General features: G+C 37.4%; 1 protein-coding gene across 2 annotated transcripts; it reads left to right on the top strand.

The window, feature by feature from the left end:
- The first annotated feature begins 67,364 nt into the window (after positions 1-67,364).
- On the top strand, positions 67,365-136,764 carry OLFM3 (olfactomedin 3). Of its 2 annotated transcripts, none has more exons than XM_075157064.1 (6): positions 67,365-67,676; positions 118,495-118,641; positions 120,532-120,687; positions 124,586-124,805; positions 133,606-133,712; positions 135,412-136,764. In XM_075157064.1, the coding sequence occupies exons 1-6, from the start codon at positions 67,608-67,610 to the stop codon at positions 136,087-136,089; spliced, it is 1,377 nt and encodes a 458-aa protein (XP_075013165.1). In that variant the 5' UTR covers positions 67,365-67,607; the 3' UTR covers positions 136,090-136,764. The 2 variants fall into 2 exon arrangements, with proteins under 2 accessions (XP_075013165.1, XP_075013164.1); XM_075157063.1 differs by lacking the exon at positions 67,365-67,676 and adding an exon at positions 113,634-113,794.
- Positions 136,765-144,179: the final 7,415 nt, after the last annotated feature.

Raw genomic sequence — 144,179 nt, 5'->3', positions numbered from 1 at the left:
ACTTTAGCATGCAAAAGTCAAGCATTCAATTCAAGCTAGCTTTTTCTAGGATGTTTCTATAATAAGCCGAGAGACTCCCAGTCACCTTCATGCTGCCATTGAGCTTATTCTGTGATTGGAAGACCTAAATGCATAACCTTTTCCATCGACTGCAGAGGAAGCCTTAAGTGAGCAGCTCAGGTCTAACACCTTACCTTTAGATAACAAACCCGAGACAAATCTCAACCAAAGAGACAGCCAAGGAATTGATCATCTCCTGCCAGCCACAGGCACAACTTGTGCCACCCACTGACGGGCAATGGCTGGGAACCTAACACATACATAAGTTGTTTATCATTTTATTATATGTTGCAGTTGTTCGGCATAAGGTTAGGACTGGTTAAACTTTGTTTACCTTCAGATAATTCCCCTATAACTAACCTGTTAATCTCCATTGCCAAGGTGTGGAGAACCTTCCAGAAGGACAGCTGGAGAGAGGCAACAGGTGATCGTTAGGCACCACAGGAACACCAGCCAATCAGAATCAAGTATTCCCTGTCCACTCCTACACCTGGGGCCAGCGGGGCAGCAGAGGCTGCTGGAGTGCCTGAGGGCTACGAGCAGTCAGGGGAGGGGCGGGGCTCGGCCCACGGCCCCGCACCCTGACTGTGCGCTGCCCCGCCGGAACCGTACCATCAGCCAGCTCTCCTTCTGGACCCCGCCACCTCCTCGGTTGCAGGACAGAGAGGTCGTGCTAAAAGTTGTTATGCTGACCTGCCTGGCTTTTCTCCTGGACTGTGCTGCCTCTTCTCAGGGCAGGACAGATGTGTCATTTTTTAGTGAATATATGTGTGACTAAAAGTGCTTTGGTACCCAAGCTCATTTAGTCTCCACCCTGTCCATTTGGTCCCAAACCACAACATATGTTTTCCCTTTAGTATTCTTACAATAAAATAAATAATACCTGATATGTGACGAATAGCTGGCCATTTGCGAGCGTTCTTAACAAAAATTAGGTAATCATTGTCTATTTGAGAAAAGAGAAATGGGAGTTTTGAACTAACATCAGGATTTGCTAAGGTGATCCCAGTTAACAGGTATATTTCTATTTAGTGCCAAACTCGGGCCTTCTCACAGCCTACTCATCCCCCCCTCGCAGATGACCGTCTGTTTCAGAACTCCTTGAAGACAGTTTGGATGACACTGACTGCAGTTGTTCATACCGCTGGCCCAGGAGAAGGGGAGATGTGCTTCAGACGACAGCTAAAGACCAACAGATACATTTCCTGCCAAAGAAGGGATCTTCACTCACAGACAATACTCCACTACTATGAACCCAAATTTCTAGTCACGAATGGCTAATACAGTAATATTCTGGACAGTCTCCACAGAGGTATTTGGAATCATTAGTCTGATTATATGTCTGTAGTATTAATAACTTTAGAATTACGTGTATGAGGCACACAGGATAGGAACAAGTACCAGGCAATACTTAGGATGCAAAACGGGCCATCACTCCAAATAAAGACAATCCCAGGACTATTGCTAATTCATTTGAATATTTATCAATGGGATAGATACCATATAACAGAAAGGAAGGAAGTTTCATATTCTGTAGTCAATAGATCCCATGTAAATGAAAACAAACTTCCTTTACCTGAAAATGCTCTTTGCATAAATTTGGCTGTGCTCCAGCACATACATCAATTTAAGCTGATGATTAGTCCTAGTAAAATCAATGCTTTTGCAAGAACTTGGCATTACAGCAGAAAATTAAAAGTGCCACATACTGAACTTTTTAAAACCATCCTTTGGAACAGAAGTTTTACTAAAAATCTAGTGATTGTCTAGAAAGATTTCGGTAAAAATATAGCAGCTATCTAGCCAAAGTCTAGGTACCACTAGAGTGAAAAATCCCAAGACAGATTGGCTGCTATTATTTACTCCTGAATCCCAAAGCCCCATGATGTACCTAGTAAGAGCTAGATTACTTTCACTGTGCGCTACCATCTCCACAGTTAAGCAGAAATATGGTACTCTGCAGTTCTGAGTACAAATAGTACATTCTGCTCTCTCTGTTGTCTGAATCAGCCTGCACAAGCAGGAGTTTACCTGAAAAATGTTTGGTTTTAAATTAAAATCTCTCACCTACACTCCAACTCCTTCCTCATTTTTGCCCCTTCCCTGTCTTAGTTGTCCAAATTTGGCCACTTTTTCTAGATCAAGAATTCTGCTTCCCCTTCCCAGCCATGTGTGTTTGCATTTGCTATATCAAATGCTTTGCATGGATTCACCATTCTAAATATTTCATCTACACCTGACTTTTTCCATGCCTATGAAAAACAAACACTGTAAAAGTCAACACACATATGGTGTACTTATAATCTCACCTAAACAAAGTTTACAAATGTAGTATAAAAAAATAAAATCATATTAGCAGAATACTTTGTATCTCTGAATAAAAGCAATCAATACGTATCTCTGACTTCATTTCTTTATGATTCAGTAACTTCTTGTTTATAGATGAATAACATTTTCACTGGTCATTGTGTTGGCTTTCATCAGCACATTTTCTAACTTATCACTACACCAGTTAACCATCTCAGAGCAACCTGGGTATATAAACAGTGCCCAACTGTCCAGTCAAAGCAAAACTTCTGGTAGCATAATCTGACATCACCATAGCTGGTATGTCCACCAACCTGGAAGCAAGGACAATATTCCACTTCAGCTCTACTGGTAGAAAAGCAAGATGAGCTATCGGTTGGCATAAGATTAAAACTAAATTTAAAAAAGTGGGGAGATTAACGCATAACGTCTCACAGACACAAAACCACAATTTACTGTTTCTGCAATCATTCTGTTCTGTTAATAAAGTTTTGTATTCTGCACAGTATTTTCAGTTGTACTGCTAGTGTTCTGAAACTGGTATTTTTCATCCAGCTTGCTTTCTAAATATTCTAGCATGAATCTGTTTGTCCCAGATGGATTCACTAAAATAAATAAGAATGTAAATTATTTATAGATCTACTATTTTTCTACTAACTTGCTCCATTTATCCCTTATAAAACTTTAATACTGGAATACAAAATCTTGACAAATGCCTGTGCAAGCAATTAACCTGAGCTGATACCATTCTATATATTTTGTGCTACATTCATCATATGTTACATATAAAGGCAATATGGTAAAGCTTGTCCAGTATTTTCAATGTTTCAATGATATTGGGCTACAATTCCATTTTCCTTTCAAAACATTTAATGGCTGTCAATATAAAATATAGACAAAACTACACTGATGAGGTCCATTAAATTTGTTGATGGAGAACTAAAGTGTTAGATGTTTGAATCAGAAAATATAGCAGATAGGTGAACGCAATATTTGTAATCATATAGATGCTAAATAATACAATGCGTTGTTAAACTTTACAGAAGTGGTGTCTAAATGTAAGCTAAGGTCTGCACACGAGCTACTTCCCATGTCTGGATCATTCTCTCTTGAAGAGTATACCAATCATGCCAAATAATGTGCTGATTCTTCAAATAAATCAAGACTTTCACAGCTCAAGTCTTCCAAGTTAAAATTGTTAATGGACTAAAAATACCAGCTATGTCCAGGCAATGCTTGGGAATTTTTTTCTTTTTTTTTTGCATTCGCACCTCCACTCTGCTTCCAATGTGGTTTTTTAATTATTATTATTCTATTTTGGTTAGCTAGAAAAGCATATTTTTATATCCCTAGGGAATATTCCCAGTAAAAAGGGCAATACAGAAAATTCCCATTTAATTTTCTTTTTTTTTTAAAGAAATGGAGAAGCTAAAACCAGAGTTACTTTGACAACACCCTTGTCATCCTAATCAGCCAAGTGATTTAGAAATCAAATTGCTTAGAAATCAGCTCACATCACCCAGAATTCAGGATATTTCACTCAGTGACTGCACAAATAAATAGCTTACAAAAGGTACAGGCTGGATCGATGGGCTGAGGCCAACTGTATGAGGTTCAACAAGGCCAAGTGCCGGGTCCTGCACTTTGGCCACAACAACCCCATGCAACGCTACAAGCTTGGGGAAGAGTGGCTAGAAAGCTGCACAGAGGAAAAGGACCTGGGGGTGCTGGTTGACAGCCGGCTGAACATGAGCCAGCAGTGTGCCCAGGTGGCCAAGAAGGCCAACGGCATCCTGGCCTGTATCAGAAACCGTGTGGCCAGCAGGAGCAGGGAGGTGATCGTACCCCTGTACTCAGCACTGGTGAGGCCGCACCTCGAATACTGTGTTCAGTTTTGGGACCCTCACTACAAGAAGGACACTGAGTTGCTGCAGCGTGTCCAGAGAAGGGCAACGAAGCTGGTGAAGGGTCTGGAGCACAAGTCTTATGAGGAGCGGCTGAGGGAACTGGGGTTGCTTAGCCTGGAGAAGAGGAGGCTGAGGGGAGACCTCATCGCGCTCTACAACTACCTGAAAGGAGGTTGTAGTGAGGTGGGTGTTGGTCTCTTCTCCCAAATAACTAGCGATAGGACGAGAGGAAATGGTCTCAAGTTGTGCCAAGGGAGGTTTAGGTTAGATATTAGGAAAACTTTCTTTACTGAGAGAGTGGTCAGGCCTTGGAACAGGCTGCCCAGGGAATTGGTGGAGTCTCCATCCCTGGAGGTATTTAAAAGATGTGTAGATGAGGCGCTTAGGGACATGGTGTAGTGGGTATGGTAGTGTTGGGTTGACAGTTGGACTCGATGATCTTAGAGGTCTTTTCCAACCTTAATAATTCTATGATTCTATACTTTATCTAAATGTAAGAAATAAAGATTCTCAGTTCTGTGTGGTACTTAAGAATCTGGATTACGATTGTATCTAGTCATCTAGGAGCTATATTCTGCACAAGGAGCACCTGGCTGGCTTGTCACTGGTGCTCCACTGTCACCCTAGAATAGCAGGTAACATACATGTAGAAATGTAATTTAACATGTCCTAGGTAACATATGTGGAGAAGAATTAAGAGGTGGCCTAATGAGTACCAGCTGATTCAAGAACAGAAACAGGTGAAGGGAATTGTGAGCAGACATGTGATCATTGCCAGAAGGAAGATATAAGAGAGGCAATGGAGAGAGACAAGGGAGAGAGGTGCAATGGAGAGAGAGATGGGAGGGCTGCCCTGTTATGATAAAGGCTGTGCATGTATGCCACAACAACATTACAGACCCAAATCTTTTTTCTCTTGCTAAAACATTTCCATACTCTTCTCCCCTTAGTTTCCACTGACTCAGCTTAACAGTGTGGCAACAATTACAGGGACCCTCAAACTTAGCACGTGGCAGCATGGGGACTAGACACTTATGCTCTAATCTCTGCCAAGAGGCTACTCAACAATTTCCTCCTGGCAAAAGCAACTGAATAGACCTTATACTCAGAGTCCAACTGAAGCAAGGCTGGCTTCTGTTCTGTTAGGTGTCACAACTGTTATTCCACATGCTTTCCTGTCCTTGGGCTGGATAAGAGACTGCAAGCAAATCATCCTATGCCAGAACTTTGTCCATATGCATTGCTAGAATGTTTGCTACTTCAAGTCTCAATATTTCAGTCTCTGTGGGGAGGGAGATGCCAACCTACATGGAATTTGTGCCCCTTAATTCCAAATTTGTCAAAATGTTAAACAGATAAATCTTAAACAAAAGGAAAACTAACAAGGATTTCTGCTAAATCCTTGAAACCTAACAGAGCACTTATGAATTATATACTGTTGCATGCCAATGGTAACTCCTATAGTGATTCAGAGAGCCATAACCAAAACCAATTTCCCCTTTCATTGCAATTATCCGGGGCTGATGGAGAATCAAATGTTCCTCATTTCTTCCAAGTATTTGAATATTTCTGTGTAGAAAACCATCATATACTCAAGAAGTGAGATACCTAATGTTCTTGCATAAGCAACTCCTGAGATTTAAAATTCTGCTTTCATGCACACAGGCTCTCAGAGAGAAAAGCACCTAAGCACATGCTTCAGTATAAACTATGAAGCAGATGACTGGTTTCAAGAGAAACAAAAGAAAGTTCAGACTCTTTTTTAAACTTAATTCAGAGAGCCTGCCATTTTCAAGTCCCTGGAAAGATTCCTGTGTATGAAGCTGCTAATGGCCAGTGGATGCTTTAGTGCCTTTTAAATGTCTGATACTAATACCAGGGGCATAGATACTTTATAGATATTCTCCTTAGTTGGCAGGTCTTTCCTTTCTCTATTTATATCTGCAGCACACCTATTCATCTCATATCATAGCCAAGTGCTAAAGCTGGGTATGACACTTGCTACATGCACCACAGCTACTGTCTCAAAGAAAAACACACAGAATAATTCAACAGTACAGGCTATTTTTGTCTGTCTGCTGTAGTGACTGACCCAGCTAAAAAAGCAGATATCAATGACGAGATGCTATTCATGGAACACTTAGCACAGACATAACATACTTACTCTGCTATACAAATATTAACTAAAAAGTCATTATAAAACTCCATCTGATGACTGAATCGTGTGAGCAATCAACCTATGCTACTATAGAGAGCAAAAGGAGAACTGTCTACTTACTAGTCATAACTGAAAGAACTGAAACGTCAGTAGTCATCAGTTGGCCTCTGCAAGCAATCATTAATCCCAATAGACCCTCAGATCAAAGATAATTTAGTACTGATGGCTAAGCAATTCCCTCAATCAAAGTAATTCAAGAGCAAGGTATCTAAAAGCACGTCTTCCTAGAACTTGGTACTACTTTATTCCGAGTGGAACTGTAGCCTATTAACTTCTAGTCAACTAAGCTCCCAGTTTCCAGTGACCCGAACAAAATCTTAAGCACTCAAAAGTTGGTCTGTTTTTTCAGCACTATTACTAGCGCCAAAAAGGCATTTTTCTTTTTGTATTTCACCGCATACAACTTTTACCTTAGACATAGACGGTCATGGCTACTGCTCCCATGACTGAAGAAAGTGGAAGTCTTAGTATACTAGTGGAAATCATATTATTAGTTCAGAATTACACTGGGGTAAACTGAGCAAGATAAAATTTCTTGGGGGAAATGCAGCTGACAGCTTCTGACTTCACTTCTTACCACACTGCACTGTGATCTGATATCAGAAAGGAAAGAATGCAATCACTCATAATTGACTCCATCACTTCAGGTTAGTATGTTAACTCCATTTCATGGTCAGCAATGGTAAATTTATATGCAATTAACAATCAAAGAATACCAGCAAATCCTTCATTAATTGCCCTGAGTAACATGGTGAACATCAGTTTTCATGTAACATTCCAGTGTTAAATCTGATAATTCCGAGATCTAGCAGAAAAACAGTTTATTCTCACACATTTAAAACAAAAATAAAAACACCCCACACAATTCTGTCTGATTTTTTAAAACTGATTTTTGAAATCTGAATGGCTTTGACCAATTTAGAGTCTGAGAATTTAACACCACATGTATATTTGATTTCAGTGCCAGTTTGGGCTAAATCACAACTTTTTAATTTATATATACAAACAACATAGAAAATTGTGTGGTCACCTTCCCTTCCTGCCTTTTCCATTTCCTCCTCCAACCTTCTTCCATTCTTAGGCAGAGACAAATGCGTACAGAGAGACATGAAAGGACTCACTAGTTTAGTTACAAAGGTACCTGTTTCACCAAGAACACACAGTTTAGATCTCATAGAATACAGCTGAACACACATAGTTAGGAAAACACTAATATTTAATACACAATATATCTTGGAGATATACTATCACGGCAACCATCTATTCTGGAGATCTGACAAGACGGAGCATTTCTGGGAAGAGAAACTGAAGAAATCTACTTAGCATTAGGATTTACTCTTCTATTCAACCCAGATCTATTTATCCTAGGAAAACTCTCAGTGGTAACTGTGGTGATGAAAGGTGGCTGCTGAGGGGTGTGATGATAGCCAAAAAGCTAATGCTATGAAGACATCATTCTTCTTGCATACATAAAGTGATTTCGCAGCTCTGGAAAGAATATTTATTCAACTGCCAAAGACACATAACACAAGACAATCTCATGATTAATATGCTCAAGTCTGTGTCCATTCACTATTGTTCATACAGAGAAATATTTTCTTTAATAATTCTAAATCATATGATAGCCTAACTTACATTTCCTCTTATTTCCTATATGTTAACAAAATCTGAGAAACTGAAGATGGAAAATTATTCTTCTCTAGAGGTTAAGTTGGGAAAAAGTACTGATTACTTTGCACCCTCTCTACAAAACGTAAGTTCTATTGGCTTAAGACAACAATGTGAAACATTGCTGTTAGGAGTTTGTGTAGTTTTTAAAAATATGTTCAAAGTAACCTCTCTGTACTCTTGTAGATTCCTGTAACTAGCATCTCTATTCAAAATTCTCCCTTACTGAACCTCTAGTATGTTCTAAGAAATGCAAAAATGTCACTCATAACAATATCTGTCTTGAGAAATGTTCTCTTACACCCCAAGTGTTCAGCAAAATCTTGGGTGAAGTACAAAACCCAGTACTCATAACAAGAAAGTATCACCAACAAACAAACAGAAACCCAGTTGACAGAATAAGCAAGCAGATGGATGGAGAAGTAACAGAGAAAAAAAGGCCGTGCTATAGTCAAGAAAAATTGCACGTAAATAACGTAGAGATGCATAAACTTATTCCTCATTTGGACACTATTTATCCTTTTCTCATGCACACCAACAAGTGAGTTTATTAGCTTTTTTTTTAAAATACTACACAGCCCTACTGCACAAGTTGCAGCCCACAGCTGGCCAAAGACATGTAAACTTGAAAACATTGTAGCCATGCTCTCAAGCAAATGAACTGTCCATGGACCTGTAATTGGGACCAGCTAGATAGTAGAGAACTTCTTTTGAAGCTTGATTTATGCAGGCAGCTTCTACTCCACTCTCCAATGTTTCAGTCACATAGCACTCCCAGCAAACTGTATTACAATGCTTTAACTCCTTCCCTTAGGTAAATGCTATGTAAGCTGGTAGAACTTGGTAGTTTTCCTATATTTTGTTGCATCTCTTTTTTTCATTCCCTGACAGTTCTGACCATGTTATTTGGCTTGATTCCTCACGAAGAACACAGCTATAGGATAGATAGGACGTCTTTCTCAGGCACAGCATGGAATGGTCAGTCCAAGAGCTTGCCAGGAGAAATGAGACTTTCGGTTCCAAGCAGCTTCCCCGTCCTGTTCAGAACATCAGTTACAACTAAGGAGTCTGGGTATCATTGACTAATGGTCATTATTCTCCCCTGACAACTATTTTGGGCCAATCTGCATTGAACAGCCACTTCCTGCAACAGAAGGCAACCACAGCCTTAACAGTTACAGTTAACTACTTTCCCTTTATGCCAAAGTTTGCATACCTCTTATACATACAAATGTTTCCTTTTATAACATCAGTGCTGCTGTTGACTTGTACCAACGCCTCCTGCTGCCAATACCATTCTCAACAATTTTTCTCTCTCCTAAAATGTTGGTTGGAATTTCTAGTATTGTCTCTCAGTAAGTCATATCTTGGTTAAGTACATAGCTCTTCAAGTATATATTAAGTGCAACTTAACATATTTCTGCTTCCCCATGAATTATTTCCAATTAATCTTCATATTCCTGCTTCACTGCTGCCCAAAACAGAAGGTTATTCCAGGTACAGTTTTGCTGTGCTATACAGAAAGAGATTGTGACCTCACTGGTCCATAAGTTTTATTATCATTCCTTATTTGTATACTTGAAAAACACAGTAAAACATTTCTTTTGAACACACAAAAAATAATGCCACTGGTATAACCTCTGCATATGTGGTTGATTGCTTAGACGGCAAACTATCAGTCATTGACCTCCTTGTACACTGGCACTGAAGAACACCTCAAAAGGCTTATACTTGGTTTCATTTATTAACTTCCTAAGCTTATAGGAAGGCTTTCTGTTTGATTGGTTGTTAAAAAGAGTACTGAATTGCTACCACCAAAACAAAAAACTATTACAAAAATCAGACTTCACTCCAACATATTAAATGGAAGAGTACAGTATTCATTGGACACAGAAATACAAGTAACAGTATGAAGATAAATACAAACCATGTCACTGCATGAGCTACACAGTTTCCCTCCTCATACTGATGAGAAGCCTGAGCTACATAATAAAGGCTAGAGTAGCCTAAAATAAGCACAACAGAGATCAGAAACTGCCTCAGTGAATTTAACCTGAAAATGAATTAATCAAATTATGAACAGAGAGTTTTTCTGATTTAATTTCTGCCTGGTTTAAAGCAGACTCCATTACACTTAGACCGGTTGTATCTATATGGCTGAATTTTTCAGTGGGATTTACATTGCACCAATGCTGCAAAATAAATCAAGACTGTATGAAGCAAGAGAGAAACATTTAAGATAGTATTGAAGCAGTTAAATGCATCATCTGCAAATCATGGAGCAGCTTACTCAACGTCCCACAGCATGGAATATGAGAGGAAATCATGAAGAGTACTGAGCTTTTACTCCAAGCAATATAAAAGGTGTTTATGTGTTCTAACAGGGGTTGCATAAGCGCTTCTGAAGGATAGCTTGCAAGTTTCTTCCTGAATATTAAAGAAAATTTCATCATTGAATTGAATCATGTTAATAACCTAAAGAACTTAATTGAACAAGTGGTCTATTAGATTGTGTATAGAGGTGACTTGACAGACTTGGGTTCTTGTCTCCATTCTGCTGATGAGTCACATAAAGAAAACCATATTTTTTCTCACATACAAAGTGAGAAAATGACAATACTTACCTCTTTCTCATCTACTAGTAAGAAGTGCAATATAAAAACTAAGCATGATGTTATTTATAAACTGACACATTAACAGAAAAGATCCAATAAGGTTATTTAAGAACCCAGTAATTTTGATATTTTGTGTCTAAAGCTCATTTACCATCATTAAAATTTACATTAATGATAACTCAGAATACTATGACAAGCTAAATCTCAGTTACCTAACACTTTCTTAAGCGCCTTATATCTTTGTTAAAACCATAGTAGCTACTTGAGCTAAAAGCAGCATCATTAGACCTCTGGGATTTGCATTATATTATACAGATCATTAACTTGATTTCAAATTCTTTTACTCTCTCAGCCACAGATGTGCCCCTTTCCTGCAGAGTGGTGCCACTAGCCAACATCACTGCCATAAATGCATACTTTTCTTTTTAACTTACCACATTTGTGTTAGGAACATTTTGACCGCCGTATTCCGATTTAAACAGCCTCTTGCTTAGTACCACATATACAGAAAATGTGAAACTGCCTTCTGAGGAAGATTAAATATTAGACCATTTTTCTGAAAATTAATAAATAAGTTGGAACCCATTATGATGCACTCCTATGATGATTACTAAACATGTATAAAGCATGATTCATTTAAGTAAAACAGTTACAATTCCAGTAAGTTCATGGGAACCAAACTCATTCTCAGCATAAATCCAATCGAAGTCCATGGAGTTACACCAGGAATTAGGCTTTTGACTTACATTTCCTACATGCATGAAAATACGATAAACACTTCCTTATGAATAAGGCATTTAGTCATTAGAAACCTGGGTGACCCTTCCAGGCGTGACTGTCAGTCTGACTCAGTAATTCCCGGTGTCAGTATTACTACCAGGCTACCTTGGAGGACAAAACTCCTTTCAGAACAAATTGTCAGCTCACTTTTAGGACACCGAGATTAATTATAGGCTCTGACGTTGATTTGTAGATCTTTAAACTGGCCAGTGATTTGCTGCAGCCAATGGCTCTGGCTGCAGAGTGTAAAAACAGAACACCTCTCACAACATGTATCTGACTCAGTATTTTCCCAATATAATTGTGTCGTGGTTTAACCTGGCAGGCAGCCAAATACCACGCAGCCGCTCACTCACTCCCCCCGCCCCCCCAGTGGGACGGGGAGAGAATCGGAAGGGTAAGAGTGAGAAAAACTCGTGGGTTGAGATAAAGACAGTTTAATAGAACAGAAAAGGGAGAATAATGATAATAAATAATGATAGAATATACAAAATGAGTGATGTACAATGCAATTGCTCACCACCCGCGCTGACCGATAACCAAGTAGCGATCGGCACTTCCTGGATCACGCCTACCCTTCATATACTGAGCATGACGTCACATGGTATGGAATACCCCATTGGCCAGCTGGGCTGGCTGTCCTGATTATGTTCCCTCCCATCTTGTGTACCTAGCTCAGTCAGTAGGCACGGGAGCTGTCCTTGGACTAGGAGGGCACTTAGCAACAACTGAAAACATCAGTGTGTTATCAACATTCTTCTCATACTAAATCCAAAACACAGCACTAGGAAGAAATTTAACCCTATCCCAGCCGAAACCAGGACAGTATCCACCCCTTATTCCATACCATTTACGTTATGCTTAGGTCTCACATTTTTCGATACCTTTCAATTAATCACCACTATCTTTTTTATATATATACATATATAATACATATACATACATATATACATATAATACATATACATACATATATATACATAAATATATATAAATGTCCATTGAGTTCTTTTAGTCCACAACTTTGGGCTCCATCTGCCGTAACAGTCTTTCAGGACCAGAAGGATGGTGTGTGGTGTTGAGCTGTTGCATCCTGAAGCCAGTTCTCATTTCAGTACTGCTGCGCTCGTTCAGTTCTATCATCGTTGCACTTTGCTCGGTTTCATCGGAGTTAGTTCATTCTTCATTAATCTGGGTGATTTTCACTGCTACACCATTGATAGCAACCATAGAAATAATGATATACAATATCATATAACAATTGACATCATAAAATTCAGTTCATTGGCTATTTTCACCCAAAATCAAATCCCCTTGAGGTACACACCGGACTTGCCCATCCTTTCGCATCACCCACCAAGTGTACCCAGGTCCTTGAGCAAAAGCAATCCCACGGATGGGTTTTCCCTTGCCAGAGGCAGGAGTAACCCAGACTGTCTTCCCCAGCATATTTCTTATGTGCACGACAGGGACTTTATCTCCATCTACAGTACGTAAAAGTCTTGATTGGACAGGGCCAGCTCGATTAACAGACCCCCTAGTGTTGACTAACCAGGTGGCTTTTGCTAAATGTGTATCCCAATGCTTGAATGTCCCACCACCCATTGCCTTCAGTGTTGTCTTTAACAGCCCGTTGTATCGTTCGATTTTCCCGGAGGCTGGTGCGTGGTAGGGGATGTGATAGACCCACTCAATGCCATGCTCTTTGGCCCAGGTGTCTATGAGGGTGTTTCGGAAATGAGTCCCGTTGTCTGACTCAATTCTTTCTGGGGTGCCATGTCGCCATAGGACTTGCTTTTCAAGACCCAGGATGGTGTTCCGGGCAGTGGCATGAGGCACAGGGTATGTTTCTAGCCAGCCGGTGGTTGCTTCCACCATGGTGAGCACATAGCGTTTGCCGTGGCGGGTTTGTGGGAGTGTGATATAATCAATCTGCCAGGCCTCCCCATATTTGTATTTCAACCATCGTCCCCCATACCAAAGAGGCCTTACTCGCTTGGCTTGTTTGATTGCAGCGCACGTTTCACATTCATGGATAACCTGTGCAATAGCGTCCATGGTTAAGTCCACCCCTCGATCACGAGCCCATCTATATGTTGCATCTCTTCCTTGATGGCCTGAGGCATCATGGGCCCACCGAGCTATAAATAATTCACCCTTATGTTGCCAGTCCAGATCCACCTGAGCCACTTCAATCTTAGCAGCCCGGTCCACCTGCTGGTTGTTTTGATGTTCTTCACTGGCCCGACTCTTGGGTACGTGAGCATCTACGTGACGTACTTTTACAACCAGGTTCTCTACTCGGGCAGCAATATCTTGCCACAATGCGGCAGCCCAGATGGGCTTACCTCTGCGCTGCCAGTTGTTCTGCTTCCACTGATGCAACCACCCCCACAGGGCATTTGCCACCATCCATGAGTCAGTATAGAGATAGAGTACTGGCCATTTTTCTCGTTCAGCAATGTCCAAGGCCAGCTGGATGGCTTTTACCTCTGCAAACTGGCTGGATTCACCTTCTCCTTCAGCAGTTTCTGCAACTTGGCGTATAGGACTCCATACAGCAGCTTTCCACCTCCGATGCTTTCCCACAAGGCGACAGGACCCATCAGTGAACAGGGCATATTGCTTCTCATTTTCTGGTAGTTTATTATACAGTGGGGCTTCTTCAGCACGTATCACCTCCTCCTCTGGGGATATTCCAAAATCTTTGCCTTCTGGCCAGTTCGTGATCACCTCCAAGATTCCTGGGCGACTGGGGTTTCCTATTCGGGCCCGTTGTGTGATCAGTGCGACCCACTTACTCCACGTAGCATCGGTTGCATGATGTGTAGAGGGGACCCTCCCTTTGAACATCCAGCCCAGCACTGGCAGTCGGGGTGCCAGGAGGAGCTGTGCTTCAGTACCAACCACTTCCGAAGCAGCTCGAATCCCTTCATATGCTGCCAATATCTCCTTCTCAGTTGGAGTGTAGCGGGCCTCGGATCCTCTGTATCCCCGACTCCAGAACCCTAAGGGTCGACCTCGAGTCTCCCCTGGTGCTTTCTGCCAGAGGCTCCAGGTAGGACCATTCTCCCCGGCTGCGGTGTAGAGCACATTCTTCACATCTTGTCCTGCCCGGACTGGCCCAAGGGCTACTGCATGAACTATCTCCTGTTTAATTTGTTCAAAGGCTTGTTGTTGCTCAGGGCCCCATTTGAAGTCGTTCTTCTTCCTGGTCACTTGATAGAGAGGGCTTACGATCTGACTGTAATTTGGAATATGCATTCTCCAAAAGCCCACAACGCCTAAGAAAGCTTGTGTTTCCCTTTTGCTAGTCGGTGGGGACATGGCTGTTATTTTGTTGATCACATCCATTGGGATCTGACGACGTCCATCTTGCCATTTTATTCCTAAAAACTGGATCTCCTGTGCAGGTCCCTTGACCTTACTTTGTTTTATGGCAAAACCAGCTTTCAGAAGGATTTGAATTATTCTCTCCCCTTTCTCAAAAACTTCTTCTGCTGTGTTGCCCCACACGATGATGTCATCAATGTATTGCAGGTGTTCTGGAGCCTCACCCTGTTCCAGTGCGGTGTGGATCAGTCCATGGCAAATGGTAGGGCTGTGTTTCCACCCCTGGGGCAGTCGGTTCCAGGTGTACTGGACGCCCCTCCAAGTGAAAGCAAACTGTGGCCTGCACTCTGCAGCCAAAGGGATGGAGAAGAAGGCATTAGCAATGTCAATGGTGGCGTACCACTTGGCTGCCTTTGACTCCAGTTCGTATTGAAGTTCTAGCATGTCCGGCACGGCAGCACTCAGTGGCGGCGTGACTTCGTTCAGGCCACGGGAGTCTACTGTTAGTCTCCACTCTCCATTAGACTTTCGCACTGGCCATATGGGACTGTTGAAGGGTGAGCGAGTCTTGCTGATCACTCCTTGGCTCTCCAGTCGACGAATCAGCTCATGGATAGGGATCAGGGAATCTCGGTTGGTGCGGTATTGTCGCCGATGCACTGTTGTGGTAGCGATTGGTACTTGTTGTTCTTCAACCCTCAACAACCCCACAACAGAAGGGTCCTCTGAGAGACCAGGCAAGGTGGACAGCTGTTTAATTTCCTCCGTCTCCAGGGCAGCTATACCAAAAGCCCACCGATACCCTTTTGGGTCCTTAAAATACCCTCTCCTGAGGTAGTCTATGCCAAGGATGCACGGAGCCTCTGGGCCAGTCACAATGGGGTGCTTCTGCCACTCGTTCCCGGTCAGGCTCACTTCGGCCTCCAACACAGTTAACTCTTGGGATCCCCCTGTCACTCCAGAAATACAGATGGGTTCTGCCCCTTTATAGCTTGATGGCATTAGGGTGCACTGTGCACCGGTGTCTACGAGAGCCTTATACTCCTGTGGCTCTGATGTGCCAGGCCATCGAATCCACACAGTCCAGTAAACCCGGTTGTCCCTTTCCTCCACCTGGCCGGAGGCAGGGCCCCTCTAGTTCTGGTCATAGTATCCGCTTCTCACTTCTTGCAAACGTGAGTCAAGAATTCCTTCATTACAGTCCAAAGTAAAATCAGCCCTTCTACTCTGTCTGGGGAACTGTTCACTGGAAACTGGACCGTCGTGAGACAGGGTTTTCCTGAAAACTGGAGCAGCATTTTTCCTGAGAGAACCCCCTTGTGTGATTGTTTTTCCTTGCAACTCACGTACACGTGCCTCTAGGGTCAAGGTAGGTTTTCCATCCCACTGCCTCATGTCCTCTCCGTGGTCACGCAGGTAAAACCACAGGGTGCCCCGTGGTGTGTACTTTCTATATCCTCTCTCTTGAGGAGAAAAACGCTGACTCCTAATGGCTGAGATACTGGTCTGTACAGGTGGAGAATAGGACCTATTGTCTTTGAGTTGCTGGACCTCTCGGGACAGCTTCTCTACAGCCGAGACAAGGGAGGAGGAGATAGTTTCTTCAAAATCCCGAAGTCTGCTAACCACCTCATCCACCGTTGGTGCTTCTTCCTCTTTCCAGCACAGTACTGCCAACGAACTGGCGTACGATGCTGGTGCGCTCCGTACCAACTTCCGCCACATGGGTCGCGTGCACTGGACGTCATCTGGATCTTTGGGCGTTTGGTTGTCGTTCAGGTCACTATAAACCACCTCCAGCACGCCTAGTTCTCTCAGGTACTGGATACCTCTCTCCATAGTGGTCCATTTGCTTGGGCGATATATAACATCTTCCTTGAAGGGATACCTTTCCTTCACGCCTGACAGCAGTCGCCTCCAGAGGCTGAGGACCTGTGTCCCTTTTCCAATTGCTTTGTCAATGCCTCCTTCCCTAGCAAGGGATCCCAGCTGTTTGGCTTCCTTCCCCTCCAATTCCAGGCTACTGGCCCCATTATCCCAGCATCGGAGCAGCCAGGTAACAATATGCTCGCCTGGACGACGGCTGAAATCTTTCCGCATATCTCTCAGCTCACTCAGGGATAGGGATCGGGTGGTTTCCGTCTCGTTTATGAGTTCTTCCTCTTCCTCCTCCTCTCCTCGTGATGTCCCTGCTCTTTCATCATCCCTTTCTAAACGACCTGATCTCCGCTTCCAAGATTTCCTCTTCTGTACAGGGGCAACGGATACCAGCAAGGGTTGGTCCTCTGGTTCAGCTGTAGTGCCTGTTGCTGGGGTTTGGGTAGCTGCAGTGCTTGTCATGGGGGTTGGAGTAATTGTAGTGCCTGTTGCCGGAGCTTGAGTGGCTGCAGTGCTTGTCGCAGGGGTTGGAGAAGCTACGGTGACTGTTGCCGGGGTTTGAGTAGCCACAGGGGTTGTCATGGGGGTTGGAGTAGCTGCAGTGCCTGTCGTGGGGTTTTGAGTAGCCACCGTGTCTGTAGCCGCCCCCGAGACTCGCCGCTCCGCCTGCCCCAATGAGGCACCGCTGCTTGCCCTCCCTCTTTTCTTGTTCCTGAGGGTTGATCTCTGGACAGTATTCCTGAATAGTTGTTTCACCCTAAACAAGGCCTGAACCACATTCAGGAGACATAATACCAATATGAACATGCTTGTTTGAGCATCCCAAGGATATTCAAAATTCTCAGGGAATATTGTGGACATCTTTGTGAAGAGGATAGAAGAAAAAGGAGTTTCTGACGATATGGAAGGGAAGATGAACAAGTGGGAGAGAGTGTCCCATCCCGTCTCCCCCTTAAATTCATTCTCCGAGGAGAAACAAGTGCAATTACCAATAATTTCTAAGAGGTGCTTCCCGAGGTACAGAAATGATGGCAGTGCCGAGTACAGATACCAGATTAGACTTACGACCAATGATTTTATCACCTCATAAAACAGCAACAAAATGATAATCTTGGCCCAGTTCCGACTGATGATAAACAGCACAAAAGGGAACACATACTGCAAGCAAGGTATTACATGACCCAACATTGAGAGCCAGCCCCACAACTTTGACAGCCAATACATCAACATTGTGACCAATCAATATAATGGATGCTTATAACAATTTTGCCTTAACACACTTTGGTCAGATCTATCGTTATCTCAACCCTTCGAGCCCCACGTTGGGCGCCAAAAAGGACTGTCGTGGTTTAACCTGGCAGGCAGCCAAATACCACGCAGCCGCTCACTCACTCCCCCCGCCCCCCCAGTGGGACGGGGAGAGAATCGGAAGGGTAAGAGTGAGAAAAACTCGTGGGTTGAGATAAAGACAGTTTAATAGAACAGAAAAGGGAGAATAATGATAATAAATAATGATAGAATATACAAAATGAGTGATGTACAATGCAATTGCTCACCACCCGCGCTGACCGATAACCAAGTAGCGATCGGCACTTCCTGGATCACGCCTACCCTTCATATACTGAGCATGACGTCACATGGTATGGAATACCCCATTGGCCAGCTGGGCTGGCTGTCCTGATTATGTTCCCTCCCATCTTGTGTACCTAGCTCAGTCAGTAGGCACGGGAGCTGTCCTTGGACTAGGAGGGCACTTAGCAACAACTGAAAACATCAGTGTGTTATCAACATTCTTCTCATACTAAATCCAAAACACAGCACTAGGAAGAAATTTAACCCTATCCCAGCCGAAACCAGGACAAATTGCAATTCTTTATGGTGAGGATGTGAAATATGATTCATATGATCTCCCACAATCCTTTCTTCATAACACATTGTTTGAATAAGCACAAATGATTTGTAGGTTGTCACTGCCAGTTCTCTAGGGAACAATCTATTTCTACTGCATGATGCTAAACATGTGCCATAGACTTTTGAATTTTGAGAACATTAAATTTGTAATAGTCTTTCTAACATACATTAGAAACATATGACCATAAGTAAAAGCTATTAAAATGCTTATATTTTCACCTTCCTTGTGAATACTTCTGCTGGGGGCACAACAGAGGTTCACAATATGTATACACATATTATGCATTTTTTGTAATTCAAGTTATTACATGATTTTTCATTTTCTGTGCACAGATAAGGATTTCGGGGATCTCATTCTGAGGAACTCTCAACTCTCTGACCAAATTAGGAGATGAAGGAAAGGAAAGCAGGACTTTGCAGGACAAGATCTGGCATTCCCACGAATTTTTCAGATGCTACTTCATCATTCTAAATATTATTCACTACCTAAATCATAATAACATTAATAGACTCTTTCATCATAAACTTCCACAAGTAGGATCTCTGTGGATTCTGCTGGGTTTGTAAAAGTATAACATGCCCTGTTGTCATGTAAGGAGAATTACTACTGATGTGATGAGGCAAAGCATGTGCAAGGATGCCTACAAGTTTATAGAAACTCTCTTCTATTATGATTTATTTTTTGCAAGGCCCATAGCATCTACTGAATCTGTGAGGTGTGAGAAGTTTGGTTTAAAAGACCAGAGGTTGTATTTTGAAGAGATTTGTAATTAAGCTTTGAGACCATACATTGGCAGGAAAGAGGCCTCTAATGACAATCCCAATCTGCGCACCATCATCCCTAAGATACTCAAAAAAAGATCAGTTAGAGAACAAGAAGCTTCTTTAGGCAACAAGGCATGAACTACCAAGGGCAGTTAGGCTGAGGATCTCAGGATGTCTGTATTCTTGCAACTCTTCCATTGTGAACTAGCTGTTAGCCTGATAAGGCTTCATTCTAGTTTTAAGTCCAGGAAGGACTATTTCTGGAACAGCAGCTTCATTATGAAAGACCTATAAAACTTTTGCATTCAAATTATATTGAAATGTAAAGGTAGCCGAATACCGTTAGTTTTCATTTTAGCCTAAATAGATAAAAGTTTAAAAAAAAAAAAAACAAGCAACCTTCAGTGAAATTTTCATGAGACAGAGTTGTATGGTTCCCACAAAATATAACTTCTTTTACTTTATTCCATGGGAATAAAACTTCATATGCATTTGATACAATAGATGTGAACCACTGTAGCCAATTTGCATCAACGGAGTCATTATGTCTCAAGAGTTCTAGTAGAATTCAGGTTGCAGAGGCAACAGACTCTTTTAAAATGCTAATAGTATAAATTATTTCCAAAAAACCACCACTCTAGCTTAATGACTGAATATCTAGCAAATTCCTATTTTAAATCTTAGTGTTTTAAAAGTGGAATGAAATAAGTATCAGTCTATTAGTTGAAATCCCTGCTGTGAAAATCATCAAAGCATTTTTTCATCAGGTTCTGTAAAGGAAATATGCTTAAATATTAATCATCCACTAAATAAATAAAATTTAAATATCATATTCTATTTCATAATTACATAAATATAATAGCCAGAAAAATAACACCCCTAAGCTTCAGACAGTAATGCACTGTAACAATCTCCTTTTATTCTGATACTCTGGAGTACGTGCACCATATGATTACACATTCTTGCCTCTTGCTGAAGTTAACATTTCTTCTTCTTGTACTACCACTATGCAATGAAAGACTAATTTCTAGCAGTGCTCCAGAGAGGGTAAAATGAAGGCTGATCTTCCACTGAACACAAATTTCTGCAGAAAGCCATTCATGCTGCCCTGACAGAAATAAAGACAGAATAGAAAGGACAACTGGATTGATAGAATAGAAGTATAGAAAAAAGATGAGACTGATTATGAGAGTGTGATTATACTCACCTGTAAATATCTAGACTATCAGCAATCAAAAGGAAATGGATAGAAGTAGACATTTGGGACTTAATGGGAGTTTCGGTAAAATATGATACTCCATAAAATGTATCTGATCTGCAGAGTGCTGCTTCAGTTCAGTTACATTGATGGAACACATGTTCTTACAGACTTCTTGGCTGACAGTTCATTGTCCCAGTAAATGCAAAAGCAACCCTACTGAAGATATAGACATAAACTATCAATGCGTGTCATTAGATTACCTGCATGACAAAACTGCCTGTGAAATTTCCAATGAACAGAATGTACAGCAGATACAAAATAATGCCCCTCTATTAAAGGTAGGATTTAAACCTACCCTTTCTCTTCAGAAATACACTCAGTGATTAATTCCTGCCATAATGCTATTGCTTCTCCTATTGGTTGGAAAAACCTGCTTGGTTTAACAAGATTTTTTTTTTTAATTGCAGTATCTTTCATTGTATTCTAAGTATTTTTTGCTTTGTGTACTTGGAAAAATCTTCTAATTTTTTCTTAAGTTCATCAAATTAAATGAGAAAGCTACCTCCCAAAATACTGTTCTCTACAAATTGAAAGCCTACTCTACATAGTATCTCTCCGAAAATGAGGACTTTACTAAGGTCTTAATAACTTCACAATTTTTTTCTCACTTGAAAGCCACATTGAGTATTTTATTACACAATATAAAAAGAATTGAAAAGAAAACATTCCATAGAGACTACAGCATATATGGTTTGAATACTGGTTACCTTGACATTCTTCCTGTCTCCTCAAACTTTTAAGTAATATGTTCTTATAAGATAGAGGGTCAAATTTCACTCTGCTCCCTTTATACTTTGATATTCTGAAAGTCTTGCATATTGAAGCTGTAAGTATGAGGTAAATCTGATTTGATCCGGGTGCCAGTATTACACCTGCGATGTTCTGAAGCTCTTCACCATCTAATATTGTAAAATGAATTAGTGCTAATTAACAATAGATTCATCTCATTTTACCATTAGTTTTAGCATGAAAATTCACAGTTTATAATGGATTTTCACATGGCATCCTCTCCTTTCAGAAGTGCTAAGCACTTGCATTTGAAGTCAATAGAAATTATGAATGCTCCATACATCTGAAAAGCAATTCCTTGATTCTATGAGCTATTCAGAACTATCCATTAGAAAATAAAGTAAATACATCATCGCATTAGTGGTGTTCTTGCTCTTTTGAGGCCTGATAATGCCCTATGTCAGGGGTTAGGATTTCTTCCTACCATTATGATTACAACTTTAATATTAGTCTAGCATTCAAGGTCCTGATCTTGCATAAACACAGAAGGACTCCTTATTTTGTGTAAAGAATTTATCAATGAACTCCTAGAACTGCTATAAAAATCTCAGCCAATACTTCATCTGCTGTCATCAGCAACATCCAGGGTCATTATCACTCAAGTAAAAAGGTTGTCACAGCAATAGCAGGTCCAGCCTAGAGTAGGGCACGACATATTAAGCTAGCAAATTAAACACAGTCCAAATGAAGGGGTTTTCTCATATTCAGGAATGCCAAATCAGGTTATCAGTGTGATAAAGTATATTAAAGCCCCACAAATTCAGTTTGCTATAAGACTTCATGCATTTTGTCATTTGGAGTATCTTCTGTCATTAATGTTCTATCCAGCACCTTGTCTGTCAGAGTAAATGGTGATGGCTATTCAGTGTGGATCTAGAGACACAAGGTACAGCATAATCATAGTAACAGGAGTTCTAAAGACGGCATGCACATACAGAAGTTTTGATGAACTGTCCATCCTGGAGGGGAAACATGGCCTTTATCTAACGTGCCTAATAAAGAAGCTCAGAAAACAACAGTTTCTCTTCCATCATAACCAGCACGATCTGCAGGCAGGTGCAATGATTTACACATTGAATTGAGAACCTAAATCAAGATGAGCTTTGCAGCTTTCCCTTCAAGCTTCCTGAGTAACAATTCAAAGAGGTCAAACCATATCTGCAGGGCATGTAGTAAGCAGCCCTCTTAAAACTGCCTCTGCAGTGGAACAAAACCAGAAACAAATACAGAAGAGAATCTGTGCAAAGACGACACTTTTTCCTCTATTGATTTGCTTTAGGTGAAAACCCTAACTTTCATGGGCTCGAAGAGGCCAAAAGTTTGCACTAAGTCTGATATCTCAGGAACAAAACTGAGTAAAAATTAAAATTAAGTTAAAAGGTCATTCACTTTTTTTTTCTTTTTTTTTTTTTTTTGTTTTGGCTATGAACACAAAGGATTTTTCCATCTCAACCTGTTATGTCCATAAACTACTATGTTATCTTTTTCTAAATTGTTCCAGCAGGGAAAAAGAAAAAAAAAAAATCAGTCAACAACTCTCTTCGAGTTGTTTCTAGTATGCTAACAAGCTTCACTTGTCTGTGAGAAGTATAATTAATAATAATACCCTACATTTATCTAAGTCCATTCAGCTTCTGACAATTCTGTCTGCTTTGGAAAGTTTACAAGAAGTACCAAATATATCAGAAATAGACATATGACAATTTCCCAGAGAGGTGGAACATTTATATATTTACATAACTATATATTAGTAATAAACATATCTATTAGTAATTATGCATATGATGCTTAAATATGTACAAGGCCTCCAAAGAAATTGTACAGTTCAGTTACATTGATGGAACACATGTTCTTACAGACTTCTTGGCTGACAGTTCATTGTCCCAGTAAATGCAAAAGCAACCCTTTGATGTAAGAACCCTTTGATAGATGGACAGAAACACACCCATTCGTACCAGGAATGAAAATAGGAACATGATTTTATAGAACTCTAGAAGTGAACTATGTATCATCACACAAATAGATTTATCTGTCTTTCCTTGCAGTTTCACTACATAAAATTTTACACATCTTGCTGTCAAAGTCATTGCTGGACTGTTTTCTGTCATTCATTCCTGCTATCAGATTAAGAAACAGTTTTGATTGTCTAAATTCTTCGGCTAAATACCATTAATTCTTAGATCAGCAGTTGCTGTTAAACTTTCCAAAAAAATGGCTTATCATTGCAAATAGAAAGACACTTACTGCAAGACATGAAAATCTTTTCTTCATACAAAAAGGATTTAATCAGTTGCGTAGCTGTATTCACAGGCCTAAACAAATTCTTAGTATTGAAATATAGCACAAATATACATTATGCTTTAGAAAGTGAAAAATTCTAAGTTTAAAGACAGTCACCATTTAATTTATTTCTGAATATTACTCCCAAAAATATCTTACAGCTCAGTGAAGCTTAACTTTGGAATGCAAACAGGAAATTGAATTTGAAACTAAGAACCCAGAAGATAATGTTGGTAGAATTTTGAAACATATGCATATGCATACACAGCCCTTGAAATCTGCTCTAGTAGATCTTGTTAATTCCACGTACAATTTAGGAATGGTGCTGAATTCCATACTGACATAATGTTTTGCACAGTTACAATTAATTACTAATAATTTATCCTTTCTAATATTCCTGTTGGTTTGGAGATAGTCCTATCCTAGTGACTAATGATCCTTGTTTACTCATACCCATGTCACTTTCCATCTGGATCACAGAAGTTCAACAAACCAAAACAAGGCACAAATAACCCTTAGGAAATTCTATCCAGGAAAACCGTCATCATCCTCCTCTGTTGGGCAGGCTGCACAATCATGCCAGACATATCCGGGATCTTTTTATATACTCTACGCAAGATTTGCATAGAACATAGATTCAACTTCAAAGCCTAGTCATGTCTTCATATTATTCAACAGCCTGGACCAAATGTATCAATGAATCAGCTGCCTGTGGCTGAAGGGTGTGATAGACCTATCTAACCTTCAGCTACCATAAACAAAGCAGGAGACCGCACTTTCTCAGGAATCACATTAAAGCTGTAGTACCAGCTGCTACAAAGCCATGTATGATATGGATGATTAGAAAGCTGCCCCCACCAATTCTCTTATCTAACACAAAACAGTATGCATACCTACAAAAAAAACCCTTGCTCTCAAAAGATGAGCCAAAAAGCAAAATCCTTTAAAAAAACCCCTTTGTATTACAGAAGCTTCTCTCCCCTGTAGAAAAGCAGTGAGAAAATAAACTACCTGTGGCAGAAGTGATCCCAAATGCTGTGGAAATGAAGCAGTCAGAATGTGAGAAAAAGAGAAAATATTGTGAGGAAAGACTGAGGAAAGACTCTCAATAAGATAGTGTTTTGTTTCAAGGCCTTGCCCAAACTAGGAAATTATTAACAGAAAACATTCATCTAACTCATCTTTCAGTACATACGATAATGAAATCTGGGTACAAGAAGAAAAATAAATTAATGAAGTCAAAAGTGGTTATGAAACTTAATGCCGTGTCTTCTGGTTTCAAACACTATCTTTCTCAATTTCATGACCTATCCAGAGACGTTCATCTCATTTTTTGTTCCATCTCCAAATTTTTGCCAGAGGGTATTACATATTTCTGGTTTGTTTCATTTTACTATGTGCTATTTAAAACAAAAGACTAAAATTACCTGTACTTTCTCAAGCACCCAGGACAGTTTTTCCTCATTTATATAAATTTGAATGTAGTCTTTGGGAATTGACAGAGAAGCCAACAAATACAGAATAACTCACCCCAACCACCAAGGGTCAAGAAGAGCTGATAATGAGCCACACTCCCTGTTCTCTTTACAGATGTATATGCGTTTTTAACATATATCTTATACAGGGTTAGAAAAGAGTTTAACTCTCAGTACTACTTGTCTGCAGGAAGAAGTTCATTTATCATGACTAAGTGATTTGATTAAGAAATTTGTTTACAGTTGTTTTAAGTATGATATCCATCAGTAGCTGTTATATTCATCTTCAGTAAAAAATTGTTTACTGTCTTGCCAGATGAAAACTCTGTCTAGCCATGCCTATGGGATATCAGAATTTCAAAAGCATCTGTGTACGTCAAGAGAAGGCAAAATTGTAGTAGCTAACAGTGTTCTAGAAGCATTAGAAACTAATATCATAATTATCAAGTTAGAAAATTACTGGAAAAATGGAAATAAAATACAATAGTTCAATTTCAAAATAATTTGACTTTCTAATGTATTTTGGCCTTGCTCTGATACAGGGACAGCTTTTAGGACAGTACTGAACACTGTGAGCATGAGAACACAGTTCGGAACAGCCCTCACTGTCTATATTCTTTCTGCACTGAGCAGGAGCTTTGTATTTCATACATTATTCACAACTTGCTGCATTCATTCAGCAAGGTCAGTACATGCGTATCCCTACCATACAGTAATGGAAAGAGATGACATATATTTAGGGAATAAGACAACACAAAAATGTGAGCTGTTCTCTTCTGCATCAATTTCAAAACCTCAAGTTGTTTTTGAAGCCTGGTTCTGTGTTTAGTTAGAACAGATACTCAGTAACAACCCGCAAGTGACAGGTGGATTTCGCAGGTTGATCTGACTGATGGGAGTTACTATTTATATCCCCTACCAGCTCCAGGCAGTTAATAAGAAGAATAACCAGATATACCCCAGTTATAAATCAAGATCCACTTACATACCAGGTTATAACTTCACAACATGCTATATGTTTATTTATACTTTAAACCACTTTTATCTGATTTCCCTCTCCAATGTCCTTTGTTATTGTAGGGTTCATTCGAATCCCAAGCACTCTTCTATCAGTTTAGATTTATGCATATTCTTCTCCGAGATCACCAAAGCAGTTTCTATTATCTTCCCAAGTTCAAGAGAATTCCGATCTGCCTCTCCCAGTTTCTTCAAAGTCTCAATTTCTGCCATGGCTAACAGAAATACAATTTTCTTTACCTGCCACCACATCTCAACTTTGACTTAGATAGAAAATCCTTAGGGGTGAAAAGATAACCTGATCTCACTGGCAGTTTCAGAGTGAGGATTCTGCCACCAAAGGAACCAATTACCATCATTTTCTAGTATAGTTTCACTGTGATGAGAAATAACAAGAGGCAGATAGCTGCTGCATGAACGACCAACTACATAACACAGAGGGAACAAGAAATGTTCCTATTACCTCACTTCTAACATTGATACATTTTGTTAAAGTATCTTTTCAGTACTTTAAGAAATTACAAAGCATAAAAGAGGACAGAGACTTTTACATGGCTTAACCAGCATGTTTAGCACAGACTGTGTATCACCATTTAACAATAAGCCATTTGAGCTTATTTGAGTTTCAATGGAAGGTTGAAGTGAGCCAGAAGTACTACAAAAGCATTCTGCAGACTATACCAGAAGGGATTTTTATTTAAAGGTTTCTAGGATTATCACATGAGCCATCTCTTACCTGATAAGCAAACTTTTAAAATAAATGAGAGAATAAGTTTACTAAAGAGTTAGCATGACAAGCAAGAAAAATAAACCACATCCTCCACTTAAGTTGCCTCATGTCCTTTTCTTCATGGTGAACTTCTGGTAAATGCCATTTTACAGAACATTGTACTACATGAATTCCTCCAGGACTGATTTAGAGATGGTATATTAATGCTTTGCCTTTTGTAGGAAGAGTACAAAAGAACTGAGACACTTTAGACTTTGGAGCATTAAGTTTTTTGTGTGACCTAACATTGGCTATTATTCTGAACTAACTTTTTCATAGGAAATATGTTAGTTGCATATTTTAAGTTTTAAAAAAAAATAAAACTTTGATTGCAAGCCTACTACCACCACTAAATTTTCCGTTAAGATTGTTTTCTCGTGTTTTTTACAGACCTGCTAATTAATTCTGCAGGGATTTTAATTCTTAAAAGACTTCAAAAGATAGTTTCCACTAAAACTTCTCTTGATGTAGCAATGATGTTCAGGGATTTCCCTCCCATTTGTTTCCACAATTTAATTCTTCATTTTTATATAAAAATTTATATTAGCCAGAGCTAACTCTTCAGGCATTATACCACCAAATAATCCGTAAGGACATATTCTAGTTTTAGATAAACTGACTTAAAACTGGAAGGAATTTACTGACAGTCTTTACTTATATTTTGTACCTTTTTTACCCTACTACAATGATTTTATCACAAGTGCGTGTCTTTGAAACAATAGAGTTTGTATTCAAGGCGCATGTGTGAGCAGAACTGATATTGTATGTATACTCAACAGGCCATTCTATTTTCTCTTTCTGTCCTCAGCGGGTAAGAACCACCTATGTTCAAAGATCCATGGTAAAACCTACACATTATTTATAACATATTCAAAATTAGATCCACTGCAATAAAAACAAGAAGGAGGGAAAAAAGCCCAAACAATGCAAGAAATGAGAAATAACATTTTTGCAGATCCAAACAATGTGCTGAAGTTAGATCAGGCATAAGATAAGATAAGCAAATAAGATAAGCATCGAGCAAAAGAAGAAAATAAACATAATTAAAAGTTTCTTTAGATTGCCCCCTTACTTTTATATTATTATTCCCTACTATTATCCTGCAAGTTTGATTAGGAAAGGCATGTTGGTATCAGTGCAAGGTTTTGAGAATATGACATAACCTGATGTCAAATCTTTAAAAATACAATCCTTATTTTTCAGGCCAGTTATTTTTCCACAATATTCCAAAATAATTGTTGTTGTTAAATAAAAGGATATTGGGTGAGATAGTTAAAATACTGCCATATTATAATGGAGTAGAACTGCTCTTATAGGGTGGATATTAGCTTAACAACTAACAGACTATTTTTGTAAGCCTTCTAAATAATATGTGTTGTCCTGAAAAGTGGTCAGTACATTAATATTTTATTTCCTGGGATACAGGCACTTAAATGTAGGTCGAGTCAGTGTTCTGGAAGGCAATAGTGCACTGTTAATTAATCTGACCAATACTAATCAACTTCTTAGACAAAAAAATAGCTTGTCACTATTTTCTTCACTTTTACTAATTTCTACATTTTTTTCCGTACTATGAATAAGCATTGCTCCCAGACAGGTATAGTATCAGAAAGTCCCTTCTTTCCCTTTATCCATGGGCTCCTGGGCCCAGTTCCAACCTAGTTCCTGCTGCGATAATTAGTGCAGCTTTCACATAGTTGTGGTCTTTAGTGTTGACAGAGAGAACCAGCTATAGAGAGAACTAGTTCCCAGCATCTTTGAGGAGGTTCATTATTGTTGCTTTCAAATTGTTATACATGTTGTATAAGAAATTGAGGCATTATAAAGATTTTAAGTCAGGTTTGCTATGCTGTTATATGTTATACAAGGAAGACCTGGAGCACATTTAAGTGCGCTGTATGAGTCACCGCTAACAGGAGTTGTGCACGTACTTTTCTGCAACACATAAAGGGTAGCTTGCTTTATGGGCGTTAGAGAAGAGATTCTTTGGCGCATTCTCTTTTGTCTTTTAAAAGAACACAGGAAAAACTACTTATAAAAGGAGGATAAAAAAAGAATTTCACAGCTCATCCTGCAGTTGCACTGCATTTTATGTTTACATTTTATTGGCAATTCCATTGCAATTTTGAAGTAATAGTAAAACAAAGAGGAAGCGTTTAAAATTTAAAATAAAAATCAAAGTTTGTTTCAAATGTCCCTTAATTTCTGCTTGCTTGTTTTACCTTTATTTTTGTTCTATATGTAGACACTGAAATGTACAACTGAAATATTACCTACAGGACAATAGTCAAAATATCACTATATGCATTCTAATGGACTAGTGTATCTTTTATCACCTATTTTAAAAGGGCTTCCTACAAAGACTCCTAAAGACTGGATAAGCACATATTTTTAAAAATTTAAAAACATCCCCAGTACTAGTATGCTGCTTTTACAATTGAGAATAGAATTTATTTCATGAAAATGAATAGTGACACTAAAAGACAAATGTTTTATTTTATATAATTTGGTAGATAACGTCAAAAGAATACTAAGCTATCACTGCATGATTGTCTCCAGCTGATATATAAAATAAGGAAACAGGTTTATTTTCAAAGCAGGGGATACTGATGTTGTGACTATATTCTTTCTTAATCATTTTATTTCTACTATATACAATAACTTATGTCGATCTTACCATTTCTTTAATGAATAAATGCGAGCAGTAAAGCGACAGTTGCTCAACTTCTGTCTCGTGTCCTGAATGACGTACAGAATACAAACACAATGGGTGTTTCAGTCTTTCGTATTCCACCTGTTTCAAAAAATGACTTTTTAAATTCCATGTGTACTGTTGCAATGTGCTTATTCTGCCTAGATGGAGTTGGGGGTGGGGGAGGGATTGGTTTTGTTTTAATTCTTTACCCCAGTGGGTAAGATAGATGTCTTTTGGTGAACTAAAGTGATCGTCTTCAAGCAGTAAGCCCATGATTTCTTTAGAAAAGAGAGAAGGAGAAGATGTAAATGTAAATGACTGTAGGTTAAAAATGCTGATGTCTGCAAAAGTAATTTCTATATTTAGTTCTTCCATCATGTGCTGGTTTTGGCTGGGGTAGAGTTAATTTTCTTCATAGGAGCTAGTATAGTTATGTTATATATGTTTTGCATTTGTGCTGGAAGCAGTGTTGACAACACAGAGATGTTTTAGTCACTGCTGAGCAGTGCTTACACAGGGTCAAGGCCTTTTCTGCTCCTCACCCCACCCCACCAGCGAGTAGGCTGGGGGTGCACGAGAAGCTGGGAGGGGACACAGCTGGGACAGCTGACCCCAACTGACCAAAGGGATATTCCATACCATATGACGTTATGCTCAGCATGTAAAGCTGGGGGAGCAAGAAGGAAAGGGGGGACGTTCAGAGTGATGGCGTTTGTCTTCCCAAGTAACCGTTACGCATGATGGAGCCCTGCTTTCCTGGAGATGGCTGAACCCCTGCCTGCCAATGGGAAGTAGTGGGTGAATTCCTTGTTCTGCTTTGCTTGTGCGCAGCTTTTGCTTTCCCTATTAAACTGTCTTTACCTCAACCCATGAGTTTTCTCACTTTTACCCTTGTGATTCTGTCCCCCATCCCACCGGGGCGGGGAGTGAGAGAGTGGCTGTGTGATAATTAGTTGCTGGCTGGGGTTAAACCACAACAGTCCTTTAGTCCTTTTTGGCACCCAACATGGGGCTCGAAGAGTTCGAGATAACGACAGATTTTTGATTGGAATGTGCTAGATCAAATTTATAGCTGTTATTGCTGTGTAGCTCTTAATTGACAGGCTTCTGTTCTTGCCATGGGGTTAAACCACAACACATCAGTGCTGCAGGTATTTTATTAACTTGGGGAAACATCTTTAGAAAATCTCCACAACTAAGCAAATAAATGGTATATACATGAACCTCACCTATGGTAGCATGCTACTTTTCCAGACAGGAGACTCCTGAATGATGGACAATGTGAGAAAGATTGATCAATAAGAATTATGTGAGTCACTGAAGGAAAAAAAAAAAAAAACCACAAAACAAAAACAAAACAAAAAAATTAGAAAGGATAGGTAAAAGGTTATTAGGTTAGTATGGACTTAATCAAGAACTGAGGTGTGGCAGGGGATTTACTAAACAGAATTTTCTCTCACGATTTTTTGAGAGTTCTCCACAGTAGCCTTTCCTGTCAGTTACACAGGGAGTGAAGAGGTCCAAGATAAATTCCTAGCAAGTAGGCTCACTGGCTCTCTCATGCACCAGACTCACCCAGGAGGTGGTGAAGACATCACCTTTGCATTCTAACATCAATTTCTGAGGACAGCAATGATCATAATGTACCAGATACTGTTATTACGCCACACAACCATCTGACTCCAAAGAGTAATACCCCATTCCCTAGAATTTCCATTCAACTCTTAAGCAAATTTCTAGTTAGAATAACAAAATCAGCTTTGCTTTTCTGGGATTCCAACTTCAGTCCAACTGGAAGTCTAAATAACCACTTCACTTACATAAAATAAAATGCTTCACAAAACATAACAAAATCCAGCACAATTGACTGGCCCTCCCTGACTCATATAATTTGAATATTTGCAATTAAAGAGGCTCATTTACAAAAATGATTTTAAAATGCATCACTGACTCCAGTGGCAGTATCACAATATTCTAAAATAAACAAAAAACAACACATATATATATAAACACATGGCTAGATATAACACAACATAATACAGTGGGAAATATATTTGTCAGAAATATTGTATCATAAGCTGACACATTTGGCCTTGTCATTCTGTTGGTTATCATCCTAAATTACTTGCTATTTCAAGACATTTAACAATTCACATTTCTTACTGACACCATCATTCCTCTAAAAGTAATAAAGCTGTGATTGTAAAAAGTGCTTCAAGTGAGCAGACCACTGCTCACCAATAACATTAGTGAGCCCTCAGGAAGCAGGAAAAAAAAAGGTATGTATCTTTCATATTTTGACATATTTCACTTTTTGCTAAAATGCTCTTTCTCTTGGAGACCACACAAATTTGGGGAAATTCATAATCAGACTAAAATATGGAAATTCACAATTAGAACATAACAACAATGACTGTTTGTGTTTGCAACAAAATGAGGTAGTTCCATACCTTGACATATTAGCCGCAGGAAAGAAAGAATACCATTCAGCTTGATTGTCAGATTTGCTGCAATAAAGCTCACTGTCAGGTAAGCAACGAGCTCACAGGGACATGTGTTCCCTCACTGTCTTCCAGCAGGATTATCTGAAGTCATGCTAATTGGACAAGCAGAAAGTTCTGAACATCTACATGCACTCACTGTATATGACTGTAACCAGTGATGACTGAAAACTAACTGATTTTAACTGGCAAGTGGCTACCAAGTGTTCTGGTTTTTTTCTAAAAAAAAAAAACCACAACAACAACAAAAAAAACCTGAGAGCACATGAAGGAAAATTTTCCTTTGTGATTTCAAGGTATCTGTAGGATTGAAGAATTTGTGGACTAGGTAAAGCAATAGGGAATTTGTTGCCTTTTTATAGTTTGGTCTTTTTTAGCTTTTGGTTGGTAATACTCATGTATTCATTCCTCTTTTTTAGGCTAAAATAAGCATTATTTTAAAAAATAACAACACACAATGACAACTAAAAAGAACGAAAACATTTGGGAAAGCTGCTATTCAAAGGACAGTGATATAAACCACAGTGTGAGATAGCCCAGTTGAGAAATAGAAAAATGATCAATAATTATGGGGGCAGGTAAGAAAACTAAAAACTGGGAGGAAAAAATAATGCTACAAGAATTAGTCATAGGAAGTACTGAGGTGAAGAGCCAAAAATGTATTTGCTCTGCTTAGACACAAAATTTGTGTCTGAAGGTGATATCAAAGCTGTGTTTGCTCTAGATCTCATTTAGCAATCATCAAGCAAAAGGAATATAAAATGATCTCATTTTAAAATGTGACAGAGTTCAGGACACTCCATGGTTTAAAGAAGCTTTCAGTTGGATACAGATGAACAAGTCTAAGCAGACAAAAAATACTCTTACTTCCTTGCGGAACAGCCCCTTCCCCATGTCTTTACCATACCTTTCTAGGTAAGTAACTTTACAACGTGCTTTAGGAGAGGTTGTGATTAAAACAAACCAAGAGTCAAAACAGTTACAATCTTGCCAGAATACAGCACAATTAAGTAAAATAAATGATAAGCATAAGGCTAGTGATTTGTATTTATTAAATAAGAGCATTGCATGGGAGATACAATGAAAAAAGCAGTAAGAGAAACAGAATATTGTTTCAGAGTATTAAAATACTCAGTTAGAGGTACAGTGAGATATCTGTATTAGAAATATACAGAGGTCAAACAACCACCTGGTTCTGAATTTTCTCTCTGTATCCATAAATATGTACTTTTTTCATGGGAAGCCCTTTTTGTATGGATCCAGGCAGGGCTTTTGCTAGTTATAAAACATATACTAGAGCAGTTTCTATTACTATTCATCTAGGGTGTAAAGTAGCTGTTTGTTCTGTAAGGAAATAGGAGGCTGATTCAGATGCCAACAGACCAGCCCATGGTGAAATCATAGTGCCTTAGATGCTCAGAAAGCCATACACCAGCAAGTTAAAGCCCCCGTATAGTCCGAACCTTCAGTAGTGTAAGGCAGTACTTAGTACAAGTACAAGCCTATAGAAAGTAAAAATGAAACACTTCATACTTTAACGAGATCATGAAAGATAGGAAATATGCAGGAAGAGAAGATAAAATGGCCATTCTTGTGACCTAATGAACAAGAAGGTCCAGAATTCAAATTACAATGAGAAGTTAGCAGCACCTAGTGATTCGCAAGGCCTGAGTTTTCTCTTTTGCCCTCTCCAGTCAGCATAGCTGAACAGCCTTTGTTTGACAGGGGGTAGAAAGGAGGCAAAATATTTTTTCCTTCAGGAGTGAAGCTCTTTCTCTGCTTGAACCCAGGGAATCCATGTAGGCTCCCCATGAGGTGTCCCCCTAACTATTACAGGGAATCCTTTGGCAATCTCTGCTTTTCCCAGACACTGACATGAACTGAGCATGTAGCATTTTTTAAAGAACAAGTACCTAAAAATTTACATTAGAAAAGCTTAGATTGTGGGAAAATAAAAATTTTCTTATGGACTACATAGCTAGCTATGAAAATAAATGAAGAAAAAGATGCTACAATGCTGTAGCAAGAGCAGAGGCCAGTTGCACCCATAAAGTAGAAATATATTAAGTAGGATACAATTAATATTTGCTTTTCTTGAACTCAGGCATAGGTATTCTAAATTAACATAAACATACACCGTCAACATGTCCAAGCATTTTGTAATACAGTTAAGTGTAATACATAACAACAAAAGGGGCAAGGAATATACAAACACCAACAGTGTGAGAGGAAAAACAGGGAAGAATGGCTTTACCCACAACGGTTCTGTCTTCCGTCGTCGAAGAGCTCTGTAGCCTGATCATCTCAGCCTCAGTGACTAAGACCAAGGACCATATCCATCAGCACTAACTCTGTAGTACACAGCTCTGTGGTACTACCATTAATTTAGGATAAGCTTGTTAATAAGAATTGACTGCTTTGAAGTGGTGATAACGATTAATAATGTTTAAGAACTAACCACTAGCAATATGTATTATTACTAAATGTCAGTCTAGTATAGTTCTGATTTGAAGCTTCAAACTGGCCTGATTTATCAGATTCTAAATACTCTCATTGCTGCAATCTCTCACTGTCTTTTTCTCTAACTTGCATATACTTACATTCACTTGCAGCTGAGCGGATAAGAAAAACACTGCTGCAAAATAAACTAAAAATATTGAAGTTGCAGGCTTGGAAACAAATTTTTATCTCACCAAAGTTTACAAGTTTGCATTTCTAGAATTTAGAAGGAAAATACTGACATTTTTTACCAGCAGTTCTGTCAAGTCTCAAGCTGTCAGTAAGAGACCTTCACTGAGTTCAGACCTTCTACGTGCAATATTGGCATCAACTGAATCTATAATAGAGTGCAGCAGTCTCTCTTCTGCTTTTGGACTCCATGTAACAGCAACAGCCACAGCCCAGAGCTACTGTGCATGCCACTAGGGTCTGTGTGCCCAGAGGGGCTTTGCTGGAAAGCACACCCCTTTCCCATCAAACAACCTTATCTCCTTCCTCAGGCGTTTCTCTATCACACTCCAGGACACCTCTATCTCCCTTCATACCTCCCCCCAAAATGCAGAGTCTAAAGTACTGGATTCACAATATTCAAGCATCTGTGCTGTTATTCCTCACAGGTACTGCCTTATGGCTTGGCATAAAGTGGAAATTTTATACAATAGTCCATCTTGTTTCAGGAAAGTATCAATAACATTGTGGGAACAGATTCTTTTTACTAGGCAGGTCCAAGGAATTTAAAAAGAGGAAAAAGATTGTTGCTGATATAAGTGTGTTAATTTAATCTCTAAAGGTCAGGTTAAGCCTGCAGGATATAGGATATCTGCTGCCCTATACCAGCTTACTTTGCTGCTGAACTTCTAATAGAGCATTTACTATGAGGAAAGGGAGAATATATGTGCAACTGTGACAACATAGAGGAGTTTCCTTGGAGAATGAAGTTAGACCCCAGACTTGTTCTGTGCTACACCACCAGTACGCTCTTGCTGTAAAACTCTGGAAATAATTAGCAAGTATTGCCCCTCTCCACTGTGACCCTCACCCTTCCATTTCACGAGCATGCTCCTTCAACGTACAGCAGGCATAATCCTTTCTACAGCAATCACTCAATTTGCTACAGTGGTAGCAAAAAAGAGAAAGGGCAAGCTGACTTATTACTCCTGTCTTGGGCTACAGGGTATGGCTCTTTGTGGCTCAGACAGAGTGTTCTGACAAGCATGGCTTCTGGATACCTCCAGCATAGTGAAGGAAGAACACAAGAAGTAGTAAAGAGTTCAAGGACACATGGCTTTAAAAAGTTTGCACTACTGCTTATGCTGTTTCCTGTGAAGCCTGTATTTGATCATGATACCTTCTGTGCAAATGATATTTTAATGACAACGTTATGAATAGTAAGAGTCATTAGAAGCAGAGAGAATAAATTAATAAAATAAATTAATGAAAAAGCAAAGGCAAGAGAGAATTTCAGTGGAAAAAAAGCAGAGCTTTGCTTACTGATGCTTTTCTCTTCTAGGTGCAGGGAGAGTTGCTACATTACTTGATTCATTTTTAAATGGCCCCCAAAATACTGAAGAAAAAAATGCAGAAAAGCTTTACATTGGAAGTGTGGTGGACTAGTTGAAGAGACTATATTTATTTCTTGCACCTGCTCTTCTCTAAAATGTCTCTTACATGTAACGTACTCAATCAATGCTGTTTACAGAATGCTATTGTTTTATTTTTGATAAATCTGCAAAGAAATTCTGTTTAATCCTAATGCCAATACATAGTTCAGCAGTTTCTGCATTCCATATTCCTTTAGAATTAGATTTTCTGTTTGAAGCAGAGGAAAAACTGTTAAAAAGAATGCATGGTTCCTGCTTTTAGAGGTAGTCTTCCCCATGCAAAGCAGCAACAATAAAACAACAAAACTCAAACAGGCATAAGGAACTGTGGTTCCAATTAAAATTGTATCAGAGTGGCATTGAGAGAGAGTGAGCCAGCACTGAGAGCCCAAGGATATACGAGGTCAGCTTATACATAATTAATATGTTAATCTTCCATGGCATTTCATTGAAATGTGTTATTTTCTCAAATACATCCAAGAAGGATGACAAGCTGTCTTTTCAAGTGGTTTTATGTGCATGTGCTCTGCATTCCATATTTCAATAATAAATACAATAGGATTATGATGTTTTAACCACTTTTTAACATCTCTCCTAGCATTCTGGGATTTGTTTACTTTGCCATATGCTATTTAGTGGCACATTTCTGATCAATCAGAATGTTCAATCACAAGAATTTAAAAATACCAAATGGCATTTTTTTTTCTTCACAAAGAAATCATGGGAAACTGACTCTTCAGAAGTAATTCAGTGTGATCCTTTATGTTTGATGTTACAGATATTTTCAGTGTTTGGAGTTTAATTCAAAGTTCAGGGGTAAGAATGCAAGCCTTTGGATTCATTTAACAGATCTGCATTTTTTGTTTTACTAATTATAAACTAAAATTTGTTCAAGGTGTGCCTTAAAATGTAGAATTAGATAATTCCTCGGTACAGCGGAGTGTTAAAACTGTTTTGTGTATTGAATACTGTAAGGGAATCGTCACTTATAGTGAGACAGATTTTATGAAGAACACTTCAAAAAATGCATGTACTCCTGGACTGCTTTGCTATTTTGTGTGACTTTGCTGCCTTCTATTTCCCAAAACCTCTCTGAGAAAATAATAATTATCAAGATGCTTTTAAAAAAAAAAAAACTCTCTGAGGAGGAGCTATATTAAAAAGTGGTTTTATTGAGGTTGCAAATGGTAAAACATTTTTTTAACTTTTTGTATTTAACTTAAATGATACTCCAGCTCAGAAGGCTCTTGGTCTGCATGTGGTATCAAAAGAAAAATCTTGCTACAAATACAAGGAGCAAAGCCAGTGCCTCACTGAATACTGTGAATAATATTAATAGGAAGAACTTGATGCTGACCTTGAACACATAAAAATACCCAGTGCTGTATGTCAGTGCTGACTAGTGGGATGATGTTGACCTACATTAATATTTGATTACCTTTTGGCACTGTTTTTAAGCTGAGCCAAGGTAACATTCAGTCATTACTAATTTCTTTATTGTGTTTAAAATAGAGCCATGCAGGTGAAAATCAGGCAAAGGAAGAAATGAAATAAACAACAAAATGTACTTAAATTTAGATTGAAGAGATATGTTAAATATTCATCATGGAGTATTTATAATAATAGCACGTTTTTCTATTCTCAGCTGCTGTGACCTTTTGTTATGCAAAATGTGAAGTTACATAAGATTCTTATTAAAATCCTTACCAAGTAGCTATTTTCAATACTCCCTATAGCTAATACTAGAACGTGGAGGTAGTACAAATTATTTCAAAGACACAGAGAGAGAGAGAGAGAGAGATACTTTCAGGATCACTTAGTAAATTACCTCCTTCTAAGCCATAACGTTTTGGATTCTGAAGCATCTTTAACTGGTTTAGTAAATTACCAAATGACTTAGCATGAAAATTGCATTACTGCCAGACTGTCAAGAAAGTGAAGAGCTTCAGCAAGCCAGAAGTCAATGTCCTCAGAAGCATACAGGCATTTAAGGAAAAGGGGAATCTAGGGGGGCATAATCTGACCATAGTCATACTCTGAGTCTAATGGTTTTCTCAGCCTTCGCTCCAATGTCAACAGCAGAAAACTGTGGTCTGGAGACTTCCCCTCCTTCCTCAATGGCTTGCCATCAAATATTCTTATCATTCTAGACTCAGAAAACAAAGAGGAGACTCAAGGAGTAAACTAAATAATAGTGACCAGGGGCAGTATATGCACGAGACAGACTCCTAACCTGAAACCCCAAAATATTCAACACTCAGTTTCAACAGCCAATTCCTGTTCTTTTAGTATAGCTTTAGCCCCTTCGGTGTTGAAACCATTTTTGTCCTGCTACATTTAGGCCTGCTTATTTAGGAGATATATGGCTCCAATGCAAGAGAGTGAACTTCATCTATAAGTGATACTTTATAAGCTTTTTAAAGCCTGCGTACAGAAGAAAAAAGAACAAATGCTTACAGTGAGAAACTACGTTTTGCAAATGGAAGAGATAGTTTGAAATTAACATTATCACATCCATAAATACACGAGGAATTACAATACTAAAGCTTTATAAAGCTTCTTTAATTGATGAAGAAAACCACTGCTACACTTCTATAAACATACAAACATAATTGGAAGGGAATTTTTCTCTTTTTTCTTTTTTTATCTAAAATTAATTTCACAAGCAAATGGAATATATTTAGAATGGAAATAGAGGAAATGTAGAACTACCTTTGAGTACCAAAGATTTTCAGTCTTTGTTAACGAACGGGGAAAGAAGGCAGGAGACAAGAAGAGAGAGATGGGGAGAGAAGAGGAAAAGAATGGTTTTTAGGTTATAATAAATGAACTTTTAAGACACAATAATTTAAGCTGATAGCTGTTGAATTTAAATATAGGCAGACACATTGCTTGGAGCCCTGTGATCAGCTTCCAAATGATATGGTAGAATGCTAGGGTGAAATAGATATCAAAAACAATGCTCAAAGAGAGAAAAATCAATTCCCCTACAAGGACAGACCTATTACTTAGAAAAATTTCTTTAAAAGCCTAGGAAGAATAAAACAATAGTTCTTAAGTGGCTGGTTAATAAAAATCAACATTTCAGTACATACGACACAGCAGTGTACAAAATGTAACTATCTCGAAGCTCATCCTTTGTTTTAGTCTGGTCTTGAAATTTGTAACCAAGCTGTTCCTCTTCTCTTTTCATAGCTACAAAAATATTTAATTTGTGAGCCATAGTTTATGTTATTGTAAGGGTGCTAAGAGGCTTTTTCTGTTGGCCTTTCCTACTGATGATACCACATGAAAAGTAAATGTCAACAGTCCCCTAATTAGACTTGAACTAAGTTGTGGAAGATTAAAAAACTCTAATAAAGCAGTTTTACCTCTTATCAGACTGAAGACTATTTCTTCCAAATAGATTTTAGAGAAAATGACCTTGTCTTTACCAGGTAGTCCCTTCTCTCAAATTTACCACAGCTGCTGTGCTTGTTCAGCAACGTCAGCAGAGCTGAACCAGAGATAAAAGTTGGTAGGCAATGGAAAGGGAGAAAGATTGACTATCCTAGATAGCTCTCAACTGCTCACACAACTACAGGACATAAGTCGTACGAGACTTTTTTCTTCTATGAACAATTAGAAGTCTCTAACATAAATGAAATCTCTCTGATTCTTCTTGAGCATTCCAACTGATAACCATTCAAATAGTAGTAATATTAGCTTCTAGAAATAATTTCTTTGGAACCATATGAGAAAGTAAGAGTGACTAAATGTATCTATTTCAGCACAACTTTAAATACCGTACTATTCACCCCAACCTCATTCAACTCCTTCATTCCTCAAAAAAGTTGAAGGATAAGAGTAGAAGAAAGTACGTCTTCAAAATACCATGGGGCCTTCAAATACTGAGTGGTTAAAATGACATCCTTATAATACAGGCTGGGAAGCAGTGGCAATATAGAACTTCCAAATCTGGGCAAAGACTGTCAAGAAACCATATTCAGAGCTGTCAAAATGAAGGGATGTGCCGAGTATCCACTTACCCTGGGTCTGAACTGGCATATTGTGCCCTATTTGGAGCAGCACACTTTAAGATATATATCTTGGATCCAAAATAAAATACAAAAATTATTACTGGTGAAGTTGGATGATGACACAGTCGTTAGGAAAACTGTAAATAACAAAGACACAGGTTAATCAATATGAAATCATCTGCATCACAAACAAAAGGTTCTACATCTAGAAATCACAGAATAAATGCCAGGTGATCAGAGAAACTACTTATTCTGGAAAGCAGTGATTTTGAAAAGAATTTGGGCTTCATGATGAATCAGCTGTATAAATCATCATGCCCTGTGCCAAATGGACTAACACAGTTTTAGTATCTGCAAAAAAAGAGACTCTCATGTAGGACTAGGCAAGTCTTATTCCTCTACTACAAGCAGCAGGAGCATGTATGTACATCAAGAGAAGCGTATGTGAGACAAAAGAGGTGTGGAGATGAGAATTTATTACATGGCTTCTCTAAAAAGGGCCAGTCCAAAAGTGCACTTTCCCATAATCTAATTTTCTTTTCTTTTATGGATGCTGACAGGAGAGTATGTAGAAAGATCTGTATTCAGAATTGGTTCTAGTCCAATTTACAATAAATCCATATTGTAAAGCAAAAGTATAGTCTTGCTATATGTAAAACCCTACCGTACGTTCTTCAAAAAGGCACACAAGGGAAGGAATAAAATTGCTTCATCAAGCAGAAAGATTCAAAAGCTTAACAACTAGCTAATGGCAATCATTCCTGGATTTTCAAATACAAGGTCAAATGCAAATTTAGCCTTTCATCTTCTTCATAAGCTCTACTTTCTATGAATTCCAGCCCTCCTTTAGTAAAACACAAAACTTGAAAGCTATGATTAATATCAGTACTACAACACTCCAATTTGCTAGAAAAGCACAAAATTTATAAATTATAACAGAGAGCCACAGAATGCTGGCACTAGTTCTCTAGGGAGGCAAAAATGGTTCTTCTAGGGAGGCAAAACAGGGTGGCCTGTTCCTACTTTCATTAGCATCCTTCAGGAGCTCCATTTGCATACTAGTTGCCAACTTCAGAGTCAAAGGTATTTGGTTTTCCTCTCCACATCAGATTAGCAATTTTTCTTCATCATCCCACACACAGCGAAGCATGAGTACATCTAGCAGATTTTTAACTAATTTACTGTATTTTGAGATACCTACAAGGCTCATTTAGTATCCACATTCTCTTCTTGTAACACTCTACAGTTACAATCTTTGATCTTTACTACAGTACTGGAGTTGTTACAGGGAGTTGGTTCAGAGCATGCAGCATAAGTATCCTTCGAGTCTTTTTAAACTGGTCCTTAAACACTATAGTATATGTAGGAATTGCCTAGGGTGACCTCAAGTATTCCTGAACCCCACAACATTGTTCCTACAGGAAAATAAGCTGCATGGTGGTATGCGTCTTGTGGAGGTTACTGTAAGGCATATAGTGCACCAGTCTTCTATAAGCTGGGAATGGACCTTCTTTTCCCTAACAGCTGAGTTGCTCCAGAGCTAGTACCGAGAATGCTCCTCAAGCAAACAGCCCTGGCCTCAGGCCTGGCTTTGTATCTATACAAGCTGCCGTTGTAAATGACTCAACAAGGATCCAGGGAGATAGTCAGATGGGAAACCAGAGCAGACAGGGAACCTGGAGCTGAAGAAAAACTAGAACTTGGGCACTAGCAAGTGGAAGAAATGTGGTTAGCCAAGAAGACTGAGGCAACAGTCAAGGAAAGAGAATAAATCTAGGGGATGACTGTAATTCTGGAACAATGGATTACACCTGTGGATAGAGCTCATATGTGAGAATGTGCAAATCACTTAAAACAGACTATCACATGGCTAATAATTGCATACTTTGTATGTTCTGGGTATCTAAATGCCCTGTCTTGAGATCTGCAGAAGTGACGAATTCCCACAAATTCAGCTGCAATTGAAATTAATGAGAGTTATGCTTTAAGCATACTATGCGATCATATAATAAGAAGTCTGAAAAATAAGACTCTAAACATTCAAATTAGGCACCTACAGTAAGTACAAATCTTTTTACTTTCAAATTTTTGTATTCTCTCTTTGTATTTCTACCTATTGCTACCCCACTCTGCAAGCACATTGTGAGAATGTATGTATTTTTAAAGCACTAATATTTTAGTTATGAACATCAGTTAGAAGCTCATAAATAAATTACTAATAAAAAAATGCCATGTTGAAGTAGTATGCATGTACGTATTTGGGGGAAAAAGAGACGCCAGAAATAATAGAGAAAATATTACATAGATGCTCAGTGAGTACTGGCCATCTTGCACCTTGAACAAGGAATGTCCTCTGCAGCTGGGTAAAGGAGCATAATGGGCAGGTATACCATACAATCATATAGTTCAGGTTATGCCACTTTTGTTAAGTTGATCAGGTAGCAATACTGACGTTTCCCAACTTCTGAATACTAAATAGTTGCAGTCTTAATCTTCTTTTAATGTAATTTCTGGGGTGTGTCTGCACAAATCATTCATATTACACAGTGCTGCTTCCTCATGATAAACACTACCAGTCACTCCAAGAAAAGATCTCTTCACATCCATCTCTGATACACAGAGATATACCTCTCCAAAGCACTTATAACCTCCATCATTTCCCATGATACGTTACAATGTATTCAAGGAGACACTGCCCACAGAAATGATGATTCAGAACACTGAATAACAAGAAACACAAAACTTTCCTGGAAGAGAAAATCAGGCAACTACTATGCATGATACCATACTTCTGGAGGGACTGGGTATCTTTTTTTAATCTATTAAACTGTAGAAATAAAAAGCTAATGAATTATGCATTTCTGAATGGGTCATACAGGCAATAAATCAAATGCTTTTCATGTCTTTAATTGTTATGAATTAGTGGGGTTAGATATCCAGTTAGAAAGATAGAACCTGTTTTGCATCAATGAACTGTCTACAGAGAAAAAAAGTACACAAAGGACTACATATTGCATTTTACAAGCCGCCCTAAACAAAACAAACAGAAAAAAACAATCCACCACACATGTTTATCACATGAAGACATTAAGGCAATTTCCCACAGGAGAAATTTTCTACCATCATCTATCCCTGCATGGACACAAGTCCATGCAAACATCCCTTATGAAGAAAGTGGTATAAGTCTGCACAAAAGCAGAACAGAGAAGGAAAAAAATTGCAACAGACATATATATATTGATATGGCATTGGTTCTTCCATGTAAGACTGAATTAGCACAGCTTTAAAGAAGTCTTAAAGACTCTGCCACACAGTGCATCAGAAATGTCAAAGAATACCAATGAGAGAAGTAAATGGAAACAGAGTAATTTTTGTTAGCAGACAGAATTTTAGAAATGACTGCATGATCAGTAGTAAGTATCAGGAGTATTGGTATACAGTAGTATTAGTAGCAGTAGCACAGTATTAGTATATAGCAGCAGACAATCTCAGTCAGACCAGTAGTATTTCCATCGTGGGTGGATTTCAACTTGAACTACCATATGGCAAGCAAGCTAAAGAACTGTATTGCATTCAGATTCTGCAACATAGTATTTGTAGAGTGAATGGTTTTCAGCACTTGCTCACATATACTTAAATCAATGTCCAGGCTGCTATTTGCTTCTTCGGTTGACCTCTTAGGCATAATTGTGATCACTCTAATCAACAAACATAAAAAGCACTTTCAACACCTTAATACGCATTTGCGGACATTAGGCAGAGAGCTTAGCTAGCAAGCACACAGTATGGTCCTTTAGGAACAAAGCCTTAATGTTGAAATACAGAAATGATGATTCAGTTTTAAATTACAAAAATGAATACTAAATGATAAAAAAACTACCAGAAATAACACAGCTTACTTCATTATTTAAACACTGTCTCTAATGGCATTCAGTGTAGCAACCATACATTGGGAACTGAATTTCTTCTGCAAGATCAATTCAAAACAACTGAATATTTGACTGGAGAAGATCAAGACTTTAGTCAGGAATTACTTGCATTGTATACCAGATGCATTGTCATAAGAATTAAATAACAGTTCATGAATCAAAAGTAAAAGTGTACTTAACGATACTAGGAAAAATAGACATTTATTCATATGAGATCTCAGCATTTAATGGTGTATTTGGTCAATGGATACTTAGGGAAGGGGAGATAGTTGCACGCTTAATTTTACGTACTTAAATTAGGTACACAGTTTAGCAGACTAGCCTCCAAAGTTCATGTATATATTTATCCAATACAAAAAGGTTCCCACAGAGGACTATACAAAAAAAAAAAATCAAATTAGCGCAGATTATTATTCCTTATGCCGATTTCCACAAGTTTGCCTTTAATACAGGCCAACTTCTGATTACCCAATATAGAGGCTCGAAATCATCCATGTAGATGTCTGGATTCCTTAAAGTGATGTTACACCAAATTGTTCGCTAAGTCCTGTGCAGGTTCCTCTTTCCATCAGGTCTTTTCCTGATCTATCAGCTGCTGTATAGCTGGTCTGCTTGAAGTCTGACTAGAAACTGATACTGTCTTGACTGCCTTAAGCATAGTTCATGAACAGAAAGCAGAAAACAGTGCTATGAGGTCTACTGTGTGAGCTACTGTTAGGTAGAAAATGAACAGAATTAATAACGATTGGCCATCAGAGGCATGTATAGCTAAAAATCAACTATAGTGGCAGTTTGGGTATCTTTTATAGCTAGATTGCTTAATGTGCTGCAAGATACTGATGTCTAAGTTTTGACCAAGGGAACACACTTTGACAATGTATGTCAGATGTTGTGAATACCTTTTTCTCAACGCTGGCAAAAATAAGAATATTGTTATTGGGGGAGGATTCTTAAAAGCACTCATAAAAAATAAAGTTTTCATTACAGAGGGCAATCAAAGATTTCTTCTCTGTGGTTTCCTCCTTCTATCTGTCATGAATGTCAAGCATTCCAGAGTCGTTATGAGAACGAACAATATCCTGTAGAAAAGGCAGCTAGTGTGTTAATCACATCACCTTCCTCACTCAGTGCGTCTTGATCCTTTCAGAGATACCATTCAATTACTTTTTTTTTTTACTTTTTTTTTTTTTTTTTGGAGAGGCATTGTTGTGACTATTGCTGGAATAATTAAGTGTTGAGGGAAGAGCACCTGAACTCAAAAGCCATTCTTTCAGTTGAAAAGCTGGCAGCTGGTACATGGTAACTAGGTAACTAAGAATGCATGAACATTAATTTCAATGATGCCATAATTTTGGGTAACATAAAACATATTGCTTTAAAGCAAACTGTCACTGTAATCTTTTCCTTATTTCAACCTAAAAATGTTACTACCTGAATCACTTCTGTTTAGTCATTATTTTTACATTCTCATTGTACATGTACTTACAATATGCTTCAGATATAACATTTCCTTGCAGACAAGCAGAAAACTGTGTATTTTTTTTCATAAAAGTATATTGAAATCACTTTTAAGCTTCTCAAAAATTTATCTTAGAGCTGTCTTATATCTGCACCTCTGATTAAAATTGGTCTTGCACTTTGGGGAATAATTTTAGTGATAATAAGCTGCTTTAATTTTTCCAGTATGTTCCTTCTTTGCTTGGGAACTTTTTTTTTCCTGCAGAAGAAGGGAGATGGAGATGAAGGGAGCAACATGACTATATTTAAATAATTGTTTGTATGAAATACCGTTAATGTTTATGGAAGTATGACAAAAGGGATTTTCTGAATAATGAAGTTACTCAAGTAAAAATAAGTTAATGTTCTGGATTAGCAAGGTGTTGGGAAAAGACTGAAACAGTTACCTGGCAATTGATCAAGGAGCCTTGTCTTATAGAACAACACTAGCATAAAAGTAGCTCATAAATCTGAAAGGCTGATTACTAAAACTGTTGTGGGAGCTTTATTTTTTAGAAGAATATTAAATTAATGAGAAAAAATACAAAGGGGGAGTTTAATTATTCTGAATAGAATAATTTTCTACCCTAGCCTCTCAGGACGAGTATGATTATGTAGGTCACATATCTAAAATGACATTTCATGCATATTTCATTAAAAGCCACATCTTTTCATGAAGGATAGTAAGCAATAAGGCCTCTTCAAATAGTACTCTCTCTATAGTGCCTTAAATGAAAGCTATTTCCTTTGTGATTATGGAGCTGTTAAGATGAGCAGTCAATAAATACAAAGCCAGGCATATCTTATTTTTAGGTTATTGTTTCCACATAATAATAAGTAAGTTGTTTTCTTTCTCACTCACTCCAAACCCCCACCATCATTTTGAATGTATAGCAATTAGACATTGGCCAGGATTCCTAGTCTGCTTGTACTTCCGGAGGGTTACTATCCAACTGATGAGAATACTAGCTAAGCATTTTCATGTTCATCCAAACAATGAGATTTTGATTCTGAGTTGATTTGTAAGATTTTCAATAAAATTTTACAAATGCGAACGAAACGAGAGAACATCAATAATGAAATTATTGATCAAAGATATTGAATTTTCTTAGTTGGCACTCACTTTTGCTGTTTTCAGACAGGAAACATTTTTATATCCCATTTTAGTGTTTTTCTGCTTTAATTTTTAACTGGATTACAGATTTTTTTTTCATTGTAATAAAACATTCCTCACCAGATTTACACACATAAATACTTTCAGTGAAATATGTGCACGGTCTTTTTAATCATTATTGTTACCTTTTCTTAGCTGCAAGACTGAGATTTAGTGTATTCCACATACTTATAAGAAATGGTGAAAACGTTTGGTCCATTAAGCATCAGAAAGACTAATTACAATTTAAATGATCATTTTCTGCTTAATCTTAAAAAGCTAATGTGCATAGTGCAGGATCAGAGAGTTTATTAGGTACTGTCATACATAATACTAAAACTTGGATCTCTCAGCTCAGTAATTGAATGTATATAAAGTCCTAGTTTATCCAACATATTCTACTGGTGAACTGAACTGTAGTTCATCACATGTCTTCAGAACTGAAGGTCTATGTATTGACTTACTATACTACCATGTCCACTTAGAGTACTAAATAATTGCTTGTAATATTTAAGTTTAGGAGAAATAAATTCCTGGACACTCCTGCTTTCATACACACTCAAGCCTAGATATAAATAACAATAAAGATAAAACTGTGTTCTTGTTAAATTATGAAGACACGATTTCCATCACATTTTGGTATATGTCTTGGCTGTGGTACTTTTGTGTCTGAAATGTTTGATGGAGCTTCTGAAGTATTCTTCCAAACTTCAAACAATATCAAAATTAATTCCATGGCTATTTCCATAGCTCAGCTATTTTAATCTTCAATGAGCACTAGTTTAAAGAAAGGGTAGGTGGGGTTAAATTGTTAACCAGACATGAGGAAAGAAGAACATGCAAAGGATAGGATTTAGCTAAGCAGAAACATTATTAATTCATCAGGGAACTACTCAGCACTGCTTCACACAGCACAGATCATGGTTTATTACCTGATTGTTTCCCTCAGTTAGAGAATTGTCATCAGTCCCTTTACTCACTGCTGAGACTGCACAGCCCTCCCATTGCAACTTTTTACCCAATTCCTTCCTCAGTGTACTGACTTATCATCTTACTTAATGCCACTGTGCTCTGGCTTATTAAGGCTCCAGATCCCTTCTGACCAAACTGTGTCAGCCATCTGTTACCTGATGAACCGTGGCATTCTGAACTATCTTCTCACCAGACAAGATAGTGCTTTGGTTGGTGTGAACTTGCCAACCCGCACTAAACTGGACATGAGGGGAAAAGCTTCCCATTCCCCAGAGACGAACACACTTGCAGCTAACAAAAAACCCAGACACATACTAAATCAAAATGAGGAAGGGTGGAAGCTACACTCTTAGTGTGGGATAGATCTCAAGCTACAGGTTTTGTACACACTCCATCTTCTGTGCAGAAATTTACTGCTAATATCATCAATGTTATTCTGCTTTCCCACACTACCAAATCCTGCCAACTCAGAGAAAAAAGATGGGGAAGATGTTCCTTACCTACCCCTTACATCAATGACCTTTATATTCTTCTTCCTACAGGTGCATGCTAAAATCTTCATATGCCTGAAAGTGTAAACGCCCCTGGGACTGGTTCCCAAGCAAGAGGTGACACGTCTTGCAAAGGACCCTGGCATCCTCCCACAAGAATACACAGGGCAAGAATAGGCAGGGTCTACAGTTGGGTCTAATACAAGCAAGTGACATTGGATTCACCACTTCTCCTGACCCATTTTTTCCCATAGGAATTCATATTACTTAGCAGATCCCAAACTAGCATTGCCCTGCAGTGATTCATATACAACACAGTTGGAACAGGCAAGAAATATGAACTGCTTCAGAGCTGCAAGTGATTCATGAGCTAAAGCTTGGCTCCCCTAGGGCCATTAAACATCTACAAGAGACTGCAAAATTATATGGATTTCTACACATCTGCTAACGCAAAGATCCTAATGCTATATGCTTATGCTTATGGATACCTTTTGTCCTTAACTCTCCATTTTGCTTGTGATGATAAGCTTCTTTTTGCTTAGTTTTCATATGCTCTCTGTGTTTAGGATATTTAATCTGGCACAGAAATTACTCCTAGTCTGCACAAGGCCATATAACACACTTTGAGAGCGAGCAAATACAAATAAGGAGCTTTCATTTAATCTCTTATTTAATCTGCAATTATCTAGACCACTGTGATCTGAAGGAGTACCACACCAACACCAACATACAAAATCAGAAAAAGATGCAGAGAGCACAACTGCTACATCAACTAGATTGTGCCTGACCTCACCCATATATAAATTGTGACCGGACATGATATGGGCAGCTTATCACAGGGCTCATAGGAAATTAACATTTCTCCAGCAATTACTCCTCTGAAATGAATAGAAGAAACAAAATGATACCCAGGATCTGTGCACCCCGCTGTTTTTAACCAGCAAAAACTATCCCCAAGTTCTTACAAACAGTTATACTCAGTCTCAATGTTCCCAAAATATTAGTTTGATAATTGTTAGTCTGAGCCTAGGGAGAGAAACAGAAGACAAAACTGTGCTGGCTCTTATATACACAAGTGAAAACGGAGAGGTAAAATCATCAGCTTGGCACCACAGGTAAAAAGTAAGAATTGAGTAAACTTTGCATTGCCCAAGTAGACATGGGTAAATTCCAGCTAGTTGTACTTATTCTTTGCTATACCTAACTGAAGTTCCATCTTTGACAATTTAGGTCATACATATTTTCTGACGCTACTTTATGATAGCAATACAGTAGGTGTGCTTTCGTGCAGAGCAACTGCTTCTTCAAGGCATCTTCTCAAACAGCATTTGTGCCCTAAGAGACAGTCTTTGTTCAATTCTGGCTATGAATCAAATGCTGAGACGTAACAGGGATAACAAAAACATCAACACTGGAATATTTTCCAGTATAAGGGATACTTAATCATCATCTGAGCAATAAACTAACTTTTAAGATCATAGTAGATTATGCAAGCAAAAACAAAAAAAAAAGGCACAACAACCATATCCTAAGGGGTTGTTTTCTTCTGCCTGAAAGTTAAGTGACATTAAACGTTTCTAAGGCTCTGTGTTACTTGCACAATAGATAGAGCTCTCTTTGCCATTTATGCATGTTATATACGTCATTTAGACTGAATGACAGTGACTTAAATGTCAGCAATAGGTATATGCACACAAGCAAACCAAGACTCTTGGGAACAGCATACTACTATCAAAAGGTTCCTGAATTTCAAGTCAGCTCACCATCTGTAATTATTAAATGCCTTATCTGTAAAAAAGAACTATGTCTATGCAACAGGGTTATATCACAATACAGCAAGTCCTTGCTGATTAAGAGTTGATTAGAAATATTATAAATACAATGCTATGGGAGTATTTTTGCATTTCAGTTTTAGTTAGTTGAAACTCAAAATGTATAACATAATTCAAAATAATACAAATTTAGTAAAACGTGTTTTTAGGATGTGCTTAAGGTTGGGGCTTTTTAGTCTAAGTAGGTAATGAGAAGTTAGGAAAATTTTAAGCAATTGTTTTGGATTTGTTTCGTTTTCTGTATTGTTTTGTCACTCAACATTTTTGTTTTAGTCACTTTCCCTCTTTTTATACCTCTGTTCACAGCCCCTCCCCTTCTCTTACCTTCATTCCCCTTCCACTGTTACGTGTATAATTAATAAATATCTGCAGTGTAAACATTTTCTAAGCTACCACTCCAAACTTAAAAAAAAAAAAAGGTCAGAAAATATCAGGACCAATAGGAAAGACTTCCTTCTAAGTGATGTTCTCTTAATTACCAAACACCATTTTTCCTCATAAAGATTGAAAACTGTTTACCAAAAACATGAAAACTATTCCATTTAGTCTTCTCTGTGCATACATAAGTTCTATACATACAAAAAGAAATTAACGTAAACAGTTTCATATGCAACTTTTCAACCAACCTAACTGTATATTATTCTGAAGACTACAGTTTGAAGCTCTGAAATACAAATAGCAAAATTTTACGTAAGTACTTCTAATATCTTCCTTTACCAGCCTGGGTAGCTGTGCCATCTTTACAAATCTTTGTTGTCTTATGCAAAGCTTCTTGAGAAAGCACCTACTGCTTATATCTGATTTTTGTCTTATATGAGTGCCTTTGATCCTGCTTTGATCTTCTTGTTTCAGTCAGTCTCACAGAATGAGAGACTCAAGTCACATTAAAATCCCTACCATGTTTTTAAAAGCTACCATTTAATACTTTGGAAAAAGCAAGACTGTTAAAAAATTTTTAGCAAGTAGAGCAACTGTAGAGCTTTGACTGAAAGAGGTAGTTTTTAATTTTTAGAGTAATGTCAATATATTTCAAAGAATTAATTTTCTAAATCTATTTAGGCAAAATGTCTTCTCAGTTTAGAAGGCTGAATAATAAAATCAAGAGCTTCTAGTTCAGTGTTTTCAAACAATCAAAATATGCAGAATGCCTGTTAATTTCATTTAGGTGAAGACAATTGTGAAATTACACTTTAGAACATAGCTAACCACATTCCTATAGAATCTAACAGAGTAAGGGAACAATGTACATATGCTAGCCCAGTCAGGCTACTGTTTCAAAGGTAATGTTACTCTTCTATCTGTAGCATAACTCAAAAGTGTTTGAACACAAATGATAGCTAGAGGTCTATGAGGTAATAAAATTTAGTACTATATTCTAATATACTTTGTATATATACAGGCATCTATCTATTTGAAAACTAATACATTCCAGATATTCTTTTTCCAAGCATTTGTACATAGAAACATAATTATTTAACAAGGAACCATCAAACTGATGTCATCAACTCCAACTGAGGATTTCCCTATCTGGAGACAGCATAATAAAAGATTAAGAATCCTTCTCTTTCAAAGTATGCTCACCTTATCCAAAGACTTCTCAGTATCAGATGTGTAAGAGGTTCCTTTGGCCCATGACTGGTACAGAAGTAAAGATATCTGATCACCTAGCTAGCAAGTCAAACAGAACAGTAAAATATAAGACCTTTTCTCTGAGGGCAGTGCTAATGTAGGTCTATCCTCTGTACCACCACTAATACTTTTTTCCCCAAAGCCAGTATGAAATTGACACATCTACCCCTCTCTTAAATTTGGATGAAATTAGCCAACATCTAATTTAAAAAAAAAAATGGGAAAATGAAGGAGGGAACAAACAAACAATGTGATTGCTTTTTTTTCCCCCTGTAGGAAAGAGGATCAAAACCAACAACAAGTTAGTCAACCCAAAGACTCCAACATAGTTCATCTCTTGTCGGTCTGTTACTGTCGAAGCAGTTCTCCAAAAAGCATCACTTCTTTTTTTTTTCTGGACAATTATTTTCAAGTATTTAACATTCTGTTGAACTTAAGCCTCATACCTTAGCAACAAAAGTCCTATACATGTTCCTTGGCAGATGGAAACAGCATCTTCTCAACTAATGATTCAGGGTTTTATCTTAACCCCTGCCAGAAGTTCGTCTGGAGCCATTGTATGCCTTTTCTGTGATTTCTAGCATCCAGTTATTAAATTAAATCAATAGATGCCCACAGCAAATATTTTATTAACACAGTAAGGACTTCAATAACTTTCCAAATAACTAATTCACATACAGAATTTGTAAGCCATTATAGATTTATAAGCTTTTATCATTCTCTTCCTTGTTAATCTTGCAGTTCTGCCCAATCAGAAATTTTCCTTCTTTTTCATACTATGCCTAACCTCATTAAAGTATGAAATGTCTATGCACAAAAACTGACTATAATAATTTGGACAATTTTGAGCATTTCTATAAGGTAAGCAGAATTTCCACTGTAATGGATTTATATGCAAAATATTCAGTACTATTGCCCTAGACAGTGCCAATAACCTATAATTTGATTGTAAGCACCTTAACATAGCTGAGTGACAGCTATAATGGAATCAAATTGAAAGCTTACAGCAGTCCAAACTGTTGGTTTTCTTGGCTGAATGAATTAGCCAAAACTAATGTTTAAAGTCTGTATGTGAAAAGACTTTAAGACTTCCTACTCTACAGGTAATTGTTTTTCTTTCTTCAAATTATTCTTCTAATGTTATATTAATATTCTGAGCTATAGCTTTACATTGGCATTTATTTTGTAACAAGCTTAAACATGAGAAAGCAAATGTTTGCCTTTAAATACAAATAAAAGAAAAATAGAAGTTATACATGAATAAAGCTTTCCTTTCTACCCAGCCTTCTTTAATCAGTTAAGAAACTAATACATTTCTAAAAAGACAGGAACACTGATTTGTGCATTGCATTACCTAAATCCCGTCAAATATATCCTAATAATTTGTTCCTGATGTTTACAGAAGATCCACCTGAACTCACACTTCATATTACCTGCAGAAATCAATTAGTTGGGGGGGGGAAACATTATATCCTATATTACAGGAGTTAAGTTCTCAAAGGATAGGTGTAGAAGGGGAGCCTCCACTATATGAAACACAGAATGGAAACACAGTGCGATTCCTTTATGACTGTGCTGGTTTTAATGGAGGATGGCAAGAGAGCAGAGGCCCTGTTATAAGAGTCTGGCAGTAACATCAGCCTCTCTTTGGATTCAGGCTGAAGGCTTCAATTATAACTAGCACATCCAGCAAGGTATTAAAAAAGAGGATGCCAGAAGCCTTGCCACTGAGCTTTGAATGTGCCTATCACCTAGGCTTAAAAGGTGAATTATAGAATCCTCCCATTCCTGATGGATGGTTCATCACGTGTGGGTTTGTTTGTTTTCTCCTCCTCTTGGGACTAACACATTTGAAATTCTGTATTTCTATTTCCAAATCATTTAATAAACAATTAGCAATGTTCCTTAACAGCATGGGGAATATACAGAATACACAGAAATTACATTCTAGAGCTGCAAAACAAAGTAACAGCAGAAGCAGCGTTAGTCCTTGTAAAATTTTCAGACTACTAGCCTAAGTGCTCATTTATTACACCATTCTATCTGACCTACTTAGCCACTGTGACTTACAGTACTCTTTCTGCTGTGAGAAATGCTTTCCACCTCCACCATGACTTACAGTTCTTTTTCTGCTGTGAAAAATGCTTTCCACCTCCACATGCACCCTCCCGGTCATTTGCCTGGAATCTTTCAAATATCCGTTCCGGTCAGATCAAAGATTGCTTCACAGATCATCTATGAAGCTCTAGGACATTTACCTTTATAAATCCGCCAGCTAGTTTCAGGATGGAGCTTAACTGTCTTGCAAAAGGATCACATGCAATACTGGGGCCAGGATTCAATGACCTTTCCACTCCCACATTCCTCTTGTAAACAAATATGTCACTGAAAATTTGTCATTATCTATGTTATTAATTATTGATCTTTAAATACTGACTTTGAAAAATTTTGATCAGACTTCAGCTGCTTAACATAACTTCAGGAACACCATACACTCTGGCTTGGGTGTCTTCTCCAGGAAATTAGAATATAAGTAATTTCCAACAGGTTTGGAGCTGAACAAAGGATCACACTACAAGCAGTAGCCAAGAGCAATATCTAATTCTAGGCTTAGTTCTAGATATTAACCAGTAAAAAATAGTATTTAATGCATGTATATTCAATGTGTGCACAGAAGGACATCACCAGTTCTGTACAACATCCCAAGTGCCTTAACAGTAATAAGATACACTCACAAGGCATTGTTGATTTCAAAACCTAGCTGAAGGTTATACACATCCCTTTGAGAAGTCCTAGTCTTTTTTCCATTACAAAAGTGTAAAGTGTAAAACAATCCCATGTTATACTGATTCTACCAAACTGGCAAATATTTTAATAAGACAACAAATAAAGCTTCAGAACAAAAAAATAACAATAATAAAATAAAACTTCACAGTATTTGTATTGGTTGATAGCAGTGTTCACAAAAATATGGCTGAAGAAATTCTCCTGCTGTTTATTTAAATGGCCTGTACATCTGCTAGAGCCAACCTAAGCATTAGATTGTCTGCTAGATAAGGAGAGATGTGAATCAATGAGCAAGTTACTTGAGCCACTGCACTGCCAAATTAGAACCAAAAGTGACCAAGTGGGAAAGTACATTATAGTTGCAAATATCTTCCACATCCATACTTAACACAAAGAATCTGCAAGATGCAGGCGACTGCCAAGACAAAGATGCAGGCAGTTCATGACAAAAATGGTTGTCTCTACTTAAAAAAAAAAAGAAAAAAACCAAAAAAAACCCAAACCCTATTTCTTTTTTGTAATACTTTTTTGTAATACCCTATTTCTTTTTTGTAAACAAAGCAATATTATATCATTATTTGAACTGCAGTAGTGCTTAGGAGCCTGCCATGGTTCTAAGTGATATAAGGTACTATAGTGTTATCCCACTTTTTGAATCTGTGAACCCCAAACTCTGTGTTTATCTTTTAGAGTTGGTTGAAATATAGGGAAAAATCATATGCATTTTAAAATGCATATTCAAATTAATTATTCAGCTTTTTTTTTTTTTTAACAATAATAATTTCCATTTTATAAACATATTTTATTCAGAGTTTGGAGGGTACTCTTGATTTTGTTTTGTTAGGGTTAAAAATGTTACTTAATAGAATTTTTAAATAAGATTTTTAAAATATGTCACAACTTGACTGAAATGAACAATCAAAATTATCAATACAAGAATCAAAATGTACCACAATCTAGCAAGCCAGATTAACAACATAAAAACTTAAAAATATTCTGCTGACACACAAAGTAATTAATCCTCTTTCATTAAAATCTTTTAAGATGGAAAATATTATTTTAGATTTTTTTTTAAAATAATCCTAACTCAAGAAAATGAGTGATTTTGACAAATTTCAATCAATAGTAGCTGTTTCTCTCAAGTTCAACATACATATTTCTCAAAACATTTATAAAGAATTTTAAAATACAGTGTACATCGTTACTTGTACTCACACTGTCAAATTAGCCTCAAATTATTTTTTTTATATAATATTCCTTCCAAGGTCAGTATTTAAAAGCATAGCATGATATAATAGCTGGTCTTTTAATCATTACAGAGACGAACTATTTCAGCTATTCTTCATCTTTTCACACAGAACGTTATCTGAGAAGCATTATTAAAATGACAACCTTCACCGGAAAATTATGGAATTAAAAGGAAGTGCCTAGTAATAAAAATTCCATGAAAGCTATTCATTAAACATCTTCAACAATTCTCAGGAATATCAATAGTAGTATAAAATTGTACTTGTTTGCTGAAATGTAGTTTTGAATTAAATGTTTTGCATAAATTTTGACTGATTCAGAATGAAACAAATGTCAACAATATCAATTCTCCATGAAATAGAAATTCAAAAAGTTTCAATTTGTTCTCATGTAAGTGTCAATATTTATCACATAGTGATAGCAGCAATGCAGTAACACACTGAAACTTTCGTAGTGCTCTCAATTGCCTTTTCTTCAGTACGAGGTCACTGGCAGATCAAAAATTCATAGATTACAAAAATATCATTATATCTCCCATGTTAAAGTTGCATTTTCAGTACCAATTGCAAATACTGAAGTAGGATACAGTGTGATTTACAAAGAAGAGTATATTAAAGTAACACACACATACACAACCACAAACTTACAAAACCAATTTATACCCTGTTCATCAGGACTTCACCATCATTGTCCACATACTTCTTCATGAATATTGCAAGAAGCAACCATGCCTCAAAACAAGAAGAGAGTCATTTTGGGGTCGTATTTTCTCCTGTAACATTAATCTTCCATTTCCATACTACAGAAAAAAAGTTTAGAGATGAAGAGCAAGCAAACACAAAGTGGGTGTGAAATTCAAAATATAATGTAAGTAAAATTAAGCTCTTCAGTAAATCATTCACCTGCCACCTTTCTTGTCTAACATGTTAAATTGGATTTAAGGCAGATGTTACTCTCTACAGATATTTAATGTTTAGAATAGGGGATCTAATAGTCTATTACCTTACACAGTTCCTCCTACATTTTGAGAGAGACACTTAGTAGGCTTGTATTTATCATCAAGCTCCTTAATCTTGTGGAGAAAGCCAGTTGTCAATATAAAGACAAAGCAAGCTACACATAAGTAGGAACTTAGTATGAGACAGGCATGACTTCATAAAAGTGTAGAAGAGTCTAGGACCAAGATAAATCTGGATGTAAACAAATAGCTTTTTGTCTGAGACCAGAAAATCATTTGGGGGGGGAGGGGAAAGATAATTGAAACTTGCTTTTATGTTTAAAGAAAAGAAAGTATTGTGAAATTGAAGTTCATGTGGACTATTTTTTCCTAAGGTTCCACAAACAACATAGAACTAAGTGTGTCTAAGAGTTGGAAAAAATACAAATTAAATGAAGACCCTATTTTTCCAAAGATCTACAAACACATTTCATTTGAAACACAATAAATGCCACCACTTCACACTGATGGAAATACAGACAGACAACATTCCTACCAATTTCTATGGATTTTATCCATGTTTATAACTATGCATATAAATCTCTCCATGATCAGGAACTTAGGCTGCTGCAGAAAGTGCTTAAATTGCAATGAACATTCTTTTCAGCAAATTACTGAGCAAAATTTTCCTGTATTGTCAATTATCTGTAACTAGATTTTCACACAGTTTTCTGAACAAATTTTAGCTTTAAGATTTCTTGTGAGGTACACAGTACTTTGTATTACTTAGTAATATACACCAATAAATTAATAGTAGCCTGTGTGATTGTTTTTTAGATCACATGATAATGATCCTTTTTTGGTAGATGATGCAATATTTCTTTAACCTTTCTTAAATAAATGTAAGATAGTAAGATACCAATTTCTCTTCATATTTATACAAATATCATCAATAGGCCTTAAAATTCAGTTTCTATAAACTCACACAAACAGAAGAAATACTGCTTGAACAGCCAGAAAGGAATAAAAACAAATACAGATAAGATAAAATTGGACATAGAAAATAATGGCGAATTCCATTCTTACAATATGTTCAGCCCTAAAGTACAAATTTCCAATATCCAGCAACAATCAAAAGTCTACCACATTTTTCACCCATATTCACCTTAAAAGCCCTGGCCAAAATTCAGCATAGCTGAAAAATTCAGATAGCATTCTAGATTTTGTCTTCAGTACCCCATTACTCCTGCTTCTGCAAGTCTGATAACAACACTACAACAGAAAACACCATCCTTGCAATCTCCTATGTCAATCAGAAAATTGAGGGTTTTTTTTCTACCCGACATGGCAATTAGTCTTACACAGTTATCATATGCCTTCATTGCTCATATTCAGGGGTTTGATGATATGGCATCTACACCACACTTGATCTGATATTATACAAAAAACTGGCCAAATTCAACACACATGAGTATTGCTATTGAAAACTCACACATAAACATTTGCTTGGTCACAGCAATTTTTTTTTTTTTTGTATGACCTTTCATGACCTAATTCCCAGGCCCTGATCCTAGTACCACTCAGATATGCATGTGTGGAAATGTTAAATCTGTGCTTTAATGTTTGAAACGCTGGGGGGCTGAACTGCACTCTACTGGGTTTATATGTTTTCCTTCTTCCAACACAGTTGCATTTTAGGAAGAAAGCGATATAATTCCACAATTAATTCCTACCTGCTGTGACAGTGCCCCCTCAGGGTAAAGATGATTTTTTACATTAACACACTGAAAGCTTCCACTGTGATTGACCTTAAAGACACTGACAAATTAATTACTTTACTAGTCAATATGGCATGGCAGCTTAAAGATTTGAGCAGATACCCAGCCAGTTAACATGCATGCTGCCATCTGCTGAATATGACAGCAAGGGATTTGTACTACTCTCTCTGAAAGAAAAACTGTGTAGAGCCTTCCAAGAAATATGTTACCAAAGCCCTCATTCATAGCTTATTTCACAAGTCAAATAAAGACTGTTCAGGTTCTGTAAGAGAACTGGTAGTATCTCATGTTTCTTTGACCCACAGGTTTAAAATGAAAAAGGAGACTATCTCTGAAAATTCATTAAAGCTTTGGTTTTGAGCCCACTGCTTAATAGCTGGAGCTAGGGTATATTCAAAAAGATCATGAGATCTATATGAACACTCATGCAGTGCAAACGTGAGCAAAGGAGTTCATAGTTTATGTACCTCAGTGTTACCGTGATTTAAAGAGCTCTCCTCTGGTTTGAGATTAAAAAAGTGGCAATAATGTATAAACTGAAGTCACTGCAAAACAATGGTCAGGGGTCAGGACAGAGGAGTGACTTTTTTTAAAAATTAATTATGAGAAAGCTTGATACCATTCTTACAAACACTACAGCTATCTTCTGAAAAAAAGTGGAGGCATACCAAAACTACATGCTTTTTTTTTTTGATTTTCAATAAAAACACATCAAATTAGAAAACTGAGTAATTTGTACACTGCTATTCCTGTAAATAAAAATATACACCAAACTGGTCTAAAACTATATATATACATAGGAATATATGCATATATATACACACATAAAACTATATAATATACATCATACTGGTCCAAAAATATATCTGATGGGAAATACGGCACCTATTTTTTCTCAGATACGTTGAGGAATAAGATAGGTGGCTCCAAGTCGCGCACACAGCAGAAAAGGCAAGCCAGTTGTGCAGATCGCCACTGTTCACACTGACACAGGATCACAGGGTAATTCAGGCCGGAAGAGACCTCAGGAGGTCTCCAGTCCAAACTGCTACTCAAAGCAGGGTCAGCTGTGAAGTCAGACTTGGTTACTTAAGAGTTTTATTCAATCTAGTCTAGAAAACCTCCAAGGATACAGACTGTACTACCTTACTGGGCAACCTGTTCCACTACTGGACTGTCCTAATCATGAAAAAGGGTTTCCTTATGTCTTGAAACATGTGGTATTTATAGCTTTTACGCTTCCTGAATATCAGATATTGTAGGTATGATTCACTTTTCAGATACACTAGTTGTAAATGAGGGATAGCTGTCCAAAAGACCAACAAATTTACTGGAATGTAAACCACCACAGTATGAGAGAAAACAAGACCTTTTGCTTCAAAGCATAGTTTTACTATGATTAATCCAGTTATTCCCTCTAGAATTTACAAATGGGCTGATCCTACAGAAAATTGAAGAAAATCTTTATCAATTTTCTTCTCTAAAGAAGAGATACTGTGTTTACTTTGACCAAGTATCATAGCCAAAGCTATGACTGAGTGGAATTAGAATGAATGGAAACATTTAATCTGTCCCTCTGTCACTGCTGTGCAACAGAATAGGAGTAAAATCAAAACAAAACTAGAGCCAACTCTCAAGCATTTGGGGTAACACTGGGCAAATGCAATATGCTAAAAAAGGGATAATATGTCCCACATAGAAGTTATAGTCTCCTAAATTTTATACTGTAATGAGAAAATAGAAAACAAATGACACTGTACATTGTGGAATGCAGAATTTGCTGAGCTGTTAAGTCTACCCAGTGCAACTCTTAGTCAGCACACCTATATTCCCTCGAGACTTAGATGGAGCTAGTTTGAAGGTCTCTTCACTCATGACAATTAGTGTATAACCTCGATAATCTCCTCATAGATTAAGAAGAGCAGATATCATTTGATAATTGCCAAGAAACACACCAACTTACTTTTTAGAAAGACTTACTCTAGAACCTAGCAAATGTTGTATGAAGCAAATGAAATACCTTCTTTAAATATTTCTCTTCCTAACATTTACCCTTTAAAAAACTGTCTCCCTACTTAAACTGATCTCAGAGAGAACACTGACACATACCTTTCACAGCCATGATCCTATATCAAGTATTCAAAATCTAACCCTACAGAAGCACCAGAGGAATGCCAGTAAGCATCATCTTAGACATTAGCTTTTTCAGATTAGTTATATTCTAGCACCTAGCTAGAATTAGAACATCAAATATGTGTCAACTAACAAAAAATTACCATAACAGTGCCTGAGCTTATGTCACCAGCTATAACAAGCATCCTTCTTGGCTATATGGGACAGAACCATGAATATTGCAATAGTACCACAAATAGAGCCATACTACTAGGTTCTTTTAAAAACTGAAACTGATTAAAAAATCAAAGCAACTAACTACTGTATTACAGAAAACACCTGCTTCTTAAGCTCATTTGTCTTTGTGACAAGTTCTTATGCAAATTTTTCTTTCTCCATTCCAGCAGAAGTTTCTGCACAGAAGACAGACGTGAGATACTAGATACATTGATTCTTCATTTGGAGAAAAATATCAGGTATGAAGGTAACATTCACAACTTTAAAATATAACAGAACATAAAATCCATCAGAATGTTTGCATCATAATTTATAATCGTGACCTAATCTTTCTTCTAAGTACTTGTGTCCTTAAGTGATTAAGACAAAGACAGGTATTGCAATTGACCTTTTAGTAGTGATTCCTTGTTATTATTTTTATTATTTTATTATTTTCATTATCCCACAGCCAGTCCTGTGGTATGCTGAGCCCCAGGAACTCCACAATGATCAATAGTTGATGATACTCGGGTCCTTTCAATTGCCACAAACATCATGTTGTTACACAGGAATATTGCAAGCAGCCTCTTTACTATGACACTCTGGTCAACAAATATCCATATATATGCTATGAGACACAAACTAGTTCTGCTTGCATATAAAAGTTTAGAGAATTAAAATTACTATCAGAATAAATTCATAAATGTGTCATCATACAGCATACTGCTCTGTTACTTTTGCAGTATGTATTTGCAAAGTACATTATGTTCTAAATTAGAAGAAATATTTAATGTTAAAACATATTTCTACAGATTCCCAAGACTTAGCTGAGGAATTAAATTTTTTGATCATCAGCTACTTAGCTCAACTTTAACTGTGACTTGACAGGATGCAAATTATGTATTTTCAGAGGTAATATTCAATTTTAAATTACACCAACTGAATATTTTACTGTTTAAAAATTATATTATTCCTATTCGCAGTGAGTAATCGTACCTTCTTTATTTTCAAAATCTGTCAGCCAAACCAAATTTCTATTAAACAACTGGCTAGATTTTACTATCTGCACTAGAATTCTGAAATAAAACATATTCCAATCTTAGTTCTCCAAGTTTCACTTATTCTATGTGATGGTGAAATTTTAAGAACAACAGAGTCATCAAGAATACATTTACTGTCCTTGTGATCTTTTAAAAGAGAATCTTAATCCTTAAGTTTTATGATATTTAAAATTATAAAAGTCACACATAACCAATAATACACTTACAGGCCTCTCTGGTGGGATATGTTGTATTGTACTTGTCCATATTGGAAGGGGAAAATAACAGAAAGCTTGTGAGAGATTTCCATAATCTTCTAGGAAAAGCATTTCTGGTAGATAAGCATTCTTCATATATGCTGTCACTTTCATGAAGAATGCCATTCCTATATTTCAAACTGATGTAACCTTTACATGTTTTCATTTCTTTTTATACAGTAGTTTATATTTAAATATAACCAATTTGTAAATCTGAAAAGACTATAGCTGTACGGTGCTCTAAAGTAAAGATAATGTTAACTTCTACAAGGCCAGAAAGAGTAAGAAGATTTATTTTACTAATTTGTTTTTGATGCAAAAATGAAGTTCATGAATAAATAAAAGCATAAATGATATCTGAAAGAAAAACAAAGCGAACTGAATCAGTTTACAGAAATATTCACAGATATTGATATTCATATTAGTTTTATATACAACTTACATTTCCACGGAGTTAAGTCTTTGTTGTGTTTCATATGAACTCTAAATACCTGGGAATACTTTACTAGGGCAGTTTCTTGACCAATTAAAATTAAGGTCAAACTTAAACTTCAACAAAAGTAAATTCTAAATATGGATCAGTTTTAGAGAAAGAATTTAGAGATCTGAAAGAGGTGCCTAACTCACTGGTTCTCTATTAAACCTGTCCACTTCATCCAGTACCTAAATATTTCTGTACATCTGTCACGTGCAACTTTGCATACTTCATAGAAGCCAGTAACAATTACGCTGATTCACAGCTACTTACATCTACAGTACACTTCACACTGGCATTGACAGTAAGCTCATTAGGAAATAACATTAGTATTGCAGTTCTTCAGAAACTTGAATTTTAACTGTTTTCAGTGCACTCTTATAGAGATATATATGAAGGAAGGTAATTTTCACAGAAAAGTTCCTAAAAAAAACTCTGAGTAACAAAAATTCGTTTAAAAGATTCACTTTAAGAGAGCAGGGAGTAGGAAGAACATCAACTGCTAGATTTATTTTCAATAATTATTTAGTCACCTTTCAATTTTGATAACGTACAGAAAAACAAAACACATTTTTCAGGTATTAGTAGGATTTCAAAAAATACTCAGTGTTGACCTAACTGTGCAATTCTATTTAGTAATCATCACTAGGGACAGTTACACTGATAAAACATGCTTCTAAAACCTCATTTCAATATTGTAACTAACACACACAGCAATGTGGATTAGGAAGCGAGGTTGTAGTATTAACAGATTCCAAAAAAGATTATTCTCATTACATGACTGAAAATATACTATAAAGTATATTTCAACCGGATGGTAAAATCTATCCAAATATAAGCAAATTTAATAATTTACAATAGTCCTGAATTTTGTCCCATATCTGCAATATCTCTGTATTTTATTTAACAACTACATACTCTTCACCGGCTAAATTAAATGAATTAGTATTTTACCAATTCTTCTACTCTCCTGATTTAACAACACTTCAAGCATTCTGTTTCTCCCACGTAATCAAATATAACATCGTAAAAGTTTAGCTTCTATATATTGATAGCTTAATTTGGTTTTTATATTTTTCTCTCTTTAGTCTCATTGAAATATCAAGATCTCTTCTGTAATGAAAGACACATTTATGCTCTCCAAAGACGTTTCAGCTCCATTAAAGTCAGCAAGGGTCAGTATTCAACCCCTCTTCCCAATTCCCTAAACTTTTCATTCTTATAATAAACATGGAGAATGCTTAAAATTCCAAATCTAGACCACCTTCCTAACTTAGTAGAAAATTCAACATGAAAATATGCAGTGTAAGTATAAGACTGATTTAACGAAAAATTTTCTTGTCTAGAAAAAATATTTGATAGCACTACAATTAAAAATACAGTTTTCAGATGTGACCTGCTATAACTGAAGATTGTCTTTCTACAGATGCATACGTATGTTGTCTTTTATCATAACTCCCATCAGGACTTTTGAACTGTCAATCTCAGATTGCAGAACTTAGAACTTACTTATATATTTTATATATATATTATATTTATATATAATTCAGTATCTACGTTTGGTTTATCAACTTCAATTTCCAGTGTACCCAAGTGAACAAGTATCTGTCTTATTCCAACTGCTAGCAACATATCTTGCAATGTGGTGTGAAAAAAAAAGTTATAACTTTAGCAACACACTGAAAATATCCTTCACTATCTAGACAAGCTGTATTCAGCATGCCTCCATTTTGCTAATACTCTGTCATTGATGCCTGCAGGAAAGCTTCCGATACCTCTTTTCTTCTCTCTCATTTTACCCTGACTGCAGCCATCTCCATACAAAGAATTCAAGAAGAAATGTAATTCGTGTAGGATTTCATAGGTTTTTAGGATGATTAAAAGCTTTGTTAGAGAGAAATCTTCATAATCAGGTACTCCCTTACCACTTTGGGGCATATAGCAGAAATAAAAACTTCTCATATGGACTTGAATTCTGTTTAATTTTTCAGATACATTTTAAAAACTCAGTTATTTCAGTTAATAATTGCTAGTGATTCTCACCACTCTTCAGTCTTTTCTGACAAAAAATGACTTGTCAGGTTGCTAGAGGGGGAAGGAGTAAGCCTATTATATATTTTCTTTTTCTTCTTAACGGATTGTTAAAATCAAGTGGAATAGAATTGGGTCACTTTATGCCATCCTTTTGAAACACGTTTTGGTACCTTTTCATATATCAAACAAATTATTAGTTTGTAACACATAAAAGTATCTGAGGAGTTCAGCACATCTGAAGTCTCACATTTTTCAGGAGCCTGGGGACCCATTTGTTTTATTTTTAACTTGTACTCTTCAATATTTTACTAATTTCAGAGACAGATATTCCAAGCAGCATTAGGAAGTGGACAAACATACTACATCGCTGAAGCTCTTCAAAAAGTTTGCATTCTATGATTTTAATAGTTCATATATTTTGTCAATTTTATCTATGATAGACTGAAAAAAGGAAGGGGAGAAAAGTGTGGAGAAAATAAAGGTAATAAAGGTAGCGAAAATAAAGAAAATAAAGGTAGCGAAAATAAGAGAACTTATTTTCACTAAGGTACTCTAAAAAAGATCTACATACCGTCATGCCTATCTTTGTGGCTTTGGAATCTATGTTCTTTTTTTCATAAGAAATTGTTTCTTTTGAAAACACCATTCACTTTGTCCTTTAGAGAACCTCAGATTTTCAGTGCTTTGGTACCGTTACTTTACTTATTATTGAATCCATATTAATATATGCAGCTGTCCCCTTTTATATTTTTTATCGTTATTTCATAGAAAATAGACCTTTAACATCTTTTCTACAGAAAAAAATTAACTAAACTAGTCTACTTTCTGTATATTTTTATATTTTCTCTGTAGAAGGAAATTCAATAGAGTCTGTATCAGAGGGGATTCTCTTTCCATTGTAGACCCTGGAATGTCAATGGAAGCTCATTAATAAATTCTATAATTTCTTTTTTTTATCATAAGGAACCACACTTTGTAGATCTATCTTTCACAGAAATGAAAGACTATATCTTTGTAAAAGATACTGCTGACCAGAAGGGGGCTTCTCGAAGTCATCTTAGCATAAAACATAAATTTTGATTTACTCACAAAAGAAAATCTGGTTATTTTAATCCTAGAAGAAATTCAGAACTTAAAAATATAATAAACCACTGCAGGAAAAATTAGCCTTTTTGATCTGGGAACATTATGCCAAGGATATGCAGTCATTTCAGATAGCACGTGGGCAGAACAGTTTCTGCTCCATTTGTCTTTCAGCAGTGGTCTTAACTCTTGAAGACAAAAGACACCAATCTTGTAGACTTGGAGAGAGTAAGTTAGAAAACCATGCCCTATCCATATTCAACCTATTAGACACTCAACCAAAACACCCTCCCAAGGTTGGATTTTTATTTTTTTACACTGAAGTTTTGCTTCTTTAAGTATATTTTTATTCTATTTTTCTCTTCATTAAGATTACATAGCACCTAAAAATCCACAACAGCATTGGCTTTTCTGTGCTAGCTCCTGAAAAAGTACACAATGTAGACCCCAGAGAATCTAATCAAGACAAAAAAATTGCCAACTGTAAAGCCGATTCATTTTTACCACGCAAAGCTGAAAAACTCATTTATAATAATCTTAGTTATAATCCTATAAATATGGTTACCCTGACCACAGATGATGAGCTTAAGTCTTACAAGGGAAAATAATTGAAACTTTAACGCACTTTGCCCATGCAAACAGGATGGTGCTGTTGTAAGTGTGATTTACATTTGGGCCATACTCAGCTGTGCTGAACGTGCAACCCTAAGGAAGTCAAATCACAATTCTAACTGTAATTCCTCGTCTGTAGCTGTGGAAGAGTGACCATGAGCGGCTGAACAGGCAGACAGGAGCCCACCCAGAGCCTTGGCTGACAAACCAAGTACTAGTCAGCATTGTCTGACTACAAACACTCTTGCTGAAGTAGAGAAAAGGAAACTCCTGATCATATGCTGCAACACGTCCTTGGGAGGGCTCCCAAAGGACTCTTCAACCAACGACCTCCAACAACCTTCACCTATACAGGCCTTCTCACCACAGCTCCAGCCAAAGGACACACGGCAGTCCCTTGCTGGCCCATGGTCCAGCTGGAAAGCAGAGTGGCGGCTTTCCCCTCATCAGGGCTCAGCCAAGCCCCGACTTAACTTTCTAGGTGGGGGAGTGAGAGGGCAGTCCGCCCTCTCCCTGCTGCGGCACCCGCAGCTCCCCACAACAGCCCGCCCTTGCCCCTTCTCCAGTGCCATGGTGCCAGGTGCTCCTTTTAGAAGAACCGCACCTACCCGCCTGCAGCCAACGGGAGAGCGGTGCCTGGCCGCACGCTGCCCTCCGCGGAGGAAGGAGCCTCCGCCGAGGGGGGAATAACGCAAAGTTTGGGTGACAGAGCACGGAGAACCGCCCCGTGAGTCGGCACACGGCGCGCTTTAGCAGCCCGGGTCGCGCCTCTCCTCAGCCTGCGGCTGCTGGTGCCCCTCAGCAGCCCAGCCCAGCCCGCCACCGCGCTCCCGCTAACGGCCGGCGGCTCCTTCACGGCGGTGATGTCACATCCGCTCCCCGCGCCCGTCCACCGCGCTACCGCCGCCGTCTCCCGGGCCCAAACTTTTGCGGTGGGCTGGCCGGGGGCGGGACCGGGCAGCGGAGCCGCTCCGGCAGCACGGGCAGCGCCGTCCTCGCCCGCCCTCCCCGCGCCGAGGCTGCCCGCGGAATGAGCGTCCCCCGGGCGGCTGCTACTGCCGCCTCCACTCGGGCTCCGGCGGGCGGGCAGAAGGTGCGGCTGCTGGCGCGGTCGCTGCAGCGGGAGCGGAGTGAATGACCGAGAGAAGCGGCGCGGAGAGGCAGCCCCGGGATCAGGATGCGGGCGCCCGCCAACATCCTCAACCTCCTGCTGCTGTCCTTGCTGGCCGGCCTCGATCCGTCCAAGGTAAGAGCGGCCGGGCGCTGCGCCCCGGGGGCCCCGCGGACGGCAAGTTCCCCCGATTCCGCAGCGGCGGAGCAAGGCAGGCGGTGCCGGCCCGCACACGGCGTATGCGGTAGCGGGCAATGCGGCTCTGCCGGGCGGCTGGGTGGCTCCGGGGAGAGGCGAATGCGTGTCCTTGCTTGTCCGATCGGCCAGGCGGGAGAGTCCGTGGCGGAAACGGCTGTCCCCGGTCCCGGGAGTACCGGCTTCACGGTGCGCGGCGGGGAAGCGCGGGTGCAAGCGGTGAGAGGGGCTACGGGCGCGGGCACGCTGCAGGGGGGCACCGGCGCACAGAGCACGCGCACCCCCAGTCTCCCCACGACCCCCGGCACCACCCCACGCACAAGTTCTATCAGCTGCATAGAGAAGAGGTGGGCAGCGGGAGCGGCGGGACGGCTGGGCAGGGCAGCGCGGGCTCGTCAGCTGCTCAAGGCCGGTCGCTGCCAGGCTGAAACGAACAGCGATTTATCCGACTCAAGGCAAAGAGGTATTTATAGTGCTCGGTGACTGCAGCGGTTCTGGGCAAGCAGCTAGGCAGTGGAAGCAGGGATCGACAGCCTCTGACTGGAAATAAATTTGTTTAGAGCGGAACCGGAGGCATCACGTGAAGACACTGATTTTAGTACTATAGCCATGCTCCAGGCTGCGGCAGAGTTTCGTTGTTTTCAAATGTGTTCAGGTCGCCAAAAGATCACATCTGATATTGAAATAATGATAACAGTAAACAATGTTTTAGCCATGCAACCTGGCTTGTGAAGGTGAGTTTAGATTAAATCATTAAAAAAATCAGAATTGCACTATACCACTTAAGAAGAATGATGACTGAAACCCCCCTCGGCCTGCAGATGTCTGTAGTGCTGCATCTTGTAGATATAGAACTTGTCTCATTTGTCTTTTTGTGACATGCAATCTTGTAACTGTGAGCATTATAAAAAAGTAATGAGAGAGAAAACATTCTTATAGTATTGCAGCCATTACCGCAGTAGTTCAGACCGTGTTGCCACAATTATATTGTATGTCGGTGAATGTCATTTTAATGATACTGTTTAGGTACCAGACAACCATATGAGGCAATGGTTCAGCTCTTCTGACAGGTTTTTTCCTTTAAAATAAAGGAATTAATCACATAAATTAATCATATACAAATACGTACTGAATTTCCAACAGTATGAAAGGGATGTTCCTCTTTAAAAATATAAAGATAGAACTTAAAAAGCAATTCAGTGGAAATCTGATTTACGGCTGCAGTATTCTGACTGCTTTTTTATCAGTAAGATACAGTGACAACTTAAAAAAGCAGGTGGTGATATAGAATTAATAACATTAGCTAAATAATTAATTATATCAATGTTATTAAATAGGAGCTATTTGAAAGTATCAGCTAGTACTATGTCTGTAAAGAGACTCATCAGGCAATGCACAGGAGTTCCACATCTGTGTGATTAGCAGCACATGGTCACATTATAATTACAGGTTTCCACACACTCATTTTTCTTTATTTTTCTATCTTCTGTTAATCTTAACGAGATCTATTAAAGCTAAGAGACTTAAAGAGACTGCATGAAAGCAGGAAAAGCAAAATTTGTATCACTGTCTATCCACAGAAGAGTAAAACCACTAATGAAGCAAACAAGCTTCAGCTGGCAGAATTATTCTTTTAGTTCAAGTGTCAGAGATATGCCCCAAAACAACAGTGGGAAGAAGTGCTTTGTCTTATGCGTCTGTCACCATCCAGCACTAAAAAGCAGGGTGAGCCACTGGAATGAAATGGCATAAATTAACTTTTGCAACTTTGCTTCTAGCCCTTCTTGCTGTGGCATACTGTGCAGAAGGCATAAAAATGGCCTTTTATTCATCACTCTGTGACTTTTTCAGGGATATTAAAACATTCATTGCAGGGTCTTTTAACTTTGTGAAGAGGTCATGAGCCAAAAAGCTCAGAAGTCCTTAAGATTATGTAAAAATAAGAGCCCTTAATCAAAGTCTGGTGTTTATCAGAGCTAAACTGGGTTTTCAGAAATGAAAACATGAGATCAAATGGTTACTCAGATCCTTGGTTAAGATGCTACACCACATGAAGCACATAAAAGATGCCACACGGCGGATAATCATTTAGTTTTGCTAACCATGAACAACAGATTTCTGTGTTGAAATGTGATATACGTAAAACGTTTACAGGTTTTTTTAGCAAATAAGTACAAGTTGTGATTGAAATATCACATTAGAAATGCAAGTAGTGCTCAGTTATTTATCTTGCTTTATGCCAATTTGAAATGGAATAATAATTTTCTGCCCTGCAGGCTGGGAAGCAAATATCTCATATGAAATTAATTGTAGGAAACAAGGCGATGTTAAATTCTTTCTTTTCCAAAAAGAATTGTGCAATATGCTCATTACTAGACAGACAACTTCTTACATGCCCTTGACACTCACAAACTATTCAGCTTATGAAAATAAATCACATCAGACATTTCAAAGTATACACAATACATTCCTATTCATGTCCTACATAATTAATATTCAAGTAATAACTTATTTTATTGATCAACTACTTTAAAATAATGCCTGGGAAAAAAAAGCTTTGATTTAGTACCAGGCCACCACTGACTCAAAACTGCTGTCCACAGGCACTCTTATTGTGACAAGGCTTTTATCTAAACTTACTAGGCTATTTACTGATCATAATGTGTTTAAGTATCGCCATCTTATGGTAAAATATGTAACAAAATATATATATAGTTTATTCTTAAATCTCTGGAACGTTAAGATTTTATTTCGACCATAGTAATTTATTGCCCATGCTTTTGTATTTTTTTTTTTTTTTTGCTGCTAAACATGATAGAATATTGACCAGCTCTGGAAATTCTTCTTTAACAAACAGCTCACTACTGATTAATTTTAAACACTCTTAGTTCTAATTACAGAATATAAATTTTAGAAGACTTATTAAATGTTATATCTGTTAATTTGATTCTAATTTTTCTCTGTATTTACAGACAAGAAAATACAATTATTCATGATAATATATTTCAGTAAAGTTTTATTTCCAGGAGGGTGGCTAGATATTCAGCAGGCAGCCAGCTATAGGGAAAGGACTTGGAATATAAAATCTTTCCTTTTTCCTGTACTTAAGTGCAGTATCTTGAAAGAAGGAACTATTAAATATTAGGAAATTTCTAAGAGTTACTGCTAGATGGCATCTCTGTGCTGCTTTTCTACAAGCCTGGAGTTTTCTGTAATGACCTTCATAGTATGTAAAGTGGATTTCTTTTATAAGGGTTACTTTTGCTGGCCATCATGTGGTAATCACGGTAGTATAACCAAGTAAGCATTTTAGAGTGATGTAATGCTGCTCCACATAGAAATCAAGCTTAGCAGGTTTCAAAGTCTAGATGGCATTTTTTAAGTTTAATTTTGAAAATTTAAATAGAGTTGAAAAATATGTTCATTTTTCAATGCAGTTAATGAACTTTATGCCTTTAACTTTTATAATGGCTGTATGTCCTACATCTGTTGGGTTTCAATTATTTGAATTTCACAAAAAAATGTTTCAGAAGACGACTGGCAAGTACAATCCCAAACAGAAGCTAAGTATAGTATCATTAAGGACAGTTACAGAAAGCAACTGTTATCTGTATTCATTGCTTGGGATAATAGGATGTTTGGGAATATTAACATTAAAAAATAACAGCTCATTTGAAACCAGTCATCTATTTTTGAACACTTAATTTAAACTTTGCATTTTGATCTTTGGAACAGCTGTGTTTCTAGATTTCAAAAATCTACAATTTTCACACATAATCAAACTACACAACTAGGCACCAAAATCTTTTTTTCCCCGGTTTCAAGAACTTGTCAGTAGGAAGAGTGCGCTGCTTTAATGCTGCTTCGCAATGCAAATTAATTCATCCCTACTGTGAGATTTTATAACAAGAATACTATGTACAAACAAGAGTTACCAGAATACACTATTTTTGTTGGAAATTACTCATAGTACTACAATACACTGCAAAATTAAATGGAAATCTCACTGTTTCCTACAGTATTAGTAGTTAGTCAATATGAATATCATATATAATTATTTGGCCTGCATGATTTAAGAATGCTCTAAATCATTAATTGCTGAACACGGTCAACTCTCACTTGGTGTCTGCTCTCCCATTTCTGAGCAACATGATTCAATAGCCATTGAAGAACACCCTATTGCTATGCATATATCCTGGGCCCTCAGGTGTCATTCCAATTATGTTACTCTCACTCTAGTAACTTCAGTCAATGGGTAGAGACCAAAGACTGTTGTTAACACTACTGGTTCTTCCTGCAGTGGTCAATACAATGTCTTATAATCTTTCAGTCCCAGAAAAAAAGATGCTTCATATATTTCCTATTCATCCACACTCAATGACAGACATCCACCATGTGCTATATAAAATCACACACAAAGGTATTCATTACATCATTTTAAGTAACATATATGAAGATATTAGAAGAGACTATGCAAAAAAATGCATCTGAGTGACATCTGTGTGACTGCTAACTCTTCTGGTGCTATCACACATCCTATGGTCTTTAAGGGCTTTCTAAAACTGTTGATGCTATGTGAAGAGACCTTTTTTTTCCTCTAGCTAAAACCAGATTCCTCTGTTGTTCACTACTAATATGACTGCTACTTCTTTGAATGCACTCATACACTGATTATATAAATTATATATAATCTCAAAAAAAATTATGTACTTAGTATATGTATACACAGACATATGTGTATACATATACTAAGTAATTCTTTTCTCACAGGAAGCAATTATGTTCCCACTAGATGCATATTGCCTTCAGGTAACTGGGCTTCCACCTTTCTTCTATATTTGAACAATTCACAAAGTATGCAAAGAAAGTGACTGTCAGGAACAGAAAATGCAGTATAACAGCTATTAAAACATAGCTCTAAAAATGGTGTTTCTAGTTGGCTACAGATTTAACACAGTTATGAATTTCAAGTTTATAAGTTCATAAGGGGCCTATTAAGAAATGAACAGGGAGTCCTCAGAGAGGCTCCAGTCTATTTTGGGCACTGAAATTCCTCTTTTCAATACTGTAGTATGACAAAAATACCTCAGGGAATCACGTAGGCATTCTTACTTGATCCTCACTGAAAACCAGGTAAAATTCAAAAGCCTTGTGTAAATCTTTGCAGCAGTAGTCTGGGAGGAGTCCTCTCAAAGACCATCTTTCACAAGAACAGCAATCTATCCTACTGCTTCACTCCACAAGGCAGTGGATTTCTTGTCTAAGATGAAACCGAGAGAAAGTGAGGACTTTGTGTGCCTGGGTTTGAATACAGAATTCTTTTCATGAGGGAGCATTCAGGAACAAGTGGAAAACTTCTCTTACTTATAGAAATGAACTGAAAATTTCAGAAACTCTTGCATTTAAACCTAAGTGGCATAAAAACAGAAAGAACGAACATACCTCAGAATTCGAGACCAGAGCTATTATTCACATTTTTAAACCAAGATGTATGACACAAGCGCATGTTTCCATACACGTTGATCATTCCACCTAAGAACCTAGCCAGCAGAATTCTTAGTCCTCCAAGCCAGTAGAAAACAGAAATACAGTAGCAGTACATATTACTCTTAAAAATACTCGGAATGGTCTACGGAAAAACATTCAGGAGTTAACATTTTTATGTATTTCAAGAATTCTGAAAGAAGATCAAAGAGCTTAAATTGTACTTGTTTAATATGAGGATACTCAGTGTGCAGTACTTCCCACATGGTCAGCTAGTAAGTGTGCACTTGGTGCACCTGCAGAACAGAAGAATTTACTGTTCACCTGATCTGACATCATTTTTCAAAAAGGAGTTCTTTCACAAAAAAAAAACATAGCTCCAAATCTGCCCCCCTTTAGTGTTTTTACCCACTTTTTTCCTTCTGAAAGGAGATTATCTTACTGCATTCACAGGGAGATCTCTTAAGAACTCTCAAAGTACACAGCATCAATCTTCATGTACTTCGTCCTGCCATTAATGATATTTTTGTTGAGTTTGCTAAAAAGAACAAACAGATGATAAATATCTTAGCCATTCCTTTATTCAGTCTGCTGGGAAACTTTCCTAACACTAGAAAGAAATTCATTTTCTAGAGGACACAATTCCTCTCACTTCAGTACTAAGTTATCTTTACCACCAATTCAGAAAGTTGATTCTTTTGTTTATCATATTTGCACTGGAACACATTGAATATTAACCAGAAAGGACAGTGCATGTTATCCAAGAAGTAAGAATATAAGTGAAACAGAAGTGTAAAGGTGGCTGTTTTGTAGTGACAGCTGCATAGAACACCAATTTAGAAATGGACAAAAAGTTGCAACTTGTAACAATTGTGATTATGGCACATCATTATCTAGCTATTTGAAGGATACCACTGACGGCCACTTGATATCTTTCACTGTCTGAAATAAAGGAGTTACCCTCATTTCAAGATGCAGGAATCGAACATGAGTGGTTCAGTTAAGGGAGCATTTGTCTCTGTTCATGAATTCATATGACAATGTTTGGGTGACGGTGAAGCCGAAGCAAAGACAATTCTGAGATTATTTCTTAATGTTGTGCACAGCATAGTGTCAAGAAATGTATCTGAGAAAAAATGAGACTGAACTTGGACATAATCTCTTATGTCACAGCGTTACTTCCAAGAATCAGTGACACTTCACTGCAAGCATGGACTGCAGCTTCAGATTTTTTCATTAGTGACTCCAATCTTAAAGGCAACTGAACTTCTGTCAGCAGCATAATTTATCAGAACACTTGAAATTATTTCAAACACATTACTATTTTATTGTCATTTTTTAATTCCTGTCATTAAAGGTTTTTAAAGTCTAGTACTTGGTTTTGTTTGGAATTGGAGATTTCCTATTTCTGTCTGAAAGAGACACCGAGACACCAGAGTGCAAAATAACAAGTCCCCCTATATGGATTATCTTATCCCCATTTGTAAGACCATCTCATTGGGAATAGTACTAAAAGATTTATTTAATAAATAGGCAAATAACCTATGTATCAGACAAAGAAAGTTAGTACCATTTGTCTAGCTAGCTCTGTGTTGACTAAAACTAAATAATCTCTAGTCTTCATCTTTACTGGCCAGCTTCTAGAAATAGTTTCCTAATAACTACCTTTTCTGACAATATGACTGATTCATATTAATGAACTAAATACACCACAAAATGCTTAGGGAAGGAAACACAGAATGCAAAATGTTGGTGATACAAGCAGTTAACATTGAGGAGGTAACTGTATTAACGGATACAGGACTATACACAATAATTGGCTTACTTAAAGCTTCATGGTGGTATCACACATAGCATATAATTTTTTCATACTATCCTATGCCCTCTTCAACTTCATGACAAAGGTTTACTTATCAGAAAAGCAAAAAAAACAACCAGGCATATTTTTCATAAGTCAGTAAACAATAATAAATTGGAACTTGAGTTATAGCCAAAAGTATGTTGAATAGGAAATACCAGGCCTACAGATATGGGATTTTGTAAACTCTTACTCAGCTGCTCCTGTATCTATGTCTTTTCACAAGAAAGAAAAACATATTATGTAATTATTCACAAACTATGGACTCCTATTTATTTAAAACTTTTTTCCTCAAGAGAAATTAAAGTAATTTTAATATTCTGACCCCTTCTGAGTCTTTCTCAGACTTTTAAATCACTTAAATAACAAACCTAAAGCAGCCCCAGATAACACAAACGTAATTTTTTCATCCTGCATTCCCCTCAAGAACAGTCAACTGTCTGCTGCACTGCCTTCTAACCAAACAAATCCTTGTAACTGTGAATGCAGATTTAATATTTCTATTTACTTATTTCAATGAAAAGCATATATCAGTCAGCATAACAGCGGCTTAAGCAAATTCTGAAAGCAAGTAGCCCACTTCACTCCTATGGTTTTGGGAAATAGTGTTTACATCTTCCTGAAGCTGTAAAGTAACCTATAAGGGGGGAGCCAGAACAATTGGAAAAGACTCACTCAGTTCAGAGGACTGCGGCTTCATGAAGTCTTTTAAGTGCCAATCACAACACTGTGAATAATATTATTCTTAAAGTATTGGTGCACGTTATTAAAAAACAGAGTTTTATAGAGATTTTCATGGACCTCCTTTTTTAGAACTCCTTTGGGAAAATACTTTAAAATGTGTTTCAGTATATCCCCTTCAAGGAGATAACTAAGCACTTAAATAATTTTCCATATATGAAATTGTAGATGTTATTTGAGTTTGGACTTCAGTTTTAAAATTGGTTTTACAGAAATATGAACTTCAGTACACTTAGAATACATTAATACCTGTGGTGACAGCGAATATTATTGATCTGAGATCTCATAAACACAAACCTGTCACGCACTTGCTTACTCATATTACATGGGGTTGTTCAGTCTCAGCCTCCCTGCTGCAATTATTTTTTTCCTATTAATTTTGTATAATCTCTTACATATTATTCTAACAAATCTACCTTCTTATAAGATTCTGTGCATTTTCAATATACGGTATAGAGATTTTTCCAAGAAAATACATAGAAAACAGTGTAGTTGTAACACTGAGCTACTGTACTGAGTAACAAACAGTACATAGAATAGATGATGGTATGAAAAATTTAGATACAGCTGTAGATATATGCACTCAGTTCTCAAAGCAAGTGTATAACAGGTTTGAATTTGTAACAAGGTCTCAGATCAATATTACTTGCTGTCATCACAGGTATTTCTGGGCACTTGCATAAAGAATAGAGAGATGCATGTCAGGCAGAGCAGCAAATGAGCATATTACAACAAATATGCTTTTTCTGAAGCATAAAGTAGAGAACTTTGAATATTTAGAAACTAATTCATATTTGCAGAAATCAATTACCAATTATGTCTGGTGTCTTATTAAAAAAGGTCAGATAAGTGCAGACATCACAAAACTATATTAAATAAGAAAAACCACAGATATTAAGTAACATTCAAATTATTGCATCAATAAAATCATTGTAAAAACGAACAACAAAATACTGGTTAACGAAATGAGAATTGTTAAGTTCTTAAGTTTTCTTGGAGAACTGTGACCGTCTAAATTATTTATGATATGCCCTGCACATATTTTACTCAGAATGACAATGAATTGAAAACTTTTTGGAAATACCTTATTCAGAGAAAAGGTTTCTGCAAAGCAACTTTAATCCTGAAAGTTACTTCTGTCACTTCAACTTAGCCAAGAAATTATTTTAAAATATGTGTTTCAAAGAATGTTCAAAATTGTGGTAGTTTGCTTCAAGGTAAAATTACATTTCCTATGGGATCAGCATCATTCAACAGATTATTTTCTTTTGAGTTAGCCTTTCTAATACACTCAGTGATTTACTTTTTAAATCAGTAGCTATTTTTCAGATACACAAAAAGCTGTGTTCAAGGTGTCAGTTACAATGTTATATTCATTTTATTCGGCCTGGACATAATTTCTATTCTGATAACTGATTTATCTTGAGCAGCAGTTACTTAACATACTTTCAGGAATGAATTTACTAAGAGGAGTAAAGGGCTGTACAGACTTCCCCCCCATCAATCTCAGTGCGTTCCCAGGATCTGTTCTATGGCTCTGGCTCCCCAATCAGGATGTCTTCATCACAACAGTACAGTAAAAATGGGCCAAAATCAGAACCTTGAATAACTCCTGGTAATTATTTCAAGACATGCATATATAGAAATTAAATGAAAAAAAAATTAAGTGCAACTCAAAAAAAAAAATATCATAGTGAAATGTAGTGTAATAAAACTTCTTTTCCTGAGGACAAACCCAGGGAATGATATTAACCTTTCAGTCAGTCAATACCAAATTAAAATAATACTTGGTAGTTGCACATTCATGGCAAATGCATCCTTAAATAGATGACAGCAACTTTTTCATGAACTCCTTAATAATCTGAAGCTGTTTTATACAAAACAGGTCGTGAAACTTTATCATCAGTGCGATCAGAGACCTTTGGAGGTCTTCTGGTCCATACCTCCAGCATTTCAGAGCCCCTCTGAATAGCAGCTCTGACGTTCAGTGATTTCCACTAATTGGTGTTATTCTGCTCCATCATCCTGAAGATGTTAAACAGTATCAACCCCTCAGCAATGCCTCTCACTACCAGCAGCAAGTGAGACTTCAAACCACTACCCTTTACCAGTCCAAACGTTTTTCTGCCTGCCTTGTAATCACCCATCCACCCATAACTCCCCGGTTTGACTACAACAAGGATGCTGTAGTAGGATACCATGTCAGAAGGCTCAGTATGTGACATCCTCTGCTTATGGCTCAGGTAATCTGAGATATCTAGTGGTTTCTTTGTTTCTGTTCCTGTTTTTCAATCAGGCTCTGTTGGATATGCTTAAAGTCCATTCCTAGAAGAAAAATAGATTTATCCAGTGTATACAAAGAGTAATCGTGAGCTCATACAATTTTGTTTTGGAGTTTGCTTTCATCAGGTCCTAAAAAAAATTCAGTAAATATTGAACTTTATAAAACTCTATGGCAAAAAGAAACACTGGTATTTTTATACAATGATGATTTACATCTAAGTAATTTTCTCTGTATGTTCCCAGTGCAATGTTATCATGAATAATAGTTTTCAATTGAGAGACTGTGATAACATAATCTTATTTGTTTTCTTATCTTTTTTATTGGAAGAGGAGATACTGATTTTTCCACATCACAGTTCTTATCCTAAAGCCATTAAGACTGAATTTATATTTCTCAAATTTCTCAACAGCAAACTAAGGGCCACAAGCATAGACTTTAGTGAAGTTCTTGGACGGGTCAATTCAGAATGATTGGAAAATTTAATTATTTTTTTAGTGAGATACTGAGGTATCTCCTGGGCATTTTATTTTTCCTATGGGAGATGTAGAAATGTTGTACAATATACTGTGATCCATCTTTACCACTTTGTCCACAACAACTCTTAGTTAACTGACAGCCATGACTCTTAGTTAAACTGAATTCTACCTAATGACAGTGGATTTGTATTATTTTTTGTATTTGAGAAATAATTATTTATTGGTATAAATCTCTCCTTTTGTAGAGATAGGATATAATATCCTTGCCCACTTGCATTACAAGTAAATTCAGAAGAATAAACAAATCTACTGTCTGTAAATAATTTCTTATTCTTATACTTCTCAGTCTGTCCTCTTCCTAAATAAATTTATTCTAGTACTACTACTCTTCCAGGGCTCTAATACATTTTTCAGCAACGCTTTAGTCTGCGCTGCTTATTCTGCTTACTCATTTTTGAGGTATTCTAAGAGAAACTGATTAGATTTTTTGAGATACACATTACATCACATAGGGAGAATTAGTCATATCTTTGTGCTGCGTGTATTCCTGGTCCACATGGAGGACATCTGGTTCACGGATAAGCCTGTTCTCTGACTTGCAGCAATAGTCAGTCCTGTTTGAATGTATCCTAAAAAGAGCTCAAAGATACAAAGATTGCCACTGACCTGCATTTTTTGCCTTTGCAGGAGACTGTATTTTTGCTTGTGGCTAAAGCTTATCCTCATGGGAGAGTTCCCCTGTGACTCTTTAACCTAAAGGCTAATCCTACTTCCACCTCTGCCTGCCACATAACAGGCAGGAATTTATAGACTCCCAGACACCTCCTCGGTCCCCAACACAAATTTTGCAAGTGCTCTTGCTTTTCTTTCTCTTTGTGATTAATATGTTGATATGAAAATGATATGGACATTACCATTTAACAAGCTCAACTGTACATATGTTAGTTACACATGCAATTAAACTAGATATGCAACAATGCACTGGAAAGAATCATAGAATGGTTTGGGTTGGAAGGGACCCTAAAGATCGTCTAGTTCCAAACCCCCTGCCATGAGCAGGGACATCTTCCACTAGACCAGGTTGCTCAAAGCCCCATCTGTCCTGGCCTTGAACACTTCCAGGGATGGGGCATGCACAACTTCTCTGGGCAACCTGTTCCAGTGCCTCACCACCCACATAGTGAAGAATTTCTTCCTTATATCTAATCTAAACCTGCCCTCGTTCAGTTTAAAGCCACTACCTATCCTATCACTACATGCCCTTGTAAAAAGCCCCTCTCCAGCTTTCTTGTAGGCCCCCTTCAAGTACTGGAAGGCTGCTATAAGGTCTCTCAGGAGCCTTCTCTTCTCCAGGCTGAACAACCCCAACTCTCTCAACCTGTCTTCATAGGAGAGGTGCTCCAGCCCTCTGATCATCTTTGTGGCCCTCCTCTGGACTCGCTCCAACAGGTCCATGTCCTTCTTATGTTGGGGGCCCCAGAGCTGAATGCAGTACTCCAGGTGGGGTCTCACAAGAGCGGAGTAGAGGGGGAGAATCACCTCCCTCAACATGCTGGTCACACTTCTTTTGATGCAGCCCAGGATACGGTTGGCTTTCTGGGCTGCAAGCGCACATTGCCGGGTCATGTTGAGTTTCTCATCAGCCAACGCCCCCAAGTCCTTCTCCTCAGGGCTGCTTTCAATCCATTCTCTGCCCAGCCTGTATTTGTGCTTGGAATTGCCCCGACCCACGTTGGCCTTGTTCAACTTCATGACGTTCACATAGGCCCACCCCTCAATCCTGTCAATGTCCCTCTGGATGGCATCCCTTCCCTCCAGCGTGTCGACCGCACTACACAGCTTGGCATCATCAGCAAACTTGCTGAGGGCGTGCTCAATCCCACTGCGTCGCCAACAAAAATGTTAAACAGCGCCGGTCCCAATACCAACCCCTGAGGAACGGCACTTGTCACTGGTCTCCACTTGGACATCGAGTCATTGACTGCAACCATCCAGCCAATTCCTTACCCACCGAGTGATCCATCTGTCAAATCCATGTCTCTCCAATTTAGAGACAAGGATGTCATGTGGGACAGTGTCAAATGCTTTGCACAAGTCCAGGTAAATGACGTTGCTCTTCTCTTATCCACCAGTGCTGTAACCCCGTCGTAGAAGACCACCAAATTTGTCAGACACAATTTGCCTGTGAAGCCATGTTGGCTATCACCAATCACCTCCTTATTTTCCATGTGCCTTAGCATAGTTTCTGGGAGGATCTGCTCCATGATCTTGCTGGGCACAGAGGTGAAACTGACTGGCCTGTAGTTCTGTGGGTCTTCCTTTTTTCCCTTTTTAAAATGGGGGTTATGTTTCCCCTTTTCCAGTCAGTAGGAACTTCACTCACATGAGTAATCTGGAAGCTATATTCCATACTATGTCACACAAAAATTAAAGTTTCTAGTCTTACAGAAGTCCCTCCTGGCCCAGGAAACTATACTGAAATCAGAAGCAAAGAATAAGAGAAATTCCTCTAAGGTAAGAAGGCATATAAATAGTGAGATTGGCTATATCTTTAGCTGTCTACTGAATTTGCACATAAAACTGGAGTTACATATGCACCACGTATTTCTACATTCTGTAATATTACAGGTTCACTTATGAAATCAAAAAATCTGTCAAGTTGTGGCTGTCACAAGGTTAAATAGCTGATTCGCATTCTAATCCTTTTTAATAAGAAGTTTATAAAAACAATTTTTAATGACCTTCTGCTATACTAGTCCTGCAGACACTGCTAAAATAAATACTTCTGTATTAGCAGATGGTATAGCATTACATCTCTACCTTGTTTTCCTTCCATACTCCCTGCTGTGATCAGCAATCTATGCAGCACAATTCAAGGAGTTCAAATTTCTGTGCTGTAGTCACCATCTTCTGCTGATTTTTCTTTGCCCTCTGGACTTGCTTTCTCATAAAACCATGTACATATTCTGTTAAAGTTCAAGTCAGCGAATGTGAATATCTTCACTGCAGTGATAAAGTAAAATCAGCGTATCCAAAGTTCCAATTATTGGCCTTACATTTACGTATGGTACCCTAGTGGCTTTAAATAATTGCTGTTGTCCTTATCTAGAGTGAATGTTGCCATTGCAATTCTTTGAGATCGTTAGAGTTTCTTTCAATTTAAACAGCTTTTAATATCTTGGCACTGCAGCTGAAACATTAATTCAGGCGTCTCTTACAAAATAATTTTATATGTAAGTCATTTTGTTTAGTGCTGGTCCAATACATTTGAATCAGGAGAAGTACTAGAAATCACAAAATATAAAGACCCCTACTACATCATTTTCATCGTAAGCTCTTCAAAGTTTCAGAAAATCTACTTTTAAAGCAAATTTCAGCATCCAGAAGAAAATTAAAAATAGATATACACTAGTTTATGCTCTCCATGATTATTTTCCTAGATCTAACTTTTGCTGAAATGTTACAAATTTATTATTAATTGTGATGATCTGAGACAGAAAATTGTTGTTTTGAAGAGACAATAGGCTTTTTACAGAGAAATGCTCCTGAAAGAATAACATCACAAATTCTGTTTAGAAAAGCTAACTATTAGCCTATGGATTGTGGTTCTTTGTAAGATTGTGATTTTATTACCAAAAAATGCAATGACAAAAATGCTGACCCTTTCTCTGGAAAAGGCTACATGTTTACTTAAGGAAGATAAGATCTCTATCTCATTTTACATCACCCATTCTATGCCACCAATCAATCTTTTTCATAATCTCTCATTTCCAGGGACAAGTTATCTTTATTATTTCTAATGTTTATTTCCTCCTCATTTATGAAGCATGTTTAATTCACTATATCTATTTTTATTGATTTAAAGATATAGCTTCTATTTAAAATATTCACTTCTTATAAAATTATTTCTATTGGGGGGTGTGAAGGATTAAGGACTAAGGGCAGAGGAAATGGCTGGTTTATTTTGGTTTTATAACCTTTCTATAAATTAAACCTTCAGCATTTGTATCAGTCCTTTCAGTCAGAAGTCCACTATGGGAAACATTTATTTCAGAAGTGCAGCATCCTCCATTATGTCCACTGTGTTTGCTTTGGTGTAAAACACTGCTGGACAATAAATCATACTCACAATAGCAGCAATGTTCTGTCCTTTGTTTCAAGCAGCAAAACACAACTTCAGCCTGAGGACATATATGCTTGTTCTTGTTCTCCTCCTCTTTCTCAATTAAAAAGAGGATGCATTTGAAGAAAATTTTGAAGTATTGACTGAATCGGTGTTCTCAGAATGTCCCGTTTATTTAGATCATATTGGTTATCTTTTTTAAATACTAAGCACCCCCTTCTCTAAGGTGATCTTTCTCACCTCAAGGACTCAAGAATGAGAAACGGTATTTGCTGAAGCACACAATCATCATTAAAATGTATTTCATGAAGCAGTAACTTTGCTTTTGTGAGTGCCACCAGGGACTAGATTGAGGAATTTTGGAGTGGGCAGAGAAGTACAATTCCTCCTCCCAAAATGCCTGTATTTATACTGCAGTCAGCGGTAGCTCTTCCTCTCTTCCTCCTCCTGCTCTGAGCTACCAGCTCCAGAGAGCAGCACATGAGGAAGAACACAAACGCTACTCATCTGCTCTTCCAGCTCCTTCAACATCATCTCTGTGTGGAGGGATGTACAGGCAGATCTATTCCTATACTTGTCGGACTAGACAATGAAATTATCCCTGATGGATATGATGCACGAGGAGAGGGAAGGTATATGTTGGCGTAATTTGTGTTTCCTCTGGCCTGAATGAGAAGTGAAGAGACACTCTTCTTCCTTTGGAGATTTCAAAACACTCTCCAAAGACAGAATGACGTGGCTTCCCTGATGTCTCTGATAAGGCTACTGTACAAGAAACCACCAGGTGATATTGAGAGCCTTGAATTTTAAATTTTTTGAGAAAATGAAAGAAAAGGGATTTTGATGCAATACTGGCAGTAGCTGTAGTATTCAAATTTTCCCAGTTCTAGATTTGTCAAGTGAGAAAGTTACACTGATGGCTGAGGTTCGCCGCTGTTGTTCATACAGAAGAAAAATTTACCCAGATGCTACTTGCATTCGTATTACATTCAGTGGTGTCTGTCAGGAATAGAATAAATTGCTCTTGCTTATAGCTCTCTCCCATTCTGAAATGCCACAGAAATTAAATAAGGTCTCCTGTACAAGGGACATGACCAGTTCATGTTTTCTCATATGGTTCCACAAATCACTTTCTAAACAGATGGCACTAGTGATGATAGTTATTGAAAAAAAATCCCGGTAAGTCCTAACCGCCTCATTCTTCTGTTAAATAGAAACAAAGTTGCAATTTTTTCTCCTTTGGGATTTTCCCAAACCACATGCAACTAGGTATTGTCTAACACTTACTTTCCCCTTCTCATTAGTATTCTTGGACATATGCTATTTGTATTTTGTGATTTTCCTGTTTTAATAGCCTCTAACACTTAAGAATGACTGATGTTATCGTTTGACTTTCTAATTATTCTGGACCTCTACCTCCAGAAACTAATCTTTTAGGCAAATTTTTTCATGTTAAAATATGAATCTTTTCTTATCCATTATCATAAATTTCAATTACAGTTCTAAAGACTTACTGTATCATGTCCTCATTAGTTTCCCAAACATTTGCAGCTTTTAAGAAAGTAAACCAGTAAATGTGATATCTTTCTTTTCTAATATTTTTGCTTCCTCTGCAGAAAATATGCTATTATTAGCTAATTTCATACCGAAGTCCTTAGGCTTCTCCTTTCTTCTCCCTCCAAAACGCTAATTGTTATTCTGTACCCGCACAGTCCTTGTTTGCGACCTTAGAATGCTTTCTGACTAGCCATGTTCCTTACAGATGCCCTTAACTGCTAGGCATTTACTTTTGCCATATTCAGTTGTCTTTAAAGGATGGCTTCTTTTTTCCAGGAACCTTTTTGATATTTTTCAGTTCTGAGAGATTCTTAAAAGTTTTGATAAGTTTTGACAGATTCCTCCATATCACTTCATATGCTGAATTTTGTTATTTTTATTATTATTTTTAATAATAAATGAAACCAAATCCTCTGAGCTACAAATAAGTGCATTTCAAGCCAAATGCACTGTTAACCTAAGGAAAACATCCCAAGGTTACAAGTACTCACATGTTTATGGTTCATGCACCATATATGTTTGATTTTACTTAAAAGTCCATAACAGACAGATCTAGTAACTTGTTCATTGGACTGGAAAGACTTTCAGCTATCCTTTCAAGGGCATATATCCAAATTCTGGAACAGTTACTCCAATTAGTATTAGTTTAACTAAAATGCTTCATGACAGGCATTGCGGCAGGGGAGGGGGGGGAAAAAACAAAACACACCACTGCCTAAAGGTACCCTTTTTTAATATATTGGTTGTTTTGGGGAGGCCATTTTTTAACACAAGTCTGCTCGAACAAAGCATTGACTATAGCAGGAGGAACTAATGATCAGCATACCTATCACTATCAATTTTAAGAAATATCTTAAATAATCTACTTGGTTATTTTAAATTAAAAAAAAAAAAAAATCCAGTCAGAACATTCACATTTGGAGAGCAGGCCTGTTATTTCAGAGTCTCTGGTTTTTCTGCTGAACTCTTCTTTGAATTCAGAGCATTTTAAAATCGGCAACATCCTGTTAGAGACATCTTTGTGCTAAACAGAGCATATCCTCCCCATTTCCAGTCAATAAGGCTTTGCACTTTTGTTTTCCTTAGGACCAGTGTGCGCAGACCTACAATCATTGGGGCTGGGGGAATTCTTGCCTGACAAAATGACAAGGCTGATTCCACAGTATATGTGAGTGCTATGGTGTCTGTTCATTACAAGACTTTACTTGAAGATTAACTTCCTTGAAGAGTAACTGGCTGAAAGATCAAAAATAACACTGGAAGTAAGGGGAACTTCAGAATAAACCCTTAATGCCTAACTGTGGATACAGGCTATGCCACTGCTGACTTTTAAAAGTGACCTCTAAATCCAATTCAAAGCTACATTCTAGACCACCTGCACTGTTTACCTTGTGGCATGCCAGAGGAAAACCTTTCCAGCAAACCATTGTACAGTCATGTACCCAGTTGCAGTATGGACATTCCCATAATCAGGCAGCTTAGATGTAGCACAGAGGGAGGCTTAAGAACAGCTCCATATATATATATGCTGGCGTGTACTCTCTTTTTTGTTGAGAGGCAAGCACATCATTCTTTTCACTGGGCCTTTCTTCTCATTAATTTTTTGCACCACTGATTCTGGAATGAGAGCCAGCACGATAGATATAGTTTCTGGTAAATTTCCCTTACAAAATCTGTTTTCTACAAGTGAAACAATCTCTTGGTGACAAAGACTGCCTCTAGGCTGAGCAGTAGATACATGCTAAGGTACATCTGGATGCTTGACTTGTTCATTGTCCAGTCAAGGTCAGTGGGCACTGGGACTTCTTTGCAGCTCTCCTTCTTGTGTTTGTCTCCCACTGAAACCCAAGCTACGGGGGAACCTGGTTAGACGCCCATAACTAGCCTTATGTGGGCCTATAGCCAAAGCTGTACCCAGAGCTAACAGCTTGCAAGCACTCTCAAGAGCCCAAACTTAGAAAATGAGAATTAAGCAGATAAATGCATCCAAATGCTTTTTTTGCTACTTCAATTGTCACATGGCACAATAATTGTTTTTTCTGAATTGTGTTGTTTGGAACAATGCCTATATTATAAATGCTGAATGCATGAGATATCGTCCTTATAGGATAAAACACAAAATCAATCTCAAATGACCAGACTGTGATACCATGATAGATTGTGAAAAATGTACTAGGTACTCTGAAAAGTGGAAAGAATAGGCTTAGGAAGGGAAGATAACAGGTATGATGATGTATAATGATATGATGTGTGATTAAAATAAATAATTCTACTGGGAACACCCTGCAAACACTGAAAACAGAAATATCTGGAAAAAACATGATAATATCTTGAGGACTATTTTGTCTTTCATAAAGGTACTGACCTATTAATAAAAGAGCCTATTAAAAATAAGACTAACAGTACTAAAGTACATTGCGACTGGGATAGATTTCATTAAAAAATACACTGCTGTTTGCTTAAAGAAAGCCCTATGGCTATACCTCTATCTGCCTTCCACCAAGGACAAAACCAAGACATCTCCAAGGAAAAATTAATGGCCACAGCAGCAAAGCTAGGTTCATTTCTCACTTGCAACATCAATCAGTTGTGAGTTAGAATGTTACCATACTGTGACTAGGCCAGCAGGCCTATACCCATCAAAGATTATCTCTCGCTGGACAAGCACATCAGTGCAAGATGCCTATGAAGAAAAAATGAGGGTGAAAAAGATTAAATAATTCAATATTTTTCTTTCCTAATGCACTGTCCTCAGTAGATAGGAAAGAAAATAGAAATAAAATCTTCCACAAATAGTCATTCCAATTTTTAAACAAATGTAGGTTAAAAATTGTTTGTACTCCTTTTCTAGCAAGCAAAATTGACGACAGAGGAGAATGTTAGGTGAATATTGTAATTATTTTTGAATATGAATTTATAATTTGTGCTTGCATTTGTACAGGATAACAAATTTTGCCTACCTATTTAAGAAATACCAATATATTTTACGGTTTATCAATCCAAAGCAGCTCAAATTTTAGCATTCAGGTTTGTGAATTATTCATAAAATAGCTACAACACCAGGAACTATTTATAGAAATGTTGCTGAAAATAGTACTCTGTCTGTAGACTGATTATAGTAAAAGAGGAAGTTAATTTTGTTAAATTGTTTAGATCAAATTATCTGCTTAGCCTTATTATTGAGTATACAGTGCAGTCTATTTTTAACTATATGATGGGCCACTTAGCCTTCTCAGAAGAGTATGATACAGCCTAGCACATTCCACTGCTGCAGGTTTTTTTCCCAGTTCTTTACACTCAGATTCAGTCCCTACTGTTGCTTGTAACAAAACCACCCAGAGTTAAGTAATATGATTACTGGGGAGGAGAAAGATATGCTCCTGTCATACTTTCTGAAAAGTAATTCCATACAATTATGAAAAAAAAATTAGAGAAAATAGGCAAGGGATCTCTGACTCATTGTATAGTCCCAAGGATAAAAAGGGAAAGAAAGGGATCAGTCACTAAAGCTTTACAGAAGAATATTAAGTACTATTCAATGGCAGGGAAGAGTAAAAGACTAAGAGATGATTGATTTTCCTTCAACGTATGTCTGAGAAATGTGTCAGAAAGCAAACAAAGCAAGGAATAAGCTACTATATATTTGACACAGAATCCTACACAATGTGATTTACAGCTGTTTGCAGGTTTTATCACTCTTTAGCTAGCCATCAGTCTCAAGTAGTTTGCAACAAAGAAAAAAGCTCTTTCCTACTAGTTTTGTAGTTTCTTGCAACATCATTTACTAGATTTTGAAGTCATTTATTCATATCTTTAAATAATGAGCACGATTACATAAATGCATTTTAAAGGATAAGGGGGAAAATTACATGCTTGGATTTAAAAATAATTTTTCAGCTTTATTTGCTTATTTTTCCTACTATAAACATATAGAACCTTTGCAAGATGGGTCTAGCTAGATAGATAGATGGATGCGCATGAATAGAAGTCATCTTATTAGTTGTCATCATAAATGAAAATAGCAATACTATTCTAAGGTGAGATCACATTTTCTATGCTGCAACCAAGACAGTTCTAACAGTTCTAACTCTTAGTATTCTCTCACATTGTATTAAGACTTAAGCAAATACTATGGGGATATTCCACTAAGATTTAAAAAAAAAAAAAAAACACTAGTATCATCCATACTTATACTTTCACTTTGTTCATTTTCAAGACCATTTTTGGTATTAGATTTTCAATAGCGTAGATGTACATCCAGTTTTAAAGTTGCAAGCTTAAGTATTTTCAGAAATTCATGTTCTTAAATTCAGACAAGTATTTACATTAGAAATACTTGTCCTGTCAGGATTCAAAAATAAGCACATATGACTAATCTGACCAGTCAAAATTAACCATATAAACTGGAATGCTGGATGCTTTCAGAGGCAGATTTGTAACAAAACTTTAAGGCAAGGTTTCAGGTGGGTCAATACCACAGCTTTTGCCAAAGACACTTGAGGACATCAGTCTGGTATCAGTTACTTTGTGGTTATACAATGAGACCACATGATATTTTCTGCAAACTGTCCACCCAGCTCCAACAGTTGTCTTTCTGACAGGTAACAGATACAATGAGTCCAGAAGGTGCTTTCCAGAACTTCATGAGACCTAATAGCCTTTTAGTAACATAAAAAATGTTACTAAAACTTCTCGAGGTAATGTCCATGTTTTCTTGTCTACCCAGGAAACAAATACTGTTCTGTAGGCCTACTATAAATATATAATAATGAATGGATCCAGCGTATGGATTTGCTTTGAACTCCTCTATTCAAGTAAATCTTTCATTGTTTTCCTGGGAACTGCTAAGCCATCCTCCTCTGTTTCTGTCCAGATTTTTCTCTTTTGAGGAGAGAACAGTAGGCAGAAGAAACAACAGATAACTTCTATATGAGAAAGAGTAAACAGAGCAAACAAGATTACTATTATTATGGGGTTCACAAGGGATTTGCATAGCGCAATCTTAGGGCAATAAATTTCCTTATTCTATAGCTAGAAAAGGAATCTGTTGGAGTTAAGTTAGTCTGAGGTACAAGTAAAAAGCATGAGGACACCTAGGCCAATGCTTCTGCTCAAGGATCAATGTAGTTGCAAACAATATCTGCACTGCAGCAGGGAAACAGAGGCAAAGACTAAGGATTGCCTTATGACCAAAGAACATCAGAGAGGCATCTGATCCCAAAAGCTCTGTCTTTCAGAACTGGTTTACAGTTTTTACTTATTCATGCTGCAGAGTTATAAAGACATTTTATCAGAAAAATACAATCACACTGCACTCCAAATCAAGTCCTTGGGGAAAGGAATGATTTTATTTTCCTATTCCAGTACTCTTTCTTTTACTGCCTAAAAAAAAACCAAAACCCTTTTTGAAAGTTACTCCAAGTTTGGATTTCTTAGCTATTTTTGCTCTGCCATTTCCAAAGATTCATAAAAGGGAAAAAGAAACTTCTGAAGCTGAGAACTGTAAAAGCCAATATATGAGCTGCAGGAAAGCAAGAATGGGAATTAAAGTTAATTTCTTCATTAATACCAGACAAAGATATTGTACTTTAAGGAGAGAAGCCATCCACAGCAGATCAGTGCAGGCAGCATATTGCTTGGATGATTCTGTGGACTCCAGGTATTTCAAAAGAACAAAACAGAATTATACTGAGTATGCCAGAACTTGTAACCCTTCTGATAAGCCCTTTTGCTTTGGCCATTCAGGCTGTATATGGTGCACGAGGATAGCATAAAATTACTTTAACTCTGGTCTGTACTTCTACCTGAGAGATGCTGCAGACCCTGAGCACTGTCAGAAGTCAGACAGGCGGAGTTATACCAGTTGAGGATCTGACCCTAAATAAATTCTTTGTCATAATTTTGTGGTGTTACTGAGTCCTAGAGTGATCCTAACATCCCCAAGCCAGTAATTACTAGCTATGCCTGGGAATGACACCCACACAGCACTAAAAAGCTAGGGAGATGGGACAGAATCTGGCCACCATTATTTAACATCCTGTGATGGTTTAGCCCCAGCCAGCAGCTAAATACCACACAGCTGCTCGCTCACTCCCCCCCACAGTGGGATAGGGGAGAGGTTCATTGATTGAGATAAAGACAGTTTAATAGAACAGAAAAGGAAGGGAAAATAATAATAATAATAATGGTGATAGAATAGACAAAATAAGTGATGCACAATGCAATTACTCACCACTTGTCAACCAATACCCAGCCAGTTCCTGAGCAGCAGTCACTGCTCCGCAGCCAACCCCCCCAGCTTATATACTGAGCATGACGTCATATGGTATGGAATATCTTTTTGGCCAGTTTGGGTCAGCTGTCCTGGCTGTGCTGCCTCCCAGCTTCTTGTGCACCTGGCAGAGCATGGGAAGCTGAAAAGTCCTTGACTATATAAACCCTACTTAGCAACAACTAAAACAGTGTTATCAATATTATTCTCATACTAAATGCAAAACACAGCTACTAGGAAGAAAATTAACTCTATCCCAGCCGAAACCAGGACACATCCTTGCCCCCATTTTCCTCCTTCCCTCCTCCTCACTAAAGGAATCCTAGGCTGAAATAACAAGACATTTTTTAGAGTCATTTCTGTCACCAGAGGTTCTCAGAGAGGTCAGGCTGAGTCAGGAGCTGGACCCATTCTAGTGCTAAAGAGAAGTCTAACTGCTTTATGTGCAGTGGAATTCTCTATTGCCTTTCCTCCTCTGCTTGGAAGATTTTTAACAAAGGAAGTCATGCTGCTATTTATTCCCTGTTCATCATTAGCTAAGTAAAACTGCTGCATAAATATTTTATTCTGGTAAGATCTTAATATTCAAATAAATCAACATACTCCAAAAAAACACATCCATTATTACAGATTTCTCTGACTTGACCAGGCATGTATAAAGATTTTTTTTCCCCAGACAGTAAACAGAATTATTATGCTTTGGAAAGAATAGATCACCCTGAGCGTTTTCATTCTATTTATCTGGTGAACCAATGAGCAAAAGCAATGTCCAGAGAACAAAATTCTGACATCCCTTAAACTGGTGTAAACAAGGTACTATTCTGAAGACAGTCACTTCAGGTTTACTCCTAGATATCAAAAGACACAGTGGGGCTCAGTATTTTCAAGACGACAGCTAAATTTGCATAATACACTGACATTTAATCTCAGAGTCACCACTAACAACCACCTTAAGGTAAGCTCAGAGTTGCATTTCATACACAGAAAGGCCTATGGAGATAAACATCGTTTATACTCAGCAAGGATTTTGCTCATCATTTTTCTATTAGTTATCATGCAGACACTGTTTCATTATTTGCTAACACCAGGATTGGAAATCTACAAAACACAGATATGGTAGTTTTGAATTCATGTCTTTTTTTTCAGCTCAATTTTCAGAGACTATTTTGAGAACAGTGCAATAGCAGAGTGTGAAAAACAGAATGATATCTTTTGTTTCTGTACACAGTGACAGACAACACAATTTCTTTTACCATGCGCACTTGCAACCAAGTAATTATGTTTGGTGAACAGACAATATAGAGCAAAATCCTTAATCCTTAACCTGTCTAACTGAATAAGAATTTAGGGATTTAGCTCTACCTAACAATTGCTTCACATTATTAATATATGATTACCTTTACCATGTTTAATGGTGACATAATATGTTGTAAACTAGTGTTTAGTATTTATTGTACATAATCTAGAAACAAAGTGCATTTATGTGATGTTGTCTCACACATGCACATATATTTTCCATACATTCTGAAGTAGCATAAAGACATGCTACTGAGAGTTATACAGAAGGTATATTGGTATCATATATATGATATCCTTTTTACACCAAACCTACAGCCTAGGGGCTAGATTTCATCACAGGAGTATTCAACAACAATCAACAGATGTTACATTCAGTCCTACCTTTATTGCAGTCACTCCAGGGTTTTAGGAATTTAACTGTAGTTTCATATCCATGACAAGAACACACACTGTTCATATCGTATGGGAAGTAACAAGATTTTAGAACTCCTCTTTTTTGCTGGGCTGGACTGACCGTGTTAAAGTACTATGACATCCTTAGATTAAAGTCTCTGTCTAAATTAAAATCATTATTATTACTAAAGAGAAATTAAGGAGCAATTTGAAAGACCATGAAATGCAAGAGAGTTCAGTCCGGACTTAAATACTTAATGCCTTTCTGTGAATTAAAATTTGGTTGAACAAAGAACCTGAGCTTGGATAACCTACAGTTAACCCATATGAAGTAGTTTTGTGGAGTTCCTCCGAGGAGCTCCAATGGCACTTGGGAGATGGCTGATTAACTGCGCTGGTGGGACAGCTTCCACCTCCGTGGAGTTTCCACAGCATGCCTAATCAGGAAACCCTCACTGTAAAATTGAACCTGAAAAGACGAAAGTGCAGTGGAATTATTTGCCAAGTGACACAAATTGATCCCTTGTCTTTAAAGAAAATTGTGTTCCAAACCCTTCAAGTTTTTCTAGTGTGTAGAGTAGAATTAATTTCCAGATGATCTAAGACCATTCTTCCTCTCTTTATAAGATTAAGCCTTTGGAAACTATATAGGTCCAAATTATGCCCTGGAGATACAATTCTTAATGAGCATTAGATTGTTTTACTATTACATGAACAGCACAAAGAAAGAATTGTTTCCCCCTTTCCTCCCAAACATGTTAATAATTGCTATTAATATAAGAAAGTATTTACTATTCTTGTCACACTGGCTGATTTGCAGTGGCAGATATCTTGGGAAGAGAAGAGGCAAGCCTGTATCTGTTTTTGTATTCCTCCCTGCCCTGAAATTCTGTATAGCTCTCTGTGGGAAGAACAAAAGAACAGGACTCATTCTTCCTTAGTTTCCTCAGCAGTCACACAGCTGATTTCACAATATAATGCTGAGTTCATAATGCTTCCAGTGTTTACCAAAATAAGGGAGAGAATGCTGTTTGTATATTTGACTTAAAATTATGAGAGATTTCAGGAATGTATACTCCTGTATCAACTGAAGGAGGGAGGGAGTGGTCCAGAGCTCAGTTTGGTTTTTAATGTTTCTTGCTCTTCCCATTCTTATTCCATCCCTGTTTACTAAAAGAATAATGTAGAAAAAAATCTGTAAAGAGAGTCAGGAGGGACCCTTCCTTTGTTCACTCTGACACTTCCTTGGCATTTATTTTATCTCAGTTTGGCAAAATTACATTGCAGCTGTCTGGAAGTGTTATTTAGTCTGTTATTAACTCTGCATGAAGTATTTTTAGATTTGATTTTGTTAAGCCTCCTCTGTTTTAGTAAGTTATTTCTAATTCATATGAGTTACATGAACCTGAGAGCTCCATTAACCTTCATTATGCCATCTCTGCAGTTCATAGTCTGAGCTCACACACAAACACGAAGAAAAGATATACATGAACCAGTGTCTTAAGAAAAGATTAAAAATTTATCAGATGAACTACTGATTTAAGGAGAAGAGGCACAGCTAGCTTATCTGTACTAAGATAGCCAGTTGTTCTGTTTGGTTTTAGTAGACCAGAATCTAGTCTATAGTTTCTGACTTTTGTGTCTTGGCTTCTTGTCAGCTGTATCAGAAGAGCTCGCTTTCTGTGACTCTGCTGCCCTCTAAGAACATAGCTCATTTTAATGGTATTTTGGAGGATTTTCCCCCCTTTAATCTCATATGAAAATAGGAAAAGTCTCTCAGGTACTTCAGAAACTCTTCTTCTTCCCCATTCGCTCCCTCCACCCAGAAACCAATCTTGTGCTCCCTACCTTCATCAGAACTATCAGAATCACAGAAAATAAACTATAGATAGAAGCTCAAAAAGACATTTAATCTATTCCTCCAAAACTGAACGATTTAACATACTTGCATCATCAACTCTCGGCCCTGCATCATCCTAGAAATACAGTTGAAATTAATTACCTTTGAGTGCTTTATGCTGACAGAGGATGTCGTAAGACCTTTTTCTTAAACGGGAAATGAACAAATTTGTCTCAAACTAAAAAAGACTTCAGGCCATGCAGCTCTTCTCTTTTGCTCTAAAGTCTTCAAAATCACTTACTGAATTTATCATCTAAGCGTTACAGAGTTCTCACTCATAACTTGTAACTACACATTGGGCTATCTGATGGAATGTGGAGGTGGGATTGAACAGACCTAATACTGTGCTATGGAAAAGAAAGGAAAAAAGTGATCAAGTCAGTGCTGTGAAAAATGTCACAAATTATGTGTGGCCTGAAGTTCAAGAATGTTATTCTGAACAAAACTGGTATGCCTTATGTTCCCTTTAAGCTTTAAGTCACTTCTAGTTCATTAATTTCTTTGTTAGCATTGCCTCAGTTAGAGAAGATGATAGCTTATACTGTATTTTTTAAAAAATATAGTACAAAGCAGTGACTTTCCCTCCGTTTCCCAGAAAAGTTTGTTAGAGTACCTATATTTCAAATGATAGGATGTTACTTGTATTAAAACAACCTCAGCCATTCTCACTGATGCATCCTCCCTCCTACAGCACTGTGCAAGGTCTTGGTCAGAAAGTGTGGGTGTTGCTGTCCACTGGAAGTGCTCTTCTCTGTTGCACAAGACAGGACACATTTGCCTGGAAAGGTTTACCTCAGTGCTCCTATTTCAGAAACCCACTAAAACACAATTAAATATCTTTGAAGTCAATGACACTTGATCATGTAACGTTTCAAGTACCAACATGCTAACTGATAGAAATGATGACACATTTTTAGAAATTCATATTTTACAAAACTCTAAAGTTGCAGTACAGTTTCCTCAATTCTAAGTGTTCAATTCCTGTGAGTAACCAGTGATTTATATATTACTTCAAGAGCAAAGCAGAACCCATATTCACCTTCTTGTGCATATTCCTTTAATTACAGGATATCCATGAATCTGTATCATGAGCAGGAAAAAATAAGTGCTGAAATAACAATCAGTGATTCCATAAGGTGAAATAAGAGGTTTTCTTTCATAATTTCATTGATGAAATAGTCAACTGGTAGCAGAAAATTCTCTCCAGTTGTTGATTGGAATGAAAGACGTTTCACTGGGTGCTAGTCATAGGAATTTTTATTGATAAGTTCATTCCTTTGTGTTTCAGTAAAACTAAATCAGACTTGGGTAGCGTGATTAATTCATGCATGGAATAAAAACCAGCAAAAAACACCACTGCATACAAGATTTTTTTAGAGGTATGTGCACACTCCTTTACTATTGATAAGGAACTCAGAAGAAACAGTTACACATCAGTCCTTTTCTTTTCAAACTGTATGTCACTACTAGAGCCTGGCGTTTCTGACGCAATTTCCTAAAGATTACAGGTTCGCTTTTCAGGAACCGCTGACACGTATCCAGTAAAAGACCAGAGGAGAAGGGCATGATCATAAATCACTTGCAGTACTGCAGTCTTGGTGTTGTCAGGAGAACCTGCTCACCATAACATAAATCAGAGCTGACTGAAGCCTATGATGCCAACAAGTGATTGTCTCAGAGGTCCAGGAAGACAGTGAGCAAGAGAGTCATATAACCCAGAGATCTCTTCGTGCAGAAACATCCTTTCTCAGCCAGCACAGGACAGCTAGAGAGTCCCAAAGCATCCTAACAGAAACAAGAAAGTGTCTGTTTCTTGAATTATGTCAGCCTTAGTTCTTACTCTTTTGTTTCATTCTCCCTGTGAAAGAGCTCAATTTTCAGCTACAGTTTTCTTTTGGTAGGTTGTTAGCATATTACCTAGTAGGAACACTATACTAGACTGAGGAAAAATCTTATTAAAAGGGGTCACTATAGAATAAGGAATAGAGAATATTACCTCATTCAGCTTTCCATAATAATGTTCCAGACTGGTTGTTGTAAGCCCAAACACCCATTGCCTCTCTTGTTTCTTTACTTTGATTGCCCCTAGTCTAAGAGAGACAGAATTATCCATTAAGTCTCAGGTTATTCTGTTACTGCATACATTTCCTTCTGTTTTAATCTGTTCTTTTTGTTTGTGTAATTCTATTTTCCTCCTTCTTCCCTACTTTCTCATTTAATCTTGTATTAGCCTATGTAGTATTTTTGCTTTTTTCCTCTTTTACAATGGATTGCAGACAACTGTTTCCCAACCCAGAAGGCTTAAATTACAGTATGAATATAGATTGTGAATTGCCTTAGATTCTTCATAATTACTAAAGACTGACTTTGTGCAGTAACATAACTGTCAGTATAGAATGCTGGAAGGCCTTTATCCTAATGGTTACATTCATAATGCATAAAACAGTATACTATCTTATAGCTACATTGCAGTTCATATGCCTTTGGTATAAGTAACGGCTTTAAGTAATATGGAATTTATCGTCTGTCCTTCAATATCTGATAAACCACATTCTCTTTCAGGGGTGCTTTTCTTTTCCAAGATACTGATATTCCCAACTGTCAGCCCTTTCAATTTCTATTTCATTTTTAAAGGGTCTATATGGTCATCTCAGCCACACTATTTTCTCCAGATTGTCTCAGTGATGGTAATATGTTTGATTATCTTCTCTATAGGTACCTAATATTTAAAATTTGAATTTTTTCACATATAGATTGTAGGACCAGTTTTCTCTCTTTTTCTATTTGGTAAGTTCCTGGAGAATTGTTTTGTCTAATGGAGCAGTACTTGCATTTTGTGCTCTGAAACAACGTTGTTTCCAATTCATTACATAAAGAGAAATGAGGCATCTTGTGAAGTACACATTAGAATATGAAGTCAGAAAGTCTGCATTGCTAAGCCAGATTGGTCTTGGGGGAAATTGGATATTTCCACCCCACTAAAAAGCTATTATAATCCCTTTCTTTTGACTGCCAAGCAAGCTGCACAAGAGACTCTATTTGCTCCCTTCTTAATGCATCTGACTTCTAATACCTCACTTTTGATCAAAGCAAGGGATTTTACCGTTCTTGAGTGAATCTCTCGCACCTCCTGATTCCCAACCTTCGTTCCCATACTGGTTTCACTAGATTCTAGCATCCTTGCCAATTCCAGAACAACGTAAGCTTGCAGCAACACAGGAACAATATCTTCTGAATTAAACACGAATTCCTCCAAGGCCCAAAGTGCAAAGAGGAAGAGTAAAAACAAAAAATAGCGTTTATATCTAGGTAGTATTTGTAACCTTTATATATTCAACCTTAGCTTTCCAGCTTTATCTCTAGAGCACAATGCAACGGAGGTAAAAGCTGAAGTTTCTCATCTTCTATGTAAACCAGTCTTTTCCTGTCTCCTCCACTCTGCCCCCTTGCTCTGATGTGTTTGGGGTAGAACTGTCTACGATCCCACATTTCAGGCTTGAGAGAAGTACTCCCATTCAAGGCTGCAGGAGTCAGACATACTTCTTCTGTACTCATGATCAAGCCATTGTTATTTTAAACCACTTGAAGCAGTTTGCCTGGGCCTTACCTTTACCTCCATTTAATTTCCTGTATGTTTTAAGTTAACGATACGCATTGAGAAAATATAGCATCACAAAAATGAGTTCATTTATATATGATATATCATTATGTTTTGAAAGAAATATTTACAAATCCAATATATTCTGTTTGTCTCTAGGACTGCTGATCAGCTCAAGGGATTTATAGCCATGACATTTCCCATACATCTGGGAATTCATAACAGGAATGAAAGTCATCAAGGAACACTGCTTGGGATACCGCTTTGTGTTTTGCTATCTGTTCTAAACATACAGTCCAACACGTATTTATAGGAAATTAATCATATCCTCAAGGAACTACTAGTAAAGTCCATACTAGGAAGGCTTGGACTTTAGCAAATCTAAGTGTACAGTCTGATACCTCAATTTCTTGATACAGGTACCCTCAAGCTACAACTCCTAGGAAAGTATTTGACCCTGAAAGGAAAGATGACAAATCTGGAGCCAGATTACAGAGTTCTTCTGAAAAGAGATCCAGATCTGGGAATCTGATTCTGAAATCAATTGCAGAAAGCAAACTGTAGCACAGAAAACTAACACATGTTAAGGGAGTGTTCTACATTCATGTATGTACATAAGCCATGTAAAATTTTTAGGAAGAAGTCATATCATTTATTAAACCAACGGATAAAGTTAGAGAAAACGGTTTGCTAAGCGAAAAATTTGGCAATTTATATCCCTTAAGAAACCATAACCATGAATTCTGAAGAATCAAAACCACACAAAAACTGCAAACAGCTTCTTCTGCACAGCTCAGACATGTATCTTAACAATAAATAAACATGAAAGACTGCCAGCAGCAAAACATTCAGTTAGATTTCGGGATAAAACAAGACTGCTTGAATGTCCCCAGTTAAGCGTGTTTTTGTAGTCTGCTTTCCCAGGCTCTAGATCATTCTCATAGGCTGTTTTGCTTTTAGAGCATGGCTATATCCAGTACGCTGTTAAACAACACACTAAGTATTTTTCAAGTCTCTTATCAATTTTTCAAAAGAACTAAAGTGTCTAAGCTAGTATTTACTCTAAACTCCTTTAAAATGAGAATTTTTTGTTCAGCCCAAAATATCCATTCATGTTATTAATAAACCATTGAATTTATGTAAAGTGACTTGATTGACAACCTTTCTGTGGATCAAAAAGTCATTTGCAACCTAGGGACTTGTCTCTTTAACATATTAACCTTCCAAAATGTTTCTTTTTGTATCAAGGTCATTTAACAAAATCTCCAGCAATAAGTTTAATATTTTAAATTCATCAGAATATTTTTAATTCATCATACTACAGATGAAAAAATGTGCATGTCACTAACTTTATCTAGTGAGTTTCCCTTTAACTCATGAAATAACTCATCTGCATCCTTAGTCCACTGAACAATGAATCAAAAATCTCACAGTCCAGAGCAGAGCTTAACAACGTGAGCAAAGGTAATCTATCCAAACCAAAAGAATCGTGATATACCTCTTGTGCAAATCATGTAAGTCATGCTTTGCCTTTAAACTGATTTTCATTATTTGACTATAATGAGCAAAAACCATTTGCAAAGTGACTGTCATTTAATTAAGTTAACTCCAGAGCTAAAATTTAGCACTTTATTTTAAAACTCCACTTAAATTCTTCCAGGAAAACATGGTATAAATTCAAGCTGGGTTTTGTTGAAGTACCCTTCAGGAAACAGTTTGTATTACCTGTAAAACGTGCATGTGGTAGTAAAAGAAAAAGAACTCTCAATGGAGATAATGTAGTAAAGTATTATTAACAGTCTTCAGCCTCAAGTGGTCATCCCTTGCATCAGATTTAAGATCTGCAGAAGTCTGTTTCCTAAACAGTTTAAAATAGGCGAGAAGCTGCAACAAGCTAATTATTGATTTATTGGGTTTTATTTCTACTGACAAAGCCAATGTCTTTAAAATTATCTGTTACTGTCTATCCATTAGGCAAGTTTTCTTCTTATTACTGACTGCGCGCTGCTGAAGTCATGCATTAATATTTCTCCTTTCCTTGCTCCTTTGACCCTTTCCTTCCCCTTTGACTGCAAGAAAGCTTATGAGAAATAAGAACACAGGCAGCAAGCGTTTCCCTACAGCAACCATGTTCTCAAGCTAGAGAATGTATTTTCACCTTTTTTTTTTTTTTGCATTAAAGAATAAAACCACCTAATTCTTGCAAATAGCCCTATAGCATCCCATCTGGCCCAAAAAAAGACAAATATTTTCCCTAAGCACTGGCTGAGGTGGGTTCCATCTGGAATCACTTTTCTCCTTATTTATGACAGATTGACTATGTGTTATATTCATAAGAAAATAAACAAACGATAATTTGCTAGTCCATCAAAAGCAAAAAGTCAACAAAAAAGAAGTATATGTGAAATGCAGTTTCTTCAGCTTCCCACTTTTGACCTCTGCAATATTTTCTTCAGCATGTTCCTGTTTCTGTCAAACCATCTCTTCTTATATAGACTTTAAATCATTTTATTCTAGTTATAAATTCAAAACTAATTTCCAAGGCTAACAATGATGGACCTTAGTGCTTTCTTATTGCTATTTACTTGCCTTAACACCACCAGCGCTTTGACAAATTGGCTAAGATGTATCCATTTTTTTCCAGTTTCATGTTAATAGTTTTTACTTTCATGGTTTAACGTCCTAGTGATTATTAAAAGTCAATGTGTAGTGGGTAATATGCTCAATGCCAGGAGATCTGAACCTTGGCTAGGAACACACCAATGCAAGACAAAAACCCAGAACAGAATTTTCTCTTGGTCGGGACAGAGTGCTGTAAAATATAGAAAAGAACTGTATAGCCATAATTATTGCTGCATTACACCACTTAAGCAGCAGAATAGCAAGTCACACCCCTTAACAGGAAGAGCACCCTTGCCTGCAACTTGCAGGTAATTTTATTAGGCTTTAAATAATGAAAGGAAAGCTATGATAATTTTATTAGATTTCAAATTCTAAATATTTTAAGCCCACCAGCAATCATCAACCTCCTTATATTGAGAAGTGCCTGAAAACAATATGTATTTCATTGTGTGGTTGAATCATTTCTCAATGGGATATTTTGTAAGTACTGAGTGATTCAAATATGATTCAAAAAATATAACCTTAATATGCTTTACTCAGCTCACGATAAAAGGTAGGAAGTAAAATTCCAGTTATGATACAGTCAGGTCTTTGAAAAAGATAGTTCACTTCTGAGGCACTATCTCCAGTGTTCTCAAGCTAGATTAAGATTTTGAGAGGAGAGAAAATCAGCCAGATTTTTTTTCACATGGATTTTGCTGGAAATATTAAATGCTTCATAATTTTCTCCTCCCAAGCTACATTTGAAAATGTAAGCTCTACTTATTTACAGCATTTCCTACACCTGTCTTGCTATCAAGATGCTGAAAAAGACAGTTTCACCCCTCTAAGCAACGTGTCACACAGAGCACACATCGCGTCCCTGATGTTTTTATTAACCCAGCATACTGGGTTTCCAGGTGAAAATTGAAGTGTTTCTGCCCACTATGAAGACCAAAATTATGATACTTTGTTTATGAAAGACATTATTATGACTCATGATACTAAATGATGGTTCACAGAAATAACACAACAAAATACTTTCCCATGATTAAAGAAGTTCACCTTTAGCTCCAGCAATAATGACGAGACAATTTCAACAGTTTTTCTCTGTTGACAACCAAAGTATCAATATTCTCAGTTACTTTCAGTGTATGAAGGTCTGATATATGAATGGTTTGGGTGCAAGAGGACTATATTTATGTATCTGGATCTTGAATACTATACTCTTTACTATATTATATGACTGATAGGGGTTTTTTTCCTTTTAAATTACAGAAAAGTGTATACCAGATAGTCTGGAACTTAAGCTTTCATGAAATCCAAATAAGCATCTCAGGTGAACTGTGTAATTGGCTGTAGCTTAGTCATTTCAGTTTTAAAATATAGTGATATCACAAAAATGAATTAAAACTTTTCCTCTGCAGACATTCAGGTTTCAACAGACCTGAAGAATATAGTGATTTTGCTTTCAAAATGCTGTGAACTGTTTGATATTAGGTGGGAGTCTTACCCTCACAACCTTTACAGCAGTTTGGATTGAAATTTCCTTTTCTTGTTTTGTGATCCTTGAGATGACTTTGTGCATGTTTTTAAATGATCTTTTTGGATTGAAAACACTTTTCAGGAGCTCCAGCACAAGTTGTGTGTCCAAAGTTATTTGCCCTTGTGCAAATAGTTCCTGCACTTTCTTGCATCACTGTTAGCCAAGCTGCAGAAACGAATTACAAGATTTAGCAGAAATCTTTTATTAAATTTCTCTATCATTTGCTAATGACTTAGTTAAATCTCCCTGTAAAATTAATATCAAATCTCAAAAGTTATGTAAATGCCCTCATTAACCAAAATATTGGGCCTTTTTTATTAATTAGATCTAAGAGTTTATGTAAAACTTCACCAGCTTTGCCTGTGAATTTTATTCTTCACAATCACATTGCTAAGCAGTCCTTTAAAGACTCACTGACTTTGTGATTCTTAATTGGTGAATTCCCCCTAATTCAAGCTAGAAAGAAAAATGCCTGCATTGAACTTCTTGTGGACGGAAACCTTTTTCTCTGGAAATTAAATCTTTGCTTCTAAGCTATTCATTGATGCCCGCTCCTCACACATTTCATATTTTTCTCCTATAAGATAATAGTCATCTCTACAGCTTTCAATTTTTATATTGTAAACAGAGGATTACGACTGCACACAAGGATTAAATGCTGGAAATGATAAAAAATAGCCTTAGAGTTAAACTGCTGAAAAGACATTTTAAAAATATAGGTTACAGACTGTATGGAGAGTGTCAGTAAACAGAAGGCTTCTGATGTGGTATCGCCTGAGTATTCATCATTTATACTCCTCTGTTGCCAGCTCACTAAACCCCGCAAAACTGCAAAATTCCAGTCATCGTATAAATTGGGAATGACCTTGTTCCCTTTGGTCATAAAATGCGACTATAAAAGAATGAGTGTAATGTGATATGATGTGTACCGTTATTTTTTTAGACTACTTTGCATTTGGAAGCTGAAATGTGAGCCTTTTGTGTGTGATAAGTCATTGATCAGTTTGATGTCAGAACTGCTTACTGTGCTGTAAAAGCTTTGTTCTCTTTCGCTGCCATAGCCTGTAGTATCAGACATGCCACTGCATGACTGCAAAGCAACACAAAGCCCAGCCATTTTCAACTGTCTTCTCAACTGCTGCAATCATGTTCTGTAATAACTGAAAAATCACTCATTATTAGTCCAAGACCACAGCTTTCTAACTCAGAGAATAGGATTTAATACCTGTTTTATAGACACATGAAAAATGGGGTAAAGGATAACAGATTACAGGATGAAGAATCACAAGCATTGAAATGATTAACCTTTAAGTACCACCATGCAAGCCACAGTTATACTATGAACATAGTTGTTTAGACTATCTCTCCAGTTTTTATTCTCCAGAAGATTCAAGAAATATTCTACATTTATCTCAGTGTTTACATCGGCTCACAATTTTCTTTGCCTAGTTTTACAAGAACTTTCAATGTACACCACTCTTTTCTAATCAAAAGAACATGGCCTCTCCCAAGTTGCTAACTATTGCATATATGGATTTTTCAGAGCATTGTGCTAATACTAAAACTGTGCAAAGTGGTACATCAATCACACCTAAGTCAAACTGCTGGTAGAAATGGAGGAAGGAAAGTCAGTATACAAATGGCTTCTTTCAAAACAATGTGGGTATCTCTGTGGGTGTCCAACACACTTGCTGAGCCTGGGATCCTGGAAAAGCATAAGCTGTATGAACTACAGTAGCCTTATTTGTCCCAAAAAAAGGCAACTTCCAATAATAAGAATATTAACTAGTTCAGGATTTTGTTAATTCTCAAGGATAACAACCCTCACACAGCAAGCAGTATTCCCGAAGTGACAGAATGACCATGCTGACGATGGGCACACTAGTGTGACTGCCACTGTCCCATGCATAAATACTAAATTTATGAAAAGGGGCTTTGGATTGTCTGTCTTCTAGGTGTCTGTCTTTTCTTATATTCAAGTGACAAGTTAGGAGCAAAGAGGCAGCAATCCCTAATACCTCACCACTCAGTATGTCTCAGTACTTACAGCTCCATTTTTTTCCACCCCCTCTTCCTCCCTGCAGCTTTCTTTTCCTTTCTGCTACTAGTTTTACAAAGTTACTGTAAACTTCTCGTGTTCAAACTAGTTTTTACAATCTTGCTTCTCACGTATATGCAGAAATCTCAATCATCCATACCAAAACTTACAAAATTGGCATTTTGTCATTTCAGGAAGATGGTAGCCAAGACTAAACCACATTTTATGTAGTGGTTTTTATTTGTAGTGGCATTTATTTGTCCAAGCCAGTGTTACCACATGAGAGGTAAGAGCACTGATCTTCACAACATCTGGGACACATCTGTGTTTTTTCACATTTACATTTGAGTTTGTTCACTGCTGTGCATTACAGAAGTGCATTTCTCACAGTACTATCTTCAGACAACAGCACCAATTTAATAAATTTCTCTTTTCGCTCACTAGGGGCTGGGAACAGAACCTTGGACCTTCAAACGTGACACCCAAACTCCTCATCCATGAAAAGTTTCAGTTCCTATTAGCATTCCGGCCCTCAGCAGCACCCATCCCTCCCTAGGATGGACCTAGCTCAGCTACCCAGAGCCTTATATGCCTGTTTTGATAATCTCAGTAAGAAGCAAAAACAAAAAAAAAAAAGAAAAAAACAAAAAAAACCACAACAAACAAAAAAACCAACACACAGGGTAAAGGGCAAGCTTCATAAAAATGAGCAATTGAATCCTTTAAAGTGAAATACGTTTTAAAACTTCCATTTATTTTCTATAAAATATAAATAGAAAATAAAAAAGGCAGCTAGAAAAATAATACGTCATAATTTCAATGAGGTCTATGAGATACCCGGTATTATTTTTCTGCAAGTAATACAATTTTGATTTGGAAATAATATTTTCCAAATAAATATCTTTAGCATTTCTCAGCATTATTCAAATCGGAAACTTTCAGGATTGTTACAGCCTTACAAAATAACAAGTATTTGCTTTCCATACCCTTATTTAAACAGAAAATTATTTTATAGCATCTTTGATCTCAGAGTATGCTTTGTGGTATATACATAGACTATTTTACCCACTACTGAAATGCAGCCATCTCTGAGGTGAAACACAGCACCTGTATTCAAAGCACTATACAGCATTTAGAACAGATTACAATATCCAACTGGGAAGCTGCAGGAAGCATTTTGCTAGATGGAACATAGCTAACTCTACTGGAATTTGGCCATAGCATTCAAGTTAACACCTCTGTCTTGCAGGAAAGATCACCCGTGGAATTTTCTCAATATTCACTTATACTCCTTGTATGCTTGCATCCCTGTTTAAAAGTAAACTAGTCCTTCCAGAATGGCGTTGAGAAACAGTATACATAAAAAATTGATTTGCTTGCAATGAGACATGGTCACAAAATCTTACTTTTTGAGGATTTTGCAGGAAACACATGCAGTGCTTTTGGAACAGCCACATAAATTTCTTTCTCTGTCTTTCTGCTTACTGAAAGCGAGCTTCATATCTTGGAAGGGAAATGTTGTTAATGCCACTGTAGATAGAAGATCCTAAACAGGAAGATGCTAAATCCTTTAAATGCCATTATCAGTGCTATGCTGGTTAAACCTGTAAGTTTTGGCTTGTACTGCAGCCTTTAGGGTGCCAGACTCCTGGAAGTAAGCACTAGTTTAGACTTCTGAGGAATTTTCCCTATTTCATCCTTATAGAGGATGTGACAGGGATATGTTAGCAGAGGGAATCAGTATGACAGAACAGTTTGAGAAGAGACTTGCCAAAAGAATGCATGACGCATGGTGGGATGAAGTCAATAGGATAACCCTCCCCGTTTCCCTCTTTCGTTAGTCAGTTTATAGTCTTGACAACTATCTGCGTCAGGAAGTAAAAGGAGGATAAAGCCAAGTGTTTCTGTAATGCAAAGCTGTTAATTTACAAAGAACATACAAAGACCTGTTTGTCAGAATACAGCAGAAATCAAACAACAGTAGATGGTTCCTTTGCTCTCAGTTCCAAAGAGAGCACTTAGCCAAATGTGACCATACTACTAAATAAAAAAGAGATGAGCTGCTCTCTTGACCCCGAGGCACAGCTCCTTTCCACACACCAAAACTTCTCTTCCTCTCTTGAAATGCTGCATCCATGTCCAAACCGTCTAACTCTGAATCATGCCCAGGCATAAAAGGAAAAGATAATCGGGGAGTGTGTTAACAACAAATAGTATTGTTTGCTATGGGCCAGTCTCCAACTCCATGCCACAACCCTGTTGATTTTTAAGTACAGACATAGCCCATTAGTCTTTTCCCAAAGCCAAAATTCCCCTTTTACAGGGAATTTTATTTTACAAACCTTTTGTACTTTCTTCATTTCTGTCTTTTTTGCACTCACAAAGATTCAAGGAGATTTTAAAAATGGACTGAACAAAGTTACCTGGGGCTATTAAATGTGACAGTCCACAGGCAACCTCCAGTTTAGGGGTCTGTAACTGCTGACTGCCAAAAGCTGTAAGCATGCATTAACCAGAGGAAAGTTCAGTTATACTGGCTATTTTCACAGAGTCTAAATGGACTTCTGTTCTAAGTATCTCATGTCTCTGTTTTCTGACATCTAGTTGCAGTCAGAGCCAGCTGAAATCACTTATTTTATTAAATTACAACAGAATTTACTGATTTTCATGGTTCAAGCTCTACTCCAGGATTATATATGATCTAACTTCATGGTGAATTTCAGCTTCTAGACATCTTAGAAGAACCAAGTTTCTTTTTAAATTTATCCTCAGTGAAAGCCAGCTCACCCGCCTCACCTGCCCTCAACAGAATAATATGTATTTTGAGGATGGAAAAAAGACAAAATTACACATGGTTAAAAACCTTAGGCATGAGGATTACTCCAGGAGGAATTATGCATAAATCCTTATATCCAATCCCTAGTTTTCAAAAGAGCATCGAAACTGCAGTACTGTGCGATGCCCAAACAATTCCAGACCCAGGACCATCCAACATTGCACGCTGCCATTCTGTGGATGTTCATAGCAAGAGGATCCCAGGATCCTCCAAAAGCATGCAGATTCCTAGCCTCTGTTGAAGGGAAAATGACACTCTGCACAATCTTTAGTCATTCTGTACTAAATAGATATCTCTTCATATTTTAGAAAAGAAGCTTTTTGAGTAAGCATGAATAACCTTGATCACCCAGAGAAATAAAGAGGACAGAACAGGGCGATTTCACTAAACTCTTTTTCTCCCATTAGATCCATCATCATATCACACATTTGAGGGAAAAAGCTTATGAGGTTTTACTGAGTATCTGATATAAATGTTATTGAAAATTAAAATGGCAAGAAATCAACTGAAGAAGTTTTTGTTTTCATTTCAGTTAATCCTTCCCTGCCCATTTTTTTTTTCCCCAGCTGTTTCAATTAACTGCAAACTTTCTTAAAGCACACTGCCCAGCCTGCTTCTAGTTTCAGGCAGTTCTCATCATGAACTAAGCCTACTGTAGACACACTACTTTGTACTCAGTACACTTGGGAATTGCCAAAAGCAAAACACAAGAGAAAAGGTGGGAAAAAAACATGAAAATGCTCTCTAAGAACAATGTCTTCCTTCATTCAAAGGAAGCTCCCTGAAGCCTGAAAAACAAACAAGCAGATAGCTAAGATCACTTCAGAAAGAATGTTACCTCAACAGCATTGGTATAGAAGCATGTAATGGACAGCAGACTTTAAAAATCCCTTGCTCAATACTTTTACTATCAGTGGAGATCCGTGACTGTATAATGTCACTGTGTATGCACAGATGAGCTGGTGAAAGGATATTCTCTAGAAAGGGCCCATACCTCTCAATCTGCTCTAACAAAGAACCTGGATATTACTACTCACAAGTAACACTGCAAAGCCAGAAGGTTTTGTTGAACAAAACCAGAGTTAGATGAAGAAGCTAATGTTTTCTCAGTGTTTCTAAATTCAGAGAATTGGAATTGAACAGAAAGGGCAAAGATGTACTTGCTCAGTCCACCTGAGCTCTATGAATTTCAATTGCTATTCAAATTCTGAGAACTTTGTTTTATACATGCATTAACCTTACGTGAATAAATAATAATGCTCAGGAACATGACTAATATACTGAGATACATTTTTTAAAATCAATGTACTACTGAGTCACCACTAGAATATAACCCATGAAGAAAAAGAACTCTATACACTATAGAGGAACATCACTATAACAAGGGAAGCTTTGACTTTCATGCATGAGCTTACTTTCTAAACCTAACCTGTCAAAGTACAAACTTACTGAGATTTAAGATTCTTGACTTTGCTCTGCTTCAAAGGAAGTTATTTAAGACATCTGAGCCATCAGTACGCAATCAATTTGATCTCTATCTGCATAAAATGCAAGGTTTTAGGCAAAGCCTTTGCAGCATTTACCCAAGAACACAATTTTGAATTTTAAGAAATATTTGGGAATGAGGTAACTTTTCTTTTTCACATACATTAAATAAGCTGACATCAGGGTTAAGTGACTGCTGCTGAACATCACCATTTCCTCTTTCCTACAATCACTGTTTCTTTTCCTCCAGTCAGGAGGTAATTAGACATTTTTCATGCAATTATGAGCATGTGTTCACATATTGCTGACTCTCAGGACATTTGCTTTGTTGATATTCCTAATACTGACATTAATTACTTTTTATAGTACAGAGATATCATACCTCAGTTGTGATAACATAACGTTGGGCTGTATTCTTATTTACATTAGACGTTATTTAACCCAAATCAAAATGGAACAGGATCTCAAAGTGAAAGTAAATATCAGAGACTAGAATAGCCTCCAACTTCTTATATAATAACAATAAATAAGGGCATTCATACAATACCTTAATAATACCTATAATATCCCTAATAATTTATAATATAATAATTAAATATTACAGAACTGGTATACAGTAACTCTGCTAACAACACTGAAATTGTTACAGATTCACATACTTTTACATAAGATCAAAATATAGCATCTGTAGTCATTCTGTATAAATATTTTAGTTTTTACTGACTTTAGGAGAAGTTAGCTATGAAAAGAGAAAGTTATCATACCAGTAGAAATTTCAGGGTAATAAAGAATAACGTTCAGATTTTAGAACTGCTGTTGCTTTCTAGCTCTTGTTCAGAAAACTGCTTTATAGCAGTTTATCATCGACTAGAAATATGAAATTGCACCTTTCTAAAAAATCAAAAGCAAAACACAGAGCAGAAATTAAACACAGATCATAAGGTTTTGTTTCTGCTTCCTAAGGAGATGAGAATAACTCTTCAGTTATTCTGTGGTTTCTGGTAAGATCTTTGTATATGTGATTTCAGATGTGCTTCTCACAAAAATTTTCTACTATTTGCCTGCCATTTTTTAATTTTCCCAAATATTTATGACAAAATACAGCTGAAGTTTTAGTTCCTTAACAGAAAGGTTTTTTGGACATTTCTACAGTTCTGATAAGAACACAAACAAAATATAGTTCCAGTGAGTATTCCCACTGTTCAGGAAAGAAACCTTTTCAGAGATGTATTGTTCCCACAGATGTCTTCTCTTGCAATACTACTCTGAAGCACCTATTTGACAAATGGGTGCATATGGTTACATAGAATATTGACTATTACACTGAACAAGTAATATCCCTGTCTAGGGGAAAGGTGTAGCCTATGTAAACAAACCCAAGTTTAACATTAAATTTGCAGCAGTATAGGACGCAGCTGCCACATACTTACCGTCCTAGAAGAACGGTTTTGCAGCTTTCCTGTGTAAGCTACATTACTGTCAGTCCCTGGGCTAGGGCTGCATTAGCAGACCGACCTGCATATACCTCTACGACCTGCCATCATCCCTGCAATGCAGTGCAAATAAGCTTTAAAGCCCTTGTGCAGTTATAGGGGATCTAACTTCAGCACCATGGGGAATCCAGATACCAACTATATGGTAATTTTAAGTTATATAACCAGCCAAGAGGATTATCTCCTGCTACGCTCTTTAAAGATGTATCTAGCAGCAATACCGTGAGTCACACGTCAGCAGGTTTTCTCTTTAGCAGGTAAACTAGTTGGAAGAAAATAAAGTTCTAAACTATGTTAATGAATACTCTATTACAAGAATCAAGCAGCATGTCATCTGTTAGGAATAATCATAATAACCAAATAAGCAGCGTTCTTTGCGGAAATTGACAATACACCAGATTAAGGATAATCAGCAGTAATTATTCATCTAGACTTCAGAAAAGCCTTTTATTGTCTTTTCAATGTACTTTGTTCAAGGTTAAAACAGTCAGGAGGGGACAGATTATGTTCTTTTGTGGAACAGAAAACGTTTAAGAGAAGAAAACCAAAAATATTAACAGCTGCAGCTCAATGTGGTAAAAAAAAAAAATCATGACTATAAGGAAATGTGTTGGAACTGGGGGAATTAATGTGCTTATTAAACTTCTGAAAGAAGACAGGAACAAAAAAGGTGATGAAACTGGTAAATGACAATCTTGTTTGTGTTAGGTCTAGAGAGGATGCTGAGGTACTTCAGAAAAACCCAATAAAACTAGAAAATTATGCAACACTGCCAAATGTTACCTAATCCATATTGGAAGTAGTCAATGGAGCTACTCGGGAAATTGATAAATTGCCAATTAAGTGCAACAGTTCAGCAAAAAGCCTGACTCTTGATGTCATTCTGGATGGTTCAATATGCACATCTGTTCAGTGGACAACTTTAAGCCTATCTCCACAGAAACATGAACTCTGTTTCAAAGACTCAAACACCTCCGCTTGCTATGCCCTTCATCATGCCGAGGTAATGCCTAACTGACCTCTCAGCCTCAAGACACCATGTCTTGCCACAGGGTCTCTGTCTTCAGAGAAATATACGTAACGGCCACCATCACACAATCCAAGCTATTATAAAATTTATCTTCTAAAATACAGAAAATATGCTGTGTAAAACAGCTGCCATTACAGATCTGTGAAACGCAGGAGTGCTGCTGAAGCTCTGTATCCAGCAACACATCCCTGTACCACCACAAGCCCATACCGGCCTGAAATGTGGCACATACAGCCATCTTCGCACTCTGGTTTTCACAGTAAGGAAACCCCAATGCCTGGCTGGAGCCAATGTACTGCAGCAGTTGCTTACTCCAGACAAGCAGGAGGCCAAGGCCCTAGAACACACCCCAGAGGGTAAGCACAGACACCACTACAAAAGCTGATTTATGAAACCTAATACTGCTATTGACTCTTTCGGAGTAGGGTCACCACCAGCTCTCAAAAGGTATCAACAGTGTTATGAGATTTAACAAAACTGAGTTGTTTCATGGGATTGATTACAATACTTGCAGTATCCAAATGCATTGGTAAAGGGTTTTTTCTATTAAGTAGCTGAAAAGCAATTCTGGTTGTTGGAAGTAGATGAAGGTTATAATTTTCAAAGAAAGGTTTTCAATGGGAAGTTGCAGATTTGGATTGAACACCAACATTTCTCAAATTTGCAATCTAATCATAACTTCTAGTAAGTCTGTTTTTCACACAAGACATAATTAAACTGTGGAACTCCATGCCAGCGGATGTGGTGCCTCCTAAAAATACAGATGAGTTAAAAAGTTACTTGAGAAATTCATGGAAGAAAGCATGAAAGACTGTTGAACACAAAGTTAAAACCTCTGACCCAGTAAGTGCCACAGTTTTCTGGAAGGTTATACCAAGAAAAGTATTACTATATGTTTGTTCTCTTCTTACACTCCTCTCTTAAGCACCCACTGCTGGCCATTGCTAGAGAAAGGAGCTAAATGGATCAAGGAGACTGATCCAGTGCAACATTTTTTTACTGGGATACTTTTTGTGCAACTGGGTAAAAAAATTGTGTTTTCTTATTCAGACATCAGCGTCATCAACTATCAGTTCATATTTTGAAAGCGACCCAAGTTCTCTGGAGAAAACGGCCCTTGTGTGTTATTTTGTCCCAGGAGTTTTGATACCAATTAGACAAAGTATGTGAAATAAGTCAAAGTACCTACAAATAAGTGTGTGCATTCAACATGCTACAGGTAAATAAAACTACAATATGTTTAGTATTTAATTGATTATCATTTTCATATTTAGGTCTTTCACTGCAATGTCTATATACACAGGGAAACTAGCAAAAAGCTTATTCTTCTGTGCAGAATCTGTATATAAGCAAACTCATATTCTTTCACTATTTTCAACTGCATCTGTTCAGTGAATTAGGTTTTTTGAGTATTTGAAATATTTCACAGCTCACCTTACTGTGTAACTCCTAGAAAATTTCATATTTGGATGCACAGAATTTCTCTCTACATTCTATTGCTGGAAGACTCCTTATAAGATTATCTAATAGTTCTCAATGTGTTTTTCAATTTCTTTTTAAAAAATTAATTTTCCATGTGTCTTCATTAAACTGCAGAGATTATTAAAATAATTCTGAATGAATGTTGGAAGAGAAGTCTAGCCTGAATTTGGTGTATGAGCTCTGAGAATCTGAAAAACAGTTTGCAGGATTTTAGTAACTTTAATAAATGCATTCATGATCACACACTCCTATAAAAATGGATCCCTTCAGTTTCACTACAGATTTCCTTCATACAAACTACCAAAATTCCTTACGAAAAATATATTTTGTTGGAAGCAAATTCAGAAACAAAGTCTGTAACTGCTTCTGGGAAAAATACAGCAGTCTATCTCTCTGCAAACTTTTAAGCAAGTTCTCTCTAAAATAATTGCTGTTAGAAATCCTTGCTCAGCATTTCTTCTTTTTAAAATAATTCTAAAAAAGTAAAACTACCCCAACGGCACAATGATTTCTACCCTCTTTTTTTCTGGTGTTCTTTTTTTTCCCCCCACACTTGCTAAATTTATGAAAAAGATAAATTGCTACTGAACCTGGAGATCATTCTACAGCACTAGAGAACAGTAGATTTAACAGCAGATTAGAGCCAAAAGAAGCCTCAAAATGCTACATGAGCAACCCACAGTTTGTCTTCTGTTCCCATCCAAAGGGCAATGAAGATATACAGAGTCTGCCAGCCCTGGATGTAATGCAATAACTCTGGGTATAAGAACTTGTAAACTAACAAGAACACTGAGAAATGTGAATCTTTACTGCTTCAATGTTGTTTTATGAACAACAAATATCTTAATAACAAGCTGTGCAAATTATAAAGTCACTGATGTTTGTAATTTATGTGAGATCAACAAATCAAGGAAGGTTCAGAAAGGTTTCTGGTGTTTTCATGGGCAGGCTGACAGTTCTCCCTCTTCCCCATCCACTTGGACAAGTATAGCATCACATTTAGAAATAGACCTGAGCATATTTCTACCAAAGCAGTGATGGGGAGCAGGGGGTTATTTGTGTTTGGGCTTTTGCATTTCAGACAGGAACACATACCACTCTGCAAGGACTGAACTAATTAAGTGCTAATTGAGTCTCTAGCACCTATAAAGAGGTAATTCACTGATGCCATTTCCCACTAGAAACTGCAACGATTATTAGCATAGAAAGGTCTGCTTATTTAGTGGTCAGCATAAGATAGTCCTAAGTATTTTTTAGTAAGAGCAGAAGGACAGCAGACAAATAAGGATATGAGTGTTTTAAATGGATGATTAAATCTGGGCAGCTTGATCTCCTTTCATGCTGTGGATGTTGTGTGCTGCAGTCACGCCTCTCACTGCCAGCCTGCACTGGGATGATAATCAGTCACTATGAAAACTCATTAGCTCCACAGCAATGAGTCCTCCACTGCTGAAGCTTGGTGCTGTTCTTAGTACCATGGCAATTATCTCTAACTGGATGTCCCAAACTCTCCCATCTCTGGTAGGATTAAATACCACCAGAATAACCACTTCAGATACTCTAGTAAGTAGCTCTGATGTGTTGCGAGCCATCTTAATGCTGAAATAGTATTTAAGTGCCAGCAAAAGCTTTAGTTTGTTGCCTCTTTGTAAATCTCTTTTTAAGCTACTAATCTTCCTATCATCCCTTAATGCATGCTTCTCTTTGGGCATCATAAAACTGCACATTAGTGAGCATGTTGTGGTCTTACTATGAAAGGAAAGATTTTTAAATCGCATCCTTAAATATTTAAGAACAAATGCCTTCATCTTGAGCATGAAATGCTAAAAATAGTACAGCAATGTCATTTCATTTGTCTAGACTTTTTTTCCTATGTTTACTGCTCCAGAAAAATGTATTGCATTATTAAGAAAAAAATATCTGGCAGTAGTTTTCTTTTTGTCTGAATAATGTTATATATTAGCTATTCACTACAATATGCAAGGGGTCTGATTCTTTCCTATTTTTCTTTATGGGAGTACAGTTAAGCAAATAAATAGCTGTTAGAAACAAAATAAAATTGGTACTAGGAGGTTGGGTACCAGAATTTTAGAAAGGCTGATATGGGAATAATACAAATGACACAAATATTACTTTGTATGGTTGATGGTCATATACAGCAGCCTCTGTTAATGAAGACCTACAGAAAAGCTATGATTAACTACTCATGAGAAGCCTAAATATTAAAGTAATACTTTAATTGGACAAGAGGGAACACTATACTGGTATTCATAAACTAAACTAGAACACCATTTTCCTAAATGTTTAGTAAAACACTCTGTGTATCTTTTTGTGTAACTGCAATCAGATGTTTACATAATAGTATGTTATGTAAAATGTAAATTTAGCTATTTGGTACGGTAGTTCACTATGCTCAGAACTTAGTTTTTTTAGTTGTAACTAAAAATTATGCATTTACTAATCAATATTTAATGAATTGAATATATGCATGCAGGAAAAACATTACTGCAAGAAAATCACTGCACTTAGACTTTAAATATTACTACTTTAAAATTAATTAAATGATGTCGTAAGAAAGAATTCTGTTGTGTTGTAGAGCAGCAAGAAGGTGAGAAGACAAGGAAGAGCTCTATTTTATTTTCCTTAGATGTAACTTGTGCTTATTGAACTATAGTATATATTGCTAGTTCTTGTGGCAACATGATATTACAAGTAATAAAGTTCCCTATCACATTTTAATCTAAGTTTAAAGTTGCAACTGAGTAACTAAGAGATGCACACTAGTTATTATAACACACACACATGTATCTATTTATACACACAACACATATATGTGTTTATATGTATTAACATGTTCAGATTCCAAGTAGTGTAAACTGTCATGCTTCCCTTGGCTACAACAGAGCACTGCTGATATAAATGCCTTCTAAACATTATTTCATTAACGCTCTCTGCACTCATTGAGTTGGAGTTATATGCACATTTTGTGTTTCAAGAGGGGTAAGCAGGAGCACCTGTAGAGTTGGGGAAACAATCACAAAAACCTGATTATCTGAGCTTGGCAAAATCTGCCAAGTAAAATAGGAACTTCAGTCACATGGGGATCTTTTTGCATAAAACCAAGCACCCCAAATCTGCTATCTTTTTCTAAACTTTAGATGTGGGCTGAGAGACTTTATGCCCCCGGTGCTCAGTAATACTGAGGTCATCACTGACTGGTTTTTAACTGCCATGAAGAGTTATCCACTGACAGCTTGTCCAGTGAACAGCGCAGCACATGCACTTCTCCAGAAGGTTCTCTCCTAGCACATACAAAGCTCATAAATTGTGTATATTGTACCAGGAAAAAAAGAACAAAAATTCCCAATTTCCTCCTTTCAGCTGGAAGAATTGTACAAGGAGGTGGGGATGGGGAAAGGGCCTCCTCTTTTCAGCTCTGTTACAGTCCCAGGATTGAAATTGCAAGACAAACTGAAAAATACTGTTTATATTTAAGCAACCATATTAAGTATACGTACTTCCATTTGCCCTGTCACTAGTATCAATGAAGGTAAGTATAACAATTTTATCAGAATATATAAAAGTGCAAGTGAAAAAATAAATCTTTTGGAGGTAAGTGAAGTGAGTCTGTAGCACAGCACCCTGCCGAGACAATGATTAATATTGGGCTTTGTAGGGACTCCTCTGTTTTCCCCAGATTTTCAAGAACTAGCATAATTTATTATCGTTGCTGTTCTCCACTTGTTATTTCTTTTCTTGTTTATTTACTAAGGCCTGTCAGCAGTAAGCCTGCATTTGAAGAGTAGATTCAGTAGTTTCTGTAAGAGTTTGATGCCTTCTAGCTCCTTCCCTGCACAGCACAGCAGTTTCTGCTTGAGGTAGGGATTAAACATCAAACTGAAAAAAATAACAGTGGAAAAGAAAAAAGCAAAGTGCACCGACGCACACGTGCTTGGTTTTCTCTGTAATCACTCATATTACCCATCCTAATTAATGAAGGAACCCTAATGGTCCAAATACAGGGAACCACAGAATGCCGCAAAGAACTGTAGCCTAAATTGTAGGAGTACTGAGCGTTTATTTATGCACAGGCAGCCAATAACACCGTGCACTCGTATTGAGCCTGACAGTCTCTGTGAGAAATATTTTCCCAAATAGCAGTTACTTTTAAAATCAAGCCACATGTTAGACACAGTAAGAATATATCTGCCAAGTTAATCGATAAAGTTTTTTTTTTTCCCCTTAGATAAAGTCAAGAGAGACACTCATGACATCATTAGAATATACAAGTACCTTTGATAACACAGCCTGGAGTATAATGGCTTTACTATACACTGTGTACGATCCTGGTATCTCATCCATTCTCCACTGTAGAAAACTTACTTGAATGCAGTAAAACCAGTTGCTACCAATCTAAATGTAGCACGTATAAGGCTCAAATATTTATTTATAAGTTTATTTTTCATAAACTCATATTAAGTATTTCTGTCCTAAAGGAATTATAGGTTCCTGAACTTCAATAAAAATTCAGTTTCCTTGCTCTTGCATAACAACACTCTCTGGACATAAGTTCTACAGAGAATCATGGAAACTACTGGAGTGAATAGAGCTTACACTTTGCAAAGGTTACCAGCCTTGATAGGCTTTAGTTGTTCAAGCTTGCAATTTTAATAGCTGCTCAAAACCGATTTAAATTGTCTCTGCAGATGTAATTTTGTTTAGTTTTTATTGTTCTCCATGTCTTAAACTAGATTCCCTTTGCCCTAAAAATTAAGGTGAAGAGAACACCATAGAGGCAGTAAAATTTAGCACTGAACTCTGGGTATGCCTCTCTAGCAAACCCTAAGGCAAGTTCAGCTGCCCTCTTTTTATAGTCATCTACATTATGACACTTTGTTTTTCATTGCAAAACAAGGGAACAATACAATTTTGATTTTTCAATTAACTCTGCAGTAGAAGAGGTCACTGCTATCTTCAATGACTTCTTCAGAAGAGTGATTGTTGTGAAAAGTCTGTGCTCTTTTCTAACCTCAGTCCGCAGAGATATTGCACCTCTTCTGAGGTGAGGAACTCTGCAACTTATTCTGCACTAAGCTGCCAGTAAAGCATCAATATCAAAGCTTGCCAGTTTAAATAATCACTGTCTGTGCTGACACTGAGTACAATTTTATAATGTAACTAGTAATTGATTCCAACTGTGTCCAGACCAAAATTACTTCAATGGCATCCATTAGCATCTGTACTATGAAATTCAGAGGTCAATACTATATTATGAGAAAAGAATAATGCATAATATTAACTTTAAATTAGATTAAAAAGAAAATAAAATAATTACTTCTTGTGTCCATTAGTTTTAATTCCATCACCTGAATCTTTTCAATCATCTAATTATATTGCTTTCTCTCATTCTTATGCTGTGTATTTCTATACATCCCATTAAATAGACAGATACCTACTCTCACAAGGTATCACACAAACTTTAAATGCAGTGCAATGTTAGCCTGCTCTGCAAGCAAATGTGATTTTTTTGTTTTTCTTTCTCAGTGGTGGTCATTGCTGTGAAAAATAACAGGTTACGAATTTCCAGAATTATTCTGTCCCAGTGAAGGATGTGCAATGTCTTAATTGCACTGTGCCATGCTTGCCATGGCCCCCATTCACCTAAACTAACTAGACACTTTTCAGTACTACCCTGCAGCAAGTCTCTCTTCCCTTTGGTGCATGTGCAGTAGAAGTCAATGGAGAACAGTTTTCTCTGTGCTGCATCTTTAAGAACAAACCTAACCCACGTCCTGAACCGCTTCTGAGCCATTTCCCAATGGGTGAGTCACATATATTGTGCTCTCTCTTTGGGGTTTTATATTTGTTCTTTTCTGTCTTTGTTGTTTCCATTAGTCGAAAGTAAAAGTCACTCAGGCTGAAAGGACATGTTTGTTCTCTGCTGATGAAAAACTGTAACATCCCTTTGCAAAGAATTAAATCAACTAGCTTGTGCTGAATCACAAGCAGAAAACCATTCTCATCCACCCTGGAAATAATGTGTGCTGGACACTTCTAGAGAGCTATTAGAAAGGTGTGAGATATGACAAAACTGTGTGAAACCACCAATCTAATTAGTTAAGAGCGTAATAAGTGTTGACTAGAAGAAACCTTATTGCAAACATATACTGCAAAAATCAACAAAAATATTCTGAGGTAGTGGTTTTTCAAACAACAAAAAAATCAGTTGAGTTCCCTTTATTTTTATTATTCTGTTGTTACAGACTCAGATTAGCCCCAAGGAAGGGTGGCAAGTTTATAGTTCAGCCCAGGATCCTGATGGCCGTTGCATTTGCACTGTTGTTGCACCTGAACAAAACCTATGCTCAAGAGATGCCAAAAGCAGGCAACTCAGACAACTGCTAGAGAAGGTAAGTCTTCCCAACAAATTCCTCCTTTTGATGACTAAACTTCCCATGGAAATCTACTCCTTTCCATCTAAGTTTAATAATGGAGTACTGAAGAGTTACCTAATAAAAATATTTCTTCGGGGTATATCCCGAAGCATATATTGTATTTTAGCATACATTTTTTAGCATTTTTAGCAGTATTTTTCTAGCTATAGAAATATCACTCCAGTGTTAATATAGTGGCAGATCCCTGCAGATTTTCCATCCCTAAGCCTCTATGAACTTCAGCAGGGACTTAGTTTCAGGTTGTGACAGAGCCCATAGCGTGAGATGCAGGGAGAGGACATTGACGAACGAGCACACAGAGGAGGAGCTACCTCCTCTCATGTTGTCTGTTTACTTAACAGAGGAAGACTTCAGTCCCCAGAGTCTTTGGTCTAGCATATTTCCCAAACACCAAAAAATTAATGTTAAAAAAAAAAAAACTTACTTTCTCTTGGGGTGGGGGCTTGAAGGGTGTTAAGATCTCAACATAGTTTTTGAGCTGGCACAGGAAAAAAATCTAAATTATCAGTCTCTAAAAGTTATTTTCTTATGATTAGAACTGTGGCAATTATGGGTATGTAAAGTCATATTATCACTTCACTAAGTCCATGCACAGTCATTTAATTAGAGCCTCTACGCGTATGCATCTTCTGCCAAGTGGAAACACTCAAAGTTCTTCCAAGACCTGAAGGACTTTATTTGCCTGCTTTCAACAATTAGAAAGCAAAGAAAAAAGAAAGATTACTTTTTTTTCATTATAAATACTTTCTAAGAACTGCTAATGGCACCAGTGCACTAAGTAATGTATACTATTTTTAAGAGTATTTTAAGAGTATTTCCTGAATCCACACATTCTGTAGGTCACAATATTTTAGTTTCAAACATCAATATCAGTTGAAACATTGCATACTCTCACAAAAAACAGGAATACTGCTGGGTTTGTCTTTTATTAGGAAGGTAGAATATTTTTTTTTTTGCTTCAGCCAAAACTTCAATGGTGCCTGATACATTTATAGCAGTGCCTAATGGTGCCTAATACATTTATATCAGTCTACTTTTTTCATGTTTTGGGAAAACAAAACACTTATTGAAATAGAATAACTGCACTTGCAAAACTGTCATTTTTATGAATGGCAAAAGCATTGCTTTTATAACAGATACTGTTAAAATATATAAAATTTACTATAGATGACAGTTATTCTTGCCTCATTGTGGTAAAAGTGCTCACTATAGCTACAAAGTCACTTGCTCTACAGAAGTTACCTGAATATTCATTACTTCTCATCTGTAAAAAATGGGGTTTTCTATCAATGAGACAATTGCATAAAATTTCTCATTTTATATCTACTTACAAAATCATGATGGGCACACCCCAGCTTATCTCATGAATTCCTATATTGAATTATATAAATGCCTACTAGCAATAAAAATCATGCTCTTCATACTAACCAAAATCTCCAAATCTCAGTCCCGTCCCTCCTGAAGTGCGCGAGAGGAAACACACACTATATAGCACATCCTGAAGAACAGTCAGCATCTACTACAAGTGACAAAGTAGACTCCACTGCCTAACAGCCTTTTGTGAGCCCATTGATAATGGTGCTGAAAGGAATCTCTCTCTCTACCTCAAAGAAGCTAGTCCAAATCATTCATGGCTTCAAGGTCTTGCTCCTAATAGTCCCGTTAGCCCTGTTCCCCAATTTTTGTACTGTCAGCAGTTATGGAATTTAAAACTACTGTGGTATAAATGACTCACAACTAAAACATTGACATAAGCACATTTTATTGCCTGACGTTTAACTACCTAACCAGGAAAAAAAAGTAAAGCAACAAAGAGTGCATTTAGAGAGTGTTCTTCTTTAACAGGTTCAGAATATGTCCCAGTCTATTGAAGTTTTAAATCTACGGACTCAGAGGGATTTCCAGTATGTTTTAAAAATGGAAACACAAATGAAAGGGCTGAAGGCCAAGTTTCGGCAAATTGAAGATGATCGGAAGACATTAATGACAAAGCATTTTCAAGTAGGTTTTATTTTAACACTAACTTTGAAAGCCTGCTGGAAGGATTGCTAAGATCTCAGCTTGAAATTCTCATACAAGAGCAACATTAAAAAGAAAAGCATAATAAATTTTCCTTTATGATGATAATCTTTTGCTCTGTTCAATTTAATTGTAATAGGGAGTAACCATTAATTATTAAGTCATTAGAGAAATGTCACTATAAACAGATTCTTGTTTTTTCGGTATCAATGTGCATGTCATACTGAGAAATTTATATTCATTTAAGCTCCAGTGATAAATGGGGAAATCCAATGGAATTAATAGCAAACAACTAGAGAGTTCTGCACTTTTACTGTTGCCTGACATTTACTGCAGTTGAAGGGGAAAGCCTATAATAAATCAGGTTACTGTAATTTTTATCCAGTACAATTAAGATCTAATTTCATATCTGAAGTTTTGCTATTTTAAATTTGGTATAAGGGAAGAGGGCAATCATTCCCAGTCACATTTGTGTGATTAAAAAAAGACTTCCAAGGAATTTTAATGACAACAAAAACTACAAGCCAATCTTTTTGTGAGGAAGGAGGGTTGCAGAGATTACAAAATAGCATTATGTATTCTGAAAAAGCTATCTAAAGTACTCTTAAGGAAAAAATGTTACAAGAGCATATTTAAGTTTTTAAATATCAAGTCTGATAAATTGATATTTCAAGACTGCAGGACAGCAAGATAGGATCTAGAAAATACATTCCAAGGATTATATTATGTTAACGAAATATATGTTTTTAAAGTGTTTATGAAAGTCCAAAAATGGACTTAATTTTCTAATTGCTGCTAAAGTTAGATACCTAAACAATTACATAGCTAAGGGGTCTAATTTATGTTTCAGAGACACTGAATATCCAATGGGTCTTAATAATATCAGGAATTAAGTACACTAATGATCTGACTACAACTTTATTCTTTATGTTATCATTCTTAGTTTAGATTAGAGTTTAAGCACATACTTTCAGGTAGTAAGGGGTTATTTTCAGATAGTAAGAAACGTCTCCACCTTTTTTCCATTCATCACTCATTGGTACAATAACGACACATTTGTATAATGCCATTATATATTCTGTATTCTCATTATAGTTTTCCTTGGGAACAAAATATCAAAATTTGAATGTCTGATACACGATGTCAAAGGTAGCAGATTTCTACAGTACTCTAACCTTTTAAATATTCGATATTTGTATTGGCCAGTCATTTAACTTCAGTTTGACAGTTTGCCAGGAGTATAAAACAGATTCCCAGCCAATCAAATTATAGAGTAATTTAAAAGGTCAACACAATACAATATGGTGCTGGCATTCTGAAATTTGATCAACTGAAATTCCAGTGCTTTATCTTTCCTGAGACAAAGAAACTCATTTTGGATATAGCATAACCCCTCATATCAGCAGGCATGCAGTGCCAGAATATGTCTACCACCTATGCATGTTGCAATACAAATTAGTTCTTGTACCACTCATCATAGCAACAAGCTAGGAGTGTCAGCAGAAACCAATAAAATTATTTTCTTTATCATGAAAATACCAAAACCATCTTTATGTGGTTTATACTGAAGTGAGATATTCTAATGCTATAGTTCCATGTTGATGAAAACCAAAGAGTACAATCCAGATCACACTTGACCATATGGTCATACTTCAGTCAAATCAGCATTTATGCCATGCAGCAGATACCTGATCACCACAAAAAGTTACAGCAGTTTGCCCAAATGATACCTCATCTGGCATAAAACCTGTCAGGAATAAGTTAGCTTCACTAATCCTCTTAAATATGTTTTATCATCCTGAGTTTTTACAAGCTTTGCATTTTTTTACATCACAGTTTACCCGTGATTTTTGGCAGTTCACTGCCCCACAGAACCGAAGCCCAAGATCATAATTTCAAAATGAAGTAACAAAAACTTTGGCTTCTGGAGCTCTGTTTTCTATGTCACAAAGCCTACTCTCCTTGTCATCAAGGAAAAAAAAAACTGTTCATTTTAACAGGCATAAAGTAGTTATGTTAAGTTAAAGTTGAGTTTTTAATAAAAACAGTCAAATAAAAATAGTTTTAACTGTAGACAAAAAACCTCTCCACTTCTTTCTGTCCATTTCAGTAATTCTGCTGCTATAATGTAATTGGAAGACCCCTTGAGAACAGAAGCAATAGAACACCTAATACTCTCAAATCCATTTATAATGACATATCTGCTTATAATTTAAAATGCAATTTTCTAGCTATTAAGATGACCTTTGTGCAAAATATACTTCCTAACAACACATATAAGTCTTTATTTTGAGTAAAAAATAATTCCAATTGAAAGCAATTGTTAGAACAATATGGATATATTAGCTAGGTTATGAAGAGATACTGCAGAACTTCCAAGCTGTCTTAGAACATGTTCGAGAGGCAAATATTCAGAGGTAAATCTTCAGGTGGCTCAAATGCTGACCCTGCGTATCAGCTTCTTTCACATCTCCTTAGCAAGAACACATTTGTGTTTTTTATTTTGGAAATGCCCTACCCTGTTTATTGCATCCTTTAATACAAGCGATGTAACAAACTGTTCATGCATGTCTTTGCACACCTCAGTGACTACACTAACCTCTAACCACATTTGCTTCTGCACCTCTTTCTTGTGCTTGGGCTTCCATTTAGTTCTCTTCTGCTTTCCCTTTTAACCTGCTGACTCCTCCAGCTAGAGTATGGACTCCAGTCCATTCTTCAGGACTTGATTTTTTTTAAACCCTTTAATAGGCTCTCCCTGTCTGTCCTCATCTGTTCCCAGTCTTTATTACAGCCTAACACTAGTACCTAACAGATCTTTATTTCCATCCTTTGCCTTGTTTTGTCCAGGCTTGGATCTTCTCATGTTTCTCTGGCATTTGTTCATGGAAGTCCTGCTGTTTCCTCAAATGATAAAAAATATGCAAATCTCTATACACAGATGATATATCAGGGACAAACCTGTCTGCATTTCAATAAAGCAAAACCTTTTGACTGTAAAGATTCTTTGAAGTTTTCTACAGAATAATAACCAAACAAAACACAACCTCAAACAATTAGTTTAAATTTAGTAAAGCTCCTATGATTAGTGCATTTAAAATAATAATTAAGAAATGACAGAAGAGCAGCCAATATAGGTTACAAACTGAGACAAATTCTCAAAGTATATGACTCAGCAAAAGTCTGAGAAAGGGGCAACCCGAGATCCCAAGTAGAGCCTTATTTTATTTAATTAATGTTTAAGATTAGGATTGGCAACGCAACAACTGCACATGGCAAAAAAAAAAACGATTTGTGATAGTCCAGAAGAGAGATCAACTGAGGAGGTTCAAAGGCACCTACTGATATAGCAGGATGTCAAACACAAAGTGCAGTTAAGAGGTGTATATCACTGTGGCTGGAACAGAACTAAACAGTGTTCAACAGCCATTGAGAAAAAAATGAATTCAGTATTTCTAAGGAGTGAAATAGAAATTAACAGCTCATCAACTATGACAGCACTGTAAAACAGGTATGGCCTCCTCGAACATCACTGTGTGTTCAGGCCTAATCACCTTCTCTCAGGAAAGATACACTTAGCAGGGATTTACATCCCCTGGATGGAAAGTCAGACCTTCAACAGGTTTGGTTCAGATCACTTGAAGGTAATTGGGTACTTCAGTAGAAAAACTATTCTCTCATACATTTTATCTACTGCTTACTACCATTAAGTCTGAGGTTTCTAAGACTTTCACAATACTCTAAAATAATAGATCTGTAACCAAAATCAATAATCATTTTCAAGTCATTTTAATAATCAGGCATAAATATTACATTAAAGGGAATTAGGGGATTGAACTCCTTTAAACTGCTCTAACGCACATATGATTGCCTTTAACAGGAGTTGAAAGAAAAGATGGATGAGCTCCTGCCACTGATCCCAGTTCTGGAACAATACAAAACTGATGCCAAATTAATCACCCAGTTCAAGGAGGAAATTAGGAATCTGTCTACTGTCCTCACTGGGATTCAGGAAGAAATTGGTGCTTATGACTACGAGGAACTACACCAGCGTGTACTCAGTTTAGAAACCAGACTTCGAGACTGCATGAAAAAGCTCAGTAAGTTAACAATTTCATGGCAAATTTGGTCCCTTGGCTGTATATTTTTAGTTGTCTCTACAGAAAGATGAAGTTTTCTTTTTTCTTGTTTGATGAAAGACTGCATTATAATCTGATCTGTGCTACCCTAATAAAAGTCAAGAGTAACTCCACCTAAGGTCAGTCATATCATTCTAAGTTTGCACCAGTGTATGTTATATAATGACCTGCCCTACTGTATACAGAAGGAATTAAGATGGAAAATTATAACAGACAGCAACTTTAAAATCTAAAAGATTTACAAGTTGGAGAGCTACAAATATTCTTTAAAAAAAGCTCAGACAGGCGTTGCTACTTAGGTCATCTTTGGCATGTCAGTGTGAAAAAAAAATTTAGTGAGAAGTAGACTGGAATCAGTTTCGAGATGTCCACATCATAACCCTGACGTCTTGCTATGACACCTGAGAGGCCCCCTCTGACTATACTGTCTTTAGACCTGTAATATTAGCATTTGGAGAGATGTGCCATTCTACAATTTGCAATACAACGTAATTAAGCATTACACCTAATTTAAGGGAACAAAGCATGATTTTTGTAGGAAGCACAGCAACAATCCATTGTGAGCACTGCACTAGATTTACGTCAGGCAGCCTCCATCTTGGTTACTCACACGCTGACTTTAGTTAGAAGAAGTCAAATGTTCAGCATTTCTGAAAGTCAGCACTAGCTCAGCATCAGCTACCAAAACTAAAAGCCTGAAGTATCGTTATCAAGTGTCAGCCTTAACTTCCATTACCCAAAGAGGGATAATTAGTACCTCCCTGCTTTATAATCACAATGCAAAGTCTGCCCCCACCCCAACTTACCTATGCATTCTGAGACTCCTGAATGGATCACTATTGCAATCTGGATTGCTACAGCCAACAATCCAGCCCCTCTATGAAAAATAAACGCTTTGTAAGCTAACACTGAACATGAATAAACTAGAAATTCTAAGGTTCAGTCCTGTGATCAGTATTCTCAGTTATCAAGTGTGGGATGTTTACTTTTAAATGCTACACATGACATGAAATACGTTATTAACTTGATAAGCAGTGTCTCTATTTTTGTGAGGCAATAGAATGAGAAAAATCCAGGTTAGGTTAGCCTCTTAAATTATTTATTTTCAATTTCTTTATTTTACACTAGAAATAACAGTGATGATGGGCTAAAATACATGAAAGACTTCTTCAAACAGAAATTTCTTATGATCCTATTTTCCCCTCAGTACACACACATAATAGCACATTACTGCATTGACAGGAGGCAGTCAGGAGAAAATGGCTGCATTGCAATCCTGCAGCAAGCAAGAAAATTCATATAAATAGACAGTATTTTCTGACAGTGAGTGTTCCAGTAAGTTTATTAGACACCAAAAGATCATCAACTTATCTTTAATGAGTATCTTGTTTTTCTTTGCTTTTACAGCATATTCTTGTTACATTGATTAGTAAAGTGACTAAAGCATAAGATACATTTTACACATTGGGATGACTAGGTGTATTCACAGGGGGCTCTTCTCAGAAGTTATTTACTATTTCCCTATTTTTCATCCATGTTTCCCTTCCCATCTATCCTGAATTACTGCAACACATTCTATTTCTCTTGATGTGCTAATGCAAAAAAACCTATTAAAATTATGTATATTAACAATAGAGAAAATTTTTGTATGAAATGGATTATTAAGGACATCCATTATTAAAAGGGGTTTGGCCTTCTCAAGCTCTAATACTATTGGCGTTATTCCCTGGTCTTAGATGCTTAAATGACTTTTATGCTCACCTGCTAATGGACTGGCTGTATTTCTGACCTAACCCTGTGTGCCTTTTAAAGTAAAAACAGCTTCAGTTAGGCTTACTGTGAGTAACTCCTCAAAGCTGGTACTGTGTGTTCAGATCAGCAAGCATAAAGGAAGAACAGCTTTCATGCCTACACCTTCTCCCCAGCCACATTCACCATGCTGGAGATGATCCAGCTGTGACTGTACATGCCAATCTGATGGCCAGAAGCCTACGGCAGCAGAAGGCAGACTGGCCCCGATGTGCCAGAGGATCTGGCTTGAGTCTTCACAGATTTTGTTGCATTTTACAATATAATTATCTAACCAGCATGTGTAATAGCTATTTTCCATTCTTCTCCCTAGCAGGTGTTTTTCAGCTATATAATGCATTATTTATATTGTCCTGGCCACTTAAGAGAGATCTTCCATCTGCACTGGCAACACTTTCAACACTCATTAACATACAGCAAGCAGTTGTCTTTCTTACACTGAGGTTTAATGATTACCACAGCAGTTGTGATGACTGAAACTTGCTCCTTCTCTTTGGAATAGGAGAAAATTCAGGCTGAAGCTGGTGAGAAATTTGTCCACAAAACTTTAAAAGGATGCATGCCATTAAACACATAGGAATAGAGTGCATATGATTGCACTCACCACAAATTCACATACACTTATGCACATGTGGGTCCTTTGCTGGCAATCACGTAAGGCATGTGCATTTATAAGGGAATGCAGGTTGCACAGTATGCTTGGGATCCTCCTATTCTTGTCATAATGTGTTTATGAAATGGGAAAAAAATTATATGGATAGCATTCATAGAACCCAATACTCTGCCAAATGTTGCTTATGAAATATGAAGAAATAATTAGAGTAGATACACATTGGATTCATTTGTAGCTACATCTGATTATAATGTAGCTACATCTGATTATAATGTGTAACAATATTTTACAGTAACATTTTTGGTTAGAAATTCAAAAGTAGAATATTCTATGTATCCAAAGAAATGCTGTTACATCAGTAGCAGAAGAGGTATTAGTGCAGGCATGAGATTGTTTTATTGATTGCAGTGGTACTTGTACTTCCAAAGCATCCTTCCCTTTGGGATTTGAAGAACTTTACAAATATCATTTAGTACAAAACCGTGCAATAGAGATATATATAGTTATCCCCATTTTGTAGCTGAAGGAACAAGCAGCCCAGGAGGATAAATGACTTTCCCAAAGATTACATGGCAAGTCATTGCACACGTGCAGAAGAATCGAGAGGATTCCTCTCAGCAAGCTCTAGTCACTAGACCGTAGTGCTTCCTGGATTTGTATTATGTAGTATGACAGACATACACCTATCAAGAACTAATTCCCTCACATTACAAAATAATGTTATGACAAATTTGATCATAAGCAGGAAAGGGCAAGTAGTAAAACACTTGGAAGTAACTTGTACAATCACTGAAAAAAATACTTCATTTTCCCCTATTTATTACCTACAATAAATAGAATAATAATGGTTATGAACACTTCAAGAGAATGTTTTGATTTTATTTCTCTTGCAAGTCCTTCTATAAATCATACACTCACTTGGTATATATAAGCAGCTACCAATATTCATTTGCATCACAGAGGCTGGCACTATCAACTACCTATTCCTAGCTATCTTCAAAACAGCTCATGTCCAATTGGTCTATCACAACTTTCTCCTGGTATTTGCTCACTTTGGAGCAGCTTCCCAGATGCCTTCTGCCCCACAGACTTTCCCAGCCTACAGGGGTAGTACATCTACTTTCTTTTTTAACAGTCACTTCATGCTCAACTTCTTCCTTAAGATAAATAAACACAGGAACTCACAGACTTACTGGAGACCACGGTACAAAACTGTTACAAGAGATGAATCAAGCCATAAACGCCCAGATTGTGCATGATATGATGTTCCTTCTACCGTTCAATTTAGCATGGATAAACACTCAGAGGTTTAATTTTCCAATTACTACAATCAGTTATGGTTGGGATTTTCTAATGTAGGCAGCTGCTTCTTTCAAAGTCAAGGGAAAGAGACTAATACTGAGTGCTTCTGCAAATCCCACTCTTTCTGTGTAACTCCATCTGAACCTCTTAGTGGGGGAAAAAATGCCTAGAAATATGTTTTTTTTCTTAGTGTTCCTGAACTTCCAGACATATGCTAGTATGGATATATATTTGACCTACCTTCTCACTAGCATCTGGTCCTTCTCCTGTCAGGGAATTAAAGAGCAGAGGTTTGCTGTAAACCAAAACTTTTCAACCAGAAAAAAAAGCTTTCCTGCCATCACAGGACTTATTTCCACATCCTCATATGTTCCCTTCTGCCAGGAAAAAAAAGGAAGAAAAGGGAAATTAAAAAAAAAAAGAGGTGTTTTTGGCCACGTTAAAAAAAAATGCATAGGCCAGTTTTAATTCTCAACCACCTCACTGCTACGGAAAATTTATAGCACAGAAGTGTTTCCCATTGCAGATGACATTGTCTATGTTCTATTTCCATATATACATCATGAGCTAAAGAAAAGTCTCAGCTGGAAACTAATTAGAATTTTTTTAATTTCAGACTCTCAGACTTGCCATGCCACAAAAGCGTTAACTAAATGATCCTGCTTTTCAGTATATTAGTATCACCATTCCCTAGCAAGAAACCTCAGCATGCAAGATCAATTTTAATATAGCCACACGAACAATTATAAGGTTCATTCTGCACCTAAGAATATAGACTGGGATTAGATCAACACATTTTACACTTAAGTAGACAAGAAGCAGCTGTTTCCAATTCTGGTGGTGTAGTGAGGAAAATTTGTTGCACTGAATGCAAAGTTGGAAGTGTTTACAACCACATGGAAAACTCACTTTGCTTTGTCAGTGAACTGTTAAACATTATATTCAGCTTTATTCTTGAAAGAGTTGTCATTCATTTAATTTCTGTATCAAACGCAAGATCAGGCTTGGGCAAAGCTATAAGGGAATTATCTTTATAAAGTCAGTATCACTAATTATTTCAGTGTTAAACAGAATGATAAACTGTATATTGTAGTAACACATCATCAAAATGCTGTGATATTCATCTGGAATAAATTATTTAATTCTATTAGTAAATCAATAATACTCCAGCACAGACAGCACACTTGCTACTTTATAACGAACAAAACATAAACGACCCTGATTCTGCCAATTTTTATAGTTCTGCTGTAACAAATGGGTACACACATTTGAAGGTAGGGCTCCAAAAGACAGAACTGGAAGAAAACAATGATACATTTCTCTTGAAGAATGAGAAATTAGTTTTACTGTTTCCTCAATTGCATTCACTTGATTCTTTTAACTTCCAATCAAATATTGGAAGCAATGCTGCATTAGAGGACTGTCTGAAGGTTTGACAGAATAAAGTGTGAACTGAATTTCAGAAGGATTTCAATGAGGAGGGGAGAACAATTTGGCTTCAGTTACTTTTTCCTAGTCTCACATTTCCCTGTATCATCAGTCAGCAATAGGTTCACTGTATTCACAAGACCAGTATTTGGCAAGCCAGTTGATTTGTGGAATACTTAGGACAATTCACTTCTACAAGAGTTACCTGTGCAGCCTTAAACAGTTCAGAACAGCATGAGCTGGTTTATGAAGTTGCCCATTTAGCCAAGACATGCTTTGGGGCCATCATGTTCTTTTAAGCAGTTTTTTCTGAACTCAGAGAACTGACTGATAAGGGGTTCCAGTCCGCATGTGTCTGGAAGCAATCGTTTGAGTTCTGACTACTCCAAAGACAAGACAGATGACACCCATGTACATGGCCCTGAACATTTTTCAAATTAACAGAAGAGTGAGGTTCTGAAACAATCTTCAGTTGGAGTAAGGGTGAGGGTAGGCAAGTGCAAACAATATTTCCCCATTTTTAAAATCATGTTAATAATTTTATGAAAAGGCTGTCTGCATTAGCAGGGTACTGGACTTACATGACTAGAATTTTGGCAGAGACTTCACATATTAAGCTCCTGTGCCTAAGGATCTCCCAGCTGTAAGGAGGCTGCAATGACAAGACAGAGGTGGGCACTGACAGCTCTGTTGCTTCCTTCTTATCGCCCACGCTGTCAGCAAGTGAGCCAACAGACCTGAGGTTTACAGTGGAAACCTGTGATGGGATATGAGTTATCACTGCAATGGGAATGGCTTACCATATGTGGAAAAAATACTTGTATTATTACTCCTTAGTTTTAAATACCAGTCCCATCAAGTTATATCACAAATAGGCAGATTTATGGGTTTCTGCTTAATGAACAAGGAAAAAAAAGATGGGACATAATATAGGGCAGGAGAAAAAAAAACATCCGCATGCCTCTTACAAGATGCTCTGTTTTGTTATGATGAAAAGAGAAGCTTTGTCACTTTTTCAGTCAGCTGCCCCTCAACTATATAGCAACGTCATCTCTTTTTTCACATTGAACAGTATCTCAATACATTTTGAAAGATCATACCTTAAAAGCATCTGACTCCCGTCACAGGGGAAAACTGCTCAGTTCATACAGTTTAAACCAAATCAAGACTGAAGAGGTTTATTAATTATTAATGACATGTAATTAACTGGCAATCAGTGAACTATACATTCAGGATCAATACAAGTAATACAACAGACGAACCACAGTACTAGACACTTAAGAAACATTAATAAACCTACAAATTTCTGAACACCCTTCTCTAGCTAGTATCAAAAAGTTCCAGTCACACATGGGGCACCACGCACACAAACACCTATGGAGTTCTGTGCACACACCCCCCACAACAGCCAGCATGGGCTACAAGCACACTCCCTACTTTTACAGCTCTCCTGCTGAAGATGTGGGGCCTCGAGCTTGATGTGTGCCTGTGCTGCTCCCCACAACCCACTAACACACACACTGGTGACATGGGCTCGCTGCCCCCAAACTCTGACTCCACTCGCTGAGCACCAGCTGCTCACGGTACCTGGTGGGGTGGCAAAAGTCATCGTGCCAGCAGACGGTTTTGCCAATTCAACTCCCATGGTGCACACTCCCATGCCTACCCGACACATGGCGTTACCCAGGCTGCGTGTCAAAGGTGGGCTCTGTGAGCACCCCCACATCTCTGCCATGGGCTCTTCTTTAAGTTTTGTCCGTTCAGAAGTGAAATTTCACAGCTCGTTTTTGATTCCACATTTAGCTTCCTGGGTATTTTTTTAAATAGAAGAAACAGCGTTTCAGAACTCCAAACTCTTTGCTTATGTTTTCCTACTAATGTCAATACTGTGTTTCAAAGGCACCAATTAGTATATCCTTTAACTCATACACTCATTGTATTTTAATTATCTTAAAATCTACAAATTCAGGAGTAATTAATTTTGTCCTGATTTCTTTCTACTCACTATTAGTTTTCTGATAATTTTATTCCAAATTAAATATTCCAAATTCCAAATTAAACCCCTCTGAAGGTTTGAGTTTACCTCACGCCCATTTCTGATACTATTTACTAACATACCACCTAAAAATAAAAGCCTTCACCTTGATACGATGTAGTCCTCTACTTTCCAAGCTGATAGCAGTTCATTGCTGTAGAAAAACAGCACTCAGCACACAATACTAGCAGCCTATCTACAAAAAATTCCATAATAAAAAATTATGTACTACGATAACCAACTGTAGAAAAATCTATAAAATTCTTTAAAATAGGAAATTCCAAAATATCTTCAAAAGATTGTAAGATACATAGATTGAGATATGTAAATAATAATGCCTTTGAATTGACCCAGAAAATAGACATAGCCTACCCTGCTCATTGAGGTCTCAGCATGTACTCAGTTATCTTCGTTTCCATTACACCCCACTTCCCTGACCGTGAACAAAATCCCCGCAAGCAGCCCCTGAGTTGTCACCACAGCATTAACCCCCTTCTAATTGACTGAAACAGGCTTGCACAATACATTCCTTGCCAGTTACATAAAGTATAAAATCCAGGCTTGATGTGACCATCTCTTTTGAACTGAATAAATTCACTCTCAACACCAGATACAGTTTGTTTTCCACGTTTCCTAGATAGATAGGGTGATACAACCATGTATCACAGAGAAGCACTTATTTTTAAATTTAAAAAAATGAATTAAATGTGTCACTTCTTTTTACATTCTTATGGAACATCTTTTCTTCAAAAACATGCTATTTCACCTAATCACCTACACACCAATGTGTGATATTACCTCTTGGTAAACATATGAATTCTACCAGGGGTTTGTTGCTAATGGGAATGTTATTAATGTCCCCTAAAATATAGATTTTTGGATTGTTAGGAAGGTCAGCATCCAAGATCATATCGACTCTCATTATTTCCTCCCAGACAGTCTAATAGGAGACAGCCTAATGGATTAGAAGCCAACCGATACAGCCAAGGTTGCTGAATAATTCTCATATTCGCTTTCTTAACTTCAGACAGGCCCCCAGTACTGGAGCAGCTACGTGTGTGTAACCACAGGGCAGACAGACACAGGCATTTGTGTACAGCTATACATTTTGTGTACAACCTCATTTTTTCCTGTCTGCCCTTAACCTCCTTGCTACCCTGGTCAATGGAAAACATCCATCAATCCTAGCCCTGCACTGAACTTTCTGAAGGCAAAAGTGAGGGGGGTTATATCTTCTTTTCATTTGTTATTAAATGTCATTATTCACTTCAGTTCAGAAGATATTTTACTAGGTTGTATTTTTCTTTATACCCAGAAAATGTAACTGTGCTTTAAAATATATGAAAAAAAAAACCACAAATAAAATTTGATTTGTATATTTTTACGTATTTATATGTAAAAATACACATAAATACAGAAAAGTTCATATGGTGAAGATGACAATCCACCTTCAACATAAGCCTGAATCCCCTGGAGCCACTATTTAGTTTAGAGCAATTGGTCTTGTGCTCTGACTGATGTCAAGGAGAGTTGTGTAATTATTTGCATTAATGCATTTGTTTTTCTAATTTCAGCATGTGGCAAATTGATGAAAATTACAGGCCCCATTACAGTCAAGATATCCGGAACCCGATTTGGAGCCTGGATGACAGATCCATTAGCATCAGAGAAAAATAACCGAGTATGTTAAGGCACTGAATATCTTTATGTCCTTCTGGAGTTTTACTTGCTTTATTTTAATCTTTAAAAAGATATTTTCCCCCTAGGAGGTTACACTCGCAAGCATGTTTCTTCTACTTCTGTCATTTTCACTGTTAAACATCTTCAGAGAAAAAGCAACAGTGTTTGTGCAAAAATGTCCAAAGACAAAAGTTAGCTAAGCACCTTTGTGCCATTTCCTTCAACTGTTTCTTTATGAACCTATACACCTATATGAACCGACTACACAATTTTTTTCTTCCTACCACATTTAATTGAGCTTGGGTCTTTAAGAACCCAAGTAATATAACACAAACATGAATGCTTTTTTACCCAAGAGCGTAACTCATAATGTGGCACAGTCAAAATTTGCAGGATTAGGCTCCATATAAGCTGTATTCAGACCATTTGACACCTCAAATCCAAGTTATGTTATTGTCTGGATCTGTAATAGGATCTCAAATTGGCCACAGCTTTGAGGAGTTGCTCCCTCCATCAAACGGCTTTTGAAGTTTGTATGAGACCCAGAAGGTTCATTTTTTGAATACAGAAAAAAAAAAAGGCAATAGAAAAGGCAAGGTACAAATGGCAATAACTAAAGATTTGCGTGCAGCTCTCCCCTGCCCACTGTGTCCTGTCCACAGGTTTACTACTGACCCCAGGAATGTCAATTACCCTTAGGAAAGCAGCAAACTGCTCAACCCCATCTTGTCCTGAGGAAGTTTCTTCTGCCACCTCAGAGCGCCAGTGGCTGCTCCAGAACCATCCCCCACAGTCCCTCGCCTCCGCCAGCACCTGCTCCCTGCTGTGGCCCCCCTCTGCACACCCTGCAGCCCTGCAACCCCCTCCCCAGATACCCTCCATGTTCCCCCCTCTACCACCCTCTTAAATCAATACAAAGACTACCCGTGTGCATGCAAATTAGAACAAACCATATCCCTCACAGCAGCTCAACTAATAGGAAGATGGGGACCTGAACTGGCATTTATACAAATATTTTGTTAATGCCAGTTTTGAAATTGGCACAAAAAATAGCTCCAGAAATTATTCTGGTTTGTTAGTCAGGATTTGATTTGTCCTCTAACAAACTAAAAGGAGAAAAGGCAAACAGCATGAAGGAAAAAATGTGTAGTGGAAGTTGGCATACAAGACATTAAAAAAAAGTACCGATTTGGGGGGTTTTTTGTTTTAAGGGAAAAAACGGTTCCTAAACTTTACTGGTTACATTGCTATTATATTTGGTTTCTTACTAAGAATACACTGTTTTTCACCTATTAGAGGTTCAGCTGAAGAAAATTCAACCAAATCTACTTCTAAGCATAAATCCAAGCTTAGCTCACATGCCATTTCCCATCTCTCTCTTTGATTATTAGTCTCTGGGAATATCTTTAAGCAGAGACCCAAACACTGAATAATCCAAAACTAAATTTCTCTGAAAATGTAGCCACTGTAGTTAGTAACAGTCTTCTTGAGAGTTCACGTGTATAGGTAAGTTTTGAGTCAGAAATTCAAGAGTTCCTCATGCTTTTGTAACAGGAATGTGGACAATATTGTAATTTGATAGCCTGCTGCACACCGAAAACATTTTTTCCTTCTTTTTCTGCAATGTATCCATCATATCATGATCATGTATCACAGATTGTGTTCCAGGTGTTTACTCCCAATCTTTGTTTTCTTTCCAGGTCTGGTACATGGATAGTTACACTAACAATAAAATTGTCCGTGAATATAAATCAATTGCAGACTTTGTCAGTGGGGCTGAATCAAGGACATACAACCTTCCATTCAAATGGGCAGGAACCAACCATGTTGTCTACAATGGCTCCCTCTATTTCAACAAGTATCAGAGCAACATCATCATCAAATACAGCTTTGACACTGGGCGGGTGCTTGCACAGCGTAGCCTTGAGTATGCTGGCTTTCACAATGTCTACCCTTACACCTGGGGTGGCTTTTCTGATATTGACTTGATGGCAGATGAAATTGGGCTATGGGCTGTGTATGCCACCAACCAGAATGCAGGCAACATTGTCATCAGCCAGCTAAACCAGGATACACTGGAGGTGCTGAAGAGCTGGAGCACAGGCTACCCAAAGAGAAGTGCTGGAGAATCCTTCATGATCTGTGGCACCTTGTATGTTACTAACTCTCACTTAACAGGAGCCAAGGTCTACTATTCTTATTCCACAAAAACCTCCACTTATGAGTATACAGACATTCCTTTCCATAATCAGTATTTTCATATATCCATGCTTGACTACAATGCAAGAGATAGAGCTCTCTATGCCTGGAATAATGGACATCAAGTCCTGTTTAACGTCACCCTTTTCCACGTCATTAAGACTGAAGATGACACATAATTTTCTTTCCCTTCCCTTTCCCTCACCTCCCTCCCTCAAAGCAGTGTCATTTGTGATAAACTCTAAAGCATCCACCTCTCTCAGTTCCTTTTAATTTACATTTCTTTTTTCATTAAGGAAAAGCAACATTTTCTACCATATAATGCATTTCAAATATGGCTGAGCCTGTCAAAAATGACCTGTTGGGAATAAAAGCATCTTAACTCATGATTCTACAAGGTCTGTTAAGACCTCGTCTTGAAAAGCACTAAAGAGGATTTAAGTGGCTAAAGACAGTTTTAAAAAGATTATGATCTGCCTTATTTTAGAGTCAGAGACTAACGGTGACTTAAATGCATGAATGTCTTTTTTTACCTCATTTTTGTTTCTAATCTATTGCTCAACTTCAGGAAATATTTTGGTAGCGTCAGACACATATTGCACATTGTATTTTTTTATTTATTCCAAAAGAAAGATTTAGGAATTTAATTTACTTGGACATGGAGTATGATTCATGGCAACATCACCCAATTTCAGATGTGGTGCTGTACAGTATGTTTTTAAATCTCTTGCAAACATTTTATCAACAGTATGTATTTCTACCATTGTAACCACCATTGTGCAATTGTATCTCTTCACTTATGTGAAAGTAAACTAAGTACTATTTTTTATAAAATATATTGAAGCTTAATTGCAGTTCTGGCTATGGGTCAATTGAAAGTGGTAAAAATCTGAGAAAAGGTTGTTATTTCTGAGAAAGACCAATAGTTTCTCAGGTGCATGATCCCTATTCTCAGCTTTGCTTGGTAGACCCCTTCTTATTCACCATTGGTGCTTACTGGCAAGTTTGCAACCCTGAAGCCTCATACCAGTCCCAGCTTTACAATTGTTTGCCCTGTCCAATTTTTATCTCATGCTGCTGGCTTCTCTCTCTCTCAATCTCTTTTTCTCCTACTGTCTTTCCTTCCACCATTTGATTTCCCTTGTTTATGCTCATTCCCTGATCTGGGCTTTACAAGAGAGAATCTGAAAGCGGGCTGCTGCCCATGCCTCCAGCCCGAGTGTGTGAGCGCATCCCATATTTGCACTGCTCTAGGGCAGTGAGGAGCAATGTTAGAAGTCAAGTTGCTTTCCCTAATCTGCCTGTCTTCTTACTCATAATAGAAGGACACTTATCTGTTGACAAAACTCTTCTCTGGGATGACAGTAATCAGGGAGAAAATACAAAGGAAAAGGTTCAGAGCCTAAATGATCAGTGTGGCGCCTGGTAGCCACCATATCGCTTACCCTTGCTAGAAAACAGCCACAACACTGAGGCCAACCTCTTGCAAAGAGGTTTGGGTTTTGCTAGCAGTAGTATTGTTACTTATGGTCAAAACTGATGCCTTTAAGAAACAAATATTTCTGAAAGCTATGTGGCTTGCTACACTATCTCATTAGAAATTTGGGGGGGAAGGGGTGGGGTATTTTATTGAGACAAAGAAGTGAGGTGCTATTTATCTATTTTGGCATAAATGGAAAGAAACTAACATTAAGAAGTAGTATAAGACTTTTTATTAAGCTGGGCTATCACATAATGCAAAAAGACAGGTATCTGAAAAATTGTGTGAAGGCTGTGTTCCTCACAAAATCTGAAATTCTCCTCTTTAAACCCTTTGAAATTGGGCTTATAGAAAAGCAAGAACATTTATGAAAATGTTCCTGTTTAAGAACAAGAGAAAAAATTAAATGCCCTGACATTTTGCCAGATCTATTTTGAAGACATTTAATTTGCTGATTCTTCCAACATACCAGCTGAGACCACCTTAAGTCTCATGAATGTTTTCATTATTATATATGTCTATATACATTTACAAGCCTGTTTTACAATATAAGCCCACATGAAGCTAAGCAACAAATTGCCTTATTTTTCATACTGGTTGCAAAACAGAAAACTAATAATTAGGTTTCAAGAACTGATAAAAGGGAAAAAAACAACAAATTACATTACAACATGACCAGAGAAAGTTACTCTCCTGCCTCCATTTCCCCCCTCCTGCCTAGCTGAAATGATAGCTGTTATCCCTTACAATCAGTTACACAGGATTTGGAGACACCAAATTCAGCTAAACAGACAAATTAAACCACTTCATTCATGTAACCAGCTTTCCTGTATTGACAATGAAACCTCCTCTGTGACACGTAAAAGTGTATATGACTACTCATTAAAAAAGGTATTTTATGTCATATAGGAAAGTTTTATGAAAATTAAGTATGTTCAGATTTGTATCAAAAGCCCTAAAATAAACCCCAACCTTTCCCACACACAGAGTAACTTCAATAAAATAGAACTTTTTCACAAATACAGCATTCTTAAAAACATCAGCTTGAGAAATTAAACTTTTCTACTGTATCATCATAAACTAGACTAACAGTCATGACATGAGGCTCACTTCATCTGAAAAAATGGTTACTACCATATTTCTTTTTAAGAATTTCATACTATGTCATTAGCATGCATACATTAGTACAACTTGGTAACAGTTCTTACAGTAAGATTAATCTCACCTGATTTCAATGCCATTTAAAGGGTAACAGACTCCTACTAGTCAAAGGAAAGAAAAAAAGAGACAGTACACTACAGGGTGCTAGAGGTGAGTGGATAAGAGGGGTAAGAAAGGCACCTTTGAAGGGTGATTTGTCTTACTGATGAAGCTACTGTGCTAAAGCGTAGAAGTCATACCTAGATAAATCCTGCCCTTTTAAATTAGTAACAATGGGTTGGATTCCAATACTTTTAAACATGAAATAACAGCTTGCACAGCATCAATACAACAAAACCTGGTGAGACATTATCAAGTAAGTATCACTGCTTCCCGCTAAGGAGCATTCATTTTTCCGGGAATCAGTGTTGATCACCTGTCTTTTCCAAATTGGATGTTCCAAAGTCATATTCCCAAAAGGCTGAAAACACTATGCTTCAATACAAGCAAATTTGTGTTACAAGCTTTGCCTTCATAACTGAGCAGCACAAGCAGAAAATCCTCATAATATCGCAGCAACCTACATATCAGCAAGTAAAGCTTTATCCTTACAATTGAAGCATAGGCTGTTTGTTATGAGGAAGTACTGATACTATAGGGGGAAAAAGCATCTCTCCTTAAACATGAGAAAATTAATTGTAGAGCCTATTTTAGTATCTTGGTGACCTCCTGCTTCAAGGGATAAACATGTAAAAGGACCACGTCATTCCAACACCCAAAAGAGAATTCTTAAGTTTCACAGAGCTGTGCTGCCGGCAGAGGGGGACGCACACACCACAGATCTAGCACAGGAACACAAGTCTGCCAATCCACCGGGCACGCCTCTCCTGAGGGAGCCTAAGGAACGTGAACGATCCACACCGCAAAGCCCGCAGCTTTCTCCCTGGAAAGGGCTAATCATTCCCCACGACAAAACAGATAGAACAAACCTCCCCAGAGAACTGTTCTTCCTGAACAGTAATAGTGTTTTATAGTCCCTTCTGGCAATTTTTTCCAGTGAGTAACCACCAAATCTATTGTTATGCACATAGTCTATTCAGCCTGCCCTATCTGTCACAGCGTGCTAAGCAGACCACTGGCAGAGTGACTCTGTGGAGCCTACTCGGCACTGTAGTCACTGCTAGCAAAAGATGGTACTCAATTTGAAAAATTAAAAGAAAATAGTTGAATGAGACAGAGTGATACAATGTTTTAATCACAGATCACTTATATCTAAGAATATTCATTTGCAGACAAGCTCAGGGGCACTAGCTGTCACTCAGCTCAGCAGGCTGGATCCATAGCAAAGGAAGATAGGATCTTTGTTTCAAACCAGAGCCTGAAAAAATCTGTTGCCTAGTAATTTGTCATAATAAACAGTTGCTTAGAAAACACTAGAGTAGAGATGAACAAACCATTCACAGCAAATTATTCATCCGGTAAATTTTATCCTTTTCCAGTTCAAGAACTACCAGGGAACAGTCTTGATTCATACTGATTTTTATGCTAGTCAGAATGTTTTTGGAAATCATTTGGGTAGGCATGTATCTTCCTATAAATCATCCAAGCATTCCCTGCTGTGAGTCTTACTCTATGTCCCTGGCACTCTGGAAGTGATGCTGAGCATTTGGGCATCTTTTCCACAAGAGGCCAATAAGGGCTGCAGCTGCAGAGCTTTGGGACAGAGGTGCGTCTCAGCCCGTTGTGCTGCACTAATTCCAAGGAGAGCGACTCCTGCTCCACGACATCCTGTAACAACTGCATCCCACCAAAAGCTCACACTCAAAAGGACTCAAGCATGCAAAGACTAACTTCCCCAGATCATAGAGCCAAGTCCCCCCACCACTCATTCACTCCCCCACCAAGAATAGAGACCATCTTATTGCCAAACCAAAAAGCAAAGCTCATTTTCTAAGCTGAGCTTTCCTCAGTAATTCTCCCACATATGACCATATACATGCACATCAATATGCAAGCAAATAAATTAACTATATAAAATAGTCCTAGAATTATAGAATAAGGTTATTTCCCCCACTGAAAACAGACCATTTAGGTCATGTAAAGATCATTATTACTGGGGTTTCTACATTCAGTTACTGGGAAACTGAGGAGACACAGAGCAGCACCAAGCTGTGGAGACTATAAAAAAGTATGCAGTATGGCTTTTGCTGGGCTCTAGAAAACAGACGTACTACATTGATGTGTTAGCTATGACCACAGATTCACAAAACTGAGATGTGCAGGGGTTTTCTCCAAATTGCAAATGGATCATCCACCTGATTATTTTGGTATTATGATTAATTACCACTCTTATAATCTGTGAACTCCTGTAGACTTTCAGTTGCTGTCAATCAGTGCATTTAGTAAGCATTTCAAGACAACTTCTACCCTTCCACATCTCTCTTTTTCCTCAAAGTCCTCTCACGTAAGTAGCACACATTGTGTCAGACACACTACAAGGGTGATGAACACAAGGGACCCATCCTTTCTGCAGCTCTCATTCAAGTCGGCAGGGATTATGCATAAATGTAGAGATTGGCCCCAGATATCAAAACTCTGTATTTCCTCTCAAATCACCACATGGAGGAGATCCTCACTCTTAAAACACAAATCATATTTATTGATTTTATATCAACAGGAGTTGCACAAGCTTCTCATAAAAGTGTTCAGCCTCTTAAAGACTAAGAATATTTGTCCCTATCTCTGAAATAAAGGAAGGGAGGAAAATTCACAATTCCTTTAGAATCAGAAATTTCTGCTAGACTCTTACACAGCTTGCCAGCTGAGCATCAGCAGCAGAGTCTTTGGAGTTTGCGTGTATCTACTGCTTCAGAACACTCAATTAAAATAATTACATCGCAGAAACATTTCAGCAGTCCAAGTGAAACAAAGCTTCTTAAGCATTTTGTTTCAAAAAATGGCAGAGTTTTAAACACAGCCCACTATAAATGTAAATAATATGTAGATCAGCTGCGTTCTGCCCCCACCTTTGAGTCCACTGTACAGAAGTCCCGTTTTCCCCGAAAACTGTGCAACTGATATACCATACCAGCATAGAAAAGTATATGAAGACACATGAAAATGCCAGCTAACAGGTCAGATTTGGCATCTCAAAACACAATCTATTTTACTACAGAAGCTTGAATTCATATTTACACAGTTCTTATGAGGAACATGAACAGTAAGAATCCATTGGGTCAGAAATACTAATTTATTACTTCAGCCTGCAGTGACATAGTGCAGCGCTAATACTGCTTCATGCTTTGGGCTCCGCACCCTGAGCGGATATTCCCAACGTTTGCTCCCAGCAGAAAACGCAGTCAGTACCTCCTCAGGCAACCTACATCAAAGCCAGCAGCAATTCTCCACAGCCAGTTGCATCTTTCTGAAGCTAATGAAATCTTTCTCACCAACAGTTTTTCCAAGTTTTACACCAGCTCAGTATTTTAAGCCCTATCCATCTCACAGCAGAAATTAAATTCATAACATGGTGCCCCTAAAGGTAAGCCAAAGACTCTTCTGGCTCTGGTAATCAGAACACGCTGGGGTACACGCACTTACAGCTCTCCATTGAAAGAGTCCAAATGAGCTCATGAGGAGCTCCGCATTGCTGCAGCTGCTTATTTATAGATGGGCCAAGTACCTTCAAGGATTGTTACTCTCAAAGGTCCTACTGACAGATACAGTTATCTGTAGCTTTATATGCTTTGTATCATTTAGGATTATTTTTGTTCTTCATTCAAAAGAACTCACAATATTAAAACGGCACTTACAGTGGCATTTATAAATTGATTGAAGCGATTGCTGTATATTTTACTCTATACTAGGTTTGATTCTGGATCCTTTTTTTTTTTTAAATAACATAAATTGTTTGGAGCCCTTTAAGATGAAAACATTTACTCTTAATACGAGACACTGAAGCATCAAAGCAGCCATTAATTTCGGACTTCTGTTAAGAGTACTTTCCCAGTATTCTCTACTCCTGCCTGGTCCCTGTGGGAAGAATAGCTTATTTTAGGTTTCTAGTGATGCTACTACCCCAGCCAGTGCATCAGGAGGTGGAGGAGAGAGAAACAAGGATCCAGAACAGGGTACTGGGCAACTATCTGCAGCCAGAAGGAATGGAGTACTTGCATGTTGGTAACCAATAGACACTGCTCCCTTCTGCAGATCCATAGGCCTGAGTCCAAACTGGGCTGCTTAAGCAAGTGCAGTCTATCTGCAGCTGTTCATTCCCAATCTAAGGCAATGTCATCTGGTGTACATAGACAAGAACTCTTCTGCTCCAAAGACCTGTTGGCTTTGAGTCTCACTGCTTTGAGTTTCTGTGAGAATAAGGAAAATGGATTTTTGTGCAAATAGGTGCCAACTGCTATACACGCTTTATGTAAAGTTATACATTAAGTTAGTTTGAAAGGTGACAGCATGAAAAACATACGGAGAGGAAAATACTTACACAGCAAAGCTGCTGTTTTAAAGTAATCTGGAAGAAATGTACCATATTGTATTACTGAATTGTGTTACTCCTTTGATTTTCTTAAGCTTCCTGAAGTCATTCCCTTAGTTTCCTTCACACAGTATCAGCCACATGTACAAACCACTCCAGATTATTTTTCTTCACATTTTCTCTTTTTTTGTTTGTTCTAAGAAGAAGATCTTCTTGATCTTCAACCTAAACCTGCTCCAACCCCTCTCATTTTGCAGTGTGAATTTTAATGAAGGGCTGTTCAGACAGAACTCAAACTGCACAGAAGATTTATAGCACAGAAAGCTTCATCTGGAGAAGGCCTAAATTTATTTTCCCAGTTATGTAAAATTTAGCTCCAGTGTGCCCATAAAACTGCCTACAAGCACTACTGATTGTACATCATGGGTTGCTCTACAGAAATAATTTTAAAAGGATTCAAGATAACTTTCTTCCCTTTTATTTATCTATTTTTAAGGAAATATTTTGTTTCATATCTGCAATGGTGAGAAATTAAATTAGAATCATCTTTGTCCAGAGCAGGTTTAGACATCCATTCTTCCCTTCTGGATCACACCCTCAAGGTGGTCAGCAACACTTTCATCTCCAGGAAATCAGGCGTCACAGTAATTGAGTGTGCATTCCTGTCAAAGGTGCTTATGCCTTTTGAGTTAAGCTCCAAGTCTGTGTCACACCATGCAGACAGGCCATTTATTTAGGCTTCCCTCATCTGAGTAAACTGGGCTTACTGTCACCTTGAAGGACATTACAGATTAATGGCTGCTCAGGACTATCACTGTCAGTGTAGCAAGACACTTTTGGACTAAAGTACACAGGAGAACTGCTTTAACCCATTACTACAGCTCCAACACTAGCTCATTCCTGGAGAAAGAGCACACACCACCTGACATTTCTGTAGCAGCCACCTCCTCAGGACTGCAAGGCAATTTACAGACACTAATTAACACAGTTTCCCACTCCGTCAGGAAAGAAAGGAAATTTTTGCAAACCTCATTCTTCAGGTTGAGCAGTTTAGACAGAGAACAGCTCAGCTTAAGCCTAACAGGGTTTCTTTGGCTCACCAGGAGTTGATGTTAGATTTCCAAAATCTCAAGTTAGTGTATCATTCACTAGCTCTTCTGCAG

This window comes from Calonectris borealis, chromosome 8 (assembly GCF_964195595.1).
Source record: "Calonectris borealis chromosome 8, bCalBor7.hap1.2, whole genome shotgun sequence".
Classification (NCBI taxonomy): Eukaryota; Metazoa; Chordata; class Aves; order Procellariiformes; family Procellariidae; genus Calonectris; species Calonectris borealis.
This window is presented reverse-complemented; position numbering and strand designations above follow the sequence as displayed.

Coding starts and splice junctions, on each gene's coding strand:
- OLFM3 (XM_075157063.1), top strand. CDS start 113,666: ATGAGTCCTCCACTGCTGAAGCTTGGTGCTGTTCTTAGTACCATGGCA. Junction 113,795..118,494: donor TAACCACTTCAGATACTCTA/GTAAGTAGCTCT, acceptor CTGTTGTTACAG/ACTCAGATTAGCCCCAAGGA. Junction 118,642..120,531: donor TCAGACAACTGCTAGAGAAG/GTAAGTCTTCCC, acceptor CTTCTTTAACAG/GTTCAGAATATGTCCCAGTC.